The sequence below is a fragment of the Lepidochelys kempii genome, chromosome 10, assembly GCF_965140265.1.
Source record: "Lepidochelys kempii isolate rLepKem1 chromosome 10, rLepKem1.hap2, whole genome shotgun sequence".
NCBI classification, from domain to species: Eukaryota; Metazoa; Chordata; order Testudines; family Cheloniidae; genus Lepidochelys; species Lepidochelys kempii.
Genome location: NC_133265.1, coordinates 1,788,020 through 1,930,376, shown reverse-complemented (window position 1 = coordinate 1,930,376; position 142,357 = coordinate 1,788,020). Strand labels below are relative to the sequence as shown.

At 49.5% G+C, this 142,357-nt stretch overlaps 2 protein-coding genes across 4 annotated transcripts; one reads left to right on the top strand and one right to left on the bottom strand.

Annotated features, from left to right (window-relative positions):
* Positions 1-8,192: 8,192 nt before the first annotated feature.
* SCNN1G (sodium channel epithelial 1 subunit gamma) lies at positions 8,193-24,342 on the bottom strand. The gene is made up of 13 exons (XM_073361368.1): positions 24,277-24,342; positions 19,538-19,862; positions 18,088-18,385; positions 17,171-17,364; positions 16,579-16,682; positions 15,934-16,097; positions 14,333-14,431; positions 13,291-13,408; positions 12,034-12,112; positions 11,886-11,943; positions 11,192-11,253; positions 10,913-10,988; positions 8,193-10,413 (listed from the first exon to the last, which is right to left on the bottom strand). Exons 1-13 carry the CDS (start codon positions 24,305-24,307, stop codon positions 10,024-10,026), a joined length of 1,998 nt encoding a protein of 665 aa, XP_073217469.1. The 5' UTR covers positions 24,308-24,342; the 3' UTR covers positions 8,193-10,023.
* Positions 24,343-42,482: 18,140 nt separating this feature from the next.
* Positions 42,483-110,140, top strand: USP31 (ubiquitin specific peptidase 31). Of its 3 annotated transcripts, none has more exons than XM_073361598.1 (16): positions 42,483-43,182; positions 74,452-74,589; positions 77,490-77,578; positions 78,876-78,968; positions 80,422-80,557; positions 81,217-81,361; positions 85,719-85,899; positions 86,894-87,005; positions 88,418-88,512; positions 90,867-90,944; positions 91,450-91,579; positions 94,986-95,105; positions 95,610-95,835; positions 97,022-97,180; positions 99,045-99,197; positions 100,149-110,140. In XM_073361598.1, the coding sequence occupies exons 1-16, from the start codon at positions 42,583-42,585 to the stop codon at positions 101,699-101,701; spliced, it is 4,008 nt and encodes a 1,335-aa protein (XP_073217699.1). In that variant the 5' UTR covers positions 42,483-42,582; the 3' UTR covers positions 101,702-110,140. The 3 variants fall into 3 exon arrangements, with proteins under 3 accessions (XP_073217699.1, XP_073217700.1, XP_073217701.1); XM_073361600.1 differs by lacking the exon at positions 42,483-43,182 and adding an exon at positions 43,304-43,323 and having other exon boundaries at positions 100,149-110,139; XM_073361599.1 differs by lacking the exon at positions 94,986-95,105.
* Positions 110,141-142,357: the final 32,217 nt, after the last annotated feature.

The following is a 142,357-nucleotide window of genomic DNA, read 5'->3' as shown; positions in this document are numbered from 1 at the left end:
CCTTCTTGGCAACAAGGGCACACTGCTGACTCATATCCAGCTTCTCGTCCACTGTCACCCCTAGGTCCTTTTCCGCAGAACTGCTGCCGAGCCATTCAGTCCCTAGTCTGTAGCGGTGCATGGGATTCTTCCATCCTAAGTGCAGGACCCTGCACTTATGCTTATTGAACCTCATCAGATTTCTTTTGGCCCAATCCTCCAATTTGTCTAGGTCCTTCTGTATCCTATCCCTCCCCTCCAGTGTATCTACCACTCCTCCCAGTTTAGTATCATCCGCAAATTTGCTGAGAGTGCAATCCACACCATCCTCCAGATCATTTATGAAGATATTGAACAAAACCGGCCCCAGGACCGACCCTTGGGGCACTCCACTTGATACCGGCTGCCAACTAGACATGGAGCCATTGATCACTACCCGTTGAGCCCGACAATCTAGCCAGCTTTCTACCCACCTTATAGTGCATTCATCCAAGCAAGCTGCATATGGGCCAGGGCAGAAGCCACACTGCAGTAGAAGACCCCCCTTGCTTCCCAGGTCACCCTCAGCAGCGAGATCTCTTCCGGGATGGACTCCTGTTGAAAATGTGGGGACAGTGTTCAGTATAGGGGCCCCTGCCGCTGTTGGCTCTCCCCAAGGCACAGAACCCCAGAGGACAGTACAGTCATGAAACAATCAGTCCCCCTTGACCTTGTGCTTACTCACCATTTTGGGGCTCCCGTGGGTTATGTGTGCTTGCTTTGGGACAGGCAAATTATGCTATTGTGTAGACTGTGCTTGCCCTTATGTACAGGGGAATCATTGCTCTGTCTGGTGTGAACAATGCTGCCTCTGTCAAGTGATGCATTTTGCCTTTACAGATGCAACCTTGAGATCTCAGCCGTCCGTGTTATCACCGGCCGAAAGACTCCAAAGAATCAAAAAGAGGCCACGTAGAACCAAGGAAGACATGCTGCATGAAGTAATGCAGCATTCAAGAAATGAAAATCAAAAAGTGCAGGAGTGGCAGGACAGTGAAAGGAAGATCTGCCAGCAGAATGAGGAGGGCTGGCACAAAAGCGCGGTGCTCTGGCAGCAAAGCACGGATTGGCTGATAAGCATAATGGAGCGCCAAGCGGACTTGATCCAGGACATTTCCATGCCCGCCCCGCCCCTGCAGCCTCTGTCCCAAAACTCTTTCCCTTGTGCCCCCATGTCACCTCCAACTCACTTTCCCCAACATTGGGGTTCTTACCGCCACCAGCTGCCTCCAACACCTGTAGGTTCACCACCCAGCCCTGAAAACTACGACCCTGACCCACTGCACTCAGCCCCCATCACCAGGCAGTATAGCCATCCTGAAGTGCAGCACTCATTGCACGGCTGAGTATGATAACAGGACAAAAGCAAATCTGTGATTGTACCATTCCCCACCCCACCCCTTAGCCCTTTCTGTTTCCCAAGCAGTTGTGTTTCTTTTCAATAAATGAATTTTCTTTTCAATAAATGGATTTTTTGGCTTTGAAAACATTCTTTATTATTGCATAAAGTAAAAGATACCTTAGCCCAGGAAAGAAACAGGCACTGCAAGTCAGCGCAGCAAGCACAGATTCCTACTAACATTGGAACCATTGCACTTCACTCCCTTGCAGGGCACCAGACATTACTGCTGGCTTTCAGCCTCAAATTGCTCCCTCAAGGCATCCCTAGTCCTTGCAGCCCTGCGCTGGGCCCCTCTAATAGCCCTGTTCTCTGGCTGTTCAAATTCAGCCTCCAGGTGTTGAACCTCCGAGTTCCATGCCTGAGTGAATCGTTCACCCTCCCCTTCACAAATGTTATGGAGGGTACAGCACACGGATGTAACCACAGGGATGCTGTCATCGGCCAGGTCCAGCTTCCCATGCAGAGAGCGCCAGCGGCTCTTTAAATGGCCAAAAGCACATTCCACAGTCATTCTGCACTGGCTCAGCCTGTTGTTGAACTGCTCCTTGCTACTGTCAAGGCTCCCTGTGTAGGGTTTCATGAGCCATGGCATTAAAGGGTAAGTGGGATCTCTAAGGATCACAATGGGCATTTCGACTTTCCCTACGGTGATCTTCTGGTCTCGGAAAAAAGTCCCAGCTTGCAGCTTCCTGGACAGGCCAGTGTTCCGAAAGATGTGTGCATCATGCACCTTTCTGGGCCAGCTTGTGTTAATGTCAGTGAAACGCCCACGGTGATCCACAAGCGCCTGAAGAACCATTGAGAAATAGCCCTTCCGATTAATGTACTCGGAGGCTAGGTGGGCTGGTGCCAGAATTCTATCCCATCTATCGCCCCTCCGCAGTTAGGGAAACCCATTTGTGCAAAACAAGCCACAGTGTCATGCATGTTACCCGGAGTCACGGTTCTTCTGAGCAGGATGCAATTAATGGCCCTGTAAACTTGAATCAACACGATTCCAGTGGTTGACTTTCCCACTCCAAACTGATTAGCGACCGATCGGTAGCTGTCTGGAGTTGCCAGCTTCCAGATTACAATAGCCACCCCCGCAGGGCAGCTCTCAAGCTCATGTCCTTGCGCTACAGGGTGGGGGTGAGCTCCTCACACAGTCCCATGAAAGTGGCTTTTCTCATCCGAAAGTTCTGCTGCCACTGCTCGTCATCCCAGACTTGCATGATGATGTGATCCCACCACTCAGTGCTTGTTTCCTGAGCCCAAAAGCGGCGTTTCACGGTGGTGAGCGTGTCCGTGAATGCCACAAGCAAACTCGTGTCATATGCGTTTCTCGAGTTGATATTGTCGGAGCCCTCACTGTCACTTTGGATCATAAGGAATAACTCGACTGCCAAACGTGATGCGCTGGCGAGACGTGTCAGCATATTCCTCAGCACTTCGGGCTCCATTCCCGCAAACCGAAAGGGAAGACAGAGCGGGCAGTACAAAAACTGTTGAAAGATGGCGCCAAATGTGGACAGAAGCCCAGGGATTGCTGGGATGCGAACGGATGCATCAGGGGGTGTTGGGACAGGACCCAGAATGCCCCACCCCCTTCCCACAAGCCCCAGCACCAGAATGGGAAGAGGGGCTCTGTGGGATAGCTGCCCACAATGCACCACCCCCAATGCTGCTGCAAGTGCCGCAAATGTGGCCACACCAGTGGGTTTGTTCCTGTCCGCGTGGACAGACTGCAGCGCTTTCCCTACTGCACTCTCCGAAGGCGGGTTTAACTCACAGCGCTCTACATCTGCAAGTGTAGCCACGCCCAACTTTCAACACAGAGCTTTTCCTCAGGTCTGAGAAACTAACAGTATCACTGCTAACTACAGGCTTTGAACAGATTTGTTTAGCATGTTTCAAGAGACCATTGAAGGCGAAGTGGCCGGTTAACACCCCTCCTGTCATAGGGAGGAAATGGGCAGAGGAGCAGCTGGGAGAGGTTTGTTAGTGGGTTACATATTGCAATAAGTCATAAGTCCAGCGTCTCTAGAAAGTCACAGCTCAGAAGCCAAATCAAAATAAACCCATGAGATTGACTTCCCCCCTGGAGCAGACATTCAGCCCCATACTCAGTGCAGGCCCTGTCTCCTGGGAATGTGCATTACGGCAAGTGAGCAAGAAGATTTGCACTTCATCTGCAACATATGATGATACAATGAACAGGAAAGTGTTTGTGGTTCTTGCCTGAAGCCCCGAAGCTCTGAGTTAAATCTTGTCCTTATGGCTAAAGGGTTCCTCTGCACTGTTAGTGTCTCCTCTGGGGCTACAAGAAATGGTTTCTGACCAGCACTGATTGTGTGTTCTACTGAATGAAAAAACTCTAAGTACAGGGTGACTCACGCATACAGGCAGCACCTTTGCCCCTGCCCACTGAGCCTGGAGAGAGTGGTGGGACCTCTCTGGCTGCATCCCTCTTTGCTCTAGGGGCTGCTTGCTCACACTTAGAAGTTTAGCCACTTTACCCATGCAGGCATAGACTGACAAGCCTGTCCTATGCAGGTGCAGTTATACAAGTGTTAAAGGGCTTTAGCCCACAATAGCTTGTTCCAGATTAGGAACTGAAATAATCCATACCACTCCAAGGCACCTTTATGCTGCTGTAAATGCCCCTGCTCATGGGTTTGCCCTGGGTTGGAATGTCAGCAAAAATTCGCACCCCTAACTGACATGCTTATTTCTGTCAGACGTGCAAGTGCAGACCAGCCTGCAGTGCAGGTCTCCCATGCTTAGACCCATCTTCCCTCCAGCACACTGAGCCTTCCTGCTCTCCACAGCCTTCCGAGAATCTTACTTCTACTGTGTCTTATGCTGGCAACTTCCTGGCCCCTCTGGCTGCCGCCTGCCAGCACCCCAAAGCTCTAGTTCCTTAGTATTAAAAAGCAAAGCAAACAAACCACCAGCAAAAAGCCACCAAACATGAACTGTCCTAATGCCACCCTCACCTTATGATCTAACTTAGGCCCCGAACCTTCAATCCAGTGTTCTAGCGTGGAGCCCTGTGCCCCAAGAAGCCCAGTTGGGCTCCTTGCTAGTGGATCCAACTGCAGGATCAGGACGTGAGACTGTGAACTCTTCTGGACAGGGACTTCTACTGTGTTCGGTAAAGCTCTGAGCCCTCTCTGTGGTGCTGTAGAAAGACTGAGTGAAGGCTGGATGTACAGACCACTTCACCTTCCTCTGATGTGAACCTTCCCAGCTGTTCTGCAGCACTACACAACAGCTTTGGGCAGGAAGTGAAGAATCCCGTGTGAAATAGAAGCTGCAATGGGAATTTTTTGTCGGTAGAATGTAATTACCCAAAGTGGAACACCGAGCCTAAGTCTTGTCAAACGTACCATGGGATCTTTAATTACTGGTTATGGTCAGGATGTCAGTGCCACGTCGGCCAGCCTGGGGCTGCAGGACACCACCCTGGGCCATTAGCTGAGCACTGCTGGCTAACAGGGACGAGCATGAGTCATCTATTCCATGTTTGCAACACCTGGGTTTTCCTGGCAGATTTCCTGTCGACGGCCAGGTCGGCCAGCAGAGCTATGTCAGTCCGGGGTGTGAAGAGCTGTGATCCATGACTGCCATGGCTGTGCCACCCAAAGCCTGAGTGTACATACCAGCAGAATGTTGCTTCTACCAGTATAGCTTGTTTTGTTGCAGTGCGTGTGTGTGTGGAGTGAGCTGTACCGTACACTCCTGACTATTCGCGTAGCAGGTGGGTCACAGACTTTATTCAGATAATTGGGAGGTTGGATAATCTACAAGGCAGAAGCCATTCAGCAGCAGAGTGGCCTTCCCCATGGCTAAGTGCTCATCCTCTTCTTCCATGCAGTCTTTGGGGGGTCTCTTCTCTATTATCTGTGTACCACTGCATTATCCAAAACCCTTCCTTGTCTCCAAGCATGCGATTGCTGCAGAGGGCGTGTGTCTCATGCTGGGGGACAAAAAGGGATTTGGATAATAAGGTTTTGGTTAAATGGGGAGTTAGCTGTACCGGCAAAAACCCTGCTTTGGCAGTATAGCTGCCTCCACGCGAGGAGTGCTTTGCCTTGAGTGCAGGGGCCTACACTAGATGGCCTGTTACGGTCCCTTCCAGTCCTGCCCGTCTATAAGTCTAGAGTATCCTGGCGTTGGTAAAGTGCTCCTAGTGCAGAGTGGCCCAAAGTATTGACCCAGACCCAGTGTTCTTCAGTTGATGACAGATAAAATCTTGACATGAGGTGGTGGCTCCTGGCCAAGCACAGCCTGGATGTTACGCATCTGGATGTTGGCCCTTCTCAAGCCAGAAAATTCCTCAGCACCACAAGCTGTTTACAGTCTGTTGCTGCCAAAATATGCACCCTCCAGCGATTCATCGCCAAAGGTCCTGTCAGCTGAGATGGCCCCAGAAGCCTTTGGAATCAGGAGCCAGCACAGACTTAAACCTGACATTGGGGAACCACATATTTCTAAGATCAGAACTTCAGGCCATGTGTGCATTTAATCCAGCAACCTGTGCTCAGCAGACTGGCAATACACACGGGTGATGTGAATCTAACAGGGGCTATCCAATTGCATAAGCATGAGAGTATTCGCTGCATCCAGTAACTAACTGATGTGGAAGCAACGCGGCACCCTTCCTCCGTCTCCTTCTCCTGGGAGACTTACAAAATCGACCTGAGTCGTCACTAACTGAGACTGCTGCCCTAGTGGCAAAGAAATGGATTTTAAGATAATTGACATTCTCATCTGCTCCTCAAATAAGTGATTGGTGAAAAGGAGGAAGAGATGTTGCTGTTACACAGGATGGAGCTGTGTAAGCTAGTACAAAAATTGTCTTGGACTCTTTGAGCGCATGAAGGCTGGGGTGTATTGAACAGCTGTTTTCCGCCCCTTTTCTCTGCCTTTCTGGCATTTAGGATTCTGCATGTATACAGTAATTGAAGCTTGAATTAACCCTCCCCCCACATACCCATGCTTGTACAGCCATGCCAGGGTTTTCTGCCCTTCAAGTGGCATCAGCAAGGACAGGTGTGATGCAGCTGCATGGATGATGGAGTGCAGCCTTCTAAAGTATGTAACATGTAATGGCTTATTCCTGAGCTTGCTCTCGCTTAGTTACAAAAGTAACTTCTAACCAGGGCACATGTTGCAGTTTTCTGATGGGTGTGACCCTGGGGGAACTCCCCACCTTCAGAGAACTGGATGCTTCAGTAATTTTAAATCAACCAAACAGCTTTTCACATACTGGAATGTCAGTTCAAATGCAAAGTGTGTCTAGTGGGCACACTTGCTAAAACCCTCAGCTTCGTGAGAGGTGTTGGGGCTACTCTGCCTAACTAGTGATTTTGGAAAGCCGCAAAGACGTAAAATGCTCTAGAACTCCTATTGTGTTGGAACATGCTGGCTCCTTGCCTCAGAGAGGGGTTGTAAACTGTTCTGTCTGCAGCGAAAACTTTCATTCTTTAAAGCCTCATTTCTTGCATAAAGCTCAGGAAGCCAGTGTGCAGCATTGGTCTAGCCGAGTGACACACAGGCCCCCAAACTCCTCACTGCTACCAAAAATGTGAAGCACAATTGGTGACATATCTCAGTGGCCCTAACAGGCTGAGAACATACCAGCTTCACCACATCCCGCTGCAAGCTGGCAAGGCCAGGCTCACGGCTTCCACTGGGAACAATGCCCAGAGGTCATGCAGGATGACCTGGTGGGAAGCCAAGCTGTGTATATATGTACATCACGGCTCTCCATTGTGCATATGAGGCCTGGCATCCTTCTTCCCTTTCAGACGTTAAACTTCGTCATGGAGCAGAGGGAGGAGCTGACTGAGGTCATAGTCCTGGTTTCATCCAACTAAATGGAGGAGAGGCTGGGAAAGGCCCCGCCTTAAGAGCATGGCAGGTCGTGAGCCAGGGAGATGTTACCATCCTGGTTGCATAGGAAAGTGGGAAAGCCCTTGACATGTTTCATTTAGAATGTCACCCCACAAAAGAAAAGCATGTTTCAGTTCCCGAGCTTTGTTCCAGACAGAACCCCGGAGAATCCGCTGTCCAAGGAGCCCTGCCTTTCTCACTATAAATCACAGCATATTTATAGTGTTAATGAGGTGTAACTTCTGGGAAATGACCACCTGATTGCAGCACACACCTTTGGCAAAGCCCCGGAAGATGTGGGGGAATTTTTGTTTTGATTTGGCATAGAATTTAATCAGGAAGTTGGAAGAAGGTATGCCTTGTGGGAGAAGGTGCCTCTTCAAATAACAAGACATGGTTGTTTATAGAGGACCCAGGCAGCCAACCCTTTGCTCTCAGCATTTCATCCCTTCAAGGTGGAGCCTCTACCTTGCCCCTTTGGTGGCAAGGTAAATCAATTCCCCTATAGCGTATCTACACGGTGGGGTAATGTGCTCTGGGGGATGTGATTTCTAAAGTGTGTTAATTGGTCCACGTAGACCCTGCTGGTAGTTAAAGCCCTCCAGGGAATGTGCTGTACACACCTGCGGGGACCACATGGACCAATTAATGTGCAACACGACGCGCTTTAGAAATTACAGCCGCATGGTGCACATTACATTAGCCACTGTGTAGACAAGCCCGAAGGGCAGCTCCCAGTTGCTGAGCAGTTCTGAGTTGGTCCCTTGTTACAAATGTAAAGAACTAGGATAGAGCGGGCCAGGGCAGAGCGAGGCACAGCTCACTTGTTCTCAGCAATGACTTTGGACATCCAAGCAGAACAACACACACATCCATTAACTAAAAAACCCCAGTTTATTCAAAAATATATCTTTCCCTGTTCTTCGTTTTCCAGCCTCCCTGCTGGTAAATAATTCAGTTAAAAAAGACTTCTTATATTGCACTCTTGGAAACATCTTTGTTCTCACTGTTAAGATGCCTGATTCATTTGACAACACAGTACTCTGAAAGCCCATGAGGTCATGCTGGCCCAGCACACAGCCATCCTAACACTCATGCAGCCCACCCGACTCAGCTCCCAGGAGGCCATTGCTGGAACCAACTAGGAAGAGGGAGATTCTGAGTCATGGCCGGGCACCCACCCCTCCATACAGAATGCACCTGCCAGCTGTGTGCTCCCCTGCAATAAACTGGGCACACCAGAGAGGACAATGAACTGCAGCCTTCACTCTGGGGTCTCAATGGGAGTTTTGCTGTTGACTTCAAGGGGGGCAGAATTGGGCCCTGAATGTTATCACGATCATGTGCTCAAGGCAGGGAAACGCCAGTGATTCGGGCTAACCCATTCTGTGAGAACGGGCCTGAGCAGTGACCTTTTTAGAACCAATGTTTGAAAACCAGCGTCTGTTTTCATCTCAGTTCAGTGGGTCAGATCTACAGGCACAGTGCCTCCCGGCCAGGGAGGAACTAGTGGTAGGATCCAAGGAGCCCGTGCACAGGGGCTTGGCATCAGAGAGAGCAGCTCCATAGGGAACTCGCTGCATGCTAATGGACAAGGGGAGTTTAAGGGAAACATGCCTGGGGATGGGGTCAGTGTATCTTCTGCTCACTGTTCCCCGTTAAGGCTGGGTCTGGGTGCAGGAATTCCCAGGGGGCTCTGCTGCCACTGTGCCCTGGAGTGGGATTCCTCTTCCTTCCTGGCCCTTGAGATGCTTCCCAGAGCACAGCCCAGTTCTTCAGGCTGTGTGCGGGCTAAGGGTGTGTGCCAGTGAATGAGGCTGGCATTTGAATGGTATTTCCCAGCAGAAGGGCCAAAATGACTGTAGCACGAAGAGGATGCAGCTGCCCTTTGAGAGTGCTGGAACCCGAGTGTGCCAAGGGCACCTGCACTTTAAGTGGGTTACTTTGAGCGCACTGATTGCTGTGTCTGGTCATTATCCTGCTCAAAATTAGACTTCAGGCATTTTAAAGGAAGGGTTGGGGATGACTCTGGCTCCCTTTTACTCAGGCTGAGTTGTGCCTTACTCCAGGAGGAGTTCGATTGGCTTTCAAGGTTCTCCTCCAGGCTAAGGAATTTCTCTCTTGGGATGCAGCTGGCAGAATCCTACCTGCTCAGTGTTTAGCTGAAGCGGTTAGAATCTGACCCTACAGTGGTATTTTCCTTTCCTCTCGCCACCACCCAGTACCTGCAGGTTTTAACTCTTTTCCGAGAGCTCCCTCTCTGCCTGCTCCTAGCCAAGTGACACAAGCCGCGCTAAAGGCCTGGGTTGGTCCCACGTGTCAGGCCTGGAGCAGGTGTGGTATCATGTTGATATGCCTGCTTCTCCCGAGGCCTGATTCCTACCCAGATGGAATGGGGAGGGGTGTGTGGCTTGTCACTGTTTGGCAAGACCCCTCACAGCTCAGTTCCACATCCTACATAAACCAGCGCCAGCAACCCTTCACTGGAAAACACCAGGGACTTGGACCTGGCGTTACCAACCCCTGCTCTATGCCGGGGGCTGAATCCTCCTGCCCACGCTCCTCCCAGAGACGCTTTCACCACAAAGCTCCAAATCCCTGAATTCGAGGCTGGACCCGATAGTCCCCTAGCGCTCACCCCCAGACACACACCTCTCGCTCCTGGACACCCAGATGACACGTTCATTGCCTGCTTTGGCCTCTGGATGAGGAGACAAATATGGTCAATGGCTCCTGCCCTCCAGAGAGTCGGGCAGCGGGTCTGTGAATGCAGCGTTTAGCTGCAAAGTGCTGTAGTTGGGCGGGGGAGTCCTGGGCATGTGATTTTCCTGGGGCAGTGGTAAGTGAAGGGCAGTGTTAAAGGTGGGCAGGTCTTCGTCGGGGCACACGGTGTGGTCGTGGCCCCCTTTGGCTGGAGCATTACGCTGAGGGGGCTCCTGATGGGGTGTTGCTTTTCGGTCATTCCACCATTTCTTCGCCTTTTGCCAGCGGTGCCGCATGACGATGAAGAAGGAGTCGATGAAGAAAACTTCGATGATCTCAATGACACAAACCACGGAGCAGCTCATCCAAAGGCCCAGCTGGCCCCCGAAGTTGGAAAGAAGAATAACAATCTGGAGGAGAAGAGAGTGCAAGGTTACACCTGAACCAGCCAGGCAACCAGCAGCAGCCAGAGAGGAGACGTCTCTGAGCTAGAGCAATCAGCGTCTGTCACGAGGTGCCCAGGGGCTGGGTAACTAGACACTGTTAAAGGGACACAACTTGCCCAATACAGAAATCTGGTCACTAAAGTGAAGGCAAAATATAATGGGCACGTCTCTAAGCTTCCTGCCTGCTCCACTCTAGCTTATGCTCTAGAAATGTCAACTAACGTTGAAACCGAACAGTCACTTACACTTGTCTCCGGGCAGTTCCCCATGGAGAGGTGCCTACGTGACAGAGGACAAGGACTGAATGAGCCAAGGAACCTGACCTCCCCACATGCCCCTGGAGATGCTAGCGACAGGACAGGACTGGGGCACGTTGGAGGGCACTGTTTGGGGGAGCTTGTTCTCCCGCTGCCTGCACTGGACCTATTCTGGGTCTAAACAGACTGCAGACGTCAGAGCTTACGTTGTTGGCGGGATTCTCGGAAATGAATCTCTCGTTCAGGTCTTTGTAGAACACCACGAGGTTTGCGAGGTCCGTTCTGGGAAGGGAGAGAGAGAGAGCAGGCCCTGGCTTTAGTCAAACAATAGCGTGAGGATCACTGAAGAGTGATTTAAAGAACCAGTTGGACGAGTAGGGCCAGGCCCCTCGAAGGGAGCGTTCTTTTCCATTGCCATTGTTAGGGCCGCTGTGATTGTATCTGAACTCGGGACACAGGCTGGAAATACACAGGGGGAAACTTACTTGTTCAGCATTTTGTTGATTTTCTGCCCTTTGTCCCAAGAGAGGACTCGAAGCATCCAGTCCTTGGAAAACAAGAAAACAATGCAACTGCCATGAGCACAAGCCCAGGGAGCCCAGGATGTGACAGCTCATTTGGCTCGGGTTCCATTCTAGAATGCCATGATTGTGTGGTGGGGCCCTCACGCTACCGCCAAGTGGGGGGATCTCGCAGACCCAGAGAGACTGAACCCCCAGGGGACACGTTTGCAGGTTAGCTGGTGAGCTCCTTGGCCAGGGCCGTGTCCTTGTACCTGGCTATGGGAGCCTCACACATTGCAAGTGTTCAGATCCCCTGGTCAGGAGCACCAGGCCAATGCTCACAAATACAGAAGGGGCCTCTCACTCCCAAGGCTGCACCTCTGGATTTTACCTAGTTCCTGTTGGAGCTGTGAAGCTTCCCTGCCCCCTTTCATTGCGGGAGGCTGTTCGCCCTTGTAACCTCATCTCCCCATTGCTGAGAAATCTGGGCTCATCCCCCCCTTTGGGGGGAGGGCAGCCCTCACTGACACAGCAGCAGAAGCAGGGGAAAGCCCCAGCCTGACAATGATCCTGTGGTCCAAGGCACAAGGGAACCAAGCCAGCCTGAACGCGGAGCCTGCAACTCTCGTTGTGCATCTAGGCCGGCTGAGCAAGCAGAGCAGAACTGGGAGCTCACCTCAGAAACTGAAGATGGCCACTGGGCTAAGCTGGTGGTCAGCGTCCATTCCTTAAAGCTGTGGGAAAAGAAGCCTAGTGTTAGCTGTCAGTCTGAATTCCTGCATAAGGAATGTTTCATTTCTTGCCTATCTGGCAGCTGGACTTACCTGCAGGCTTCTTTGCAAATCTGCTGACAGCCCAACTGCTCCTTCACAAACTTCTCATGCAGCTCGTAGTAGCAGTACACTGCAGAAAGAGAGTGCAGGGTAACTGGCTGGGGAAGCCAGAGAGAGTCTGGTCTTGTGCTTAATACACTGGGCTTGGGAGATCTGGGTTCAATTCCTGGCTCTGTAACAGACTCACTCTGTCCCTTGGGCAAGTCCCCCCTCTTCTGAGGGTTTCATTTCCCCAGCTACGAAATGGGGGTAAATACTTTCCCTGGAAAGACACGCTCCTCGGGGCAGGGACAGGCGCTCGCTATGCTTATGCCGTGTCTAGCAGTGAGCATGGTGTTTCTCAAATGCAGCCACCAGCGGCTTTTCTTGTGGCCACAGCCTCCTTGATTGTGATTTGGGAGGGATGGGAAAGCAGCGGCCCCTCCCCGTCCCTGTTGCTCCTGGATGCACTGCCCTGGTGTTGGTTGCTGCGGCCGCCAGCAGGGGGTTGGGCCCTGCTCCCATCTGGAGACACCTGGGGGAGCAGGCAGCTGGTGAGTTCCCTACCTTTCCAGTGGCAGTGGGGCTCAGGCGTTGGGCTCCAGCCCTGGGGTGGCAGGACAGCAGGCTCTGGCCATGGGGCTTTGAGCTCCAGCCCCAGGCCCTGACCCCCAGCCACAAAGCTTCATGCTCTGGACCCCTGCTACCTCCCCTGGCCAACCACCCCAATGCCCCATTACTAGTTAGCAATAAATAAGTTACAATGATTTGGCCGTGTCTATGTGCATATTTGTTTGTTTTTCCTAATGCTAATTAAGTATTTTAGGGAAAAGTGTGAGAGTGGCCACCAACAAGAGTTGGTAGCCGCACTCTGACTGGCCACCAAAAAATTTGTCCTGAGAGCCCTAGCACAACAGAGCCCTGGACTCAGGCGGGGCCTCCAGATGCTACCAGAGTACAATTAACTAGTGTTACAAAGTGTGTTGCTGGGATTTCAGAGACAAGGCGGCTCTTGCTAGCAGAGAGCTATCTCTGGGCTGAGCAATAAAAACTGGCCAGGGCGCCCGCATTAGTCCAAGGCAGATTCACCTTTCCTCCAGCCCGGATGGGCTTGTGTGGGTGGCAATTTCAGTGGAGTATAGTGTGTGTGGTAATGATCTAATGCCAGGGGTGGAGCTGGGACCTGTCTGCCAGCAGGACATTTGGTGGTTGTAACTAGGCAGTAAAGGAGGCTGTGCAGGGGCTTTACTCATGCTGTGGAGAACTTACTCCAGTTGGGGTATTTCTTGTAGTTGCAGTATTCTGCCCCGGGAGGTAAGGGCTGGGCGTACTGGGCACAGCCACAGGTATCCACCATGGCCCTCTGGAAACAGGAATGCAGGCAAATCTGCAGGGAAAGAAACCAAGAGTTGGGTTTCCATGGGTCAACAAATGCACAAGCAGGCCTGGGTTGCTTCTAGGTTACTGCTCTGTTCCTAAATGGGTTGTCAGCTGGAACCAGCAGGAACTAACATTTTCAGCTGGCATTTCCAGTAGGTGGGGCCCCATCTTCAGTCCCTACCGACTGCAGTGCCGGGCTCCATGCTTTAAGGCACTAACTCTGCTGGAGGCCCGTGTGACCTCAGCTGGCATCACATCACCGGGTGCTGGCATTTTAATACCCATTAAGAGAAAAATCAAGCCCAGGTACTGGATTTGCAAAAAGTAGCAATTAATACAAGAGCAATGGGAACTAGCATGGAGGAAACCAGGATGCTTGATGCTCTCACGGTGGAGCCTATTACAGGAGCCTTGCAAAACTAGTGGAAACTTTCTTTGTAAGCGTTCTGCTGGTTGGACACAGATTAGATAGTATCAGTTGTTCATGGAGTCTTATCTGACAGGGGTCACAATTTCTGGCTTCAAGGCTTACTAAGCTGCAACATTTGTTTGGCCAATATTTTCCAGTCCAGCAGTGCCAGAGAATTTCATAATGAGCTAATGTTCCTGCTATATGACAGAATCCCCAAGGCAACTTCAAGCTTCAATCATTTTGGAACAAAACCCTGATTTTAAAAGTACTGCGGTATTCTACAGCTGTGATCCAAAGCATTCAACTGCAGCAGTGATCCTGCAGGGTTGGGGGCAGAATCCTGTGCTGTTTGTACAAGGGGATCGCTCAAATGACTGAAAAGCCTGAGGAAGAGCTCCTTGTGGCTCGAAAGCTCGTCTCTCTCACCAACAGAAGTTGGTCCAAGAGCAGATATAATAATTTTATTAATATTACATCCCCCACCTGGTCTCTGAAAAAGCAAGCGTAACAGAGCTTTACCTGGAGTGAGTAGCTCTTGTTGTAGAGGTTCGCTACTGGAATGTCAGTGCCGGTCTCTGTGCAGTCGCTGTACGGTTTGCTTAGCTTGTGAGACCGAGTCTGAAAACCAGAAAACAAATGTTGACTTGAGAGACCCCAGCCGAGCTGAAGGAAAGAGACCATTCAGTGCTGCTTATTGGACGGCCTGGGAGCACAGTCCTAAACTATAACAATGATGGGGCAGGACTGAAGCTAGCTTACGTGAATTAGCCTGTAGGACGTAGGTTGCTTTTAGTAGGAGATTATGTGGCTAGAATGGTTTTTAGATTTTTTCCTAATTATATTTGACGCCTCCATGAGATGCCTCCTGCCTACCATAATTCAGGGTACTCAAAGTCTAACCGCCTACACATTCAGAATATTTGCAATGGCTCCCTGCTACGAAAGGGCACTTCTTCCACATCAGAATTTGTGTGCTGTCAATCTTTTCTGTTTGAGTGACTGTCTTATTCACTGTGCACCAAGTCTTGTTCTGTGACCAGCTGTCTCAAGACACGACTCTGGGACTTTAAGGCAGTGTATGACTTGGTTGAGGAATGCCAAGGCAAACCATGTTTTTCAATATCTAGAGTTGTTCTAGTAGAGTTTTGCTGATGTGATATGTGGAGTTGTTCTTATTCTATAGGCATCAAAACAAGGACATGGGGGTTAGGCAGGATTGGGAGGTATTTAGGTCTCTATAGATCTAACCCTCTGCTGCTGATTACTCATGCCTGCTTTTATAGAAAGCTACAAGCCTCTTTGGGAAAGTCCCATATTTTTAGACACTATAAAGTCACTTGTCCCTAATGCTTATCCAGACACCTGGAAGACAGTCAACTATATGCACATGTGAACCTGTCAGACTTTACCCTACTGTCCTTTCTAATGCATGGACTATCAGGGCACGGCTTGACACACCCAGCCACTCCAAATACTACTTTGGGAAACTCCCAGCACCTTATTTCAGCCTCCACCCTACCCTGAGTGATAGCAATGGTGGGAGATTTCCTGAGGCAGGCGAGTGCAGACATGGCCACCTGGAAAGGTCTCTTCACAGCCAGGAGGGCAGTAAGCACAGACCCATCTAGCCAATCAGAATAGCCAGACGTCAGAGTTGTGCTTTAGCTCGTCTGCTCTGGCAGCCAAACCACCTGATCTGACCCACAACCATGTCTGTACTGTGCTGCAGAACATGAGTTAAAGCAGGGGTTTGATGGTGTGGATGGTGCCTCAGACGTTGTAGAAAACATCAAAATCCTCAAGAAATCCGTGGGATAAAACCAGGATCACCCGTAGGTGTGGGATTCCCACAGGCCTGTATTTCCAACAGCTCTCACCCCTGAGCAGTAAAACCTGAGTCAGGAGAGTGCTCAAACACAGCTTAGTTACAGTGGCTCTCTCTCTGGCCTCATGCTTTCTAAGGTGCTTTAGATAGCCAGGCCTGGGGCATAAATGTACCCTCCCAGCTCTCTGCTAGCTTTCCTGGATGCTGTGAGGCAGCAGCGGGGATCTATTTAACACAATTAACACAGTGTTTGTAAGCGCTCATGAGCCCGAGAAGAAAGATCTCTGCCACTCACAAAGTGCATCCCAATGGAGGTGGCCACTGCAGTCTCAATCTCAGTGCCAATATCTTCAATAAAGGGATATTCCTGCTGGTCGTGGACAATGATTTTGGCCCCCGTAGAGGTCACCAGGAAGGGATTGTAATCTGCTTCCTCTATGTAAAGAACGACCTGCAATCCTGCAGAACAAAGAAATAGCATTAACGGGGTTAAAAAAGCTAGAGCCCTAGCTCAGGGAGAGTTGACTCATCTATGGTCACTGTACAATCTTCTTCAGTTTTAACTGTCATCATCCGTTTGGATTAAACATCTGGCTTCAAGTGGAATTGTCCAGATATCATTGGAGTGTCCAAGTACTCCTGCAGCTAATCTTTAGCATCCAACACAACTAATAATAACTACTAGTGATGACTTCGAATGTTACTGAAAACCTGTTAAAAAACCAAGTTACATAACTGGAGAGGAATAATTTCAGGTGGAAAAACTCTAGTGATGCAACAACACTTGATTCATGAGATTTGGCAACAGCTTGGGGAAATGTTCATTTGAACCAACCCAATCAGATAACACGTCTAATGCCGACATGTCCGTCAACCCCCTTAGGATGCAGTTCCCTGAACAATCTGCTTTCGAATGTCTCTACCAGCTTGGTCCCCTTACCATACTCGCTGCCTCCTGTGGAAGTGGTCAGGACTTTCCCGTCTTCTCCACTATTGAAGGTGTAGCAGTTGCCGTGCAGTGGATGATGGAAAGGGGTGAAGTTTCTAAAAGAGAGCAAACATTTTTTTCATCCTAGGCTCTGGTCTAACTGCCCATGGCAATGTAAATTACTCACTGGATCGCCCATGAGCCTGAGAGAGAACAAGCAGGTTTGGTGCTTGAAGTTCATTTTAACAGTCTTTCTTTGTGCTCCAAATGACTATCCTCCTTCATTCAACCCACCTTCAAATGCACGTTTACTGCTAAACCTGTCAGCGATAATCTGTCAGAGCAAGACGTGTGTAACACAATGTTAAAATTTACACATCTGTCTTCACCATTCTGAGCCTGGTGATTGGCTGATTGTCAGTCTGAATGGTGCAGTCCGCCTAATCTAGATAGTAAGCAAGGGACGGTGGCTTCCTCTATGCTCTGTATATTCCTGAGCGCACTGATTTGCACTCTGTAAATAACAAACATTTAATTCCTAATTGTTTGACGTTTATTTTAAGAAGTGAGAAGTTAGGCTGGTGAGTAATTTTTGTGCACTGACCTTGTGTCGCAAGATATGCCATCGAAGAAACACGTCAGCAGAAGATCCTCAGCGGAGTAGCCCATATTCACTTTCGTCTCCAGGGGTATTTGTGCCATGATGTTCATATAATGCAGCTTGTACCATTCTTGAATAGCATTTACCCCAGAGCTGAATGTGTAAACTGCACAGTCACTGCTGTTGTTTGGGTCACACTAACAATAATAAAGGAGGAAAATGAGTTTCAGATGAGGAAGATGTGGTATAATTTTCCACTGAAGGGTTTGCAATATGATTTCTACTGAACAATGCTACTCAAGCAAGAAGTTTCTAGTTGCAGGTGGAGGAAAAAAAGACAAATAAGGTATTACGGGATACAAACAGTTCCTCTTCAAAAAGTCCTTGGTAGACCTCGTGTTGAGAACTGTGTGCATTCTGAAGGCAGATCAGTCTGGAAAAGGTACAGAGGAAGCAAAGTGGCTCATCTGGGCACCAGTGGCCTTTCCTGTGAGCATGGACATCAGGAACTGAATGTGTGTAACCTTAAAGAAGCATGGCTAGTGGGGGCTCATCATAGGGGATCTAAGAAATGACCTCCCTGGTGTCATGGTTGGCAATAAAGAGGAAGCAGTTTAGGCTGGATTTCAAAAAGAACTTTTTGTCCCCGAGGGTTGTGGGTATGCGGAATAATCTGCGGGAAGCATTGGATGGAGATGTTTAAGGAACCGATGGATTTGGAAGACCTACAGTACAGGGTCTCTCCATCCTGGAAGGTTCTTTGTATCTATTCCTCTCTAAAGCCTCAATTAACTCTTGAAAGTTTTATCATTTCCCTCCACTGCTACACTTGTCATCTGCTCAAACAGTCGTGCCTGCCCTAGCACATCCACTCCCTGTGCCAACACCGCGCCCAGTCACCACGTAGGAATGGAACTCACCAGCTGAAAGCCCACGACATCTTGTGGCTCCCCAGTATTCACCATGCTGGAACCTTGGTGAAAGACACTAGTCTCAATTTTCCGCTTATTGCCACTTGGAATCTCAGTAACAGTCTTCTTAGAGAGGTCTTTGAACTTTAGCAGAGGGATTCTTTCAAGAAATTTGCTCTCTGTAGCGTTCCAGTCATCTGCATCCCGACGTATCTTGGATTTGCCCTCTGAAAAGCCATATAAAGTCTCCAAAGCATTTTTTGTCTCTTTGTCCAGTTCAGACAAATGCTCTTTCATTGCACTATATCTACATTGGAGAGAAGGTAATAGTAAATAACATGCCATATTCTCCCGGTGTCAACCTGCTGGACTACTCCCTACAGTCCTATCCTGTCCTACGCATTGTACAATGAATAGCCCATTATAGGGGACACCCAGCTCTTCCTCATTCTCCTCCCTAGACTGACTCAGTGCTGATGCTTCACTTGGAACTTTTATTCACACAATTAATTTGAATTGGCTTGGGTAAAAACTAGATCCTAGAGATTGCCCATTGACTGAAGGACTATGGACAACAGGCCATTATAAACAGCAACAGACTGAGCTGTGAAGAGGTCACTGTAAGATCCGCGCTTCTTTAAAATCTTAATTAATGAGCTGGAGAGGCTAGAGAAGGCAGTAACAGATACATATTGGGGGATTGCACTAAATGAGGAGGAATTGCCAAAACTAGAGAGAGCAGAAAGATGGACAAGAAATGGAAAAGATTTATCCTGGGGACAATGCAGCTGGGACAATACAGTCTGAAATGCAGATCCTCCGTGGGCAGGAGAGACCAGAAAGCAAGAATGGCAGAGAGAGACTGGGGTGGGGAGAGCGGACAGCAGATTAGACAGAAGTGTGCAATACAGTTTGGCAGGAAAAAGAACCCCATGTGATTTTGGATGGCATATGCCAAGGCATCCCATCCAAGCAAGAGGAGATGGAAAACTCTCTGTCCCCCATTGGAGAGTTTGTGCCTGGAATATTAGTTAGGCCTGAGCTCTCCATTACTGGAAGGACGGCATTCAGAGAGAGGGGACTGGGGGGGCTGATGCGTGCAGAAAGATAAAACAAGCTAAATGCATCTAGCTTGGCTCAGTGCTGGTAAGTCAAATATGGCTACAAATGTCTGATGAGTGTAAACAGCCAGAAAGTAGAGGTGCAGCATTTTAGGGTGCTGTGGGAAGGGGGCAGAGCTAACAATAAGGGGATGGAATTAAAGAGCAGGGGTGTCAGAGCAGCAGGATAAGCTTCCTGAGGGGCTCAGTGCTGGACAGAGTTTTGAGGAAAAATTATTTAACAAATGTCTGAGAAACACTTTCCTCGTGTCCTTTGAAAGCATGCCCACCCTGGCCATAATGGCATGACCCTGCCATTCATACAGTAATTAGCCATCCCCTGACCCCTCATGGCTTACTTGTAAGGGTTGATATTGCAGATGGTGACAGCGGGGAAGGGCAACTTCTGGAACTGCACAGTGACTGAGACAGAGGCCGTGTAATAGGACATGACGAGCTCAGCACACTGCCACAGGATCAGCCCCACGGCGCTCAAGGTGAGCAGGATCCAGATGAACCTGCGCAAGCGTCCCCTTGATACCACGATACGCCGGCAGCCATGCGTATTGGTGTTCATGCAGTACCAATGCATCAGCTCACTGACTGTTGGAGCCTGAGGGCCAGTCACTGGCAAAGTCTTCTTGATCCTGGCTTTGATCATCTGCCCAGGAGCCATGTTTAACTCTACACATGGAGGGTGAAAAAATATTTTAAAGAAACAAAATGGGTGAGGTAATATCTTTTATTGTACCAGCAATTGGTGAGAGAGACAAGCTTTTGTGATCAACAGCTCAATGTCTAGTTGGCAGCTGGTATCGAGCGGAGTGCCCCAGTGGTCAGTCCTGGGGCCGGTTTTGTTCAACATCTTTATTAATGATCTGGAGGACGGGATGGATTGCACCCTCAGCAAGTTCGCAGATGACACTAAGCTGGGGGTGGGATGGGGGAGATAGATATGCTGGAGGGTAGGGATAGGGTCCAGAGTGATTTAGACAAATTGGAGGACTGGGCCAAAAGAAATCTGATGAGGTTCAAAAAGGACAAGTGCAGAGTCCTGCACTTAGGACGGAAGAATCCCATGCACCGCTACAGACTAGGGACCGAATGGCTAAGCGGCAAGTCTGCAGAAAAGGACCTAGGGGTTACAGTGGATGAGAAGCTGGATATGAGTCAACAGTGTGCTCTTGTTGCCAAGAAGGCCAATGGCATATTGGGCTGTATTAGTAGGAGCATTGCCAGCAGATCGAGGGAAGTGATTATTCCCCTCTATTCGGCACTGGTGAGGCCACACCTGGAGTATTGTGTCCAGTTTTGGGGCCCCCACTACAGAAAGGATGTGGACAAATTGGAGAGAGTCCAGCAGAGGGCAACAAAAATGATTAGGGGGCTGGGGCACATGACTTATGAGGAGAGGCTGAGGGAAGTGGGTTTGTTTAATCTGCAGAAGAGAAGAGTGAGGGGGGGATTTGATAGCTACTTTCAGCTACCTGAAGGGGGGTTCTAAAGAGGATGGAGCTCAGCTCTTCAGTGGCAGCAGATGACAGTACAAGGAGCAATGGTCTGAAGTTGCAGTGGGAGATGTCTAGGTTGGATATTAGAAAAAACTATTTCACTAGGAGGGTGGTGAAGCACTAGAATGGGTTATCTAGGGAGTTGGTGGAATCTTAGAGGTTTTTAAGGCCTGGCTTGACAAAGCCCTGTCTGGGCTGGTTTAGTTGGGTTTGGTCCTGTTTTGAGTAGGGGGTTGGACTAGATGACCTCCTGAGGTCTCTTCCAACCCTAATCTTCTATGATTTTGCATTACAGAGCTCTTCTTCAGGTCTGGGAGTAGAGTTGCCAACTCTGACTGAAGCTATTCTGGGAGATGTTTTCCCCCAACATGACGAAATGTCGTTTAAAATATCCTATTAAAATCTCCCAGATTACTTTCAATAGTCACCAGGTGATCAGTGCTGATTCCTGGAGACTCCAGGCCAATCCTAGAGGGTTGGCAACCCTATCTGGGAAAGGTATTCAGTATTTTAAAACAATATGGAACCAAGTGAGTAAAAGGCCACTTCCCTAAGCAGACAGCGGTCTCTGGAGGGCATTCACAAATCTAGCAAAGGCATATGCAAACTCATTAATCTCTGGTATTTCTTGCTTGCTCCCTTTGCTAATTATCCGGGTGATCTGTGTTAAGCCAGGGCCCCCTGCCTTAGAGCTCATCTGCTCCTCTTGCACCAAATTCACTGTGGGCCCAATCCTGCAAATACTGTTGATCTCAACGCCGGGGTTTACTGACATGAGTAAAGTTACTCTTACACAGAACTGTTTGCAGGATTGGGCCCTAAGTGAGAATTACAGGCACTTCCAGGGCAAACAGGATAATGACATCGGCATAGCAGCTCACTGACACAGCTGCCAGGCTGGGAAGCACAGGCCTCTGATTACAATAGAAACACCTGGCAGCTACAGAGACAGGAACCCGCAGTTACTGGCCCTAGCCTATTATTCTGTATCATGGAATTTGAGCACCTAGAAAGTGTCCTGGTGCAGTGCCAGCTGCTAAGTGCATCACTGATCATTTTTCTAAATATTTCCCAACTAGGAAGTGTCACTGTCACATGCATTTGTGCAAAAAATAGCAAAACACTTCCACACAAATGGCACATTGAAATGGCGAATACAGACTAACACGGCTGCTACTCTGAAACCTGACATTCCACAATATGTTCTTATTGCAGATTTGCCCAAGTCTCTTGAATTCATGAATCTTTTAAAGGAAAATCCCACTATTCAAAACCAGACGTAAAGACACGCACACCTGCAGATCTCCAGTCATGTACAAAATGTTAGAAAAATGATTATCATACACTTTGTAAGGAGAGTGATCACTTTACATAAGCTATTACCAGCAGGAGAGTGGGGTGGGGGGGAGAGAGAACCTTTTGTAGTGATAATCACCCATTTTTTCATGGTTTGTGTGTATAAAAACGTCTTCTGTACTTTCCACAGTGTGCATCCGATGCAGTGAGCTGTAGCTCACAAAAGCTCATGCTCAAATAAATTGGTTAGTCTCTAAGGTGCCACAAGTCCTCCTTTTCTTTTTGCAGATACAGACTAACACGGCTGTTACTCAGAAAAATGAAGTTTACTCAAGAAATAGGAAACCATCATCTTGTACGTACAGACACTGGGGCCAATTACAACAGATTTAATCAAGTGAGCAACTTTACTGGTGCAGTCAGTCCTATTTAAGTTAATAGGGCTACTGAGATAAGTAAAGTTACCCAGGTGCATGACAGGTTTCAGAGTAACAGCCGTGTTAGTCTGTATCTGCAAAAAGAAAAGGAGTACTTGTGGCACCTTAGAGACTAACCCATTTATTTGAGCATGAACTTTCGTGAGCTACAGCTCGCTTCATCGGATGCATGAGTTTCCCCAGGATCAGGGCCATGATCTGTGACAAGGGAAGGGTCCCTCCGCATTTGAAAGCAAGAGCCAGGCAGGAGCTTTCCCCTGTGGTTTAAGTTATCCATTATTACAAGTGTTTGCTGATTTTAACGTGAAAGATACACACTTATTTTCTACCCGGATGTTTCTAGGAAGTGGAACTGAAGCAGCCCTGGAAGGCACCAGCCTCACCTCTCTGCTAATTGGGGCTCTCCTTTGTCACCCCCTGCCCTGAGGTTCACCTGGCCTCCTTGGGCACAAACCCTTGTGCAGAACTCCCACTGGTGGGACAGACCTGCAGGGTCCATCCCCAGCACTCCTCCTGGCCCTGGGTTTTGCCTATACAAGGAGGGAAGGATCAAGGCCCCAAGGCTCCTGCCGGGAAGAAGCAGTACATGAGCAGTCCCCGTCCCAATCGGTCCTGGGACCCTTCGCTCAGGAAGAGAATGAAAGGCTGAAAAGCTCTGCCATGCCCCAGGAGCTGTGGGTTGCCGCCAGCTCTCCAGGCAGGCGGACCAGCCACGAGCCCAGCCAGGGGCGCGGAGCCCCGCCAGCTCTCGGAGGCAGGCGCTGGGGTAGCTGCAGAGACAGAATCGCCTTTAAAACGCTCCGGTCTTTCCCAAACGGCGCCGGTGTCTCCAGGCCGGGGAGGGGAGCTGGGGACACGAGACCCTCGGCCCGGGGGAAGGCTCTGGCTGCCCGGAGACACAGGAGGGGGCATCGCAGCGCCTGGCGCAGGCTGCCCGGCTCACCCCAGCGCAGAGACTGGCAGGAGTCAGCGCCGAGGCCATAGGGCGGAGGAGATGCCCGTGGACCCTGAGCGCGCTAGGACAGACAGGTGCGCACTCCCCGGGTCCCTTTCCCCGGGCCCCGCTCTGCTCCGTCCCCCCGTCCCCCCCGGGTCCCTCCCCCCGGGCCCCGTTCTGCTCCGTCCCCCCGGGCCCCGCTCTGCTCCGTCCCCGTCGGGTTCCTTTCCCCGAGCCCCGCTCTGCTCCGTCCCCCCGTCCCCCCCGGGTCCCTCCCCCCGGGCCCCGCTCTGCTCCGTCCCCCCGGGCCCCGCTCTGCTCCGTCCCCGTCGGGTTCCTTTCCCCGAGCCCCGCTCTGCTCCGTCCCCCCGTCCCCCCCGGGTCCCTCCCCCCGGGCCCCGCTCTGCTCCGTCCCCCCGGGCCCCGCTCTGCTCCGTCCCCGTCGGGTTCCTTTCCCCGAGCCCCGCTCTGCTCCGTCCCCCCGTCCCCCCCGGGTCCCTCCCCCCGGGCCCCGCTCTGCTCCGTCCCCCCCGGGCTCCGCTCTGCTCCGTCCCCCAGTCCTCCCCGGGTCCCTCCCCGCGGCCCCGCTCTGCTCCGTCCCCCCGGGCTCCCCTCTGCTCCGTCCCCCAGTCCTCCCCGAGTCCCTCCCCGCGGGCCCCGCTCTGCTCCGTCCCCCCGGGCTCCGCTCTGCTCCGTCCCCGCCGGGCCCCGCTCTGCTCCGTCCCCCCGTCCCCCCCTCCGGGTCCCTCCCCCCGGGCCCCGCTCTGCTCCGTCCCCCCGGGCTCCGCTCTGCTCCGTCCCCGCCGGGTCCCTCCCCCCGAGCCCCGCTCTGCTCCGCAGCCCCAGGTCCCTCCCCTGGGACCCCGCTCTGCTCCGGGGCAGGACCCCAGTGACGGGGCACCCCGGGGCGCTCTCACCTCGGGCGTCTCCTGGCCTGCGGGACTCCATGCGGCCGGCGCGGCGGCCGGCGGGTGCTGCAGGCGGGAGGCGGCAGGTGTCACTGCGGGATGCGAGCGCTGCGCCCCGACCCGCACCTGCTGCGGCCGCCCCGTCCCGGTCCCCGTCCCCGTCCCCTGCCGCTGCCCCGCCCCTGCCCGGCCCGCGGCGGCCCGGCGGCGCCCCCTGCCGGCAGGCCTGGTGCTGAGCCTGCCCCTGCGTGCGTCGGGGGCCCCTTCCCTGCGGAGCCGGGGGGCTGCAGCTGCGGGGAGTGGGGCGGCCCGGGCTGCAGGCAGGGGCCTTGCGGGGCTGCCCCCTCTGGTGGGACATGGGGTGAGCCTGGGCACTGGACCGGCCAGCCGCAGAGCAGCGCGGAGCGCTGCCCGGGGTTCCCATTCCCAGGACAGTAGCCTGTGGACCGGGGCCATCCCGGTGAAAGCCCTGGAGGGGATGGAGCAGGAGAAGGGGTTAAAGCGTGGGGCACTTCCCCTCCTGTCCATGGGTGTGGGGCAGCGCTCCCCACTGCACCCTCTGCCTGGCTTTTCTGAACATTACTTTCAAAGGAACAAGGCGCAGTCTCAATGTTGACACAAACACAAGACACATAAAACTTGCCCCAAAGGAGAGCAAGTCACAATGATACTGTCCGAGGATTCCCAAACGGAGTCTCCTGTCCCCCTAGTGTCAGCTCCCGGCCTCTTGAGCCCTGGGCCCCAGAGCCTGCCTGCCCTCCTTGCTCTTCACTCCCTCACTCCAAGCAAGGTCAGTCCCTTGTGGAGGTTCTAGATCAGGGTTCTCAACCTATGATCCATGGACCCTGGGGGTCCCAGGCTGTGTCTAAGATTTCCAAGGGGTCCGCACCTCCATCCAAATGAAAAAAGGTTGAAAACCACTGTCCTGGATGAGCACCTGCTCTGGATGTCCCTCCTGCTGCCTGGTGGTGTGTGTGTGTGTGTGTGTGTGTGGGGGGGGGGGTTATCACACAGGTACAACATGTGGGAGACCCCAACGTGAGCGCAGGTTCCTCCCAGATCTTGGGAGATGGTGGAGAGAGATGTCCTCTGAGCACTAAGAAATCTCTTGGAAGGCAGGGTGTGCATGAGTGTGTGGTTGGGGGGATGAGGTATACGAGGCTATTAGGGTATTTTGTACACATGTGGGGAGGGGGTTATTCCCCGTGATTTTCTTTACAGTGTGCTCCCCTGGTACTTCCCCAAAGCGTTTCTTCCTCATGTATTAACAAGGAGGAACAAATGCCTCCATGGGATAGCCATGTGGAGGGTTAGACAAATGTTTTGGTTACTCATCTCTACACATTGAGGGACTCACATAATTCTCAGGGGGAAACATACCCCGAGGCAGGGAACTGTGCAGTTCTGGTCAGTTTCCCTATGCAGCCAGCTCTGTGTGGAAAGCAGGGCTGCACAGGAACTCCCCCTCGACCACCAGTCTGCCTGCTGCCCGAGGTGTATCGCGGCTGGTGGCAGACAGCAAGCCAGGAAACAGGGCACATGGCTAATCATCCTGGTTCTTTGTCAGACATACGTGCTGCTATGGGAGAAACAAAGGGCCAGAGATAATGGCAGAGGGTCAGCTCCACAAAAGAGCTTTGGTGCTAACTGAAATCCTCCAACCTCCTGCTCAAGTTGCTGCCCAACTCCATAGATGCTGTTTCTCTGGGAAAGTGGGTGAGGTGTCTGCCAGTTGGTATGCACAAACCACCTACATCCTAGTGCTGGCTCGTCACCCTCACCCAGGCCTGAGCCCTGGACCAGCTTCAGCAGAATCCCCTAGCATGGCGGGCCATCAGGTGACTCACCTGGGATGTAAGAAACCCAAATTCAAGTCCCTGCTGCAAATCAGGCAGAGTAGGGATTTGAAAACAGCTTTCCCACATCCCAAGTGAGTGCCCTGATCATGCCCCCTGGGCTACTGCTGTAATGGGGTCTCCTGCTCTCTGTTCTTTATTGAGAAAGGGAGGCCGACCTGGCTTAGGTGCCTAATTCCAGGAGAAAGTTCATGGCTGTGAATCCCAAGCAGAGCTAGGCACCTTCCTAGGGCCCGGAGTTCAGTATCTAACTACCTCAAAAGGGCGGGGCTTGGATTGAGCATTGCAACACCTACGTCCCTTTGTGGTTTTAGCCCAGAGACACGATGTTATGGAGGGAATGGGCCTGGTATGGAGGAAAACTTACACAGCTCTGGCTCTCCAGCCCCACTGCTTCCTGAGGTGGCATTGGCACTGGTCTCACACTCCACGTGTGCTAGCACTTGGGAGCTTGGAAAGTGGGCGTTGAGGAGTTTGGGGAAAGAATGGCCCTCAGGATGAAATGTTCGTGGCTTCTTGTGATCTCAGCAGTGTCTGAACCCAAACTTGGAGCAGTTCCCTTCCCCTACAGTCTGAAGTTGGTCACAGGGAGCTGGCTAATCTTTATACAGTTCTGGGTCATTTCCAGGGTGTGGAAATGGCAGCCTTGCATCACTAAGCCCAAGAGCTGCAAACAACATCATGACTAGGATTTCAGAGTTTCCACTGGTGCTGCCAATAGAGAGGGGAGAAAGAGGAGGGCTGTCCACAGGCCGTGTCTGAAATCAGCTGTACCTGGAACTATTCCATTACATTCACAGAGGGCGCGGGATGGGATCCATAAGGTGTCTGCAGACAAAGCGCTGACATGCTAAAGCAGTCATTGTAAAAATTACAATTGCTTATCTCACTAATCCCACACACCTAAGAGAAGCATTCCTGAGCTTCACGTATTTCAGGGTTCTGGACTGGCATCCATCACTACAGTATCTGAGCACCTCCTTGGTTAATAATTGACATGGTAAGGTCCCCAACAGACTTCATGGAGTCTTTGGCCTTTCCTCCCTCCCCTGGGTTTTTGGGGAAGCCTGGGGAGAGGGGCAATTGTGAATATCAAGAATGTGTCACTTGTTTTCTGATCCCAGAGTGTGAACTAGTCTGTGTAATCCTGTTTCTCTTTTTGTGGTGGGTGATCAGAAGGCCCCTGCTGCTTTATGTATCAAGTCAGTGGTATGGATTTGGTGGGCCTCATTCACACCACCGTGAATCTCAGACTGTGCCCATAACAGGTTATACAAGTCAGACCTCACGAAGCGGAGAAAAGTCACTTCTGCTTGAACACCCTGCTGCTGCCCAATAGTTGCATATGACTGATGTCAGTGGGACATAGGGGAAACCTATTAATAAAATCTAACATCATATTCTAACCAACATTAATGTACTAGGCACAAAGACTTCTTCCAGATCCATGCATCCACTTACAGAACAATTTAAATATTGTAAATTATCTGAAAATAAAAACATAGTGAGGGAATTTTTGTAACAAACATGCAGGTAAAAGGAGGGTTCTTGTACAGTGGCGATAAACCAGACACAGACATATTTTAACAAATGCCTGGCCAGCTAAGTCTTCCCAGCTGCCACGGCGGTCCATGCTTGGAACTTCAAACCAACCGTTGGGACAGAACCCAGATCCTCCTAATTCAAACCACAGGCTCCTACCACTGAGTTAAGGAGAATCTCCACTAGCAAGAAGCAGTACAGACGCTTGCTCTGTGAGTCAGACTGTCTCTTACTACATGTTTCTATAGAGCCAAGTCCGGACCGGGGGCCTCTGAATGATACTGTAACTATAACCGTACTTTAATGAGCAGTTTTGATTCTAGCCAGTAGAGGGCAGTAGTACACACACAGACGAGCTGGCTCATTGCCATATTGCTAATGGACCCCCCTGCAGAAGGGTGAATTGGAGCTTTGGAAAGAGAACTGCCCTGATCAGATAACTGCTGTGAAGTGCACACACAGGCACTCAGACCTTCAGAGCATGGTAAAACATAACAAAGAGCTGGCTTACGGGAAGCCACAGAAATACTGCCATGCGCGAGAGGTGGTAAAATACCTTCTGCAAAAAATATCAACTAACCAAAGTACTTTTAGGAATGAAAACGACTGTATGTGAGGATTTGTGTGCGAACCACAATATCAGAGCAGTGAGGCATGTCTCCAAACCATAAGCTTAGGCAAAGCCAAGCTGAGTGGAAAGACTGCTAGATATGGTTTGCAGCAGTAAATTACCAAACCGCACATCTGAGTGCAATATGATACCAGGTAATATAGGATGCTGATCAGTACAGAACTGATTTATCTTGGGCTCCATTGCTGGGCCAATGTGAGGGGATAGAACTTGCAAAGAAAGGCCATTTTATTGTTTCTGATAAAAGACGTTGGCCTGGCCTCTGAGTGAGCTAGGCACAGCTCCAGAGGAGGAGGAGCTCATGGTCATTTTATGCCACTTTTACAGCTGCCCAAATTCTTGGCCTAGCTCTCACCCCTTGTACAGGGCCTGGTGCAAAGGGGCCTGGATCAGGGCCTCTAGTGTTCTCACAGTAGAAATAATAAATAACGATGATGATAATAAAACAACAGTAAAGTGGATGCACACAATATAAAATCTATGCACGGTAAGTAAAAAAATATAATCTCAGTAGGGCAACTGTTTGGGTTCCCTACAATAATTGAGCCCCCTTTCCCTGCCGTCTTCATAGCAAGGGTCCTGCTCCTCACAAATCCTGTTGTGTACCGCATTCTTTTCTATGAAAGCGCAGGAAATGTGCGTGAAGCCACCACCCAGGTCATGGTCTCCTCAGCTGTCACAAGCTGGGTAGCGTTAGGCATAGTCGTTATTTGGGTGGGAATCTGCCAAGGAAGACTCAGGTGATGTGGAAAGTGTCTGGAGTGAATCAGTACTTGGCATGCTTCACACAGTACGGGCCTTCACTTCAGAAGTTCCTGGTAGATTTGCAGGGAGTGATTCTGGCCCTGGCCTGGCTCTGGTACACTGCTATAGTAACACACAGGGGCTGTAAAATGAGCCACAATGGGCCCAGGAGAATTCTCCCAGTGCAGGAGCATTGTAGGATTGATATAAATGGCTCAAAACTGCCCCCTCAATGGAACTGGGCATAGGGGACATTTTGGGAGTGGGGCTTAGAGCAGATACACACGTGTCTTCATGTGTACCCATCCAGCATGCACTAACTCATAGACTTCCACATAATTTAATATTAGACTTGTTGTTTAGTGCCTAGAGACCCAAACTACGATCAGGGCTCCAGGGTGGTAGGTGCTGGACACACACGTAAATAGAGAGAGTCTGCAACAAAGAGTTTATAATGTAGCTAGGCAAAGGTGGGGAGAAATGTATGATCCATTGGCTCTTCTGCAATTACTAGTCAACAACATTCACTTTTGAAGAAATAATACATTGCTTTTAGAGTTCCCTTCTCTTTTAAAAACTTGTTATGAAATGAATACACACAGATTTTATGTCATCAATTTTTTGTGCCCAGCAAAAGTCAAAGAGTTAGGCTGCAAATTTTATTCACATAGGTATACACACATGCAGCTATACACGCACCTCCCTACACAAAGACAGTCTCTTACACGCATACAATGCCTGCATGCACACACTTGCCTACACAGAGACACTTTTACATACACTTTTCCAGGGACTGCCTAAATCACCCAGCCGGGAAGAGAGGAGGGTGGGCTGGAGGGGAAAAGAGGGGGTGGGGTGGAGGAGAGAGGATGGGGAGGGAAAGAGGCCAAGGATGAGAGCAGGGTGGGGGTGCGGTGGGGTTGGGATGGAGAGGGATGCAGTGACGGGGGATGGGGGTGCGGTGGGGTTGGGACGGGGAGGGATGCAGTAGGGGGGGATGGGGGTGCAGCCCCATTCCTAGCACTCGGAGATGAGGATACACATACCTCAAACTCCTGGGTGCCAGCGATGGGGTGACAGAGGAGAGAGGAGTGCATGGGGGGGGGGAAATGTGGAGTCGATGGGGATGCAGGGAGAGGCATAAGGCTCCAGGTGCATGAGGATGTGGGGGGCACAGGGATGTATAGATATATAATGGGAGTGCAGCAGTGTATGGAGTTGAATGGGGTGCAGGGATGTGGGGGGTGAGGGACATGGGGTGGTGGCTCTAGGATGTGGAGAGGATGGGTGGGAGAGTGCTGTAAGGGGTACAGGGCTGAGATGGGTAGGTGTGGGGGGCAGGACAGGTGAGAAATGGGAAGGATGCAATGATGGGGGGATAGGGGTGTGGGGTGGGGTTGGGATACAATGAGGGGAAGGGGGTGCGGTGGGGTTGGGACGGGGAGGGATGCAGTGACGGGGGATGGGGGTGCGGTGGGGTTGGGATGGGGAGGGATGCAGTGACGGGGGACGGGGGTGCGGCGGGGTTGGGACGGGGAGGGATGCAGTGGAGGGGGATGGGAGTGCGGTGGGGTTGGGACGGGGAGGGATGCAGTGACGAGGGACGGGAGTGCGGCGGGGTTGGGACGGGGAGGGATGCAGTGACGGGGGACGGGGGTGCGGCGGGGTTGGGACGGGGAGGGATGCAGTGACGGGGGACGGGGGTGCGGCGGGGTTGGGACGGGGAGGGATGCAGTGACGAGGGACGGGAGTGCGGCGGGGTTGGGACGGGGAGGGATGCAGTGACGAGGGACGGGGGTGCGGCGGGGTTGGGACGGGGAGGGATGCAGTGGAGGGGAATGGGAGTGCGGTGGGGTTGGGACGGGGAGGGATGCAATGATGGGGGGATGGGGGTGCGGCGGGGTTGGGACGGGGAGGGATGCAGTGACGGGGGACGGGGGTGCGGCGGGGTTCGGACGGGGAGGGATGCAGTGACGGGGGACGGGGGTGCGGTGGGGTTGGGACGGGGAGGGATGCAGTGATGAGGGATGGGGGTGCGGTGGGGTTGGGACGGGGAGGGATGCAGTGATGGGGGGATGGGGGTGAGGTGGGGTTGGGACGGGGAGGGATGCAGTGATGGGGGGATGGGGGTGAGGTGGGGTTGGGACGGGGAGGGATGCAGTGACGAGGGATGGGAGTGCGGTGGGGTTGGGACAGGGAGGGATGCAGTGACGAGGGATGGGAGTGCGGTGGGTTGGGACGGGGAGGAATGCGGGGACGGGGGTGCGGTGGGGTTGGGACAGGGAGGGATGCAGTGACGGGGGATGGGGGTGCGGCGGGGTTGGGACGGGGAGGGATGCAGTGGAGGGGGATGGGAGTGCGGTGGGGTTGGGACGGGGAGGGATGCAGTGACGGGGGATGGGGGTGCGGTGGGGTTGGGACGGGGAGGGATGCAGTGACGAGGGATGGGGGTGTGGTGGGGTTGGGACGGGGAGGGATGCAGTGGAGGGGGACGGGGGTGCAGCGGGGTTGGGACGGGGAGGAATGCGGGGACAGGGGATGGGGGTGCGGCGGGGTTGGGATGGGGAGGGATGCAGTGACGAGGGATGGGAGTGTGGTGGGGTTGGGATACAATGAGGGATGCAGTGACGGGGGACGGGGGTGCGGTGGGGTTGGGACGGGGAGGGATGCAGTGACGGGGGACGGGGGTGCGGCGGGGTTGGGACGGGGAGGGATGCAGTGACAGGAGTGCGGTGGGGTTGGGACGGGGAGGGATGCACTGATGGGGGGACGGGGGTGCGGTGGGGTTGGGACGGGGAGGGATGCAGTGACGGGGGACGGGGGTGCGGCGGGGTTGGGACGGGGAGGGATGCACTGATGGGGGTGCGGCGGGGTTGGGACAGGGAGGGATGCAGTGACGAGGGACGGGGGTGCGGTGGGTTTGGGACGGGGAGGGATGCAGTGACGAGGGACGGGGGTGTGGCGGGGTTGGGACGGGGAGGGATGCAATGATGGGGGGATGGGGGTGCAGTGGGGTTGGGACAGGGAGGGATGCAATGATGGGGGGATGGGGGTGCGGTGGGGTTGGGACGGGGAGGGATGCAGTGACGGGGGACGGGGGTGCGGTGGGGTTGGGACGGGGAGGGATGCAGTGACGAGGGATGGGAGTGCGGTGGGGTTGGGACGGGGAGGAATGCGGGGACGGGGGACGGGGGTGCGGTGGGGTTGGGACGGGGAGGGATGCAGTGACGGGGGACGGGGGTGCGGCGGGGTTGGGACGGGGAGGGATGCTGTGACGGGGGACGGGGGTGCGGTGGGGTTGGGACGGGGAGGGATGCAGTGACGAGGGATGGGAGTGCGGTGGGGTTGGGACGGGGAGGAATGCGGGGACGGGGGACGGGGGTGCGGTGGGGTTGGGACGGGGAGGGATGCAGTGACGGGGGATGGGAGTGTGGTGGGGTTGGCACGGGGAGGGATGCAGTGGCGGGGGATGGGGGTGCGGTGGGGTTGGGACGGGGAGGGATGCAGTGACGAGGGATGGGGGTGTGGTGGGGTTGGGACGGGGAGGGATGCAGTGGAGGGGGACGGGGGTGCAGCGGGGTTGGGACGGGGAGGAATGCGGGGACAGGGGATGGGGGTGCGGCGGGGTTGGGACGGGGAGGGATGCAGTGACGAGGGATGGGAGTGTGGTGGGGTTGGGATACAATGAGGGATGCAGTGACGGGGGACGGGGGTGCGGTGGGGTTGGGACGGGGAGGGATGCAGTGACGGGGGACGGGAGTGTGGTGGGGTTGGCACGGGGAGGGATGCAGTGACGAGGGATGGGGGTGTGGTGGGGTTGGGACGGGGAGGGATGCAGTGGAGGGGGACGGGGGTGCAGCGGGGTTGGGACGGGGAGGAATGCGGGGACAGGGGATGGGGGTGCGGCGGGGTTGGGACGGGGAGGGATGCAGTGACGAGGGATGGGAGTGTGGTGGGGTTGGGATACAATGAGGGATGCAGTGACGGGGGACGGGGGTGCGGTGGGGTTGGGACGGGGAGGGATGCAGTGACGGGGGATGGGAGTGCGGCGGGGTTGGGACGGGGAGGGAAGCAGTGACGGGGGACAGGGGTGCGGCGGGGTTGGGACGGGGAGGGATGCAGTAGGGGGGAGATGGGGGTGTAGCCCCATTCCTAGCACTTGGAGATGAGGATACACATACCTCAAACTCCTGGGTGCCGGCGATGGGGTGACAGACAGACCCTGGGTCGCTGCAGGGCACTGGCTGCAGCTCGAGCCCAGCGGCATGAGGAGCATGAGGAGGAGAAGCCGGGCAGCAGCGGGAGAGGCGCACGCCACACGACCCCTCAACAGCAGCCTGCTGAGTGCTTGCAAGTTGCGCTAGTTCCTCCCCTACCTTGACCCGACCCAGCCAATGGGAGCAGCGCCGGCGGTCGGGGGGCGGGCAGCACGCAGACCCCCCTGGCCGCCCCTTAGGCTAGGAGCCTGACATGCTGGCTGCTTCCTGACCTGGGAGCCATGCAGCATGGTGGCTAGCAGGGAACTTGCCAGCCCCGCCGCATGCTGCCACCGCCCACCGGACAGTCAACGGCCCGGTCAGTGGTGCTGACCGGAGCTGCCAGGATCCCTTTTTGACTGGGTGTTCTGGTCCAAAACCGGATACCTGGTGGCCCTAGCTTATGCTCGTAGTTGCTCTAAATTATGTTGAGGGATGTTTAGGCCCCATTAGAGGCTCAGAATCTGGAAGGCACAAAGGTGGCTTAAAGTCACCTTGTCCTCCCTCCCTCCCTCGACTGCACTTTCTGTGCACTGTCTCTCGTGAGTTGCAGTGCAGGATCTGCCCCATAGTTTTCATCTTTAAATCTGCCATGTCTCCTGGGCTCTTATCACTCCTTATTTTGTAAAACCACATTCTCTTTCAAATATGTTTAGTTATTACAGCTCTGAACTGTCCTTAATTCCCCACTAGCTCAGTAAACACACCGGGGGGCCCTGCTGGGTTTCCCCTTTGGACCTCCCTTCCACTCTCCCCTAAAAAGAGAAGAGAAATATTTAGTTGACCTCCCCCCATTCGTAGTGATCTTTACCCAGTTACCTCTTTACAAATAAATATAGGAAGCCCAGCCCTTGAGCTGCTGCCAATCCCTGAACATGGAGGAAAGCCAGGCGTTGGAGGCATGGGACTGGCACACACTGAAGGGTCATTGGTGCCAAAGAAAACACAGGAAATCTACAGGAAATGCGGGCCTGGAGAAATAAGAGTGCATGGCATGTGCACATGGGGGTGAACTAATGATTAGTGCCTGAGGTTGAAGGTAAGTGTCTGACTGAGCCTGGGAGCAAGGAGCGCTGCCCCGGGCACTATGTGAGGGTGGTCTCAGGGTAGAGAATGGCAGCAGCGTGCCCCAAAGGCAAGTTTCCCTTTGCTTGGAGAAGTTATTAATTATTATTAATGCCAATGCAACCAAGGTCAGCCAGACCTAGAGGCCAACCACCAACTAGATGGTGGGACACAGTGTGCAGGGACATGATCAGGCTGGGCTTAATGGAGGGATGAGCCACGGGCAGGAATGGATGGGGATGCCGCACTGTTTGCCATGTCAGTGAAGATGCTTTGGGATGAGAACAAAATTATTATTATTTTAACATTTATAATGAGGTAGCACCTAGAAGCTAGCCAGGCCAGGGCCCCGTTGTCAGGGGATGTCAAAAGCTGACACGAGCATGTGAGTATGGGGTGGGTCTGCAGGCATAATCCTTACTCTTTAAGTGAACCTTATGCTGGGGAAATGTGCTGGACTGGCAGTCCTGGAGGCTCATGTCCAGTTTTCATCACAGAACAGAGACTGCCCAGGTGGCAATTGGAGTGGCAGTTGCTGACATATGGGAGCAATTGTGGCATGTTGTGAGAGGGAGGGGCAGTGATGGTAGTGGTGAGTGATACAGGCATCAGGGGAGGGTTGCAGTGGGTGGCAGCAGGCACAGTGGCAGGCAGCAGACTTTCCAGCTCTTGTGATATTATCACACGTCTTGTGATATTCTGAGCTTTTAAAAGCGTGATCTCAGGAGCAACTGTGAATGTCTCAGAACTTTTTGCCTTTATTATTACAAGGAGGAGGGAGAAAAATTGTTCTCCTTAACCACTGAGGACAGGACAAGAAGCAATGGGCTTAAATTGCATCAAGGGAGGGTTAGGTTGGACATTAGGAAAAACTTCCTAACTGTCAGGGTGGTCAAGCATTGGAATAAATTGCCCAGGGAGGTTTTGGAATCTCCATCATTGGAGATTTTTAAGAGCAGGTTAGACAAACACCTGTCAGGAATGGTCTAGATCAAGGATCTCAAACTCAGATCACCACGAGGGCTGCATGAGCACTAGTACATTAGCCTGAGGGCCGCATCACTGAAACCTTTTCATACAACGATACAAAAGTATAGTCAAAAATGAAAAAAATGAAGAGTAATATAGTGTGCTATTAAAAGTCAATGTAATAACTTTTTAAAAACTGTAATGCGAAGAGGGATTTAATAAAATATAAACACCTGTAATTATTCCTTATGTGGTCAGTAACACTGATGATGATCTACACTAACAGTCTATCAACATCACCGTAATGGCAGGAACTTTTTAAAGTAACTATTCAATCAAAATACGTTGCCTCTTTTAACAAACATTCTTTGCAACTACTCACAGCAAAGAACCATACATGCTGAAATTCATACCTCAGACTGCTGGTCTAGTCCACGAGGCCCCACCCCCATTCCAATCCGTTCCCCAAAGTCCCCACCCCAACTCCGCCCTATTCCAACCCCTTCCGCAAATTCCCGCCCTGGCCCCACCTCTTCTCTGCCTCCTCCCCTGAGCATGCTGTGTCCCTGCTCCTTCCCCCTCCCTCCCGGAAAGTCCTAAGTGCCGCCAAACAGCTGTTTAGTGGCGGGATGTGCTGGGAGGTAAGTGGAGGAGCAGGGATGCAGCGTGCTCAGGGGGGGAAGAAGGGGTGGAGGGCAGCTTGGCTGCTGGTGGAGTCAGCGCCTATGGCAGGCCACAGGAAATAACTTCACTGGCCGCTGTTTGAGACCCTTGGTCTAGATAATAACTTAGTCCTGCCATGAGTGCAGGGACTGGAGTAGAAGACCTCACGAGGTCCCTTCCAGTCCTACAATTCTATGAAATGTAGAACTGCAAGGGACCTCAATAGGTCATCTAATCCAGTCCCCTGCCCACTGCGGCAGGACTAAGGTATTATCTAGACCATCTCTGACAGGTGTCAGTCTAATCAGTTCTTAAAAACCTCCAATGATGGAAATTCCACAACCTCCCTAGGTAATTTGTTCTAGTGCTTAACTACCCTTTAGAGTAAGGAAGTTTTTCCTAATGTCTAATCTAAACCTCCCTTGCTGCAATCTAAGCTCATCACTTCTTGCCTTGTCCTCAGGAGAACAGTTTATCACCCTCCTTTTTGTAACAACCTTTTTTGTACTTGAAGACTGTTATCATGTCCCACCTCAATCTTCTCTTCCCCAGACTAAACAAATCCATTTTTTTCAATCTTTCCTCAAGGTCATGTTTTCTAGATGTTTAATCATTTTTTGTTGCTCTCCCCTGAACTTTCTCCAATTTATCTACATGTTCCCCAAAGTGTGGTGCCTAGAACTGGACACACTACTCCAGTTGAGGCCTTATCAGTGCTGAGTAGAGTAAAAGAATTACTTCTCATGTTTTTCCTATGACACTCCTGCTAATACATCCCAGAATGATTTTGCTTTTTTTGCAATGGTATTATACTGTTAACTCACATTTAATTTGTGATCCACTATAACCCCCAGATTCTTTTCTTGGCAGTACTCCTTCCTAGGCACTCATTTCCCATTTTGTATTTGTGCAGTTGATTATTTCTTCCTAAGTGTAATACTTTGCATTTATCCTTATTGAATTTCATCCTATGAATTTTCAGACAATTTCTCCAGTTTATCAAGATCATTTTGAATTCTAATCCTGTCCTCCAAAGTGCTTGCAACCCTTCCTATTTTGGTATTATCCACAGACTTTATAAGTGTACTCTCTATATACCATTATCCAAATCATTTATGAAGATATTGAATAGAACCAGACCCAGGACAGATTCATGCAGGACCGCACTCGATATGCCCTTCCAGCTTGATTGTGAACCATTGATAATTACTCTCTGAGGAGGAGAGATAGCTCAGTGGTTTGAGCATTGGCTTCTGAGTACAGTTTCCCAAGCAGTTTTGCTCCCACCTTATGGTAGGTTTGTCTAGGCTGTATTTCTCTAGTTTGTTTATGAGACCGTGTGAGACAGTGTCAAAAGCCTTATTAAAGTCGAGGTATATCGTATATACTGCTCCCCTCTACCCACAAGGCTTGTTACCCAGTCAAAGGGGGATATCAGGTTGGTTAGACACGATTTGTTCTTGACAAATCAATGTTGACTGTTACTCATCATCTTATTTTGTTCTGGGTGCTTACAAATTGATTATTTGTTCCATTATCTTGCCAGGTACTGACGTGAAGCTAACCGGTCTATAACTCCCTGGGTTTCCTTATTCCCCTTTATACAAATAGGTACTGTATTTGCCCTTTTCCAGTCCTTGAGTATCTCTCCTGTCCTCCATGAGAACATGGCCACTGGTGAGAGATGGGGAAGTTGTAACAGGCTGTGACAAAACATGGCCATTGGTGACAGGCAGGGCAGCTGATGGCAGAACATGGCCACTAGTGACAGGTGGGGCAGTTAGCGGCAGAACACGGCCCTCGGTGACTGGGGTTACCATCCTTGAAATGCAAAAAACCCAGCAACCCCTTCCCCCAACAAGGCACGCTTGCCATAACCCAAATGACAAGGTAACTCCACAACTCCCCCCCTTCAACAGCCACTTATAGTATCTAGAGAGATAACACATATAGATAAGATTGATAACATCATTGATAATAAATGGACATTTGTTTATCAGCACATTTTGCCAGCCGGTCTTTGTAGTTTGTTTCTTGTCACTGAATGTGCGAGATTTTTTTTCGGGGGTGTAGTAGGATCACTTGCACCATTGCCCTCATCTTCCATTATTTAATATGCCTCACATCTCCTCCCTCGCGACTCAAATCCTCTCTCACACACAAGCACAGTGCACTTGCGTGTTGGTGGGCAGACAGCTGCTACATTTTCAACAGTTTTGATCTGTTATTGCTTAACTATGGAAGTGTGAACACTGCAGCATCTTTATCTAGACACAGAAACTTTTGGGGGGGCATGAAACATGGTTCACGTCACACTCCCTGCCAGTGATCCAACCAGTGGACTAAATTTGGTGATGAATCCTGGTCACATGCCACTTGAGACACGTTGTGCATACACTAAAAAGAAACTTTTAACATTAGATATCCCAGTATATTGTGATAATGCAAATCTTTAGACCCAGCCAAAAAAAACAAACCAAACCCGGCAGATTAAATTATTTTTCTGGCAACTGGCAAATCCATTAACCCCCGCCCCCCCCCCCAAAACAGCCAGGCCAGTCAAATACTGGCTGGGTGGTAACCTTACTAGTGACAAGCAGGGCACTTGAGGACAGGCTGTGACAGAATGTGGCCATTGGTGGTAGAATATGGCCACTGGTGACAGGTGGGACAGTTGGTGACAGGCTGTGGCAGAACACAGCTGCTGGTGACAGGCAAGGCAGCTGGTGACAGAACATGGCCACTGGTGACAGAAGAGGGACAGGCAGGGCAGTTGGTGGAAGAATATGGCTGCTGGTGACCAGCAAGGCAGTTGGTGACAGAAGAGGGACAGGCGGGGCAGTTGGTGGCAGGCGAGGTAGTTGGTGGCAGAACAGGGACAGGCAGGGCAGTTGGTGACAGAAGATGGCAGTTGGTGACAGAACAGGGATAGGCAAGGCAGTTGGTGACAGGTGGGGCAGTTGGGGACAGAAGAGGGACAAGCGGGGCAGTTGGTGACAGAAGATGGCTGCTGGTGACAGGCGAGGCAGTTGGTGACAGTTGGTGACAGAAGATGGTAGTTGGTGACAGACCAGGGACAGGCAGGGCAGTTGATGGCAGAAGAGGGACAGGCGGGGCAGTTGATGGCAGAAGGTGGCAGTTGGTGAGAGAACAGGGACAGGCGGGGCAGTTGATGGAAGAAGTGGGGCAGGCAGGGCAGTTGGTGACAGAAGGTGGCAGAACAGGGACAGGCAGGGCAGTTGATGGCAGAAGAGGAACAGGCGGGGCAGTTGATGGCAGAAGGTGGCAGAAGAGGGACAGGCGGGGCAGTTGGTGACAGAACGTGGCAGTTGGTGAGAGAATAGGGACAGGCGGGGCAGTTGATGGAAGAAGTGGGGCAGGCAGGGCTGTTGGTGGCAGTTGGTCACAGAAGGTGGCAGAACAGGGACAGGCAGGGCAGCTGGTGGCAGTTGGTGACAGAAAATGGCAGTTGGTGACAGGCAGGGCAGCTGGTGGCAGAAGAGGGACAGGCAGGGCAGCTGGTGGCAGAAGATGGCAGCTGGTGACAGACCAGGGACAGGCGGGGCAGTTGGTGGCAGCTGGTGACAGAAGATGGCAGTTGGTGACAGACCAGGGACAGGCAGGGCAGCTGGTGGCAGACGGTGGCAGTTGGTGACAGGCAGGGCAGCTGGTGGCAGACGGTGGCAGTTGGTGACAGGCAGGGCAGCTGGTGGCAAACCAGGGACAGGCGGGGCAGTTGGTGGCAGCTGGTGACAGAAGATGTCAGTTGGTGACAAACCAGGGACAGGCAGGGCAGTTAGTAGCAGAAGAGGGATAGGCGGGGCAGCTGGTGACAGAAGGTGGCAGTTGGTGGCAGAAGAGGGACAGGCAGGGCAGCTGGTGGCAGCTGGTGGCAGTTGGTGGCAGAAGAGGGACAGGCAGGGCAGCTGGTGGCAGTTGGTGGCAGAAGAGGGACAGGCGGGGCAGCTGGTGGCAGTTGGTGGCAGAAGAGGGACAGGCGGGGCAGCTGGTGGCAGTTGGTGGCAGAAGGTGGCAGTTGGTGGCAGAAGAGGGACAGGCAGGGCAGCTGGTGGCAGTTGGTGACAGAAGGTGGCAGTTGGTGGCAGAAGAGGGACAGGCAGGGCAGTTGGTGGCAGCTGGTGACAGAAGGTGGCAGTTGGTGACAGACCAGGGACAGGCGGGGCAGTTGGTGGCAGAAGAGGGACAGGCGGGGCAGTTGGTGGCAGAAGGTGGCAGTTGGTGACAGACCAGGGACAGGCGGGGCAGTTGGTGGCAGCTGGTGACAGAAGATGGCAGTTGGTGACAGACCAGGGACAGGCGGGGCAGTTGGTGGCAGAAGAGGGATAGGCGGGGCAGCTGGTGACAGAAGGTGGCAGTTGGTGGCAGAAGAGGGACAGGCAGGGCAGCTGGTGGCAGTTGGTGACAGAAGGTGGCAGTTGGTGACAGACCAGGGACAGGCGGGGCAGTTGGTGGCAGTTGGTGGCAGAAGGTGGCAGTTGGTGACAGACCAGGGACAGGCGGGGCAGTTGGTGGCAGAAGGTGGCAGTTGGTGACAGACCAGGGACAGGCGGGGCAGTTGGTGGCAGCTGGTGACAGAAGATGGCAGTTGGTGACAGACCAGGGACAGGCGGGGGCAGCTGGTGGCAGTTGGTGACAGAAGAGGGACAGGCAGGGCAGTTGGTGGCAGAAGGTGGCAGTTGGTGGCAGAAGAGGGACAGGCAGGGCAGTTGGTGGCAGAAGGTGGCAGTTGGTGGCAGAAGAGGGACAGGCAGGGCAGCTGGTGGCAGTTGGTGACAGACCAGGGACAGGCGGGGCAGTTGGTGACAGAAGATGGAGTTGGTGACAGACCAGGGACAGGCGGGGCAGTTGGTGACAGAAGATGGAGTTGGTGACAGACCAGGGACAGGCGGGGCAGTTGGTGGCAGAAGATGGAGTTGGTGACAGACCAGGGACAGGCGGGGCAGTTGGTGACAGAAGATGGAGTTGGTGACAGACCAGGGACAGGCGGGGCAGTTGGTGGCAGCTGGTGACAGAAGATGGCAGTTGGTGACAGACCAGGGACAGGCGGGGGCAGCTGGTGGCAGTTGGTGACAGAAGAGGGACAGGCAGGGCAGTTGGTGGCAGAAGGTGGCAGTTGGTGGCAGAAGAGGGACAGGCAGGGCAGCTGGTGGCAGTTGGTGACAGACCAGGGACAGGCGGGGCAGTTGGTGACAGAAGATGGAGTTGGTGACAGACCAGGGACAGGCGGGGCAGTTGGTGACAGAAGATGGAGTTGGTGACAGACCAGGGACAGGCGGGGCAGTTGGTGACAGAAGATGGAGTTGGTGACAGACCAGGGACAGGCGGGGCAGTTGGTGGCAGCTGGTGACAGAAGGTGGCAGTTGGTGACAGACCAGGGACAGGCAGGGCAGTTGGTGGCAGAAGATGGAGTTGGTGACAGACCAGGGACAGGCGGGGCAGTTGGTGACAGAAGATGGAGTTGGTGACAGACCAGGGACAGGCGGGGCAGTTGGTGGCAGCTGGTGACAGAAGGTGGCAGTTGGTGACAGACCAGGGACAGGCAGGGCAGTTGGTGGCAGAAGATGGAGTTGGTGACAGACCAGGGACAGGCGGGGCAGTTGGTGACAGAAGATGGAGTTGGTGACAGACCAGGGACAGGCGGGGCAGTTGGTGGCAGCTGGTGACAGAAGGTGGCAGTTGGTGACAGACCAGGGACAGGCAGGGCAGTTGGTGGCAGAAGATGGAGTTGGTGACAGACCAGGGACAGGCGGGGCAGTTGGTGACAGAAGATGGAGTTGGTGACAGACCAGGGACAGGCGGGGCAGCTGGTGACAGAAGGTGGCAGTTGGTGACAGACCAGGGACAGGCAGGGCAGTTGGTGGCAGAAGATGGAGTTGGTGACAGACCAGGGACAGGCGGGGCAGTTGGTGACAGAAGATGGAGTTGGTGACAGACCAGGGACAGGCGGGGCAGCTGGTGACAGAAGGTGGCAGTTGGTGACAGACCAGGGACAGGCGGGGCAGTTGGTGGCAGCTGGTGACAGAAGGTGGCAGTTGGTGACAGACCAGGGACAGGCGGGGCAGTTGGTGGCAGAAGATGGCCTCTGGTGCCACCCTCCGCCCCCTGCCCGGCCTAGGGTCTCCCGGGCCCTGGGGCGGGGTTGCCGGGCGGGCAGGCGCTGAGGGGCCGCTAGGCAGGATCCTGCGGACGGCGCCCGTTGCGGGCCCCGGAGGGGTTTCCCGCCAGGGCCGCTGCTGTACTCGGGGCTGGGGCTGCGCAGCGAAGTGGAAGGGGACCCTGGCCGCCAGCTCTGGCCCCCGTAGCGGGCTCCGAACGTGCCGCCCCAGTAAAGATGGCGCCGGGCCGGCCCGCGCCCAACATGGCGCCGGCGGCCTCACGGCGGGCACGTGACCCGCGGTGGCCCCGCCCCCCGCCGCTCCGTGGAGTCCCGGTGAGCTCTCCCCCCCCCCCCCCCCCCCCCCCCCGCTCTGCTCGCCGCCCAGCGGGGACGGGAGCCGGGCTGCAGAGGCTACGGGAGGCCGCGGCCCATCGCAGCGCCCGCCGGGGATGTGCCGTGGGCTCGGGAGCCATGTCCAGGGTGGGCGGCCCCGGGCCGGCCGGCGGCCCCCCAGAGAAACGCTCCTTCAGCAAGCGGCTGTTCCGGGGCCGGGCCGGCGCGGGCTCGGCCCGCTCGCTCAGCGGCTTCATGAGCCGGGTGCTCAAGACCCTCTCCACCCTGTCGCACTACAGCAGCGAGCCCGAGGCGGCCCGCGGCCCGCAGCCCCCGCGCCTGCCCCCGCCGGCGGCGGCCCGCGGCCTGGGCAGCTGCTTCCACCCGGCCCGGCCGCCGCCGCCGCCGCCCAGCCCCGAGCCGCCGCCGCCGCCGCCGCCCCCCGAGGCGCTGGAGCCGGTGCCCGGGGTGGCCGGGCTGAAGAACCACGGGAACACGTGCTTCATGAACGCCGTCCTGCAGTGCCTCAGCAACACCGAGCTCTTCGCCGAGTACCTGGCGCTGGAGCACTACCGGGGCCAGGCGGGCGGCGAGCCGCCCCGCGCCGCGGACGCCGCCCCGCCGCCCGGCGACACCGCCCCGCCGCCGCCCAAGGGCGAGGTCACCGAGCAGCTGGCGCAGCTGGTGCGGGCGCTCTGGACGCTGGAGTACACCCCGCAGCACAGCCGCGAGTTCAAGGTGAGGCGGGGCAGCCCTGGGGGCGCGGCTGCCTTTGGGCCGGGGGCCGCTGCTGGCCCTTTCCCCGGCGCCTGCCTCTGGCCCAGGGGTGTAACCTGTGGAACACGTGCTCCGCGCCACGCCCGCCACTGAGCCGCGCAGGTGAGGGGCTGGGGTGCGAACCGGTCGGGCATGTGCCTCTGCTCCGCCCTGGGTCACCGCTCTGGCTCGCCTGCCGGCGCTGCGTTTTGCCTTCAGCAGCGCTTTCTTTGAATTGGGTCTGATTTTTATTGAACAGCTGTGCTATGGTCCCCGACACGGGCACCTGCCATTCCTTGTTCACGCCCATTAGCTGGCCCCGGGCTACGTGGAAATCTTTCACCGTTTATAATGACTAAGAGGAGAACTTGTAACTGAAAAAGCAAGAGGAAAGGCAGGTTATACAAGGTCATACTTTAGTAGGACATAGGCTGACCTAATGTTTAGCTATCTTATTTACAGGCGTGAGGGCTTTGGTATACACTAGGGCAGTGGTTTTCGAACTGTGGGTCGCAACCCAGTACTGGGTCAAGGAACATCAAGCACTGGGTCCCCGCGGCTCTCCTCAGCACTGCTGACTGGGCAGTTAAAAGGGGCATCAGCGGTGCTGCCTGGCTAAGGCAGGCTAGTTCCTACTTGTTCTCGCACTGCCCTGTGCCCTGGAAGCAGCCAACAGCAGATCTGCCCCCTAGGCGGGGCAGGCCATGGGGTTCCAGGCACTGCCCCGCCCTGAGCACTGGCGCTGCACTCCCATTGGCCGTGAACCAGCCTGTGGGAGCTGGGGTGTGTGGTCTCTGCAGGCAAGAACCATGTGGAGCCGCTTGTGGGTCTCTGCTTAGGAGCCGGACCTGCTGCTGGCCTCCTCTGGGGTACGGTGCAGTCTGTAATGCCAGGACAGGCAGGAAGCCTGCCTTAGCATCTCTGCTGTGCTGCTGCCTGGGACCAACCCTGCCTGCCAATCCCCAGCCCTGAGCCCTCCCTCCAAACCTGGAGCTGCTTTCTGCACCCCAAACCCCTCATCCCTGTCCCCACTCCTGCATCCCTTCATGTCCCCAAGCATTCCATCCCCTGCACCCCAACCCTCTGCCCCAGCCCTGAGTTGCGGGCATCAACAATTTTCTTCAATTGGGTCACCAGAAAACAAGTTTGAATACCAGTGCACTAGGGAGATTCCTTTATTGTTTCAATTAAGTGTTTTCAGGAGAAAGGAACTCTTTTTAGTGGATATTTATCTTTTTGTTCTTGGCCAGAAATGTTAATTTTGGTTCTGTTAAGAAGCTGGGACCAGATGCGTACCACTAGCTGAAGTTTAAGCAGATTCATAAGGCATATTGTACATTGGCAGTCACTAGTGACTCTCTGGGATAACCAATGCCTATGGAGAATGTTGTTTCTCACAGTTCTGAGTAAGCAAAAATGCTAGCTGTCTGTAAACAGACAAACAGCAGATTGGAGTTTTCAAAGTTTGAAACTTCTGTCATGCAAAGCAAAAAACGAAATATTGAAATCGAGCGTGAAGGTTAACTTGGCAGTGTTTGCAAACAGCTTGTTTCTTGTCTGTAGAGCAGCAGTTGCTTGTTAACCTGGCTATGCTAGCAATACACTACTTACCTTCTTAAACTAGTTTACTTTTGAGTTAGCCCTCCTCTCTCTTTACTCAGATCCAGTCTCATGTGCCAGTGGCTAACCTTGCCCTTGGGACTAGTTTGCCTGAGAACCCTTCTCTGAATAAGTTTTTAACTTATTAACATCAATACCAAACCAGGCACATAGCAAGTTAAGTGTGTACCAGACTTTGTTTTGGTGGTCTTTTCCTGTCTTAAAGCTTATTCCAAAGTCCCGTGGAACAGAATTTTGGGGTTCTTGACATGTCTGAAATACGATTTCTAAGATATGTTTCAGAGTAACAGCCGTGTTAGTCTGTATTTGCAAAAAGAAAAGGAGGACTTGGCACCTTAGAGACTAACCAATTTATTTGAGCATGAGCTTTCGTGAGCTACAGCTCGCTTCATCAGATGCATACTGTGGAAAATACAGAAGATGTTTGTTTTTATACACACAGACCATGAAAAAAAGTGAGGATGTTTTTATACACACAGACTATGAAAAAATGGGTGTTTGTAGTAATAAACACCCATTTTTTCATGGTCTGTGTGTATAAAAACATGTATCCAATGAAGTAGCTCACAAAAGCTTATGCTCAAATAAATTGGTTCATCTCTAAGGTGCCACAAGTCCTCCTTTTCTTATTTCTAGATATGTGGCCCATATGTTGCTAATTGAAAGCTGCCTGGTGGAACCAACTTGTGGCTGTGAGCAGAAGGTATACTTCAGTCGTCTGGTTCGCAAAGCTGAGCAATGAACAGTTTGTTTTGTGTAAATAGTACTTTCTCAAGTAGTCTCCTGTAACAACTGCTTGCTTTTGCCTCAGGCCACACTTTTTCTTTGCCATTTCTATTTCCGGATGTGAAAACTGGGATAGTTTTAACTTGTGGTCTAGTCAGAAGCATTATTGGGTTAGGTTACTTCTTGGTGTTCCTCGGAGAACTCTCACCCTAGATTTGGTCTACACAAGAAAAATTATTACCTGTATTACAACTGCTGCCATGAATATTGCAAGCACTGGTGTAGTCATGGCACCATGACAGGACAGAGCAGGTTTGCATGGCTGCCCTAGTAGCTTACCACTAATGCAGTGGTTCTCAACCTATTTACTACTGTGGGCCGCACATGAAGCGCTCTCTCTGTTATGTGGACGACATCCACACAATATATATAGTATTTGTGTGGCCCTGAGGATGTCACATGGGCTGCAGCTGTGTGCTGATAGGGCCACAGGTTGAGAACCACTGCATTGTTGCTGTCACATGACTTCCAATTTTTGTAGTCTAGCTGCAGGTGCTGTAGGACCTGGTGTTCATGATTCAGTGGGCACGACTTCCCAGCACGGTGCAGGAGAGTACTGTATTGATGCTGTCTTTCAGAAGGAATGCAAAGCATGGTTCTAATTTGAAACAAGCTTCTCCGTAAGGGGCCTTGTGGGATTCAACATTTGTATTTCAGCAGCTCCAGAGACCTAACTTAGCTTCTAAGTGTCTTCAAAAAAGCAGACTTGCATTTTACATGATAGTGCCACAGACTCAAGCTATAAATCAAATGAGGTGCTTTCTGGCTCATGTATCGTCACCAGTAATAAATATTCTGCAGATCAGATTCTATCCTTAGTAACTCCAGTATTTTTATTTTTAGTGTTCTATTGAAACTTGATAAACAATTCTCTTGGTTTTGTGAGAGCCCAGAAAGCATCCACCTTGCTGTTCCATTGCTGTGTGGATTCTGCAGTGTTAATGTGTTAAAATTAAAACTTGTTTTTGTCGCTCAGGTGAGCAAGTCTGACTGATTACATGCAGAAAGAAAAGGAGTACTTGTGGCACCTTAGAGACTAACCAATTTATTTGAGCAGAAAGTAGATCTGTTGAATAGTAAGATGCCATTCTTACAGAGTCACTCATTTTAAAGGGTAGATTCTTACACTCAAACCAAGTTTCTGACCACGTGAAAATATCCAATTTCACTTTTTGCAAGAGTGGAGGATTTTAATCTCCACATCTGTGCCAACTCCTGTTTTACTTGGGTGCATTCTGCCTACTTAAACATTTCTTCTGCAGTTTTAGTTTCTGCCCAAAGCTACTGTAAAGTATTGTGCTGTTAAATAGCTGTCATGTTTGCCCCAGAAGTCAGGTCACTTCTGTGGTGGTGGGGGAAGTGATCTTGTGTCTGTAGTCTTTAAAGCACTGTCGGTCCTTTGGGATGAAAGGCACCTGACAAAGCTACAGTAAGAGGTTATTCCTGGGCTAACTTTACTCCTAGCATAGTGAGAGTACAGTACTACTAAATTACCTTCTTTGAAACAATGACTCTTTGGAGCATCAAAATTCAGCGTTCCCTTGCAGGATTAAGAGACAGTGGAGACTTCATTTTGTTCATCTAAATGGTGAATTCTTTTCCTGCATGGCAGGATGAAGAGAGGATGTACTGGATTATAGCAAGAGCAGCTGGAAGTATGGTTTGTGCGTCTGATGTGGCTCTTGAACGCACCATAGGGCTCCGTTATCCAAATGATGGTGTGACCAGTGGAGATTGCAGGTCCCAGCATGCAGTGCTGTACCTTGATCTGAGCAACTAGGTCCCATCAAGTTCCAGAATATGTAATCTTCACATGCTGCACTTTCTTACTGAAGATGAAGACAGTAATATCCTGACCCACCCGATGTATCTACTAGGTGTGCCCTCTTGATTCCTGTTAAATTGCCCATTTGGGGGTTGCACGGACACAATTTAGGCTCCCTGATCTTCTGAATTTGGGACAATGGCCAGCAATCTTGTCTGTTTCCACACAGGAAATCCACTGATGTCTTTCCATTGCAGTCCTGCTATTTCCATGTTTTTTGTTGTGGAGGTCTGTTAATTCATTTGTGAGCTGGGCCCCACTAGCTGCTGTCCCTGTCATGTTTCAGAGTAACAGCCGTGTTAGTCTGTATTCGCAAAAAGAAAAGGAGGACTTGTGGCACCTTAGAGACTAACCAATTTATTTGAGCATGAGCTTTCGTGAGCTACAGCTCACTTCATCGGATGCATACCGTGGAAACTGCAGCAGACTTTATATACACACAGAGAATATGAAACAATACCTCCTCCCACCCCACGAACTGCATATTCAGCGATTACATTGTGCATAGTTGCTGTGTGGGGTCCTCATGTGAGTGAACACTTGAGTTTTCAATACTGAGTATCGTGCTGGGCTGTATAAGCACTTGAAGAACAGAGCCCTTGAACTGCAGGAATAATGAAACCATTTCTAGACATGCTTGGGGACACAGATACTTCAAATCATTTTTTTTCTGATAGTGTCTGGAGTGTGCAAAGTGCTTCCTGAATAGAGAAAGGACAGTCTTGTCCCAAGGAGTCCACAGTCTAAAAACTAGTCTTTGAATGGATCATATAAACTGTTACCAATTACTCCTTCGACTGCCATGATCAAATAATCAGTTGAACTTGCATTTGGAAATTTATAAATGACTTCAGATTGCAGAGGAGTTTACATTGCAGTGACAAAATGGCGATGGAAGTGTGGGAAGGGAACATCTACTACTCTTGTGCTTGTACAATGCATCCATGAGGTCTCACTTGTTTAGTCTTTAAGCACTACCATCATGTTCATGATTAATAACAATGATACCTAGATAGAAATAACTCCTGCCTTCAAAAGGTTTTAGTAGAACTCTTTTCTTCTGCATTCCCATTCCTCTCAAAAACCCCACAACTGCTAGGTGAACACCTCTTTCTAGGCATTCGTTATATGCCTCTCTCGCATACCATCTTTTGAGTCACCTGAGGAGCCTTCTGGATGATCTGTCAAGCAACATATCATGGGGAATGCTGTTGAGGGATTGTCTGAATGAAGTCAGTAAAATGGAGTGTAAATCTAAGCTCACTAGCTGTCCGTGTGAACCCTGCTGCAATGCACTAAAAGGTCCCTAGCATGCTTTGATATACTCCTGTTTATCCTATTCAGAGGGGCCACACGGACAATAGATTCACACCCTAACTTACTGGTTTCACAGTAGCAGCCGTGTTAGTCCGTATCCGCAAAAAGAAAAGCTCACGAAAGCTTATGCTCAAATAAATGGGTTAGTCTCTAAGGTGCCACAAGTCCTCCTTTTCTTTTTGCAGATACAGACTAACATGGCTGCTACTCTGAAACCATTCATTTAGCTCTCGCTTTTAAATGGAAAAATTCAAGTTCTACTTTTTCCCATACTTTACAGTCCCCGCCTTAGCCACACAAGAGTATTTACTTATACCTTTAAAGAGGCATTGTGCAAATCTGTCAGTTAGCAAATAATCCCATTAAACACAGGATTTAACGGCAGGCTCAGGATGGTTACACTTCAGGACAGAGAATGCAAAAAGTAAATTCACTAGAAACAGCTTGCCCCTTGTAAAGAGGCAGCCTAGCTAGCACGTGACAGAGTGTAATCATCAAATCACTTTGTATCTGGTATAAACCTGCTTGCTCACTCCTTGCAGATGTGAAGATGGACCATAGCTCACGAAAGCTTATGCTCAGATAAATTTGTTAGTCTCTAAGGTGCCACAAGTACTCCTTTTCTTTTAGCTAAACGAATGTTATCCTGTTATCAGAAGCAACACACTGTTTCCTAATTCTATCCTTTCCTTATGACAGGTTTCAGAGTAACAGCCGTGTTAGTCTGTATTCGCAAAAAGAAAAGGAGTACTTGTGGCACCTTAGAGACTAACCAATTTATTAGAGCATAAGCTTTTGTGAGCTACAGCTCACTTCCTCAGATGCATATCGTGGAAACTGCGATATGCATCTGAGGAAGTGAGCTGTAGCTCACGAAAGCTTATGCTCTAATAAATTGGTTAGTCTCTAAGGTGCCACAAGTACTCCTTTTCTTTTTATCCTTTCCTTAGTCAGTCTTTAATATGTTTGTTGAAGTTTGAAGGTATCTAGAGGAGAGCAATATTGCACCCCATCCTAATAACTTCGTGTGCAGACTTTTTGGAAGCCCTAAAAGCTTGTTACCAGAAAATAATTACCCAAAGGTAAAGTTCCTATAACTGTTAGTGTAGCAGCCAGCATGCTGTGGAAATTCCAGTCCCCTCTGCTCTGTGACTTGGGATGGAGCTGGACAGTTGCTGGACAAACACAATTTTCCCTTCTCTCTGTGGAGTAAGTTGGGATGGGGAGAAAATGCTGATCTGCCTGGGTTGTTGACTCCTACTGTCACTTGCACCCCTGCTGACTCTTGTCTCCTCCTTGGTCCTTGAGTGTCTCTTCTATCTGCTTGCCCTTACGACTTGTCCTCTGAGAGAGGGCACTCCCTCTGAACCCTTATTGACAGGCACCTCAGAGTGGATGAAGGCTCCAAACACCCTTTATCCTTCACTATGTTTCTGTAGCGGTTAAGGTGTGTTCTTCCCGTTCAGTTTGCCTGTGAGAAATTGCCTAACCCATGGTCCATGAATCACATAATCGTATTTTTTTTAAAAATCCAGAAAATCCGGTTAAGACAGAGAGTTTGTAGAACATACCTCTCGTGGTAACTCTGTGGAGCTTGCTGTAGCTAGTTCTGTAGTGAAAAGATAATGTTTATAGAGCTAGAATCACTATCCACTCTTTGGTCAGATGTGCCATGTTTTGTGAGTGTCCCAGGATCTCTCCAGTCTCCTAGGACCTGTTTTATTTTTAAATAAAGCCCTGGATTTATGTCCTGGCCTTTGATAAAGGGGGTGTCCAAAGCTCATTATACACTAATAAAACTGCTTACCCAGTTCCACTGGATTATCGTTGTTCCAGACCGATGCTTTGTGTGTAATCCATTGCGGGTAGATCCACTGATGGTGTCTGCAACCAATTCCAACTTTTAAGGTAAGGCTCCATTGTGGGAAGATGATGTTTGGAGTTACTCATTAAGCTCTCTGATAGAAGTGGAACTGTCCTGTAACTGATGAATGCTGTGTGTTGATCTGATTGATGAGATGTTTATTGCATAAATATATTGGTTTGGTTTAGTTAGGGTGTGTGACCAGGGTCCCAGGGGAGCCAACTGAGGTCACTCAATAAGGGTGAACTCCAAAGAATGGGGCAGACAATCCCCAAAGCTGGTGGATATTCCAATACTTAAATTTACCTCCAGCACAAAACAGACTTCTCTAATACCTCACTGGTTCCTCAGAAGCCAGCAACACAGTTTCCTTAAAGCCACCCGGCCTCAGGCCTCCACCCAGACACCCAAGTCAAATATGAGGAGGATTACTGGAAATCTTCTTCATCACATAAAGTTCTACCAATCCCAAAGGCTCAGACACATTACCTCCCAGGTTAATGAATATTCTAGATCTTACCCAAATACATGCTTACAGCCAATTCTTATTAACTAAACTAATATTTATTTAAAAAAAGAGGGAGTATTGGTTAAAAGATCAGTATACATACAGACATGAGTACAATTCTTGAGACTGATTCATAGCAGAGATGGTGAGCTTTGTAGTTGCAAAGAGTTCTTTCAGAATTAGTCATGGGTTATAGTCCAATAATTATATTCGGGGTAATTCCAGGTTAGGGCTGGAGATCTCAATCTTGGGCTTAAGCTTCCCCTGCATGAAGCATCAAGCAGATCTGAGATAAAATGGATTGAGACCCAAGGCATCTTTATACAGTTCGGAGTCCTTTGGCGAACAATAGGCAGTCACGGATACTTTGATTTCCTAAGAATCACCGGTGATTAGCTACCCAATTTAACACAAGGCAATTTATCCATTAGGCAGTCTATCACAAACTTTAAAGAGACACATACACAATGACATTATTGCACCCAAGATTAATCTAAATGTTAATATTCCCTTTTGATCTCTGAATCAATAGCTATAGTGACAGAAACTGTGTGTTTACATGGCTTGCATTTAACAAGATATGAGTACATACATACAATTAATATCACCTCTAATTTCTAACAATACATGTTTGCATTTCAAAGTTCTAGACCATCTACCATGGAATGGCCCTAATGACCATTTACATACTGTTCTACCATCTCTCTAATGGTTGATTCTGGGTCAATTATCCTGCAAGCTGCTTAACCCTTTCTGGCCACGTGTCACATTTTGTATAAGATTCGTTGCAATTATCTAACAGTGGTAGCAGCAATGATTTGCATGGTCATATTTTAATTAGATAGCATCACAGGGGGCTGTATGAAAAAATAAGCTGGAAGAGAAAAAGCAGCAAATTATCTTGAAGAGAAGGTACTTTCCAGTCCTAAATTTTAATAAGCCTAGCTCAAGATAAGCCACTTCTCAGCGAACACCTGATTTGTTGAGAGACAGTGCTCCGACCGGAGGGAGCCAGAAGCTCAAAAGGACTGTAGCAATGTAAAAAGGGACTCTCTCTGCCTGTTGAGAGGGGGGAGTTGCTTGGGGAACTAGATTAAGATACAGATACCAGCTGGAGGTGTCTGAAGAGGGTAGGCCTATCTAGGTTACCATTGGGGATGGTAAACCACTAGATAAGATAGACATACAAGTATATTGTTCTAAAATCCTTTTTCTCTAAGTGCTTTGTTCCTACTAAACAATAAACAACATAGCAATGCTTTGGTTTTGAGGAAGCTGTTTGGTATATGTAGTGACCACTGGTCCAGAATTCCTCAAGGGAAGAACCTAGTCAGACCTGCTTGATAACTGTGATTGGTGCAGTGGGTCCTGGGCTACAGCATGCTGGGTAAGAGTGGGAGAATTATGGAATTCTGTCCCAGGAGAGGTAAAGGCATGGGGCCTGACTGGGGAGGAGGGCTCTCCCGGAGACCAGAAAGGGGGCAGAGATGCAGTGAGGCATGCAGCTGAGATAATCTCCTCCCAGATTGCGAACTCCTGCCCAGCAGATGGATTCTAGCCTGCCAGGGGACTCGACATTTTTGTCTGCGTTTAGAACTATAGAATCGCTTTAACTTGTTCTTATTGTAATTGTACTCTGTTAAATCTCTCTTTGCCAGACACTAGCCCTTCTCCCGAGTTTTCACATGGTCTCTGGCTTTTTAGAAAAACGACTTGATGGCAGCTCTTCCTCTCCTCTGACGTCTTGATACTTGCATCTGTGTGTTTGTATGGTAGCTTCTCGGCACTAGCTTTGGGAGAATAGCACTATGTAATGGAGCTGGGCAGGGTTGGAGGGGGAGATTCTGCGGAAGAAGCACTGTTGAATGTAGAGGTGGCGCGTGTTCCAGCTCTCTGCTTGGGGGGACTCTGCTTCCTGTGGCTCTTGTGCCCTGACACAATGCAACGACCACCTGGCTGTTCGGCTTTTTTTCTGCCTAATGAGAGCAGCAGCTCTGCTAACTAGTGCCAATTTCGCAGCCTCTGCTTCCTTCTCCTCTTGGTAATGTTGTGGGATTGGCAACACGCAATTGCTGGGTAAGCTTGCCATTTCTTCCTCTGAACAGCTTTGGGCTCTAACACACACACAACAATCTGTGCCAGAGAGATTTTTAAAGCTGCTTAAAGGATCTCGATGTCCAATTTCCATTAAAAGCAGTGAGAATTAGGGTTTGAAAATCCCACTTTCAGCACTCTCCAAACTCCCCTAACTGGCCTTCCTTGGGCTCTTGTTCTCCTTCTCATGGGGCTTCTCCTGGGAACAATATTATATATTCTCTTTTGAACTTTACATACTAACTGCCCGTCAACTCAGGACCTGAGTACATAGGCTGTAAAGCATCCTTAGTTGGCTAGAGCATGTTGATGGTGGTGCTTTACATTCTACGAGTTGAGGACTGCTTTTTTTTTTTTTTTTTTGGTAACTTTGCCTTAAAGGAGCATTTGTATTTTGTAAATTTTGACATTTTGATCCTGAGCTGAATTCTTAGCAGAGCTGATGGATAACTGCCAGGAGTGCTATAAATTTGATCACTATGCTATATTGACAAAACTGCACCCATTCTATTGTTCGTGTAATTTATAATACTTAGTATTTGTATAGAAATAAATCCTAGGGTTTCAAGATGCACATGCTTTGGGGACATTCTTGATGTAAGCACCAGTACCATGAGAAGCAATCTTGTAAATATTGTGGAGATGCTGAAGTCTCAGAACCGGATGTAGTTAATTGTTCTGCAAAATTTAGCAATCCACAGTCCTGGGAAAACCAAGTGCAGGGTAGTGTTGGGTGCATTAGAAATACCGTACATAGACATCACTGTGGAACTGACTGCACAAATTAGGGATGGTGGTAGCTAAAGGTCAGGATGAGTGTTGAATATTTAGAATATCAGGCACTTTAATTGGCTTTAATGAATGTTACTGCTTCTGCGCCTTGGACAGAGGTAGCATCTCATGCTGGATGGGGTTAGCGCACAATCATTGGTTTAGATATTGTAAGTGTCACATGTTTGAAAAGGTGGAGAATCTAAAGCATCTATGTGGGGGAAAGAGCAATCCATCCTCAAAGGCTTTACTTCTGGGGATGCGCGCCTGTATGTGGGGGAGTAGAAACATAGGAATTTTACTGCTAGAAGAGTTGCCCATACTCCACAACAGCATTTGTGTGCAATCCAGGGACAGTAGTAAAGCAAAATGTTCTGTGGACAAATGTGTTCAAAGTGCATGTGGTATGAACAATGAAATCCTTATATAAATAAAACCTCTGAGAGAGGAATGCTTCTTGTGTAACAGGGAAATTTCTTACCAGTTAGTACAAGTTCGTTATGTTCTGTATCAGTTTAGGTCAAGTCTGTACAAATGGTGAAATGTTGAGCAAATCTAGGGATGAAGGAATAAATTGATCCAATATATGTATTTGAATATCATCACTATGGTATGAAGCAGTGCTTTCCTAAGACCACTGACATGTTTCCAGGAATGGGTTATTGCCTTCCACTGCTGACTGTTGACAACTCCCACTATGGTATGAGCTTGCTATGTGAAGTCCTAGTAGAAATAATAAAATATTTCTGGTTTCAATCTGCTTAAATAAGAGCTAGCTCTGTTGCAATAGACCAGAGGTTCTTAAACTGTGGTCCGCGGACCACCAATGGCACACAAGCTAAATTCAGGTGGTCTGCGGATAGTTCCCTCTAAGGTGCGTGCCTGAGCGGCCGCACATGAGAGAGTGATGGGCCACCCACCTAATTAGTGGAGCCACACAGGCGTGGCTCCACTAATTAGGTGCCTGGACCCTGGAGAAGACACACTTGTAAGATAAGGTAGTGGCCTTGGGGAGTAGGTGGGAGGGGGCAGTGGGGTGAGGAGGGATTGAGGGAATTTGGGACATGCAGCGCTGTGGAGGCCAGAGAAAGAGGCGACTTTCCCCAGCTCCAGGGCTGCGGCTGCTGGAGAGTCACTCTCCTCCTTCCCAGCTCCAGTTAGGGGGCTGCTGGGGCGGGGGAGAGAGGGCACATCCGTTGCATTAGAAAGGTAAGACTACTGATATTAAAATCTGAGTTGTGTGCTTTCATTTGTAGACAAAAAAAAGTTAATTAAGGTTTTTTTTTATATAGCGCTTTTATCCAAAGTGCTTTACAATAGTTACCTAACAGTACAAACAACAATTGGAAAGATCATTAAGTGGTCCGCCGAGGCTCTTAGCAATTTTCAAGTGGTCCGCGAAAAAAAAGTTTGCAAACGGCTGCAATAGACAATTGAACTACGTCCTGCGTAAAGGCAGTTCTTTTAATACAGATTGGTTATATGTCTTTTATCCAAACGTTAACACATGCTGCCTTGTGATCACTGACTTCTATAGGGACAGTAAAGCTCAGTTTCTTTGTAAGTTGGATAAACATTGGACTCTGGTCATTCATCTGTTAATTCTGCTTCTGACCTTTAAAAAGGTGACTCTTAATGAGTGCTTAAGTCCATTGCTATGGATCCTACTTTCCTGGTAGATGGAGAGAAGTTAGAAATTCCCAGTCTGCTGCCTGGCCTGGGCTGCCTGGCCCATGCTGACCTTCTGGGCAGAACTTTTGCCCTACACATGCAGTCATTTGGGCCATGAGCTTCTTAGCTTCCATCCCATGCATTAGACTAAAAGATAGTCCTTTTAGGAAACCAGTTCATTATTATACGGGCAATGGGATCCCCCTTCAGGTCAGAGTTTAATATCTTGTACCCTGCACGTTCAGCATAGTGGTCAGTTCTTTTTATTCTGTGCAAAAGGTCAGTTGCATGTTTGTTTTAAAATAGTTGTATATGAAACAGTATAGGAGGACTTGTGGCACCTTAGAGACTAACCAATTTATTTGAGCATAAGCTTTCGTGAGCTACAGCTCACTTCATCGGATGCATTCAGTGGAAAATACAGTGGGGAGATTTATATACATAGAGAATATGAAACAATGGGTGTTACCATACACACTGTAACGAGAGTGATCACTTAAGGTGAGCTATTACCAGCAGGAGAGTTGGGGGGGAGAAAACCTTTTGTAGTGATAATCGAGGTGGGCCATTTCCAGCAGTTGACAAGAACGTCTGAGGAACAAAAAGAAAAGGAGTACTTGTGGCACCTTAGAGACTAACCAATTTATTTGAGCATGAGCTTTCGTGAGCTACAGCTCACTTCATCGGTGAGCTGTAGCTCACGAAAGCTCATGCTCAAATAAATTGGTTAGTCTCTAAGGTGCCACAAGTACTCCTTTTCTTTTTGCGAATACAGACTAACACAGCTGTTACTCTGAAGTCTGAGGAACAGTGGGGGGTGGAATAAACATGGGGAAATAGTTTTACTTTGTATAATGACCCATCCACTCCCAGTCTCTATTAAAGCCTAAGTCAATTGTATCCAGTTTGCAATTTGAATTAATTTGCATACTGGATACAATTAACTTAGGCTTGAATAGAGACTGGGAGTGGATGGGTCATTATACAAAGTAAAACTATTTCCCCCTGTTTATTCCCCCCCACCCCCATCCCCCACAAAAGCTTATGCTCAAATAAATTTATTAGTCTCTAAGGTGCCACAAGTCCTCCTTTTTCTTTTTGCGAATACAGACTAACACGGCTGCTACTCTGAAACATGAAACAGTATGTGGTTCTAACCTTGGCTCCAGGCCCACCATTTTCCTGTTCTATGGATAGTTCTTCTTGTGAAAGAAGCAACTCAATGCACCGTTTAAAACTTGTTTCGGGAGCATTTCCCAGTTGATCATGTTTAGTGGAGTTTGCAGTGAGGCAGTAATGTGTTTATGGAGCGCGCTCCACTCAGCAAGTGATCACTCCAGCCTGTCCGTTCTGCTTCAGCGCGAGGGGATGGGGTGCAGGCTTGAACCCAGTCACGTCATGTTTGCCTTTTTCAGCCAATTTCACGTGTTGGTAGCGCTAGTGTAGACTGCTGGGTGTTTGGCACTGTGCTTCTCTAGGCTGGCGTAGATCTAGGCAAGGTGACTTGAAACGCCGTTGCCCCATCTTTGCTACCACTGGTAGAGATGTAATGATGGGAGACTTCCAAAAAAAGGTTAGTATAGATGTGGTGAATTGAGTGCTAATCCCACAGCTGCTCTGTTAGTTGGTATCATTGTCAGGTGCCTTTTCTTACTAAAATTGAACAGAAGGTTTTTAAACTTTACTTTAAAACAATTGAAGCACTTCTGGCATGTTATCGGGAGTAAATGTGACCTGCTATTCGCTAAAGTCTCTGATAGTCTTCCCAAGTTAATTTTTTTTGTTTAATCATCAATAAAATCTGAGCTTTGCTTTTACTACTTGTCTGTAGTTGCTACTAGAAGACCCCAAACATATTTCAAAATGCTAGTCAGTGTTTGCTGCCTTTTTGCTCTGACCTTGAGGCGGGCTCACTGAGATTAGGTCGTCATCAGGCTGCTGCTTTGATCTGTCAAGTTTAGTGGTTTGTTGGCAATTTGAGTGGGTTAGGCTGTGAGTGGTAAAGGAGAAGGAAGTTAGAAACAGAAAGCAAATTTCAATGTTGAACAGTCAGGAGAAGCTGCCTCCATTGTAAAGCCAGGTCTGCAGTAAGGAAGAAGAGTGGCAATGAGGCCTGACATTTTTAGAAGGGAAAGGAAACAAACACAAGGAGGGGTAAGCAACTTTACAGTTGTAGCTGTATGTTGCTTTGCCAGATAGCCCTAAAAGCTTTTTCTAATGAGGTGTGTGATCTCAGAGGTGGCTGGGCACTGTAACTTATGTCACAATTTTTATCATACAGCCAAAGCATAAGCAGCAAAAACATCTAAGCTGCCCCTTTTAGTCACCCACTGGGACATGATAAAATAAGTGAGTGACTTGTTCCAATGAGACTGAAATTAATCCATATGTCCTAACCCTTCATTTGCAGCCTAGCATTTATAAATGAGTGTGCTTGCCACGGAATTGAGCCTATTCAAAGTCCCATTTGAAATTTGGCCTTTAAGAATAGTTAGTGACATCTGATCATTTTGGATGTGACTGACATGACAGTTAAGTTCTCACATTTTACAGCACATGAAATGTGCTAGGAGCTTTACAGAAGAAATAAAAGCAAGGTCCCTGCCCCAGTGGGTTTACAATCTAATTTGAGATATGAGGCAAAAAGGTGGGAAGGAAAACTGCAAAGGGAATTGACTTGCTTAAGATTGCACAGCAGGTCAGTGGCGGGGAACTAAGGTCTCCTGAGTCCCAATCCTGTGCCCTGTCTCTGCATTTTAACTACATTTTGAATCCTGCTCATGTGAAAACAGCATCCCATCCCTTGGTATTTTGCCCAGTAGCATTGAGACCCAGGTCTAGCTATATCGATTGATTCACTGAATGTTTATATTTTTAATAGCAGGGTTGTCTGTACAGTACCATCCCCAATTGCTGCGTGACCAAAGGAGTGGGTTATTTTACTGGAAGGCTTATGATTATGGTGTCCCTGACAAATTGTTTTTTCTTCAACAAAATTAGAGAAAACTAGAAATAGGATCATTAAAGTTTAAAACTAGAGGAATGGGGCTAACTGCTAGTGTTTTGCCAGGCTGCTGGCATAGGGAAAGCTGGGCAGTGTTCATTGATCTATGAATTTGTATGAAACATGGGGTAGGAATCCACTGTGCTGCTTCTTAATATGCTCAGTTTCTATTGAGGCTGTGATTTTCTTTAGGGAAAAGCAAATTACCACACTTGTCTCTCTGAAGAAGGCGAGTGCTCTGGTGTTGAACAGAACATAGCAGCAGCTTCGGGAGGGGGAGGGGCTGCCAGAGAGGCTTCCGCTTTCCTCTTTGGAATGCCATGCTTAGCTGTGTTTGGCAACAAGACTGATTAAGCAATTTTGGATAAGGTTAAAGAGCCTTAACGCTTCTCCTAGCAATTTCATATGCAGTAAGACGGTAAAGCCTGATTGATCTTCATGATGGCCAATTGATGGCTGTATTTCTTTCTTAAATTCTGAAAGACTGAATTTACTACGAGGCTGTAAAATCTCTCACAAAGGAAAAGGGTTCAGTTTATCAAAGTTATAAGCACCTTATTTTTAGTACCAGGGTAGCATGACAGTCAAACATGCTTGGGAGGCTAGTGGTGAGCTCAGTGCATTGTCAGCTTAATGTCCATCTGAGACAGAGCAGGGAGCTTTTAAACAGCCATTGAGATGTTGTTTGCATGTGGCTTATTCCTCTCCATCTACACAATAATAATGGATGGCTTACTGTTTGTCTGGCCAGATGGCATTACTTTATGTGCGAAGGCTAGGAAGGTTAACTGTAGTACATACAGGTTTCAGAGTAACAGCCGTGTTAGTCTGTATTCGCAAAAAGAAAAGGAGGACTTGTGGCACCTTAGAGACTAACCAATTTATTAGAGCATAAGCTTTCGTGAGCTACAGCTCACTTCCTCAGATGCATATCGTGGAAACTGCAGCAGGCTTTATATATACACAGAGAATATGAAACAATACCTATTCCCACCCCACTGTCCTGCTGGTAATAGCTTATCTAAAGTGATTTCCAGCACAAATCCAGGTTTTCTCACCCTCCACCCCCCCACACAAATTCACTCTCCTGCTGGTGATAGCCCATCCAAAGTGACAACTCTTTACACAATGTGCATGACAATCAAGCTGAGCTATTTCCTGCATAAATCCAGGTTCTCACATCCCCCCCACCCCCATACACACACAAACTCACTCTCCTGCTGGTAATAGCTCATCCAAACTGACCACTCTTCAAGTTAAAATCCAAGTTAAACCAGAACATCTGGGGGGGGGGGGGTAGGAAAAAACAAGAGGAAACAGGCTACCTTGCATAATGACTTAGCCACTCCAAGTCTCTATTTAAGCCTAAATTAATAGTATCCAATTTGCAAATGAATTCCAATTCAGCAGTTTCTCGCTGGAGTCTGGATTTGAAGTTTTTTTGTTTTAAGATAGTGACCTTCATGTCTGTGATCGCGTGACCAGAGAGATTGAAGTGTTCTCCGACTGGTTTATGAATGTTATAATTCTTGACATCTGATTTGTGTCCATTTATTCTTTTACGTAGAGACTGTCCAGTTTGACCAATGTACATGGCAGAGGGGCATTGCTGGCATATGATGGCATATATCACATTGGTGGATGTGCAGGTGAACGAGCCTCTGATAGTGTGGCTGATGTGATTAGGCCCTGTGATGGTGTCCCCTGAATAGATATGTGGGCACAGTTGGCAACGGGCTTTGTTGCAAGGATAAGTTCCTGGGTTAGTGGTTCTGTTGTGTGGTATGTGGTTGTTGGTGAGTATTTGCTTCAGGTTGTGGGGCTGTCTGTAGGCAAGGACTGGCCTGTCTCCCAAGATTTGTGAGAGTGTTGGGTCATCCTTTAGGATAGGTTGTAGATCCTTAATAATGCGTTGGAGGGGTTTTAGTTGGGGGCTGAAGGTGTACATACAAATACTCAGCCGTGAGAGAGCCCTATAAAACCTGGAGCAAAACTTCACCAGGAGCCATAAAACTGGGTGTTTCTCTGTGGACTAAGTATATAAAAGCTTTCTTGAAATGTCTACCTTTTGAGATAGGAGGTGGCTTTTTCTATTCACTGGGATACAACAGTCATTGAGAGGTACTGTTTTGAAATACAAATGTGCCATTTCAAAGGACTGTCCTTCTGACTCATCTTAAACTAGAGTAGAAATCATGATGAAGTGAATTTGTGCCACAGTCTTCCGACTGGCTGATCTTTCTTGTTAGTCCCCATGTTCCAGAATGTTCACCACCAAGAAGCCAAAAAGCCCTGTGGAGAGACCTCTTTCTCCCAATGGCTTTAGTAGCCATGTGACTGTGTGCTAACCCCCCCTTGCCACTTAGCCCTTTGTAGGTCTAGGATTAGGACTTTTGGGAGGGTTAGTGAGAGGATTATTTTGGCTATCCCCCCTCTCCCTTCCCCAGATCCCTCCCCCATATCTGATCCTTCTTAAATTGAAGGGCGAGTTGATGGTGACCTAAGGTCTGCTGTATCCTCTGCTGCAGGAGATGTGGCACTTGTGCTTGAGCCCGTGCCTGGTTGCCACCATCTAATACTTGTTTGAGGAATGACTCTCCAGATCAGCTGGAAATCTGGGGGATGCTAAGCCTCCCTCTGTCTGGGGAGTTGTTTGTGACCGATTGCACCCCCATATTCACACCCTGCACCCCAGTGTAATTATCTTTGTACAGAATATGCCTTGGGAGGTATCATTTGAAAACTAATAACTCACTGGTCAATAATATCATGGAGCAGTGTGCATAGCAACATTATATGTAAAGTTATGAATTCCCCCCTAGGACATTGTTAGCACATGTTCAAACCTATGTAGCCCTGACTAAGCAGTAGTTAAACAGGTCTATCCTAAACAAATACATGTAAACTGAAGTAAATATATTTAAGCAGTAAACAGGGTTCTTGGAACAGCTAGAAGGGTAAACCGGTAACTCAAAGACAAAGGACAAGCTGATTCCTCTAGCGAGCTGTCATAAAAGTTGATTGGCGATCACTGTTCTGGTGGCCATTTTTGGCAATGAGGGGGGGACAGGAATAGATTGATCTGCCTTTTAGTAGCAACAACATAGAACCTCTTTCACCAGGACACTCTGTGGTTCTGTCCTGTCAGCTGGAAGATACTTTGTCCCTGGGTAACCCTCAGGACAACGCATTTCAAAGTGTGACTGGACTATAAAAATCACCCCAAGTTATCTTTTTCTCTCCTTATCTCTGTCTCATCTAAGAAAACAAAGGAACCAGCCTTTTGACTTTGGGCGTGATTCTGATTTGAAAATGTGGTCAGCAGCGTAGCTGGTAATGTGGTGAGGATTTTACTTTGAATCAAATCTAGTTTAAGTTTTAGCTACTAGAAGGCATTTTATTTTGTAATAATTTCTGACTTTACTGCCTTGAGTGAGTACAACTATTATCTCTTTGAAGTTAAATAAACTTGTTTTTAATCAAAACTAATCTAGTGTTTGGGTAACTCCAGATATTAGGTCTGTTGCCCCTGTAAGGGAACAAATTTCCAGTAGTTTGCTACTTTAACTGAACTGCCCAGGAGAGGGCTGGACAGTGCAGAATACACATTTTGGGGAAAATTTGGGACTGGGAGTGTGTTGGGGTCACCCTGCACATAGTAAGCAAGGCTGCTGGAGGTCAGAGTGTAGCTGGTATGTAGCTGACAGGCTCCTCGAGTCAGAATTGCTGGACCAGGGCTGCAGCTATACACAGACACTCAGGGCGTGCCCTGCATGCTGTTTGAGAGTGACCCAGGTTAGGAGATACAACAGCAAAACTTTGTGAGGCACCCAAGGTTTCAGGGCAGGGGGGGATGGAACCCCTCATTTGTATGCATTGCACACTGGAATGTGACAGGAGTGTTGGGCAGAGCTTTCCCCCCACTGTTTCCTCTCTGTGTTTTCTTATCTCTCTATTGGGAAGCAACGGCATTTCCTTTCCCCATTTTGTATTTGTGCTCTGTTTTTGTGTGTTCTCCCCACCCCCCCAAACATTTTCTCTTTGCCCCCTCACAGAGATGCCCTTTCCTTCTCTGTCCCCAAGGAGGCACTGCAGTCAGTGGGGCAGGGAGAGGAACATGGAATCCCTCTTCCTGTTGCAGCCTCCCCTGGGATTCAGTCTCCTCTTTGGATACATCTGGTGGGGAAAAAAGCTTGAGGTTTGCTCAGAGTTGGCCGATGTGTTTAGGCTGAGATTAGGTCAACATTGGCTTTCTTCCTACTCTAAACAAACCCTTCCTTTGTTGCTGTATTACCTCTTCTATTTCTGCCTCATTTCCCCACCCCCCCACCCCCACCCCAGTTGATACTGCTACTGTTAAGGGTGTGGGGAAGGGAGACTGTTTCATCTGCTTCTGTATCCTTGGCACCGTTTCCCTGCCTACAGTTAAGGCAGCTCCTCCTCTGTACTGTCCTCTGTATCTGGAGGCCATGCTGGTCCCGCGATGGAGGAGTCAGCCCAGTGGCGCGCAGGCCAGGAAGGAACATGTGGTGGCCTCACACCAGTCATTGCAAGCCCAGGTGGCTTTTTGGTTGAAGTCTCCAGTGTTTCAGGGACACGGTGTCCTGTTTTGGGGACAAATAGAAGATCTTGACTGTCCAACCCCTTTTTAGTTCCATGGTGTTTTGCTCTTGGAGAAACAAACTCTGCAGTTTCCGGATTTCTATTTCACCTTTATAGAGAAGGATAGCTGGCTGGGGAGGGGCGGGTGTGTGTGGAGCAGGGTGGAGGTGGACACGTTGGTGCTATGGAGATCTCTCTCTCTCAGCATGGGATGTTCTGCCTCTAACATCATCTCCCAAATGCAGAATGAGGTTTGTGTGTGATAAAAATCTGTCTGAACGTCACTGGTGTTCTGTATTGAAAGATAAAGAATAGATATCTTTCCTGTGCACATCTGTGCCATTATGTTTTCAGACCTCTAATGAGCTAGCCTCATCCGTGTACGTACAAAAGCCTTTTAACAGCTGTTTCCTACCAGAGATGTACTGGAAAATAGCAGGCCCATATTTTTCCATTAGAATCTTGTGTGTTCCAGGGAACAGAAACAGCAAATGAAAGGCTAATCATTCTGTTCCATGTGATTTTATTTACTGTTTGTGATTAGAGCAGTAAATTAAACTAGTTGTTTGGTCTTGTGTATAGTGTTCTGCACTGATGTAGCTGCACCAATGCAGATCCCCTAGTTTAGACACACATGACTGATGTGAACAGCAACTTGTGTCTGGGTAAGGTTCTCACACTAGGGGTTTATGTCCATGTAGTTCCCTCAGTGTAGACAGGATCTGAGTGTGGAATTTGCAAACGTCCCCTTCTTCCTAGTGACCCTGTTTCACATTTCTACCCTCTAATTTTTGTGAGATTGTAGTTGGTGGTAAATGCTGGAGTTACTGTATAGTGAAATAGGCTGTACACTGAACTTATATAGCATGGGCAGCAGAACAGACTTCCCCACTCTGTCCTGCCAGACTTCCTGTGTCCTGATGTAGAGGCGCTATCTTAGGGCCTTGTCTACCTTGAGAATTTGATGCTGTTTTCTCACTGCTGGCCTAAGTATTTGTTCAGTTTTACTACTGTGAATCAGCACAGGCATTTTAGCACTGTCATCTGGAGCTGCTTGAGCAAAGGAAGGCATGTGGCTTGTGTACCCTAGTTGATCTGTACAGGTGCTAGACTAACAGTGGGAAAACTGCAGGAAATTCTCAGTGTGGGCACCACTTGAGTGCAAGGGGGCTTCCTTATTCTGCGTTTGTGGCCCATCCAATTTTTCTTAACTATCTGACAACTTGGACAGTTTCATTAATCTAGTACTAATTGTGGTGGGTTTTCTTGTGGTGTGAGCACGTGCCAATTTTGAACTGCCCCCCAGAGATCAGTGTAGTGTGTTCTCATCTAGTGACTAGGCAGCAGGCTATGAGAATGGGCTTGACTTGAACTGTTGACCTGGCAGTGAGAAGGACCCTATCCCATTACCAAGCCATTGAGTGTAAATTTAAAGAACATCTTTTTTTTTTTTTTGTCTTACTAAATTGCACTTGTAATTAAGAGTCTACTCTTGATCTTTCCTCTAGGTTTAATTGCGCTCCTTAGCGGTACAGCCAGATTGTACTGTGTTCTTTGCTATATGTCTCTTGCTTCCTGTCTACCTTGCTTGTCCTTTGATTACTTTGCTGCCACAGCATCTTATTAGAAGAAAGACATGTAACATTTCACAGACCAGCAAATATAAAAGTTTCAGGAACAAACCCACTTCACAGCAGTGATGGCAAAAGGGGCCTGAATAGAACCGGGAAGGTGCAGCTACTGTCGGTGGAGTCTCCAGAGCAAAGCAACTCATGAGGGAACTGCAGCTGATGTTCTGTGGTACTTCCTGATTCACGTCCAGTGACCTAGCGATCCATCTCCACAGGCAACTGGCTTTATTCTCTGCCTGCTCCCTTCTCGATGTTAGGGAGTTGGGGCAGGATAAGTATCCTGGAGATCTGTGGGGCAGAGAAGGAAGATACCACCCAAGATGTGCTGTTTGCTTCTAGTTGCCTGGCTTTTTTCTCTCCATTATGAACAGAGACTTCCATTTCTACAGTATTGGCTGGCTTCCTTGTGGCATGAAAACTCATCAGTGAAGCTTTTGGTCAAATGCCACTAGGCTTTTGATTGGAATGATGTGCAGACAATAGTGAGGAAGGGGAAATGGGGCAACTTGTGCCTAGATTTCTGTAGACTATTTCTATATAGAAAGCTCACTTTTACCTTATATACTTCCAAGAGGGGTTCTGCAGACTTTCCTCTGAGGCTTTGTCTAGACTAGGATTTTAAGGTGTGGTGATAGCACATATTAGCATATAACTAATATGTTTTAAAATCTAGTATAAACAAGGCATGCTGTCTTTGGCATGCTAAACTGGTAGAGTTAAAGCTAACAGGCTAACATCACGCCTAATCAAGACAAGGCCATAGAACTGCTTCTTGCTTGTCCCTCTCTTCCTTCTCAGTGGCCAGAGGGCGAGGAGGATGGTTGTGAGGCTGGTCTGTGATGTAGACTTTCTGCCTCTGGGGCTAATATCCTAGGCAGTTTTTCAGTGGGTGAAGTGCTGTCTGGTGGGAAGGGTGAATGCTCTGACAAGGCTGTAAAGTGCAAATTTATTATTGTGGAGGCATTGGAGTAAGGTTGTATTGAGATTAGCACTTAAACTGGGACTGAAGTCCCTCTTACTCATTTGAATGAGTTGAATTTGGTCTACAAAGTTGGCCCAATAATTCAAGGACCAATTGAATTTTCTGTGTAACCTTTTCAGCAAAATATGTACTAATGAATGCTGAGGAAATGTGTAAAAATGCTGCTTTAGGGGAAAAATTGTCCTGGTTTTCCGACATTTCTTTGGGTTTTTCTAGCTAATCCAACTTCAGCCACATTCTCTTGGAGCATTAAACTTCATACATTGGCCCTAATACCTAGGGTATAGCTCACTCTTGAAACTTTAAAATACTTAGTTATTCCCAGGTTTCAGAGTAACAGCCGTGTTAGTCTGTATTCGCAAAAAGAAAAGGAGTACTTGTGGCACCTTAGAGACTAACCAATTTATTAGAGCATAAGCTTTCGTGAGCTACAGCTCACTTCATCAGATGCATATCGTGGAAACTGCAGCAGACTTTATATATACACAGAGAATATGAACCAATACCTCCTCCCACCCCACTGTCCTGCTGGTAATAGCTTATCTAAAGTGATCATCAGGTGGGCCATTTCCAGCACAAATCCAGGTTTTCTCACCCTCCACCCCCCCACACAAATTCACTCTCCTGCTGGTGATAGCCCATCCAAAGTGACAACTCTTTACACAATGTGCATGACAATCAAGTTGGGCTATTTCCTGCACAAATCCAGGTTTTCTCACATCCCCCCCACCCCCATACACACACAAACTCACTCTCCTGCTGGTAATAGCTCATCCAAACTGACCACTCTTCAAGTTTAAATCCAAGTTAAACCAGAACATCTTGGGGGGGGGGGGGTAGGAAAAAACAAGAGGAAACAGGCTACCTTGCATAATGACTTAGCCACTCCCAGTCTCTATTTAAGCCTAAATTAATAGTATCCAATTTGTAAATGAATTCCAATTCAGCAGTTTCTCGCTGGAGTCTGGATTTGAAGTTTTTTTGTTTTAAGATAGCGACCTTCATGTCTGTGATTGCGTGACCAGAGAGATTGAAGTGTTCTCCGACTGGTTTATGAATGTTATAATTCTTGACATCTGATTTGTGTCCATTTATTCTTTTACGTAGAGACTGTCCAGTTTGACCAATGTACATGGCAGAGGGGCATTGCTGGCACATGATGGCATATATCACATTGGTGGATGTGTAGGTGAACGAGCCTCTGATAGTGTGGCTGATGTTATTAGGCCCTGTGATGGTGTCCCCTGAATAGATATGTGGGCACAATTGGCAACGGGCTTTGTTGCAACGCTTCCTCAGCTCTCGTCCCCTAAAGCCCCTACTCTACTTGCTCTATATTGATGACATCTTCATCATCTGGACCCATGGAAAAGAAGCCCTTGAGGAATTCCACCATGATTTCAACAATTTCCATCCCACCACCAACCTCAGCCTGGTCCAGTCCACACAAGAGATCCACTTCCTGGACACTACAGTGCTAATAAACAATGGTCACATAAACACCACCCTATACCGGAAACCTACTGACCGCTATTCCTACCTGCATGCCTCCAGCTTTCACCCTGACCACACCACACGATCCATCGTCTACAGCCAAGCTCTGCGATACAACCGCATTTGCTCCAACCCCTCAGACAGAGACAAACACCTACAAGATCTCTGTCAAGCTTTCTTACAACTACAATACCCACCTGCAGAAGTAAAGAAACAGATTGATAGAGCCAGAAGAGTTCCCAGAAGTTACCTACTACAGGACAGGCCTAACAAAGAAAATAACAGAACGCCACTAGCCGTCACCTTCAGCCCCCAACTAAAACCCCTCCAACGCATTATTAAGGATCTACAACCTATCCTAAAGGATGACCCAACACTCTCACAAATCTTGGGAGACAGGCCAGTCCTTGCCTACAGACAGCCCCGCAACCTGAAGCAAATACTCACCAACAACCACATACCACACAACAGAACCACTAACCCAGGAACTTATCCTTGCAACAAAGCCCGTTGCCACTCGGCCTGCTGCCGGTCTGGGATTCTGTCTGCCGGCTCCTGCCAGCCAGGGTCCCAGCTGCCGGCCCCGCTCAGCCCGCTGCTGGTCTGGGATCCCGGCCCTGCCCACATAGAGTGGGTACCTACCTTCTCGCTGGTCCTAGCCCGTTCTCTTCCTCTCTGCACTGAGCTGAGGGTGGGAGTGCACTGAGCACAGGGCTGGGGGTGAAGGAGCAGGTTGGGGTGCAGGGTCTGGCCAGGAGCTAGAATGAGGGAAGGGGCTCAGGGTTGGGGCAGGAGGTTTGGGTGTGGAGTGCTTACCTGGGCAGCTCCCATTTGGTGCGAGGGGTTCAGGTAGGAGAGAGAGTGTGTATGTGTGTGTGTGGGGGGTGAGAATGTGGGGGGTGCAAGAGTCAGGGCATGGGGTGTGGGGGGGCTGGGTATGTGTGTGGGGTGCTGGAGTAAAGGCTGGGGTCGGGGGGGCTGCAGAGGTCAGGGCAGGAGGCTGGGGATGTGTGAGGTGGGTGCTGGAGTCAAGGCTGGGGTTGTGGGAGGTGCAGAGGTCAGGGCAGAGGGCTGGAGGTGTATGAGGGGGGTGCAGGAGTCAGGGCGTGGGAGGGCTGGGTGTGTGTGTGTAGGGGTGCCAGGATCAGGGCAGAGGGCTGGGGGTGTGTGTGTGGGGGGGGGTCAGGGCAGAGGGCTAGGGTCGTGGGGGTACTTCCCAGCCCTCTGCCCAGAGCAGCTCACGGCAGGGGGCTGGTGGGGATATGCCCTGATTCCATTCCACCCTGGTTCCCCAAGGCCCCGTCCCCACCTCTTGTCCCCACCTCTTCGCAGCCTCCTCCCCGGAGCAGGGCTCTGCTGCTTCTCCTCCTCCCCCGCAAGGGCCATCAGTGATCAGCGGCAGGGAGGGAGAGGAGGAGGGGCAGGAACCCAGCATGCTGGGGGAAGGGGGAGAGGAGGGAGGTGGGGGAGCTTGCCTGCCCTGCAATAGCAGCCGGCAGGACCAAGCTTCTTTACCCTTCCCGGGGGGAGCGGAGAAGAGCGGGATTTTTAATGGCACGCTGCTGCCTGCTGGGGTCCCAGCCTGGGTTTGGCAGCAGGCTGAGCGGGGCCGGCAGCTGGGACCCGGCAGGCAGCAGCGTGCCATCGGTTGCTGACTCCTGCTGTAGATACTTTCTTCAGAAACTGTTGGCCCAAATTGCAGAACTCCCATCGACTTCATGCGTGAGGTTCTGATTAAAAAAAACTAGCATGATACAAAATCATTGCTGCCCATACAAAGTGTACTAAAAACTGGTGAACTGATAGCAAAAAATAATTGTAAAGGAAGAATCCTCCTCCAATGGGAGTGTTGCCAGTGGGGTCCCTTAGGGACATGCTTTCTGCCTGATGCTATTCAATATCTTTAGAAATGATCTGGAAGAAAGTATAAAATTGCTAGGTAAATTTGCAGATGACAGTTTGGTGGAGTGGTAAATAAAGGCGAAAAGTGGGTTATATACCTGGTAAGGAACTCATTTGGATGTGTTTTTAAAACAGCCTAATGCAAGGTCTTTCATCTAGGAGCAAAGAATGAGAGTCTCATTGAATCCTGGAATGTTATAAGTGAAATGCAATTCCCCAAAACTGGTGGTTTTTTCCCCCCGTCATTGGATTCACCAAATCAGCATAAAAAAAGCTTATGTTGCACTACATTGGTTAACAAGAAGCCAAACACTGTCCACTTTAGGCTTTCCAGCTGTTTGCTCCCATCTGATACTGTGAGAGCAGCTATAAGCTAAACAAATATAAAAATGACAAGGTCGCATCTTAAAGGCTACTCCTGCTTGTGCCCATTGAGTTTTTAGTATAACTTCCAAATATTTTGTCCTATATGTCAGGAATTACTATCTTGTCCTGGATAACACTTGATGGATGTGTACAGGGGATTTGGCAGGGAAGTGATCTGAGAGAGAGAATTGCAAATCTGTGATTGTCGCCTAGATTCTCTATATTAAATATTACAAATGGGTAAAATTACCATAATTAACTAGATGTTCCTGCTGGAAGGGAAGCGTGGAGGGCCTGAATCCTTATTTTCTGCCTTTCTGGGAGGTTTGGAGTTTGTTTTCCACATACCATGAAATCTCACCAATGTTGCCTCCTTGTTTCCCTGCTGGTGGACTCCTCTGAAACCAAAAAGAGGGTGTGAGGTATCCCCTGGATATTAGTTAAAATGGGGTCTGAATGTTTACAGCAAGTTAGTCTTTGCTTGTTTCCCTCGTATTGCTGATATCCATTGAAAGTACAAGTGCTGGATATTAATGCTGTTGGTACTGGCTGCAAGCCAAGGTCTGTCCTCATTTGCCATGTTGTAAAGGTTCACTCCATTAAATGTATTTGAGAGAACTCAGAGATGGGAGAGGGACCTCCCTGTTCTAACTTCCTCCCGTTGAAGCATAATGTTTAAAGTGGCAGGGAAGAATCCAGCCTCAATGAACCAGTATCTACAACAGCTGCGTGGGTAAGCACTTGCACATACAGAGCTCTCCCCCACTGGCTTCAGCTGCACCACTGTAGTGCTTCAAGACAGCCGTTGTAAATGATGCAGAGTAGACATAGCTTTATTCTTAAAAAGATGGTGGTGGAGAAGTGATCAGAGAGCAGGCTAGTGTAAATATATAGAAGATGAATGAGGGGGTGGGGTGGAGATAATCCTCTAATCATGTCCAAGAGCTTCTGAATCAAATGCTTCTACAGAGCCAGGATGTTGGCTACTGATGGACCCTCATAACTTTGCTCTTCCTTCATCTCTGCTTCAGCCGCATTCTTGCCAGTTGCTGGGCTATGTGATTTAAAACTACAATGTTCTGCAAATACCTCCGGCCCAGTTCAGTGCTGCCTGCTTGTGAATGCTATTACATTGCCTGTTTCTGATACAGTATGCAAAGGGCTCTGTTAGTACTGTGTGTTCTCTGTCAGGACACTGTCCTTTCCGTGAGGCTTTCCGGGACTGTAGATCCACAGGTTCCCCTGCCATTCCTGACAGAGTCGACTAGGTTTAAATGTCTGCAAGCTATGACTCTCTGTATGGCAACCCTTTGGTTTGTGGGGGTGGATGAGGAGGATAATGGGTCTCAGGTGTATACAAGACTTTGCACGTGGGAAGACACTAGTCCCTGTGCAGGCATGAGCAGTAAATCCACTAATGTCAGTGGGAATTGCACATCTGTATTGAGAGCAGATTATAGGCCTTAGCTTCCACTTCCTCTCATTTGCTGCTTCGGGGCAAGTGGGCAGATTACTGAGGAATTAGAATCGATATTGATTGGCCCATTTCCCTCCCCAGTGGTGACTCCATTTCCAAGAGGGATAACATAAGTAGCCCTACCTCCTTTCACAAATCTGTTGTAAAGTCTGATTAGAGAAGGGGAGGCTTGAGAACATGAGCGTGTGTGCAGAATGTCTGGTCTCTTCCAGCAATCCCCTGGGTTGGTTATGCCGTTATTGCTGATTGTGCTGCTCTTACAGCCCCATTTTCTTGTTTCTGGTCCTGCAGGAATATTTTGTTCCTGGACTGGCAACGGTTGCATTGGGAAAGCTTGCCCTGTCACATGCCTGGTATGGAAAGAGAACTATTTTTCAATTTCTTCACAGTAGTTTTCAGATCACCTGGCAGTTGAGCCTTGCTCAATGAGGAATCTGACAATTATTTTCTGGATACAATTGCTGAGACTAAGACACAGGAACGGTTTTGCCCTGTGACCGCTGGAGTTTAGATGTGGGTCCCTCCTGGCTAATGACAGGCCGAAGGAAGGTGCTGGGCCGCTTTCCCAGGCGACTTACTCGACAGGTCCATGACGCTGAGGAAATGGCGGTTGCTGTTGCTCAGTAAGCCCCCTCTCGACATGGCTGATCTCTCCACCTATCACGCCATATCCGATTTCCCATTATTGGCCAGGAGTCATTAGCAAAAGCTGGGCAAAGCTGCTCCAGCAATATTTGGCATTTTCGGGTCTCTCGATCTCTGGTCAGTTTGGTTTGGGGCCTGGATGTTGTGTGGCAGGATGGCTAAAGACAGGCAGCAGCATTGTAAGCAGCAGTCTGGCCAGCACAATCCCTGAAACTGCAGCGGTGTTGAAGCTGAACTGCAGGTTTTCACAGCTTGTAAACTCCAAGAAGCAATTCCTGTTTATGTCCAGGAAGAATCAAGTCTGGGCAGATATCCTGGGTGCGTGCACATGCTTCGAATACGTTTCTGGGAACTCGGATGTAAATTAGGTTCATTCCTCTGGCTCCTGTGTTACAGCTTTCCCTGGTGTGGAAATCCCTCTCCAGAGAGTCGAGTCTCTCTCAATCCCTGCTCCAGCCGTGGTGTGTGTGCGCGTTTCTCTCTCTCTCTCTCATCACCACCTGCAGTCTCTTTGGGGAGTATTTGTTGGGTTGGTGGTGGTTATGCCCTTTGCTAGCATCAGAGTGTTTACTCTGCTTCTGTGTTCTGTCCCTTCCCTGACCCTGTCTTGTCCTGTCTATTTAGGTTGTATGCCCTTCAGGAGAGGAACTGTCTGCAACTGTGTATTTGTACAGTGCCTGGCACAATGGGGCTTCATTCCTGACAGGTCCTTAGCACCACCATGATAAACATGATTAATAGCGTGGAGTGTGATGGCACAGTCTGCTTCGGGGGCAGAATGGCCTTGTCAGAATTTACTGAAGATGGGTTTGGGGAGCGGGGAGATGGCTTTGGAGCACTTAAGACAGGAGCCTTTTGTGTAGATGGGAATATTGGAGGTAGAATCCAGGCTAGATGACATGGGTCTGAGGAGTTATCTGCCACATGCTTGTAAAGACCATGTGTTCAGCTAGAGAAAACAGGTTGAAATATCAATTATCAGTTTAGCTTGTCAATACTAGGGTCGCTTTAGCTCTGAGACTCCTTTCAATCACAACTCTAAGCTCCAGAGCCATGATGTTCCTATGTATAGACAATGGTAAAAGACCAGATGTCTGCCTCCCCCGCTCCGAATGTGTGGCTCTCAGAGTAAAATCTAACAACCAGCATTTGAAATCACTTCTGCTCTACAGAAGTGGTGAAGGGACTCCATCAGGTATTGCTGTCTGCTGGAGCTGTTCCTTTGGGAGATGTAGTTCTTGATGGCAGCCTGTCTTTAATGGCTTCAGTCCAGGACAGTAGTGGTATGATAAATAGTACTTTTCTGATAGCTAGATAAATGTGCAGTTCTCTGGCAAACTTCCCAGTTCCTTGCCTCTCCAGGCAGACAGCTAAGTCCTGTTTGTAGCAACATATCTGATATGAAGGCAAACCATGCTCTCCATTCTAGGTTTGTGCACTGGGTCATTGATGCTTTATATTTACCAAAGGGAAAAATTGCACTTTGTTGATGAAACACTTGGTAAATGTGCTTTCGGGCATGCAGCCCCTTGCCAGGATTGTAGCAGTGGCTGGAATTTCTATTTGCTAATCCAGATAAATTTTGGATTTATGTAGCTATCTTCAAGGGTTGAGTGTTCTCAATGGAGGATTATGTGATTCTTCTGACTTCTGGCTCTTTGACACAAGCTTGAGCCCAAAGACACGTTTTAACAGCAAAAGCTTAAAGCTAAGGATTCCATACGTTGAGTATGAAGCTAATCAAGATATGTCGTGAACACCTATCCAAAATGATTCCAAAGCACTTTGCAAACTGCCCTGACATTTACCTACCTGTAGATCACTTCACTTATCACTGAAATGCAGCCACTTCTGGATTGAACAGGCGATTGGTTAACTGTGCACAGTAACACTGCGCAAGCTCAGAGACACCGTGAAGACATGTTTATCAATTTGAAATAATGGGGAATTTTATGGCCCGGGCGTGCTATGGATCTAACTGTACTACTGTGTGCATAGTAGCATCTGTGTTGCAGGAAGTTACACACTTTTAGGCTGTGACATGATTCCTAGCATGGGTTTAGAACTGACAAAGCTGTGTTACAGTATAGGTGTCCCATCCATGCCAGGTGAGTATTGCTGGCCTGGCTAGACTAGGAATGTAGATCGTCCCTCAAAACAGAATATTAATAATGGAGCTGGATTTTTCCTCTTGTTCTGGGAGGGATGGGGGGGACATGCCAGGGGCGTTTTACACCTTCTCCAAGAGACCCCTGTGCCAGCCTCCCTGCACGTGATGCTGCTCCACTGTAGAGGGTCTAAAATGCACCTGCCTGATTTTTAGCTAGTGCTAGTTCTACAGACTGGTCGTTTTGGTGCTGATCTCTTTGCATCAGCCAGTGCATCACTTACATGTCTGTCTAAAATAGAAACCAGGCCCCTTGGCAACCTCTGTCTTAGCCCTGCTGTCCGGTTTTCAGGTCAGAGAGCACCTTCCACATCTGCTGCGGCTCTCGGCTTACTGCAAGCTTGGCACAGAACCCACTGCCCCTTCCACCTGTAAACGCTGCGCCTCGACAACAGGGAAGCTGTATGTTTCTGAATATAGTGGCTAGCTGAGCCTGTTTCTGATCACAGGGCTGTTCCTGAAGACAGATGTTCTGACCCTGGGCTTATACTGTGTTCTGAAGGCCTCTTTGCTGTTCCTCTGCAGAGCATTGTCTCGAAGAACTCCATGCAGTACCGAGGGAACTCACAGCATGATGCGCAGGAATTTCTGCTCTGGCTGTTAGACAGAGTTCATGAAGACCTGAACAATTTAGTGAAATACAATGGCAGACCTCCACTGAAGGTAAGGCAAATCCAGCACAGGCCAGCAGGGGCATTTCTTTTGTAGTGGTTCCACGGAAGCTTTCCTTTTGGAACAAAATATCTCTGTATTAGCTTCCCAGTATGGCTGTCAAGCAATTAAAAAAATCAATCGCGATTAATTGCACTGTTAAACAATAAGAGTACTATTTATTTAAATATTTTTGGATATTTTCTACATTTTCAAATATATTGGTTTCAGTTACAACACAGAATACAAAGTGTACGGTGCTCACTTTATATTTTTGATTACAAATATTTACACTGTAAAAACCAAAAGAAATAATATTTTTCAATTTACCTAATACAAGTACTGTAGTGTAATCTCTTTATCATGAAAATTGAACATACAAATGTAGAATTATGTACAAAAAAACCTGCATTCAAAAATAAAACAATGTAAAACTTTAGAGCCTACAAGTCCGCTTAGTCCTATTTCTTGTTTAGCCAATTGCTCAGACAAACGTGTTTGTCTACATTTGTAGGAGATAATGTCACCTGAAAGTGAGAACAGGCGTTTGCATGGCACTGCAGTAGCAGGTGTCGCAAGATATTTACGTGACAGATGTGCTAAAGATTCATATTGTATTTCATGCTTCGACCACCATTCCAGAGGACATGCCTCCGTGCTGATGACGGGTTCTGCTCAAAAACGATCCAAAGCAGTACGGACTGATGCATGTTCGTTTTCATCATCTGAATCAGATGCCTCCAGCAGAAGGTTGATTTTCTTTTTTGGAGGTTTAGGTTCTGTAGTTTCCGTATCAGAATGTTACTCTTTTAAAGACTTCTGAAAGCATGCTCCACACCTCGTCCCCCTCAGATTTTGGAAGGCACTTCAGATTTTTAAACCTTGGGTCAAGTGCTGTAGCTAGCTTTAGAAATCTCACCTTGGTAACTTCTTCGTATTTTGTCAAATCTGCTGTGAAAGTGTTCTTAAAACAACATGTGCTAGGTCATCATCTGAGACTGCTATAACATGAACTATATGGCAGAATGCGAGAAAAACAGAACAGGAGACATACAATTCTCCCCCTGATGAGTTCAGTCACAAATTTAATTAATACATTTGTCAGGGTTTCTTCCCCACTCTGAACTCTAGGGTACAGATGTGGGGACCCGCATAAAAGACCCCCTAAACTTATTCTTACCAGCTTAGGTTAAAAACTTCCCCAAGGTACAAACTTTGCCTTGTCCTTGAACAGTATGCTGCCACCACTAAGCATTTTAAACAAAGACCAGGGAAAGAGCCCACTTGGAGACTTCTTCCCCCAAAATATGCCCCCAAGCCCTATACCCCCTTTCCTGGGGAAGGCTTGATGATAATCCTCACCAATTTGTACAGGTGAACACAGGTCCAAACCCTTGGATCTTGAGAACAATGAAAAATCAATCAGGATCTTAAAAGAAGAATTTTAATTAAAGAAAAGGTAAAAGAATCACCTCTTTAAAATCAGGATGGAAAATACTTTACAGGGTATTCAGATTCAAAACACAGAGGATCCCCCCTCTGGGCAAAACCTTAAAGTTACAGAAAAAACAGGAATAAACCTCCCTCTTAACAAAGGGAAAATTCACATAAAAACAAAAGATAAACTAATCCGCCTTGCCTGGCTTACCTATACTGGTTGCAATATTGGAGACTTGGATTAGGATGGGTTGGAGAAGATGGATTTCTGTCTGGCCTCTCTGTCCCAAGAGAGAACAACCCTGTAAACAAAGAGCACAAAACAAAAGCTTTCCTTCCCCCAAGATTTGAAAGTATCTTGTCCCCTTATTGGTCCTTTGGGTCAGGTGCCAGCCAGGTTAGCTGAGTTTCTTAACCCTTCACAGGTAACAGGATGTTGCCTCTGGCCAGGAGGGATTTTGTAGCACTGTATACAGAAAGGTGGTTACCCTTCCCTTTATATTTATAACAGCATTATTTTTTTAATGAGCATCATCAGCATGGAAGCATGTCCTCTGGAATGGTGGCCGAAGCACGAAGGGGCATATGAATGTTTAGTAAATACCTTGCAATGCCAGCTACAAAAGTGCCATGCAAATGCCCGTTCTCACTTTCAGGAGACATTGTAAATAAGAAGAAGGCAGCATTATCTCCTGCAAATGGAAACAAATTTGTTTGTCTTAATGATTGGCTGAACAAGAAGAAGGACTGAGTGGACTTGTTTTGTTTTTGAATGCACTTATATAACAAAAATCTACATTTGTAAGTTGCACTTTCACGATAGAGATTGCATATAGTACTAGTATGAGCTGAATTGAAAAATACTATTTTATTTATCGTTTTTACAGTGCAAATATTTGTAATGATATAAAGTGAGCACTGTACATTTCGTATTCCGTGTTGTAATTGAAATCAATATATTTGAAAATGTAAAAAAAACACCCACAAATATTTAATAAATTTCAATTGGTATTCTGTTTAACAGTGAGATTAAAACAGTGATTAATCGCGATTAATTTTTTGTTATTCACATGGGTTAACTGTGATTAATCAACAGCCCTACTTCCCAGCCATGATCTCTCTCCTGTAACAAATGCAGTAGCCGGTGGGCTGTTCCTGGCCCCTGTGGCTGCAAAGAGCCTTCTCAGTCAATGCATGGCAAGTGTGCACCAGCACAATCCAGTGTGAATGGTGACCCCTGACTCTGCCACCAGTTAAGTTTGGCAGCTTACTGGTGTGCTAGCTATGTCCAGCGAAGATGCTGCTCAGTTGCTCTAGTCCCCTCTGTGGGCCTGAAAGCACTTGCAATTTCAAATACTTGGTTTTGTCCTGGTATGTTTAGCTCAGGAGAACCTAACTTGGCTCTTGTATGTGATTGGTGTGGCACTCCTGCATATCCTGGCAGGCTTCCCTTTAGAACTGCTTTTTCTTTTCAGCCACCATTGGAGGATGCTGCACTGCTCGAGGCACCAGGCTTTCCAATCAGTAGCACTTTCGTACAGGAACTCTTTCAAGCTCAGTACAGGTACAGTAACTTTCAGCACACTTGGATTATGGGGTTTATGTGCATGTCTTTATAATCACAATAAGATTCTTTCATCCCTGGTGGCAGAGCCCGGTGCAGTGCAGCAGGGCTGTGTGTGGTGTGGGGACGGAGAGGTGGCAGGCAAGTAACCCTCTGCAGCCCTCCATTTTGTTTACAGTGCTGCTGTGTCTCCATGCCCCACTTGATCAGACTCCCTTAGTGGTTGTCTCTCACTCTGGTAAATGAAATCTTGCTCCAAAGGGGAGTAACGGCCAGTTTTATTGCACTAAAATTCTTTGTCACTTCCGTGGAAAACGTACATTTGTTTCCCTCTTGCCAGTAAATCAGGAGTGCTTGTTTCAGCCTTCACCCCCAACCTAAGCCCCCATGGCGTTTCCAGCCCGACTGGTCAGGGTGCAAAGGTGTGAGACACAATTTTGCATGTCTGAGATCTGCCTGGGTTGTGCCAAGTCAGGAGCCTGTGGTATGAACTGGAGGCATGTGGTGGCTGCTTGAGTTTAAAATCCCAAACAAGCTTGTAGTAATTTATCATTAATGAGGAAGCCTTCTAGCAGAAAAGAAATTCTGCGCTTAGTCCTTCACTGCCCCTTTGTTCATGGGAACAGCCACAGTTTTCCACCTGAGAGCTGAAGTTGAAAAAAACAGGCCAGTTTCCAAACTCTCCCAGCAGCACTGCAGCCAGTCTGGTGTAGGAGATTGAGTTGTTAAACGGTCTTCCCAGCATGTCACTGGGGCTCCCCAGTGGCAAAGAAATAAACCTTTGGGATGTTACAGAATCATGAGCAAGACTTAGTGACCTTATGGCTTGTTAATTTGGGATATGAAATACTCCGGGTGTGTGCCTGTGCATGTGAGGAGTCTCCTTTCTTTCTGAGTGAATGAGATTGAGGCCCATGCAGTGCTGCCTGCATAACCTCCCCTCGCCCACGTGTCTGGGGGAGAATAGTCCTTGTCAGTCTCTTTATATTAGAATCAAATATGGGTGAATTGTTAATTTCACAAATGTCTCTTAGTGGAGGCAAAGTGGAATAATAGAGAGGAGCCTGTCTTCCTGTCATGCCCTGTAATAAATGAGCTCAGAGACTAACTACTGCGTGAGCATCTGGGAATTAGGCGCCTTTCATTTACAGCAAAATGCGCAGAGCCTTGCTGGAGTGTGTGGGGGAAGGGGTTTGATCAGGAGGGAAGAGCAGGGTCACTGTTTTTGTTCTTGATGGTTTGCTTGTCCCTAGTTAAATGGGAGATGTAACTTTAACCCGATTGATGTTTTTAACAGGTCCTCTCTGACGTGCCCTCATTGTCAGAAGCAGAGTAACACCTTTGACCCTTTCCTCTGCATCTCTCTACCAATTCCTCTGCCTCATACACGGTAATGTGCTAATCTGTGCCTCGAAATTAAATTTTGGGCGACTTTCCCAATGCTTGGTAGCATTGCAAATCTTTTTATAGAAGAGATTGAGACGCCAACAAGATTTGTGGCAGATGAGGTTGAATTGAATGGACTGGTAGAGCTGTATTCTGAGCCCCCAAAAAATGCTGAAAAGATGAGCTGTGCGGGAACTAGATTTCTTATTTGTCAGAGAATTCCATAAATCTAAAAGCTTTTCTTATACAAAGCAGAATGAAAACAATAAAGATTGAAATTTCCTACAAAACTTTAACCCAAAATGAAATTTTGGAATTAAGTTTTTTGTTCTGATTTTGACTTTTTTTTTTTTAATTGTTCTCTGGTTTCAACAAGTGTAGGAGAAGTAGTAATGAGCTGAGTTTGCAGCAACAGAGAGATTTAGGTTGGATATTAAGAAAAACTTTCTAACTATAAGGCTAGTTAAGCACTGGAATAGGTTGCCTAGGGAAGCTGTAGAATCCCAGTCATTGGGTTGGACAACATCTGCCAGAGAATGACCTAGATTGACGTGTTCCTACCTCAGTGCAGGGGATGGACTAGATGACCTCTCAAAGTCCTTTCCGGCCCTACATTTCTTTGATTCTAGAATATAAATTTTTAAAAAAAATGTAAACAGAAAATATTTGGTTGCAGAAAGGCCATTTTGCTATTGGCTTTTGCCAATGGGAAAATGTTCTGTGGGAAAACTTCCAACCAGCTGTAGAAAAGAGGCTACAAAAATGCTTCCACTCTTCCCGTTCTCTTTAACCCAGTGGGTTTTCCCAGCAGCAGTTCTTTGAGAGTGCCTTTAGGATGTCAGTTTTGATTGATCTGGGCCATGTTACAAGGATCCTTGAGGTAAAATTAGGATTGCCCTTCAATCAAGAGGTCATCTAGGGTGGCCTCATTGAGGAACTGTATTCTGTGATTCCACTTCCTTGGGAGGACTCCCCAGTTAGTACATAGAGTAGAGGCTAGCACCATAGAGAACATACCTCCAACTTGGAGCAAGATAAGTATCCATCCCCTCCTTTATTTAAGGGTCTGGTATTTGGGACTCCAAAGCATCTGCTGGGTGGGTCTTGTTGCCTGAATAGCTCCAGGGTAATGTGGCCCAGAATGGTCATGTATGACTTCATTACTGATGATGCAACCAGCCTCTTAGGGAACTCTATGTGGGAACTAGGCTTGAGTCGCAACCCAAGGACTGAGTGACATCCTTACACTGTTTCCCCATCCCTAAATGGCCTGGAGATTGAGTCATAACTAGATCAGAAATGGTCTGCATTCTTATGATGTGTGCAATGTAAAAGTCCCCATTCAGGGTTCTGCAGCCTGCTTTGTCGATCTGACCAAGCTTAGCTCGGGCTGTTTTTTTCCTAGGTACTGTATAGAAATGTTCAGCCATCCCAGTTCTCCCCTGTATTCTCTGCAGCCCTCTGTATGTCACCGTGGTGTACCAAGGGAGGTGTTCGCACTGTATGCGCATCGGTGTGGCAGTACCTCTGTTTGGAACGGTGGCCAAGTTGCGTGAAGCGGTATCCATGGAAACCAAGATACCCACTGAGCAGGTAATGGGCTGATCTTCGGTCGCCGTGCTGCCGCTGGTGTCCTCCGATCTGTTTGTTCTTCTGGTTGATGTGGCAGGTAACAATGGGTGCTCGGGGTTCAGATCAGTGGACCTCAATTTATGGAGGAAATGGGTGACTGCAGAAACTAGACCAAACGCACTGTCTCTCATGTGTAACTCCCCCATGAATCCGTTTGGCTGCCTGTAGGTTATACCAGTGCCCTGCTTAGGCCTCCAGGTGCACTGCTGCTTCTGCTCCTTTTTGCTCTGTTACCTGAGGAAGGGAAAGCCTGGTGCTTCTGCCTAACAGCCCTAGAGTGCCCATGTGTACTCTGCTCACTATTGAGAAACCAGCAGGGGCTCATGGGAAATGTCCTCAGGTTTTGAGACTCTGAAGGGAAAACTACTAAGATGACACTCGAAGGGTCCCACGAAAACCTCTGCATGTGTTCCCTTGATCCCAGCTACTCCCTCATGGCCAGACCCTCCCCAGTTTCTCCTTATTGGCTGGTACTGTAAGACTGGAGAATTCCTATCCTCCATCCAAAATGCTTCAGCGAAAGTCCATTCGTTAACTTCTTTTGCCATCCTGGGAGTTTGCAGCTCGGCCATGGCTGGCACTGATGGTCTAATGGCTGCTATTCCACTTCTGCCTTGTAGATTGTGCTGACTGAGATGTACTACGATGGGTTCCATCGCTCCTTCTGTGATGCCGATGACCTGGACACGGTTCAGGACAGCGACTGCATTTTTGCCTTTGAGACCCCTGAGATATTTAGGCCTGAGGGGATCCTTAGTCAGAGAGGTAAGTGGGTAGGTCTTCTAAACACCTCTTCCCTCCAACTCCACCTCTACTGGAGTATTGACTGAGGGGAATTTGTTTGAAAAGGGGGCATTTGGTTATATATGTCCTAGGCCTAACGCGGTACGTGGATTGTCTCCTGGTTTGCTGACTCTGAATTGAGCTCTGCTTCCACGGGCTGGCATTCCAAACATAGACGGCTTAGCTTGGAACCTGGCATTACCAAATCTTGTGGTGGAGCGGTGCTGCCAAGCAATCTGTTACAGTACAGGGCAACTGCACCTGTGTTGCTCATTAGTAGTTCAGCAAGGGCACTTGCTCAGGCGTCCAGCTCCCCAGCTGTTGCTTCTCTTGGATGGAGACATGTGTCCCTCTCCTTCTGACCTGGTGTCCCAAGGCTGCACAGTCCCTGCCTTCACTGAATACTTCCCAGCATGGACAAATTGCTCAAGAACACCTGCATGTTTTCTCTTTAGAGATGGATAACAAGTATAATTGTTACAGATATGTTACCGCACAGACTTCCCAATCAAGCCTACTTTATTCTACCGGTAAAAAGCATTGCAGAGGAAAACCTATTAAAAACAATAAAAGAACCTACAGACATGCTTTTAAGTGTACTAAGAACCCCAAGCCTTACATGGATTGTGGCAGGACAAATCCATCAGTACCCCTCCCTAAGAGAGTTCTTAGGGTTACCAGTTCATCACAGCTTCAGCTCAGAACAAGCACACTCATAACACGTTCAGTTCGCACGTTATACAGTTCAGGGGTCTTTGACCTGGCATTTCCAGAAGTAGGTAATTGGTACAAAGTGGGCCTCTCTCTTCAGAATGTATCTTCAAGAGGTTGGCATTCCCCTTACCTCCAAGTACTTCCTAGGAAATTCACTTCACACGTTGCAAAAAGATCTTTGATGGTCCTAGTACCTTTCAGAGATTGCATTAATCTTGTCTTCCTGCTAAAGAAGGTCCATACAATCTCATGACAGTAAATAAACACTTGCATTTCTAATACAGTGTACCCCAGAGGTATTAACCATAATTCAGTAAGGTGTAACTTAATTCATTGAAGCTCAGTCAGGATATTGTCAGTCTGCCACATCTCTCCTCCTGCGGAAGTGGGTGTGATGAGGGTGCTGACTGACTTCCGAGGGGAGCACGTTGAGTGAGTGCCTTGGTGGGGGTATTCCCTGGGTGGCAGCTGTGCTGTTACTTCTCTGTGTTACGTTTCACCTGTTCAGATAACAACCCTGCTAGCAAACTAGCAAACATCCTTCAAAAATCTGTAAGGCGTTGTCTGACCAGCATCCTACATAATTTTCCTCTTTAAACATATGGGACTGAGCTTTCACAAGCACCTTCTTGCCCTGCTACCCCAAACTCTTTGGATGGAAACTTGAGACCTAATTCTCCCACTGCTCGTGCAGTTTCTAGGGAGCATGTGTCATGTTCTGTGGGGCCCTAAGGGGTCAGTTGCTTCTGTTCTGGATTGAGGTTCCCCACTTCCCACCACCCAGGAATTTTACAAGCAGCCGTTCTTTGGACCACAGAGAGAAATAGTTCTGCAGTGGCTGTCAACAATGCGCTGCTTTGAACAGGAAAAGTCAAGCCGAGGGAATGTCTTCAAACCTCCCCCATAGCCAGATTCCTTTCTCTGCCCCACCTCCCCTGAAGTTGGGCTCCAGGACTCTGGTGGCCCCACCTCAGCTCCTCTGGGTGCAGGTGATGGAGTATTGATCTCCCACACCATTGGTTCCTTTTGTCCACCCCCCTAATCCCCAGTGAGTCAAGGTGAGCAGAATTCCCTCTCCCACCTGGCTCAGGATCCTTCACTATCCCCCCAGCAGCTGTCTTACCCTGTACTTGTGCATTTCCCACACTGGGGTAGGTATTGTAGATTTGTCAGTGCACCACAGCTGCCTCAGTCTCCCTCCTTTTGGCTGGAGACATTGCCATCATCAGGCTCTGTTCTGCCCCGGGGTCCCTTTTTAGGGGCTGGCAGAGAACTTTATTTCCTGATCTGCATTTTAGGGCGCAGTTAATTTCCCTTTAGGTCAGTAGGTCTTGTCCCTTCTCCTGAGCACCAAGCACTCACGCCTCGCCCTTCACTCTGCATGCTCTGGGGATGTAACCAGACTCCTCATGGACACTGGCAGTGGAAATGGGATGTCCCTTCCCCTAGTCAGCTATGCTATAGGCATTTTTGCCCTCTGCCTGTCCTTGCCTGTCTGAGACTAGCCGAGGACTTGTCTACACTACAAAGTTAAGTTGACTCACAGCCACCACAGTAATTAAAGCTCCTTCTTGTGCCTTCTGTTGGTGGTGCACGTCCTCCCCAGAATCACATCCAATCCACCAACTGAAGTAGGGCATTGTGGGACACAGACAGCCCTGTGCTCCCCTCCTCTCTCCTCCGATGCAGCCTGAACTGTCAGCTGGGCACAGGCTTACAGCTGGGCCCTTCCTTCTGCTCCGGTGCTGACAGTGTGAGCTCAGGCTGTCAGCCCCATTAATATGTAGGTCTCATTGACCATGGTCACCCAACAACTTGCTCCCCCTTTCCTTGCATAACTCCTTGTTTTAGTTGAAATCTCAGCATAGGTCATGTCCCTTTTGTTCTAAACTCCCTGAAACCTTCTCCTATACGTTTTGGGGGTCAGTTTAAACTTTTGTAACAAAGCTTGTTAACTGTCATCTTTATAGTCCTCGCTTCCCGTAAGGGTAAAGATATCCAAGGCCTTTGTCCCAGACAGCAGTGGAGCAAGGTACCTTACCATGTTCCTTCCCCCCACTTTATTCAGCTAGCGCCCCAGTTCAAAAGCATGTTGGAACACATCCCTATCATTCCCCTCCCTAAAGCGAGGGATACCACCCATCAGTACAGGTACTGGGGTCTGGTTCCACCTACTGGGCGACTGCTCCTCTGTTGCAGTCGCTCTGTCTGGAGCTGGTAGTGCTGCTGCTTGTCCCCTTCTCTCTCATACAGACACTGCTGCTCCCGCCCTGCAAACTGTTGGGTTTCCTGCTTCTCCTGCTCCAGCTGTTGAGCTGTCCACCACTCCTCTTGCAGTGGTGGGCTTGGTCTGGATGGCACATAGTTGCAGGGCTCTCCATCTGCTGAATCCTCCTCCAGCAGGCTGGAGGTTTTCTGCAAACCTGAACCATCATTCCTCAGCTGGTCATTAGGGTACAACAAATTGATTGATTTAGACAAATCCGCTCTGAAAGCATTTCTCTGCATAACTCAACCAGCCCATTTTTCTTCAGCTGTTCGTTTTCGCCAGTCTTTTTGCTATTTCTTTTCCCAAAATGACGACTGAGACACTTGTCTCTGTGCTTTTCCTTCTTCAGTACTTGCTTTTACCGCTGTTGGCACTCCTGCAATTCAGATTGTTACAGATCCCAAATACACTGTCATCACATGTGTTACAGTTCAGAGCACCTGCCTCTGTATTTCCCGTTAGTGGCACCGCAAGGGCACTCGCTCTCTGGCAACAGCTGGAGGGCTGGAAGCACAAGAGTGGGTGCAACTTTTGGGCTGCTAAAGGGACCGTGGCAGTTGTCCTGAACTCTGACACAAAGCTAAAATTTTGCTATGAAAATCAGATTGCTGGTGATGTTTCAGGAATAAACAAAATGTGCCCTTGGGGCCCCTGTTCTCTCCATGTCTGGGTAACTCTTATTCAAGTCAATAGGAGTAACTCAGATCCTGCAGGATGAAAGCACTGAGTTTCTCCTGTCTTCTTTGCAACAGCGGGTGCTAACATATGCTTCAGCCAGTTTGTGCATTTTCCAGCTGAACTGCATGCTGCTGGTGCACAGGCAGAGAAGGAGACCAAAAGAAGCTAGATTTGCTGGAGTTCTGTTGGCAATTTGGCAGATACAGATTTCACCAACTAGAGGAGGAAACATCTGAGAGTGGGATGTAGGAGAACAAAAGCAAAATTTTATATTTGAAAATGAGCAAGGGTTTTTTCGTTTACTCCTTCAAACAGTTCTCCTTCTATGTACAAACAAAATGACCTGCCCTAAAACTACAGGTGCCTATGCAACAATTGAACTGGGTTTCCAGTGTGAGATACTGGGGGTGTGTGTGTGTGTGTGTGTTTTATATCGTATCTCTGTTGTATAGAAATAATCACGTATGTAAAATAACTTTTTTATAGAATTAAAGTATTCGACAATGAATCTAATCTAAGTGACCCAATCTAGAAGCACTGATTTTACACTGACATGCTGTTCTAAATTAGAAGAAGACTTCTTGAGAGCATGTTGACACTCCCCTGTCAATGGAGGGCACAAGGATCCAATTGTAGAGGAAAACCATTTAAAATGCCTTCTCTCCCCTAATGTTCCAGGAATTCATGTGAACAATAACCTGAATAGCTTGAAATATGACACTGATCACCACAGAACAACATCTTATACACAAGGGGCGGTGAAGTCAGGGAAACAGGAAACCTCTACTCGCTCAGCAGCCAGTGACAAGATTGTATTGCTGATCTGCAACAGAGCATCTACCGGACAGCAGGGGAAAAGGTAAATGCCAGCTTCCAGGCTACACCTCTGGTTGTGGCCTCCATGGAAAGCCAGGATTCTCTGTTATAACTCTCCATGTACTGAGACGACAACATAGACACCTCTCTGGAGCCACAGTGTAAAGTCCGAACTCTTGTTGGGACCAGAGTGATGTGTGAAGACTTGTTGGCCCACTAAAAACGTATGTTCAGTGATGTAGCCATTGGGTTCATTTGAAACCATTAATAGTTGAGTCTGCAGTTAAATGGGCACAACTTCTGTGATTGCTAATGGGAACTGTGTGTGTCATAGGGAATTAGATCCCATCAGGTGGCCTGAAATCACCTCTGATGAGCCAGCCTGTCCTTTGAGGGTGGTGCAGTTCACACTCGTACCTGATGTGCCTCCCTGCCAAATGTCAAGGCTCTCTCTGCTCTTGCTGAGGTGCTCGAGTGGGAATGGGAAATATTTTATAATGAGAAGTTTATCCTCCTTCCTCGTCTTCGTAATTCAGCTTGAAAATTGGACTTTGTTGGTGGGAAGCTAGAACCAACTGACAAGGCCCTTTTGAATGTGACCTCTGAGGCAGTCTTAACATTTGTAATTTGTCCCTGTGTGCTCCAGGGTGTACCACTAAATGTTCACTCTCCCTTCCGCAAAATCCGTCTGGGCTTGATTGTGATCTCAATAGGTCTCCGAGGCCTGGGCGCCACTGAAGTCAGTGGAGGTGGGGTGAGGGTAGAATTGGGCCGTATGTGTTTTCCTGAGATGGTAACTGGAGTTAACGAGGAGAGGGTGAGCTTTGCCCTGGACTCTGCTGGGAGCAGAATTGGGCCAGTGCTGGCAATCTCATACAGTGTGTCCTCTTTATCTTTGAAACTCCAGGCTTTGGCAGGGTTGATGCTGTTCAGTGTCATGTTGTAGACATGCAGTGAGAAAAGGGAAAATAACAGGATCGTCCCTTCAAAAAGACTAATCTTTTAATGGTTTCTTAAAACGTTGCTCCCTTCGATAGGTTTGGCCAGCCCTTTGTGTTGCACCTGGAGAAAACAATTGTGTGGGATCTCCTTCAGAAGGAAATCCTGGAGAAGATGCAGAATATTCTGCGGCCCTCGGCCTGCATTCAGGTAAAATAGACTGACACTTCTGCTCCTGGAATTTCCACCTCTTCGTAGCTTGAAGCTGATGGAAAATCCAGTTGATTGGAAGTGGCGAAGGGGCTGTGTGTGTGGTGATGGAACATTCCTTACATGAAATATATACTGGGGGGTGGTGTGCTGTCTGAAGGTCAGCCTGCGTGTGCCGTTTGCTGAATTGCCCGCTTTTATTTACCACCTTGAAAACGTATAGGTGCTCGCCTGGGCAGGGGCTGAATGAAGTCAGCTCCCACGTAAAGGATTTCTGTCAAGAGCTCTATTCGCCATTCTGAGAGCAGCACGCGAGAAGAACTCTTGTCTTACGCTTCCTTCCATAACTGAAACCAGCTAACAGGAGACGTCTGCCTTTTACACCCCTTAAAACAGAGCCTTTCTGTCTAAACCGTAGAGCCACTAAATGTTTATGTCTCATACCTGGAATTTCCCCCCGATATAAAAAGCCTGGGTTTGGCAAAATTGGGATGAGCAGATGTCTGAAATTTGGTGTGTGACCCATTCTGGGGAGCACCAAAGGGATTGCCCTGGAGCTGGGCACCTCCAGCGGAGCAGAGGCAAGCGATAGAAATGCAGTGCCAAGGGGAGCAGGTGCACTAGAGTGCTCTGGGTGCCGTTTGGCTTCAGCCTGATGCGGGCCCTGCTTGTCTTTGGTCTTTGCACGAGGTGGATGGAGGAGCTGAGATCAGCTTAGATGGCAAGCCAGAGAATTTTCCTGTCCCCTTAGTACTTTGGCGATCTGCTTAGAACCCAAGCTGATCTTTCCAACTCTGTATTTCTGGGGAACTTTTGTCCCAGTGAGTCCTTTGTTTATAATTGTTTCAATGAGATGATTGCTCATTTTCCTCACACCCCCACTCAATAAGCCTCAAACTGTTCACAGTTTAAATTGCAAAAATCTGAGGCTTGAAGCTGTAATGAGTCATTTGTAAGATCAAACCGGTGCCAGCCTTTGTTTTGTAGTTCTGCCATTAACCTTCTTAATTGAGAAATCTCCCTTCGAAAAGACTTTGAAACATTAGTTGATGTTTTCATGGCTCCCACAAGCATGCTAGGTGGCTCTTAGAGTAGACATGTCTGTTGGAAAAGTCTGTGTAAGAACAAGCAGGTGAGGGGAGAGAGGAGACATTGCCTATCACTACGGAGGAGTTCCTGGTGATTCTCCCAAACCTCAGCTCTTTCAAGTGTCCCTGCGTTGGCTTCCAGGTGCAGGAACATCTACTCTTAGCACAGTAGCCACGAGAACTTAATCTACTTGTTTTCTCTTGTGAAACGCATACTCAGAGGGACAGATCCTGCCTTAGCACTTGCAGGGAGTGAACCAGCCTCTTAGAATAAATCTAACTTCAGTCATTCAACCAGTTAACATTTTTCCCTGTTTACCATAGGTGTGTCCATTCAGCTTGCGGGTGGTTAGTGTTGTGGGCATAACGTACCTATTACCTCAGGAGGAGCGACCCCTCTGCCACCCCACTGTGGAACGGTAAGCACGGCCTTGTCCCCCAGGGGGGCAGAGTGTTTCCCAGTTACTACCCACTTGTTCTAGTGTTGCAGTTGAGTATTGCTGCTTAGCCCTTAGGAGGCGGGTGCCTTACGTGTGGGAGCACAGACAGACTTTCTAAACCTGGATGGCCATGGATTATTTTATATTTGTTGTAAGAAAATTCCATTAGAAAACTCCTACTTGGTACTGTGTGGAGAAGGAGAGCAAGTGATTAGAAATAAATGGGGAGAGAAGATGAGAGAAGCTTTGAGAGGCAGGTGTGCGGCACTGGAGATGGTAACAGACAGCGTAAAATGACTGCAAGCCACATGGGCAGCAGATAGAATAGGCCAGGGGACCCTTGCCGTTGCTGCCAGACGCTTGGTTGTGGGGTTTGGCAGTGAAGTTTTTGCTTTATTATGCCCCATGCAGGTTGCGGGGCAGCTGAGGCGGCACATACCACCTCCGCAGCCGCCCTGGAACCTGCATGGGGCATATCAAAAGCATCTTGTAACAGACGCTTTTCCCCAGGCAGACTGGGTCCGGGGTGGGGAGGCACGGCATGGCTTCGGCCAGCCCGGGGCTCCTCCAGCCGAGGTGGGGGCACTCGGGACTTCAGCTGGCCTGGGGCTCTTCCAGCTGAGGCAGGGGCTCTTGGGGCTTAGGCTGTGGGGAGGGTGCAGGCAGAAGGGGCAGAGTTGGGGGTTAGCCTCCCCAAAGGGGGGCTCCGCCTGCTGCCCATCGCAAGCCATGTATAATGTACTGAGCAAGGGCTGTTCAGCTGTGCCAAGGATGGGACCATCTCTAGGAGCGAGAGGAATTCAACTTGCAGGCTGTTAACTGGCATTAAACGTGCTAGTGTCGAAGGAAAACAAGGAAGGGACTGTGGGCTCTAAAACGTCATCTCTAAAATTGGGTTTCTGCCCCCAGAGTGGAACATATTATAGTAATTCTGCCTTTCCCTAGTACTCCCATCCCACAATGCTTCAGGAACTTACTCAAGAACCACTTCACCCATCATTGCAATGTACACTCATCTAGGTGCTTAGATAATGTGTGAGCAGAGTCACATATGTAGCTAGAATAGATTGGAATACAAAACCATAGGAGCAGCGTGTGACATTACTGCATTATCCTTAAGACAGGGAATGAAGCAAGAAACTGTACCCAAGGGAATATGATGGCCAGCAATAAAATACTGAAGTGATGGGCATAATTAAGGTTAAGATTCTGTCATAGTTATTTTTAGTAAAAGTCAGGGACAGGTTGTGGGCAATAAACAAAAATTCACAGAAGCTTGTGACCTGTCCCTGACTTCTACTAAAAATACCCTGCGCAGGGGGTAGGGTAGGAGGGTGGGACGGATGGATAAATAGATCACTGCCAGGGGCTTGCAGCTGTTCCAGCTCCCTGCGGCATGGGCTGTCTGCTGCTGCCCCCCCCCAGGGGGGGGGCAATCCAGCTGGACCCAGGGGCTGCTCCTGCAGCAGGGCTGACTGCCGCTGCTCCAGCCCAAGCAATGCTGACCAAACCCCAGCCACTGCTTCAGCCCTGCTCCAGAAGGAGTCACGGAGATCCTGGAAAATCACGGAACCTGTGACCTCTGTGACAGAATCATATCCTTAGGCATAATGAAATACCACAGGTAGATCCCCAAATTGGAATTTGGCCAGCTCACTGGGGCAAAGTTTTGTGGGCACCACTCTTCTCTGTTACATACCATAGTACACTGAGTGGCTAGGGCCTCCAATTTTGGATGTGAGAAACCCTTTAAAATTCTTGTCAGTCTTGTCCATGGGACAGTCTTGATTACAGACAAAATCAGCCATTTTTCAAGGGAGAAAATGCTGGAATCCAACTGGCTAACAGAAAATCTGGTTCATGCTGTTTCTCTGGTCGCACATGTTGCTGGCTTCATAACTTGCTGTTTGAGTTGTTTTCTTTGCCCCATTTTGCACAGTGAGGTGTGTCTAGCACATGAATTGACAAGTAGTTTGTTTCTGGTATCATTTCCTTATTTGATTCCCTGCTGATAGCACAAAGGAAAATCCCCCAGCATATCTGGTCATTCTTGTGAATGGAGACTTTATGGATAAGCTGTTCTTGCTGGATTTTTTTTTTCTTTTGAGTACCGTGTCTGTATCGATGCAGCCGGTTAGCGGCAGTAGTAGCTAAGCTGAAAGACTTGCTTCTCTGATCTAGCTGAGTTCCTACTTCATAGGGCCCTCCTAGGTTAGCTCAGGGGGTGAAGGTGCGCACTGGGTATAGATATAGACACACATACACAGTACAGGGTGATTTGAGCTTTAGACTCAGTGCTGTTCTAACCCTACAATGTCTGCTTCTCTCTCCAGGGCACTGAAATCATGTGGACAGGGTGGAACTGCTCATGTGAAATTAGTGGTAGAATGGGACAAAGAGACTAAAGATTAGTAAGTATGATTGCATTAACTGCAGGGAAATATTTGCAAACAGCCTGGCATGATAGGAAATACAGCAAAATGTTAAATCCCATAAAATCTCCAGCTTCTGAAATGTTCAGGTGAAACTGTAGCTGTAAAGACAGGAGGATCTAAGCTACGGGAGCTTCTGTGTGGTGGGATCCCTACTTCTGTTTAGCCTGGATTCCGAAATATACGAGCTGGCTTCTCCATCACAAACCATTTGCTCCATGTGCACAGCTCCCATTCATGCCCGAGGGGTCTTAAGGGAAATTCATGGGGTGGCTTTTCTGCTATCTGGTCTAGACCCAAGGCTGAGTGAAAACTGCTTTCCTTTCTTTGAGTGAATTGCTGTAGAGCAGCCTCTTACCAAGGCTGGCTACCTATGGGATGGGACAGATCAAGCAAGCAATACTTCCAGCCTTGCAATGGCTCATCTGTAACGTTGGGATGTGTGTATTGTACAGCTGGTAAATGCCTTGTTTCCCTGATGCAGTTTGTTTGTGAACATGGAGGATGAGTACGTCCCAGACTCTGAAAGTGTCCGTCAGCAGAGGGAGCTTCATCACCAACCTCAGTCCTGCACTTTATCTCAGTGTTTCCAACTTTACACCAAAGAGGAACAGGTAGGAGTCCAGGGCCTGGCCTCTTTAAATATGGAGCGGGAAGTTCTGGAGGAGAATGGGATTCCATCATCTTCTCTGCTGCTTTAGTCACTTCCAGTGCTGCCTAGATTCACTAGTTTGCTGGAGTAGCTGTTCTGCAGACATGGACTCACTGGGGTGTCAGAGCCCCAGGTTCAAATCCTCCTCCCCCGCCTTGGCAGCGTCTGCCTTTTGAAGGGGTAATGCTTTCTGCAGATCTCCTTTACGATAGTCTGGAGACCGCGTGGGCTTCTCTTTCTTCTCACGGAACTATGCTATTGTGTGTTTCTAAGTCTCTGAGGCAGACCGGGAGGATTTTTTTCTCTTGCAGTGCAGGCTGCCTGTAACGCCTCTACAAGTGCACCTTGGAGCTACAGTGCTCAGTCTGAGCCACCATGCTCACAGGCCTCCTCAGCAAGCATGCTGACGGTTCCTTCACTCCAATGGTCTTGCCTCTTTCTCTTAGCACTCCCTGCTAGATGGAGACTATTAGGAAGGCTGGAGACTCCCCTCGTCTAGATCATGCTGTACTTAACCTTTTGTAGAAGAACTTCTTCAAGCTAGGGAACTTTAGAGGGAGAGACTGCTAGCTTGGTGTCAGGTGCTTTCAGAGAGCAGCCTTTTCATGGCTTCTGGGAGGGATGTTCTGTACATGATAAACATGGGGCTGTAAAGGAGGGTAACATGCAAATGTCACTTTCATGCATGCACATGTGATCTACATGCCTGTCCATGAAACGGGCTGGCACAGTACAGAACGTTAAATTGGGTTCCCCATTTCTTGGGCAGGGGCTGTACGTACACATAGAAAGCAGCGTAGCCCCCAAACTAAGGTCAAGCTGCTCTGCGGTGGCTCAGAAGCATGAGTACCAACCTAAGGGCGGAGTGTTCGGAACCAGGGACCAACCCCAGACTGGCTGTGAGCTCTGTACGTAGATTTCACCAACCAACTGGCAAGTGTAAACTCCTCAGGCACCTAATCACAGAGTCATAGACAGTCCCCTTGGATACTCCCAATTCTGTCTTGCCACCCTGGTAAACTGACTTTTATGTTAGAACATCCCTTACACCAAGTATCACAGCAATATTCAGGACACTCCAGTCTCAAAGGACCAGTCACTTATCCCAGGTCACTTGCACTTTGGATCTCCCCCCAGAAACCACGCTTGTAGCCCATCCTATAATAAACTATCTAAAGATTTGTGTAGGAAAAGGATACAAGAGTTTTTTATAAGGTTAAAGCAGGAACATAGATACTCACAAATGAGTTAGTCTAAGTTTTAAAAGATAATAAAAGCTTCTATGATAAATAAGCTTTATATGACCTTTAGGGCTAAATCTGGCAGATCTTTTGCTTATGCCAAATAAGCCTTGCCCTCGAGTCCAAACAGCATAGAGATACAGTCCCTTCTTGTTAGGGGCTTTTATACCCATGGTCCCCTTCTGCTTTGAGCTGCAAACTGAGCTGATGGGAGGAATTCACTTGCAAGACTCTTCCTCATTGGATGTGGGGGGAGAGTAAACACCAGTCTTTTGTCCTTTGATTCATAGATTCATAGATATTTAGGTCAGAAGGGACCATTATGATCATCTAGTCTGACCTCCTGCACAATGCAGGCCACAGAACTTCACCCACCACTCCTAAAAAAGACCTCACACCTATATCTGTGCTATTGAAGTCCTCAAATTGTAGTTTGAAGACCTCAAGGAGCAGAGAATCCTCCAGCAAGTGACCCATGCCCCATGCTACAGAGGAAGGCGAAAAACCTCCAGGGCCTTCCAATCTGCCCTGGAGGAAAATTCCTTCCCGACCCCAAATATGGCGATCAGCTAAACCCTGAGCATATGGGCAAGATTCATCAGCCAGATACTACAGAAAATTCTTTCCCGGGTAACTTGGATCTTACCCCATCTAAAAACCCATCACAGGCCATTGGGCCTATTTACCATGAATATTTAATTACCAAAACCATGTTATCCCATCATACCATCTCCTCCATAAACTTATCGAGTTTAATCTTAAAGCAAGATAGATCTTTTGCCCCCACTACTTCCCTCGGAAGGCTATTCCAAAACTTCACTCCTCTGATGGTTAGAAACCTTCGTCTAATTTCTAATCTAAATTTCCTAGTGGCCAGTTTATATCCATTTGTTCTTGTGTCCACATTGGTACTGAGTTTAAATAATTCCTCTCCCTCTCTGGTATTTATCCCTCTGATATATTTATAGAGAGCAATCATATCTCCCCTCAACCTTCTTTTAGTTAGGCTAAACAAGCCAAGCTCCCTGAGTCTCCTTTCATAAGACAAGTTTTCCATTCCTCGGATCATCCTAGTAGCCCTTCTCTGTACCTGTTCCAGTTTGAATTCATCCTTCTTAAACATGGGAGACCAGAACTGCACACAGTATTCCAGGTGAGGTCTCACCAGTGCCTTATATAACGGTACTAAAACCTCCTTATCCCTACTGGAAATACCTCTCCTGATGCATCCCAAGACGACATTAGCTTTTTTCACAGCCATATCACATTGGCAGCTCATAGTCAACCTATGATATTTCACTCTAGCCCATCTGGCGCTGATGGGCCTTCTTGTCCAGCAGGATAGAACCCCTTCTGTGGGAGATCAGCATTTCGCTCACGAAAGCTTATGCTCAAATAAATTGGTTAGTCTCTAAGGTGCCACAAGTACTCCTTTTCTTTTTGCGAATACAGACTAACACGGCTGTTACTCTGAAACCTGACAATAAATAATGTTTCTCCTGTCTGGTAATTTGCACAGTTGCAAAGGCTTAGAATACAAATGTTCAAATATTACCTTACAGTATGGGATACAGATGTTATATGTGAGATTAATGCAGCGGCTCACAAGCATTCAATAAAGTTTTTCAACACAAAACACATCCTTGTAATTCCAATACCTATTTTAACAATACTAATACCCTGATGAGCCAGACTGACTTCAGCTGTGTATTTGTCTGTGATCCATTGAGCCATGAAGACCGTGGGCAAGAGTGTTCTCGCCCTCAGCAAAAAATGGCTTTCTCATACTGCCAGACCTGTCCATTTATTACGTGTGAGTGAGAGTGTGAGTGAGAGAGAACACGGAAGGGAGTGTTTGGAAGTAGAAGTAGGTGCTTTGCACAGCTGCACTGGCTGAAGTGTCTCCTGCATCCATCCCCTCCATGTTTATTATGCACCATCAATTTGGGGAGCTCCTCTGTGCTGCTGGAAGCCCCGGTTGGCCAGCATGCCAGCCAGACAGTGAAGGTATTTGGAGCCGGTGTCTGGAGGCACTGGGTCTGAGCGCATAAGTGAGCAATGGCTGTAGGTAAATGGTTTAATTGAGATGTTTGCCAGCTAACAGCTGCTAATGCTCCTTGTTCTTAGCTTGCTCCAGATGATGCATGGCGCTGCCCCCATTGCAAGCAGCTGCAGCAGGGGAGTATTACACTGAGCCTATGGACTTTACCTGATGTTCTCATCATACATCTAAAGAGGTTTAGACAGGTAAGAAACAGGTGCATGAAGTGGGAGACTCCAAAAGGAACACTGAAAAATGGGCTTTCAAACTACTGACCCTCTGAAGCTAGGCAGTTGATTAGCCCTTTGCCTTTCGGCTGCATTGCAATGGAATACTGCCCCCAAGTGGCCAATTGTGCTCACTAGAAGTATGAATATCCTAGATGGGCTTGTACTGACACCTGGAGTTGTGGTTCTTGTGCAAACCAAACACAACTGACACTGCGGTTCAAAGCCGCATTTACTGCGCACCGGAACATGTCGGCATTGCCTGCCATCCTGTGCGTTCTTCTGTCTGCCATAATCGCTTTCGGCTTTGGAACTTTGCTCTAGTTTCTCTTGCTGCTGTGTTGGTGGCTCAGTAGCCTCTGGAGAGAGGAGCTGCAGAGAGAAGTCCCTTACGGTGTGACTGTGCTTCTGCATCATGCATTCCTCTTCTCCTCAAGCTCTGGATCCTCCCTGCCATTGTAACACACATTTCCTTTTAAACAGGAAGGAGACCGAAGAATGAAACTTCAAAACATGGTCAAGTTCCCTCTGACCGGCTTGGATATGACCCCTCACGTCGTCAAACGTAGTCAGAGTAGCTGGAGTCTGCCGTCTCATTGGTCCCCATGGAGACGACCCTACGGACTTGGAAGGGATCCCGAGGACTATGTCTATGACCTGTATGCCGTGTGCAATCACCACGGCACTATGCAAGGAGGGCACTATACAGGCAAGTGCTCTGCAGCTTTAGACTGATGCACTTTCCAGGGTGGATCTCTGTAGCCTCACTGATATGCCGCCTTCCCAAACGTGCAGGATTCTAGCTTGGCCCCCCTGAGCCTGCTAATAAGGGGCCACTTAGTGTCCAATTTTATAGGTGTGTTTTTATGGCCTTTTGTGACCTGCTTACAGGGAACTGGAACAATGCCCTGTAGGCCCAAACTCCCTTCACACGTCCTACCAAACAGCCTGTGCACAGCTTCTTCTAGTGCCAGTAATTCTAGAAACACAGTAAAACAGCGGACTCCAACTCTAGGTGCTTGGAGAACATGATGATGAGGGCTGCTGGGTAGGTACTTAGAGCCCTGTTTGACTCTGACAGGAGTTTGCCTGAGTCTGGAGTGCCAATAGGGTTTTAGAAATGAGCTGCACATTAGATAAAACTACAATCAAATCTGACAAAAATTAGTTTCTCCCAGTCATCCTAACTGCTTTTCTTGCAGATAAAAATGCTAACAAGCCATAATCCTTAGAATGGACGATCAAATTAACCCTCCTTACATCTTACAAAATGCTGTTCAGTGCTCGCCTGCCACCAGAGCTTGTGTTGTATATGTGATGTGGTGATGCTTCAGCTATGTGTGTGCATATCCCAGCAGATCCCTACTTGTGTGGCCTTCTGTAGCTCTAAGGAACAGCTGGCGAGAGACAGGAATTTAACACCTTTCAATGTCTGTGCTTGTGCACTCCCAGCCCAGTGATGAGACACATGCCATTCCTTCCGTGTGTGTTCTCTGGATGGTATAGTCCTGCATCGTTCTGAATAGGTTTAGTTAAGAGACAAAATACAGCAACAGAGGCAAAATGCCACAAACAAACAATAAAACAAATAGAGCTGCCCCAAAGCAGGGGTCCCTTCTCTGGACAGCATGGGGCAACTGTAGGCACCGGCATGTGGGCAATGCACATCTCTGGTGGGCAATGCACAGCAAGTTTCCTGCTGGCCATTCAGAGTATGGGTAGCCAGGATAATAAATCTGTGATCCATCCTTCTCCACTTTGTCTAACTGAGCTTGTGGTAGCGGAAGAGATTGCTTGCAGTTTGTCATACAGTGGATTTGGCTGCTGGGTTGGCAGGAATGAAGTGAATGGTGCCTGGTGCTGTGAGGTCTCTAACGCACTCTTCTGTCTCACAGCATATTGTAAGAACTCTGTAGATGGCTTGTGGTACTGCTTTGATGATACTGATGTGCTGCAGCTGGCAGAAAATGAAGTCTGCAAGCAGACCGCTTATATCCTCTTCTACCAGAGGCGCACGACGATCCCATCGTGGTCAGCTAACAGCTCTGTGGCAGGTAAAGCTGTGCTGGCTTGGTCAAGGAACTTACCTGGTCTTTCCTTATAGAACTGAAGGAAGGGCTTTAGCTTAGTGATCAGATCAGCCTTGTGTCTCACTCCTCGTCAGCCCCTGCTGCACAGGGCTGCTGTGGGAGTGGTCAGGGAGCTGGCGTAGCTCCCTAGCTGTGCCGCTAGCCCTTGTGGCTGCCCGTTCTTAGTGACGATTTCAGCTTGTGCTGACCAGGCAGGAATAGAGACGGCTCCCAAAGAGCTTACAGCCCAAGCTCTGGCCGTCCTAGAGCATTGGCCTGAGTTTGCTCCCACTGAGGCCTCTTCTAGACGCTGGGAAATTCTTCCACGGCTGCTCTTGCACTGGCTCTGTTCTCTGGGGGACCCGCTCCTGTAGCTAATGCACAGGCACTTGTACCCCAGAGATAAAAATGCTGCTGGCCAGATTGCACTAGCATGGCCGGACTCTGGTCTCCTCGGTGCAGAGGGAACCGTAACCAACCCGGCTAGTGTCCGTGCCCAGGGAGCTTCCAGTTCAGTTACTGCACTCAGCTTTGTCCCTTCACCCTGCCAGAGGCACGGGGCTTCCTTCCTGGATCCAGTTCAGCTCTGTTTTTTATCTGGGGCACGCTGATCTTGTGTATACAGGGCTTTGGTCAGTCCCCTTTTGATAGGAGGCCAGTCCACGTGGACAGCTCCATGTGTCCCTGGGGCAGCTCCACCTGCATGTTCTCCAGGCATGCTCTCCCTGCTGTAGGCTGGCTGCTTAGCCTCTTCCCAGAATGCACTCCTACAAACAAACTACTTCTACGTGTGTGCACCGTGCGTCAGGTGCCCTGTACCCAGGTTTCATCACCAGATTTGGGCTGCTGGTTGGATCGTTAGCTTCCCTGGCCCAGGCCAGGTACCGATGGGGACTGTTGATCCCTGCCCCCTGGCCACAAACTGAAGGGTTGTTCGTAACTGGTTGAAGTGGCTGTGCCTGGTTACAAAATCATGGGTAAGATGTGATATGGGCAGGGCCTTAAAGAAATCTCAGGAGACTTAATAGCCACAAAGGGAGGCTGATTTTTTTTCTCCCCTCCTTCCCACAAAAGGAAGAAAAATCTCCTCCAGGGAAATGGTACGTGTGCATGCACTGGGGTGGGGCAGGGTTAGAGGGGGATATCACCTCCAAAGGGCTGCGAGTTGAAGAATATAGTAAGGGGAAAGTTGAATATGAAGGGGAGAAAGCGAAGGGGAAAGAGTAAATAGGTGAGTCTTGGAGCCCATTTTGATTTGGATGTTTGTATATGTAGCAGCCAGTCAGATTGCCGGAGCATTATTCTTCTATTAAAATGGGGTTTTTTTGTTTGTTTTTTTTTAAAGCTAACCAGTCTGAAGTTAGTTTGTTCATCCAATTACAATGATATGGTATAAATATAACCTGGTCTGTCATTGGTAGAATCTCACTTAATTCACTAAGTCAACCAAATGCAGCCAGTCAGTCAACTGAAGGGAGTGACTCCATCCATGGTGGGGTTGGATAGAAGCGAAGGCACAGGGGTGTTGGGTCAGGATCACTGCCGTGGGTCTGAGTGGCAGCCTGGGCTGCATTCGGCTCTAGTGGCTCTCTTGCTGCAGTTCACATGCTGCTGGAGGAAGAGTTTCTCTTTATGGGCCAAACCATGGGACGTGAATGTGGATTTATTGCTTCAGCTAGTCAGAACATTGCAGTCATGTAGGCGCAGCGCTGGTTTCTGGGGGTTAGAGTTGAATCCTAATGGTAGGAATGTAATTTGGTTGTGATCAATCAGTGCCTTGGTGGGGGGGTGTGATCTGTAATTGGCCACATGCTGCTGGTCTGATCTCAGTGCCCTGACCCCTCTGCAGGCTCTACAAGCTCTTCTCTGTGTGAACACTGGGTGAGCCGGCTTCCTGGCAGCAAACAGCCCAGCATCGCCTCAGCAGCTTCTTCACGACGCACGTCTCTGGCCTCGCTTTCGGAATCAGTTGAGCTGACTGGTGAACGGAGTGAAGATGATGGTGAGCGTTCCGGCACACAGTGTGGGCAGGGGGTTATAAAATCAAAACCGGTCTGTGGATCCAGTGTTTCCTCTCAATACAGACTCTCTCCTCGGATAGCAGCAGAATGCACACAGCCCTGGGAGTGGGCTCCCTAAGCTGAGCAGGGTGAGCTCGGGAGGCAGGCAGGCAGTGTCCCCAGCCTCTGGGAGCAACAGACAGTGGATCAAGAAGTGCTAGGAGACTGAGTGGCACTGATGGGCTGCCCTTTTTGGGAGTGTGGGAACCAGCATAGGGGGCCTTTTAGAGGAAGAAAATGTAAGGGGGAAACCACAGCGTGTGCCCAGCCCCTCTAGAAAACGTTTTTTGTTTTTTTGAGAATTAAGTTCTTCCATGTTTGTAGGGAGCAATATCAGGCTGACACTCCACGTGAGTTTAGTGTAGAGCAGGGGTTTTCAAACTTCATCGCACCACAACCCTCTTCTGAAAACAAAATTCCTACATGGCCCCAGAAGGCGGGCTTAAGCCTGAGCCCACTCGAGCTCTGCTGTCCTGGGGGTGCCAAAGCCAAAGACCAAGGGCTTCAGCCCCAGGCAGGGTCCTGTAACCTGAGCCCCACCGCCCAGGGCTAAAGCCTCAGGTTTCAGCTTCGGCCCCGGGTGGTGGGGCTTGGGCTTCGGCTCTGAGGCCCAGCAAGTCTAAGCCAGCCGTGGCAACCCCATTAAAATGGGGTCATTACCCACTTTGGGGTCCTGACCCACAGTATGAGAACTGCTGGTGTTGTGTTGCCATGCTCAAAGCACGCATGGGGTGCGATCTTCTCATTTCCCCAGGAAAGAGAATGCTAGCAGATTCACCTTTACAAATACCCCAATAGCTGCTGGCTGCACCCTGCTTCTCCAGGATTTCTCTATGTGCTGCTGGCTTAGCTTTCTGAGTTACAAAAGTAAGTGTTGCTCTCTTCCCCTGCAGGGGGGTTCTCAACTCGACCCTTTGTAAGAAGTGTCCAGCGTCAGAGCTTGTCTTCTAGATCCTCTGTCACCAGCCCTCTGGCAGTAAATGAAAATGGCGTCCGGCCATCCTGGTCGCTGTCTGCAAAGCTGCAGATGCGCTCCAACTCTCCTTCACGCTTCCCTGGAGACTCCCCTGTGCGCGCTTCTGCCTCGACACTGGAGAAGATCGGGGAGGCTGCTGATGATAAAGTGTCCACCTCCTGCTTTGGCAGCCTAAGGAATCTCTCCAGCAGTTACCCAGAATCAAGCGACAGCAGCAGGAGGCAAGAACATAGGACTGTGGGCAGAGCCCCTCTGGCTGTCATGGAAGGGTTATTCAGAGAGGAATCTACTGCAAGGAAATCGAATTCTGCTTTCATGGACCCGTATGGGAAAAGCTCGGTGCAAGCAGACAGGAGCCATCTGGCTCTGGACCCTTTTGATAACAACAATCAAATTGCTTTTGTGGATCAGAGTGACTCTGTAGAGAGCTCTCCAGTCAAAGAGGTGAAAGCCCCCAGTGGGACAGGGCTGCTCTCCGAGAAGGCAGATGGCACCCTGAAGAAAGCTCCCAGCTCCAAAGGCATTTCTGAGCCAGATAAAAGTTTGAGGAAAGGAAGGACAGTCTTGTCTAGCCAAGAATCCCCAATTTCTCACTCTTCTTCTGCCTCTGCCCCTCCTTTAAAGACCTCTCAGAAGATTTCCCGTTCCAGAAGCAAGACAGATTCTTCCAGGACTAATGGGCGACATGCATCTCCTGCTTCCGGCCAGGCTAGAAAGGAATCTGGTGCCAAACTCCAGGAAACTGCTTTGTCATGGGCTCAACAGAAACACAAGTCAGTTTCTTCCCCATCCTCCACAGCTGCCAAGAAAACTACTTCGGGCTCAGTGACACGGGGGCCCTCTGCTGGGAAGAGCAGGACTTCAGACCGAAGCCTCAGCAGGGAGGGCTCCAAGGTAAGCCTTGGTTCGGATAAGACCAGTGTCAATTCTAGCTCAAGAACTAGCTCTCCTCGGATAAGCCAGCCTAGAAGTGAGAGCAGAGCAATGGATAGCAAGCATGTGCGGAGCTCCTCTATGGCCAGCCTGAGGTCCCCAAGCATCAGTATGCGTTCAGGTTTAAAGAGGGACAGTAAGTCAGAAGATAAAGGGCTGTCTTTCTTCAAATCAGCCCTGAGGCAGAAGGAGACCCGACGGTCAGCTGATCTGGGGAAGACGACAATGCTTTCAAAAAAGACTGCAGGTGGCTCCTCCAAGCCAGGCAGTAAAAATGTGGCAGAAGACAAGTCAGAGAAGAGCAGCCTCTCACCATCCTCTCATGCAAACACCAAGGTTGCTGTGAAAGAGAAGCTTGTCCCAAAAGATGCCACATCCAGCAAACATTCTCTGCTGTCCAGCCGCAAATCCAAGTCTTCCCAGCTAGACCCCGGAGCGCAGTCTCCTTCCAGTGACAAACAGGCTGCTGACAAGTCACTGAAAAAGTTACCTTCCAGCATGCACATGTCTGCACGGCCTTCTCCGAAACCTCAGTGAGATGCTGCAATCCAGGTGTTTTTCTTTCTCCTGCTGAGAGCTAATTTATGCTGAGTTCTTGTTGTTTCTTTGTTTATGTGCCTAATGTGTGTTTGAGGAGAACTTAACTGCAAATTGGTAAAGCGCCTTTTGATTCTGCCATCAAACCAAATAGCCACAGCTGGCCAGCATTGATACCAAGTGAAGTCCAGCTGGAGTCATAGAATATAAACACAACTGTCCCATAGCACTTGTACAGTCTCTTTATAGAAAAATGCAACAACTTTCTTCAGACACCAGGTTTGAAACCTGTGACTCCATTATACTGTAACTAGCGTGCTTTATAGAACTGTGAACTAATATTCCATTGGTTTTAGTCTAAGCAGGCTCCGTCTGTGTTGATGTGTGGCCTGGTTCTTGGCTGCAGAAGATGCTAAGGGAACTGTGAAAAGAGAGACTGCTGCTTCTTTGTGCTCTCCCCAGTCCCCCATTTTTGAAGCTTTTTAAAGGGCAATATCTCAACACTAATGTTGTTTCTCAGGTATATACTCAGCCAGTATAGGAGGGTTAGCATTAGTGACCGGACAGATCCAAAAGGTACTCCCATGTATGTGTGTGCAGAACAGGGTTCATATTTTCATTCCAACAGGCTTAATTTTTTGTTGTTGCATATCTGGAGACTCCACTGTCTGCTCTAGCTTCCTTTGAAGTGTTACCTAAGCAACAGAGAAAATGACTAGTCAGTTGCCAGCCATTAGCTGTGAAATGTCCATGGTGAAAGATTATTACAATGCCTAGAAAGACAGCTGGAATTCTGAGTCTTGAATAATAGTGATGCTGGTAGGACCCTTATCGTTAAACCCCTGAGAAGCATTTTCTCACACACATGCTCAGAGGCTTCATTGTAGTGGCATCTCTCTATCTGCTGGAGAAGTCAATAGATAACCACATGTTCTCTGCTGCCTTTTTGCATTTTCCGAGTGTGTTTCAACGCATCTCTGTGTGGCCAGGCCACAATGCTGCGGGGTTGTATTTGGACTAATAGTGTAGTCCCACATTCTTCTCTTCATTCTACGTTTCTAATGCTTGCTGATGAGTCCAGCTGCAACAATGTCTTACAAGTCTGGTTTCTTGTCCTTTGGGAAATTCTGTCAGGGTTAAAACACTACATCGGCAACATCTTTGCACACACTTTCTCTTTGAAAGGTGGCTTCTCTTCCCTCAAGTCCTTTGACACACATGTGGCATTGTCTTTTTTTATTTCATGAGATGATGATGATGATGAATTGCATTCTCATTTTAAGAAAACAACAAACTGTCCTTCATGTATGGAATTGTGTTTTGTGATAAGTGGTGTATAATAGCCAGGTTGTACTGTGTGCACAAATCATCTCCAGTTTACATTATTATGTACATTAATTCTTTGCCTGTCACATGAACACTTCTGGCTCTGTGAGCTTAGTGTGTGGACAGACCTATTTATTAACCTTTCATGCTCAGTATTACAATAACAAATGACCCTGGAACAAATAGTTATTGTTAAATATCCAGTTCAATCTCCTCTCTTGAACCTCTTGGGCAAGTTGCTCACAGGTCACTGATTGTGGCTGCTCTTTGATCACTTACACTTAGTTCATCTGCAACAAGCTGTTGAGAAATTTACTTTCAGGGTAGCTTCATCTTGGTAATACACAAGACTTGCATATACGGCCTCATACGTGATTGTGCATACCACAAAGCTCTGTGTAACCTGTGAATACGAACCCATGTGCAGTGTAACCCACACCATCCAGTCCAGACCATGTGCTCTGCAGGACAAGCATTCTTGATACCCAGAAGCAGCGCTCTAGCCTGTAACACTTCTCTGTACTCTACCTGACTTTCCATGTCGTGGATTATGTTTTAAAAGCCAAACATGGCCATAGACTCCATTCATTCCTGTTCCTATAGCACACTTAATGGAGCAAAAAGGGGGAGAGAAGCATGGAAAATTTATTTTAATTTGTGAAGCTGGATTGTTTTGTTTCTTGTACCCTGTTTCCTAAACAGGCAGGAGTTACTGGGCATATTCCTCTAGTCGTAAATTTCTACCTAAAATTTCTGATATTGAAGCATTAGTTTAAGGCTTTGTCGTCTTGAGAGCGCAAACCATGTTAGCTCCTTTGTTGCGACAGCTCTTCTAGCAGAAACACCTTTCCAGTAGGCAGTGCTAACATGGTCCGACATCTCACTATAGGCTGGGCCTAGTTTGATGCACTTTCTAGTGAGGTGGCATTGTGCAAAGTGACCTTATGGAATAGCTTTCCCCTCTTGTGCACTCATTCATTGTGCAAGTCCTGTATTACGTACAGCTGACAGTGGATTTAGGGGTTCCAAGTGGTAGCTTTACTGCTTGTGTTCACTGCCTATTGAAGCAAATTTGCAGCAGCGTCTTGAGACTGACTGTGCTGTAGACCAGTGCTAACCCAGTGCGCCAGCACCATGTGGTGAGTCTGCTCTACAGACCAGAAGCTGCAGCGCCAAAATGGGAACAAGAAGTTTATTGTTGCCAAATATTCTAATAGTTAAGATCAAAAACAGCCAAACTGCCCCGTTCTGGTAGGTAACTCCCATCTTTCTCTGGGGTCTGCGAATAATCCCTCTTGGGAATTCCTACTAGCTCCAAAATCCTCTCCTCTTCTGCAAACTGTCCAATGCGAGTTGGTATCTGCGCCTTTGAAAACAGGACCTATGATACACAGGACACATACGACTGGTCAATCCCGCCCATCTGAAGTTTTTAGAATATTGCCCTCTTCCCATTAATTTTCATCTCTAGGGAAGAGTATAATAACGAAATCTCTGAGTGAGTGACGTGCTGTTCTCCTGTGGCAGACTGCCTGCACTTCATATCTATTTTTGCTGCAGTATATTTTTGACTAGGCAGGCTGAGCCATACAGCAAATCACTTCAGTTTATATAGGGCGGTGGTTTTCTGTTGCTGGTCTCATAAAGTGCACAACTTTGGGCAAAGTGAGTAAAATATGATGGCCATGACTCTTACCAGTAACTAGAACTGGAGCTGTATCTTTATGGACAGATGAAACCCGAACACAAAACTGTCTGGAAAGTGTGATGGTCGTTCGCTGCTTTTCTCTGCATCCTCTGCCCTTGGGTTCTGTTGATATCAAATAGAATGTGAAATTCTGGGGATATGTGATGCTTGACCAGAAAAGAACCACCTTGAATATGAATCTAAGCCAAGCATCTGTCCTGCTAGCCCTAATTGAACCAGTTATGGGGAGTAGATTTTTCTAGGGCCATCTGCATGATTTTGGAGGCTTCCCACTGAGGAGATGATTTGGGGAGGAGGGACATCTCAATCTCTTTCCCTCACTTCCCCATCAATCCACTTTTTCTCCTTCCTGCAAGATGAGAGGAAGGGGAAGCAGTTGGTGTGTGCTGTTGTCTAACACAACAGAGCAATCCTAAATTAGGGGTAACCCCAGTACGGGGTCCCTTTGGCTGTGAGTTTTGCAAGTCCTAAAAGCCAGGTCTGGCAGGGGTTTATGTCTTAGTCCTTTAAAGGTCTTGGACTGCCCTGAAGCAGTTACCTGTACCTGGTTTACAGTAACTTAATTTAGCTTTGGCTCCCAGAGCAGCTCATACCTAATGTGGAGGAGATGCAACCTGGGGAGATGGCAGGACCCAGGATGCCATTCTGATCTCATGGGTTTGTATGCTGGGTCCTGTAGTCTTCATGCCTGCAGCTCTGAAGTAAAGACAAGTGGCTGTAATCCTGCTCCATTTTATTAGTCAGGTGCAGCCTTTGGGCCTCTGTTGAATTGCCAGTGTAGCCTTTAGTGGGGTCGAGTCTGGTCTCCAGCTTGTTTAGCTCACAGGTGAGAATCCTGTAAGATCAGAGACTGGTAAACTGGAAGAGAAAGTTACTAGATGTGAGAGTTCTTTGAGTAGGGAATTCCAGTGTTAGCTCTGTCTTTGAACTTCCAGCAGAGCCACACAATCCTCAGAGGAGACGGGAGAGAGTTAGTCATCTTGAAGGGCTTAATAGATGGTTATAACCATCTCTGGGTGGGCCTGGTGTGAATGAATTTATTTCTTAAATTGTGGAGATTCAAATGTCTCTAGTTACTCGCTTGTAATCCGGATGTCTTGCCTTCTGATTGCGGAAGAGCTGAGCCTTCATTCCGTAGCTAGATTCTTCCTAGAGCCATCTGAAGAAATTATTTTCACCCTTCTGGGCAAGGTTTTATGGGTAGTATTTAGAAGTATGTTAACTATAAGTACATTTTAAATGAAGTGTATTTATAGAGGCACCTTGTACTTTGTGTTACTTGCATTTGATAGACAAACTGGTGCCTACAATTCTTTGTAAGTGTGATAGGTGGCTCACTTTGGATGGATGTACAAACTTTTAACTCTAAAACTCTACGCGATCTGTATGGCTAAGTCAAAAACCACATGCTTTAGATAGAAAACTACCAGTTTAATTACAGTCCATTTGGCCCACTGCAAGTTCCCCAGTCTCTACACGCAGAGCTGTCTCCTTGTCACAACAGAAATTTGAGCATGACCAACTATTCTTCCTAAGAAATGAAGACCATTTTTGCATGGCAATTCTTGCTGTTTCCTGACTGCATGCACTTATTAACTATGCAAGCATTAAAGATAAACTAGAGATTGCACTGTCAGTATCACAAGCTACTAGGTAGACTCTGGGGCTCTGGTTTTGAGTCCCAGTGCAGCTGCATGTCAGCACAGAAAGTATCAAGCACCAGAGAGGAGCATGTATCTAGTTTCTTGCTTTATTTGCACATCTTTGATTCTCTTTCCTTTGCAGAATTTTGGATTACTGACAAGACTGCAGTGTAGAGTAAAGTCAGAAAGGAATCTGAAGTGTTGAAATGAGAACAAACTGTTTTTTTATAGATTTTTAACCGGAATAGCCTGACTCTGTTATGTTCTGTATGTAGCCTGCCACTTTCTATATGGTTTTAATGACCCATTCTGTACATCGTGCTGTGAGACAAGGAGGTCACCCGTAGCAGTGTTGACAGTCTAAAAGAGCTTTTTTAGAATTTCAGTCTCTCAGGGAGTGGTTACCAGCCATTGGCATGTTGCCTACGTTGGCACAGCAGGCTTTGGTGACTGGGATCTTAGGTTCCTCCCTGAATGATAAGCTTTTGTCCTAGGCCCTGCTGTTCACTGGCTGTCTACAATCCATTGTGTACCCCAGGCTATGACCACCAAGCCTCAGTCCTGTGTGAGTGCAGACTCCATGGTTGGTAGAGCATGCACGGCCTAATGGGAGCATCATGGGGTTGGCTGAGGTCTTAGCTTGGTACCGGTGCCCTAGGAGGTTGAGAACAGCTGGTCTAAGAGACTGTGCCCTCTTAATTCAAAGGTGGGTTTCAAGACTTCTTGAGGGATTAGGCATTTTTAGTACGGAAAACTGAAGAGCCACAATGAAATGTGTTTATAATTTTTCTGGAAAACTGAGTGTGACCCCGATAGGAGATATTCCCTCTTATAGAGACATCTTTTCCATCGCCAACAATCCAGTCAGTCACTGGTCACATCTAGGACATCCTTACTGCCTCCATTTCTTTGTGGCATCTGTTCCAGGACCCTTTTTTCTCAGCTCAACAGCAGTTATAAAGAACGTTTGTTTTGAAATGACATTCCAAATCATTTTACTGTAATCCTCTTTATCTTTGCTGTCATTTGCCTACGACTCTGAAATAATTTGGCAGTATCTCATGTTATCTGTGGAGGCAACTAAAATTTAGTTTTAATCTGTGGTGAGATGAAAGTACTACATGGTTTTCTTAATAAAAGCACCATAAAGCGTTTGTTACCACTGGGAGCTTTATTTTGCAGAACAAAGGTAAAATGAAGATTCCTACAGTATCTTTCTGGTTTTTCAAAGCTTAGCGGGGTTTTTTAAAAAGCCACTAACATCCAGTATACCTGCAAATAGTATTTAAATGGCACAGATTAAAACTAGGTGCAAACATACATTCTATTCCACTCTTAAGGTCCTGCAGCACAAACCCTTTTCAAGAAAGCTTGTGTTAGGATGCAGCATTTGTGCAATGCAATATGGAAATGTTTCTAGGTGCTATACAGCCTTGGGTAGTATTAAACACCAGGGGATATAGGCTACACATGGCTAGAACACTTGGCCTTCAGAGTATACAGGTTTGCTCACCAGCTGTGCCTCACCATTGGTTAAAATTGAATTTTAAGTCCCATTACAAATGCAGTTTCTCTTCTGGTCACCAAATTTCAGATTTTACACTGGAATATCTACAGTTCTAAAAGCTGCATGTCATATCACTGTACGCTGACACTGGGCAGTGGGGATCACCCTACCTTTGATACTCTTCTGTATTTTAATGTTTTTGAACTGTACAGTAATCTGGAAAGCAGGCTGTCTTTACTTGGGGTTGAACATTGTACCATAAAAACTTTTAAATTATTTGAGGACAAGTGCATGAGACTGTGATGCCTTTTATTATTTATTTGTATGTTTTATTATTCGAGGTGTATGCACTTTTAATATGCAGAATTTATATTTTTATGTTAAAAGATCATTTTCTTTCAGAAAGAAGAGTTTTGAATACAAGGAATTGGAATTAAGTGGAAAAAGTGGGAAAATGTAATAAAATACAATAAATTTATTACCATGCATCTTGGTTGTATGAGCTTTCTTCAGAGGTGAGGGGTTGGTGCCTGCTACCCAAGGCATGTGGTTCGGATTCACCCCATAAACCTGCCCCTTCTTCATATCTGCGATACTCCCTGTTTTTCCCCTTTCTCCACTTCGCTCCACCTTGGCCACGGACTAACTTCTCCCTTTGGGGTCTCACTGCCATTTCTGGGTTGGCCTCCCTTCCTTGCTCAAACCCTTTCCTGAACCTGGTCTGACACCACATCTCTCCTGCCAGTTCTCTCCTTCAGGCCAGGCCCAGGGACACACATAAAGATGGCATTGTCATGCTGTGGCCACTCACCTCCAATCAGCCCCCTGGCTTCACCGGGCATTCCCTCGCCCTCCTCTGTTTGCATGCTACTGCCTGGACTTGTGAGCTCTAGAGTACAAGGACTATGTGGCTTTGAGTGCAGTGTGTCTAGTATACAGGTGGTATACAGAGCCTTTATACCTGACATGGCAGTTTAGTGACCGGGGGCAGGGTTGTCTCTTGTCCCTGTGAGCAAATAATAGGAGATAAGCCAGATCCAAAGGCACTTCTTACAGTTAGATGAGATTCTACGATGTTCAAATTACATGGTTCGTGTCTTGCTGGTGGGTAGCGTAGAATCTCCTTTGTGGCCGCTAGATGGCACAACCATCCTGTTAAACCCTGACAGGGAGGCAAGTTTCAGAAACTCATCTGGAGGCTCCTCAGGTCTGCAGACTCCGAGAGGAGTGAAATGTTTTGATGCCTTGGGCTCGGTGGGTTTATATACCACTGAGGCAGGATTTTCATGGAATTGGTTTTCCAAGGTGCAGCGCAGACCTAAAGGGAGCGAATGTCCATGATTCCGGTGTTGGCTCAGAGCCCCTTGTTGGATGCACGACAAATCCTACTTCACTCCACTGCCTCATGCCCAAGGCCCCACTCCGCAAGGTCACTTCCTGCTCCGCTTGGAAAAGTGTCCGCAGCTAAACCAGGGCTTCACCCAGTCCCTCCCAGAAATCCACCCTCGTACTGCTCTGCGCAGCTCAGCTCTGCTTGGGCCTGGGATGGCGTGGTAGGTTGGTAAGGCGCTGCTGGGAACTTCAGGCAACCCAGGCCGCTCCCTGGCCCTGAATCACTTTGCCGTGTGCTCTTCAGCAAAGACAGAAAGATCCAGTGTGTCGTCTTCAATGTCAGTTCACCCTTGCACGGCGGGGGAGGCAGCCTGGGAAACCAGAGGGTTCCATTGCTGCCCAGGGCAGTAGCGATCTAGAAGTTGAATTCCATCTCCTGACCAACGGTGGGTCGGAGAGCACACTCAGTAAAAGGCACAACACTCGCATCTCTTCCTCAGAGGGCTGGGAAGCCTTCCACTCCAGGCCACCAAGGAGTCCTCCAGCAGAAGCGGGGAAGACCAGGCATGGTTCCTGTTTGCTAAGGTTAAGGAGAAGCAGACCCCCTGCCCCATCCCGCTTTTCTTTCAGGCCTCCTCTCTCTCGGACACTCAGGATGTTGGATGTTCTGGTTCGTGTGCTGCCGATGGCCGTTGCTATGTTGGACTGGAATCCCCTTGTGATGCCCTGAGGAGGGGAGATGACAAGCTGGTGCAAGCCTCATTTATCTTGGTGAGTGGTGGTCTGCGGGGAGCAGGCTAGCAGTCTGAATCGCTCTGATTCCTGTTTGGCTCCCTTGGGTGGATTCCTCCAGCCCTTCCCGTGTCTGCCATGCCCCCAGGCTGGTGTCTGGGGACGGTCCCCTTATGCAGGGTGCAGGCTCCTCTCAAGCAGCCTCACTGTCAGGCTCCCTAGTAAAATGGGAAGTCTTGGGCCTCTGCTTAGCAAAGGCAGCTGGTTCAATTCTCTGGCCATTTGCTTCTGCCTCTCCAGGAGGAACTGCAGAGTCCTACAGCTGCGATTCTCACGGGAGGGAGCTGGGAGGCTTCGCATTCAGGTCTTGTCTGACTCCTGCCTCTTGCTCCCATTTGCCTTTCGTTTTCATGCTGGTTTCGGCAGAACTCTCCTCAGATCTCTTGCGCTGGAGCAGTTATTGAAATGCAACATGTAACTTCCCTGTGTACATTTCACTATTCGATTAGCCTTTTTTAATGGCCCCTTATTGAACTGAGGCTTAAACTGGGTAAGACTGATAGTAATAGACCATTTAATTGTGTGCTTGCCTAGCTCTGTCCTAATTAAATATTGTTTTTCATTTGGTGGGTTATGCAGTGATGGTTTTTCCCCGTCAGTGACGAGAACATGGGAGCTCTCCTGGAATGTAGATGAGTTGCTGATTGATTCTATGCTGTCAGAACAGGGATGTACAGTAGTTCTCCAGCTCCATTGCTTGGCTTGTTCCAGGCTGTGCTGGCGAACGTGCTGGAGGGAGTGCTCCAGCCTGGTTGTGGGGCTGGAGGAGAAGGGATTGGAGAAATCTCCAGTTCTGATGGGTGATTACAGCTCCAACCAGCTGTTTGCTTGTGACGAATTCTGATGTCAATGAACACTCCAGGCTGTGGTCAGGCAGGCTGGGAGGTGGCTCCTGTTGTCGTGGCTAAGTACGTATGGAGCTGGGCTGCTTGAACCGGAAGCACAGTGACAGTCTGTATCCCTATGTTCATCCTTTCTACAAAACTATAATGGATTTTGTACAAAGTATGCCTTGTGAGGTTTCATTCAAAAACCTGTATTCCGCTGAACATTATTGTCCTGGTAAAATGTGCGTGGCAACATTGTATGTAAAGTTATAAGATTCTACTCTATAAGACATGTTCCAAGTCTGGGGAAACCACTTCAAACCAGTTCCCCAGAGACAAAAGGCTAGCCAACACTGGAGCCAGGTGTCATCAACGTCAGATGGACAATTACCTGGTTAAGTGGTCATTTGGCAGGAAAAAGGGGGTGAGCAAGAAATTTACATTATGGCCAAGGAACAGCTGGAAGTTCTTGTCCACACAGACATCCTATCTCCCGAACCCCAGCTGGAGATGATTTTCCAGAGGAAAGGCAAAGTATAAAAAAAAGGGGAACAGAGCCCCCCAAATCTTCTCTCCCTTCATCTCTACTCACGGCATTGACAATACTTGAAAGACAAAGGAAGCATCACTGGACTGGGGAGGGATCCTGGCTGAAAGATTCAGTCAGACTGCAAAAGCATGTGGTGAGAGAGCCATTTTGCTTTGAATTCACTTAGCTCGTTAAGTTAGGTATTTGTTTTACCTTTTATGCCTCATTACTTGTAGTCACTTAAAAAATATCTGTAGTTAATAAAATAGTTGTATCTAAACCAGTGTGTTTGGTTGAAGTGTTTGGGAACCTCCACTGGAGATAATAGGGGTTGTGCATATTATTTCCTATTCATGAAGGGATGGAGTTTCTATAAGCTCGCATTGTCCAGAGGAGGAGAGAGCTGGGCGGTACAAGATGCACATTTCTGGGGACAAGTCTGGGACGGGGAATTGGCTGGTGTCACTTGGTAACACAGTTCGGGAGTGGGCGGCTGTCGCACTCGTGCAGCACAGCGGGGAGTAACGTAGAGGCTGGAGGCGGGGTGTGCGGACACCAGGAGTGGGAATGCTCACAATGAAGCAGTGTAAAAGGCACCCCAGGTTGGAGCACTGAGGGGACACAGTATGGAGGCTTGAACAGCTGTAACTAGGGTAACGTCCCAGTCCGGCTCCAAGGACCAGAAGGGCCGGTTAAGGATGGAATGGTGACTTCTGAGCCCAGTGCGGAGCGGCGTACCCTGGTCTAGGCAGGGTCCTCTAGCAGGTACCTCCACCACTGAGTGGTGGCAGCACCGGGGCTGGGAACAACCAAAGACGGGCCAAGAGCCTCACATCTTTCTTTTTAAGACCTCATGACTTTCCGGGTCTGACCTGTGCTTTGTGAGTACGTAGGGCTGCTGAGACTGGTGCCGTGCGTCTGCTGGCGGGGTTCAGGCTGCCGTTCTGGGACTGGTGGAGCCACTGCGGTGGGGATGGTGTTTGCAGGAGGGGTTGGGGAGACTCTCCTCAGACACGTAGCCTCTGATGACCAGGCGAGTCGCTCCCCTCGACTGTCGTCTTCCGGCCCCTTGTCCCCAGGGGTCAGACGCTCCTGTCTCGTCTGCCACGCTCTGCTCCATGCGCTTGTCCTGGCTGCCGCATGCGCTGGGAGGATGCCCCGTCTCTGGGGCACACGGCTCAAAAGAGGAAGTGGAGCCACTGCAGCCTCCCTTCCTATGGAGACTCCTTGTGCAGCAGGGCGGGGAGCTAGACACCTGCTGGTGGCCAAACGTGGACTGATCTCCAGATCTGTCACGGGGACTCCTGCTCCCTCCCAGCTGCACTAGGAGCCTGAGCTAAACCTGCTGCTTCTGGAGGCTGCTGAGCTTAATATTCCTTCCCTTGTTGACGCCTTGTCCTGCCCCCGGCCCCATGTACCCGTACTGCAGCTTGTGTCCATCAGTACCGTGTGAATGGTGCAGTTCTGAAATGAATGCCAGCACCTCTGACTCAGGGCACGTATGAGGCCAGCCATTAAGGGGGAACAAGACTCAGCCATTTACTAGGCTGCCAGTGTCTTGGAGGCCTCAGGAAATTTCATAACAAAATCAAGAGGCATTTGCCACAGTGTCTGGAGAGGCTCACGGCCGAGAGTGCCATCTTCAGGGCACAAACCCCAAACTGGTTGTGTTCAATGCTTACCTTTCACAACCAAGGTTTCAGAGTAACAGCCGTGTTAGTCTGTATTCGCAAAAAGAAAAGGAGTACTTGTGGCACCTTAGAGACTAACCAATTTATTAGAGCATAAGCTTTCGTGAGCTACAGCTCACTTCCTCAGATGCATATCGTGGAAACTGCAGCAGACTTTATATATACACAGAGAATATGAAACAATACCTCCTCCCACCCCACTGTCCTGCTGGTAATAGCTTATCTAAAGTGATCATCAGGTGGGCCATTTCCAGCACAAATCCAGGTTTTCTCACCCTCCACCCCCCCACACAAATTCACTCTCCTGCTGGTGATAGCCCATCCAAAGTTCACAACCAAGTAACAAGTGTGAATTCCTCAAGCATTAGAATGGCCTTGCCATGGAGTCATACAGTCCCCTTGAACATTCCAGTCTGTCTTGCCACCCAGGTAAGCCTGTCTTTGTGCTAGATGGTCCCTTTACATAAAATATCAGAACAATATTCAGGCTACTCCCAGTCCCAAAAGACCAGTCATTTGCACCTCAGATCTCTCACCAAAGACAACACTTGTAGCCGGTCCTGTAGTAAACTAATTAAAGATTTATTAACTAAGGAAAAGAAATGTTACTTACAAGGTTAAAGCAGGTAAACGTACAAGCACACAAGTGAGTTAGACTTGGGTTTCATAAGATAATAGAAGCTGCTCTAATATGCAAGATCTGTCTGCCCTGGACGGCTAACCCACGCCAAGCAGCTTGGGGATCCCTTGCTTAAGCTTATAAGTATCATCCTCTCCAAATTCCAAACGGCACCGTGGTCACGTTTATTCTAGTCAGGGATTTTTATTCCCTTCCTCTGGAGTTCAAACTGATGGAACAAGTGTCAGCACTTGTCTCCTTTTCATGGTGGGGGAGTGTGTGTGTGGACAATCAACAAAGTCTTTGGCCTTTATTTCACAATGGCTCGTTTGGTTTCAGTGGGCCCTGGAATGCAGGACCAGCACTTTGCAATAATTCAGGCTGCTTTCCTGTCCGGTGAGCTACACAGGGACAGAGGTTTGCAATGGAAACACTCAGTGTAACTTTAGACCATGGGCTGCAGATATTATAAGCGAGATCAATACATGCAGCATCCTACAAGCATTTCATATAGTCTAAACTAGGGCTGCCAAGCACTTTAAAAAAAATTAATTGCACTGTTAATGATAGAATACCATTTATTTAAATATTTTTTGATGTTTTCTACATTTTCAAATATTGATTTCCGTTACAAACACAGAATACAAAATGTACAATGCTCACTTTACATTTTTGATTACAAGTATTTGCGCTGTAAAAAAAACAAAAAATAGTATTTTTCAATTCACCTAATATAAGTACTGTAGTGCAATCTCTTTATCATGAAAGTTGAACTTACAAATATAGAATTATGTACAAAAAACCTGCATTCAAAAATAAAACAATGTAAAATTGTAAAGCCTGCAAGTCCACTCAGTCCTACTTCTTATTCAGGCAATCGCTAAGACAAACAAGTTTGTTTACATGTGCAGGAGATAATGCTGCCCGCTTCTTGTTTACAATGTCTTCTGAAAGTGAGAACAGGCGTTCGCATGGCACAGTTGTAGCTGGCGTCGCAAGATATTTGCATTCCAGATGTGCTAAAGATTCATATGTCCTTTCATGCTTCAACCACCCTTCCAGGGGACATGCGCCCATGCTGATGACGGGTTCTGCTCAATAACAATCCAAAGCAGTGCAGGCTGACGCATGTTCATTTGCATCATCCGAGTCAGATGCCACCAGCAGAAGGTTGATTTTTCCCTTTTGATGGTTCGCGTTTTGTAGTTTCTGCATCGGAGTGTTACTCTTTTAAGGCTTCTGAAAGCATGCCCCACAACTCGTCCCTCTCAGATTTTGGAAGGCACTTCATATTCTTAAACCTTGGGTCAAGTGCTGTAGCTAGCTTTAGAAATCTCCCATTGGTACCTTCTTTGTGTTTTGTGAAATCTGCAGTGAAAATGTTCTTAAAATGAACAACATGTACTGGGTCATCATCAGAGACTGCTAGAACATGAACTATAGGGCAGACTGTGGGTAAAACAGAGCAGGGGCCATACAATTCTCCTCCTGAGGAGTTCAGTCACAAATATAATTAACTCATTATTTTTTTAATGAGTGGCATCCGCATGGAAGCATGTCCTCTGGAATGGTGGCCAAAGCACGAAGGGGCATGTGAATGATTAGCATATCTGGCATGTAAATACCTTGTGACGCTGGCTACAAAAGTGCCATGCAAATGCCTGTTCTCACTTTCTGGTGACACTGTAAATAAGAAGCACCATTATCTCCTGTAAATGTAAACAAACTGGTTTCTCCTAGCGATTGGCTGCGCGGGAAATAGGACTGAGTGGACTTGTAGGCTCTGAAGTTGCATTGTTTTGTTTGAGCGCAGTTTTATGTAACAAAAAAAAAATCTACATTTGTAAATTGCACTTTCACGACAGAGATTGCATTACAGTCCTTGTATGAGGTGAACTGAGAAGTACTTTCTTTTGTCTATCATTTTTACAGTGCAAATATTTATAATCAAAAGTAATATACACTTTGATTTCAATTACAACACAGAATACAATATATATGAAAACATAGAAAAACATCCAAAATATTTAATTTCTATTGGTTAAGTGCGATTAAAACGGCAATTAATAGCAATTAATTTTTTTAATCACGATTAATTTTTTTGAGTTAATCATGTACGTTGACTGCGATTAATTGACAGCCCTACCCTAGTCTAAACACCTTCAACTTCACATCAGTTTTAACAAGGCTAATGCACAGGTGAGCCAGACTGGTTTCCAGCTCTCTGAAATTGCTGGTTGGTGATACGCTCCATGTCCGTGGCCAGTGAGGTGTACGGGCCTTGGCAGGAACTGGTACCTGGTCTGCCAGCGTCACCACATTGATTTTAACCAAGCTGAGAAACCAGCCATGCCTTAACTATCTCATTTACCGCTGGCGTCAGACACAAGCCCGGAGAAGCTAACGAAGAGACCGATGCTGCAGCTCCCTAGTGGAGTCTTGCTCTAGCCCTTCTTCAGCCACTGGGGTGAGACTTCAGATGGGATTGTGGTGATTTTCTGGAAGCATCCAGGTCACAGGGCTGCTTGAGGCTGGCGGAGGTGGGGGGCCCCGTGCTCTGTTCTTTCCCAGCTGCTGCGGGGATTCCCCTGCATTTGCCTATTAGCAGCACTGCCTGCATGCTGCTCCTTCCCCTCCTGGGCTTGTCTTTTCCATTAGGCAAAGTGGGCTCTGAGTCCTGGGCTCCGTAGGGAGCAGGAAACCACGTGTCGTGGCCGGCTGAGCCCCTGGCTCTGGGTCTGTTAGTTAACTTGGGCTCCCTCCGCTAGCTGCGTCTGCAGCAGCAGCCCAGAGACTAGCAGGTCCGTTGTGCCTCTGGACTAATGGGCTCTGCTGAGCGGGCGCCCTGGCTTCCCTTAGTGCCCACCCTCTGCAGGAGCTGCCACCGATGTGACCATGATGTGACTGTTCACTGGTGTGAACGAGCCGCGACCCAGGCTCAACTGGGGGGCTGGCTCCTCTCCAGTGCATCTCCCCTTGCAGGCAGGACCGTAGCTGATACTCAGAGCCCAAGACCAATCCCGTGTGTTCCTGCCGTTGGAAGCTTCCCCCACATAGCGGCCTGGACTCCGGAGGGGCCAGGTGACCCGTCAGGCGCTGACGTCCTGACACTTGGCTCTGAAGCTTCTAGATCATGTTCTGAATAATGCAGGAGCTTAATTGGGCCAGTGCATTGGTACAAGTGACAGCTTCTTCCTCGGAGTCTGTATCCTCCATAAGGAAAGTCTGTGCCCTTCTCAAAGCAGCCTGATCTGAGTAGCCTTAAATAGGGTTTTGCAGTCCCCCCGGACCAGCCTGTTCTGTATTGATTAAATTGAGGGCTGGATTGAATGTTGGTTTGGCAGCCAGTTACTGTGCTGTGCCTGCTCGGTACATAGATGGAGAGCTTGGGGAGGCAGGAGCTGGCTGCAATAGACAAGCCGGGCTCCCCCCCCCGCCCCCCCTCGGAGTTGTGCTTTGTTTACAAGAGATGCATGCATCCTCTGCAGGGTAGTGAGGGTGAAGGAATGCAAAGCAAAGATTTCTGAGCGGTTCAAAATCCTCTGCCAGGTTTTGTCTGCAGTGGGTATGTTGGCAAATAAATTTCCCGGGGGATGGCAGCACCCAAAATGGACCCAGTACCCAGCTGGGTGAGACTCCAGATCGCTAGATGAGCGATGGTGAAGCTTTAAACGCCACATGAATTTCCACAGTAGGAACAGGCCTGCCCAGGCTCTAGATTGAGCATTACCAGAGCAGAACTAGTGTCCTCGTTGGCAAAGCTAAGAAACACCAGGGATGCTGGGAAAGGAAGGAGGGGTGATGCCCTAGTTAGCCTTGACTCCCGCCTTGGCGCTGCTAAGGAGCAAGCCCTGTGGGGGGTGCTCGGAAGCTGACCCAGAGTTGCCGATCTGGGATCTGAGCCTCTGGCTTGGCGACTTTGCCGTAGGCTGTTAGAGCAATGACACTTGATCACTAGAGTCAAATGCTTAGAGACCTCAGCAGGCGAGCAAGCTGTGACCTCCTGGGAGCCATGCAAACTTTCTGAATGGAAGAGAGGGACTGTAAGGCCAGAGATCTTTTTCTGCAGCTACGTTAGGACAGCAGCAGCCATGAGCCAAGAAGTAGAAAGTCACATTCTCTCTCAATTCTATCCAAACAATGAAATATTGGGCTGTTAAGAAGGAGATCCTGTTCGAATAGAATCCACCTTCACCAGATAAAGATACAGATCTTAAGAGGTTTAAAGAAAACTTTGTCTGATGGCATCTGTCTGGCAGGGAATCACTTATCAACAGTTGTGAGAGTGAAATCCCCACTTCTTTATTGTTTTATGGTCCTTACTTCTCTCTTGTTTATCTGAATGGTTTCTGTCTGATTCTTTAATTGTTTGTCCGTTGCATAACTAATTTTGCAAGATTTAAATCAGCTATAGTGGTGGGGTCTGATTGGTTAAAGAATTGTTTTGTAGTGGGCCAGGATTGGTACAAAACACTGTTTGTAGAACGAAAAGGAGTACTTGTGGCACCTTAGAGACTAACCAATTTATTAGAGCATGAGCTTTCGTGAGCTACAGCTCACTTCATCGGATGCATATCGTGGAAACTGCAGCAGACTTTATATATACACAGATAATATGAAACAATACCTCCTCCCACCCCACTGTCCTGCTGGTAATAGCTTATCTAAAGTGATCATCAGGTGGGCCATTTCCAGCACAAATCCAGGTTTTCTCACCCTCCACCCCCCCACACAAATTCACTCTCCTGCTGGTGATAGCCCATCCAAAGTGACAACTCTTTACACAATGTGCATGACAATCAAGTTGGGCTATTTCCTGCACAAATCCAGGTTTTCTCACATCCCCCCCACCCCCATACACACACAAACTCACTCTCCTGCTGGTAATAGCTCATCCAAACTGACCACTCTTCAAGTTTAAATCCAAGTTAAACCAGAACATCTGGGGGGGGGGGGTAGGAAAAAACAAGAGGAAATAGGCTACCTTGCATAATGACTTAGCCACTCCCAGTCTCTATTTAAGCCTAAATTAATAGTATCCAATTTGTAAATGAATTCCAATTCAGCAGTTTCTCGCTGGAGTCTGGATTTGAAGTTTTTTTGTTTTAAGATAGCGACCTTCATGTCTGTGATTGCGTGACCAGAGAGATTGAAGTGTTCTCCGACTGGTTTATGAATGTTATAATTCTTGACATCTGATTTGTGTCCATTTATTCTTTTACGTAGAGACTGTCCAGTTTGACCAATGTACATGGCAGAGGGGCATTGCTGGCACATGATGGCATATATCACATTGGTGATATATGCCATCACAGACATGAAGGTCGCTATCTTAAAACAAAAAAACTTCAAATCCAGACTCCAGCGAGAAACTGCTGAATTGGAATTCATTTGCAAATTGGATACTATTAATTTAGGCTTAAATAGAGACTGGGAGTGGCTAAGTCATTATGCAAGGTAGCCTATTTCCTCTTGTTTTTTCCTACCCCCTCCCCCCCAGATGTTCTGGTTTAACTTGGATTTAAACTTGAAGAGTGGTCAGTTTGGATGGGCTATCACCAGCAGGAGAGTGAATTTGTGTGGGGGGGTGGAGGGTGAGAAAACCTGGATTTGTGCTGGAAATGGCCCACCTGATGATCACTTTAGATAAGCTATTACCAGCAGGACAGTGGGGTGGGAGGAGGTATTGTTTCATATTCTCTGTGTGTATATAAAGTCTGCTGCAGTTTCCACGATATGCATCCGATGAAGTGAGCTGTAGCTCACGAAAGCTCATGCTCAAATAAATTGGTTAGTCTCTAAGGTGCCACAAGTCCTCCTTTTCTTTTTGCGAATACAGACTAACACGGCTGTTACTCTGAAACCTGTTTGTAGAACTTTAGTTTAAAATGATTGGTTAAGGTACAGCTAAGCAGAATTCCGGTTTAACTATATAAACTGGGGTCCAACAGGAAGTTCTTTGGAACCTAACCCCAGGACCCAGCCCAAGATCAGAGCTGCCAGATCTCAACACCCTGCCAACTATATCATGCAGAAGTTGGAGGAGCCCTGGACGACCTGATCCTGACTGGCCCCTAGGAAACGTTTGTCTGCCTTATTGGGAGTGGTGAGCATCAAATGCTCAGTGCGTGCGTTCTGGTTTGGGATCTGATAATAAATAGAGGTTAAGGATATCCTTGTGTAAGGCTCTTTCACTGGTAAAAGGCCCCACAAACTGGCAGAAGATTATGCCCTGAGCCCTGGGAATTGGGTAAGGAGGGGTACTTAAATTAACCAAGTTACACTCTGATTTCTAGGAGTTGGGTATGGGTGGCCCTGAGCCCTAGAACCTAGTAAAGGGTGTGGGTGCCTACATTAATGGGGTTACTCCTTGAGCCCACAGAAAGATAAATGTGGGTGCCCTAGAGTGTGCAGGTAACAGGACACCAAGTTGGGAGATGTTCAAAGCATATTGGACAAGGGTCACAGGCTTTGGGAGACTAGCCAGAGTAACGGGCAGGACCTGACATGCGAGTACCCCTCTGACAAAGGCTCAGGAGCACAGCAGTTCTTGTTACCAGTCCCCACCTAACTCTCGACTGGACCATGTGACTTACACCTGGCTGGAAAGCGGAGGGATGAAAGGACCCTGGTGCTGGAAGTTAATGGGTGACCTGGCATCTCCTCCAGCCTCAGGAGAGGTCAGAGAGGAAGTTAGTTTGTTGCTATTTCTAGTCCCTTGTGGATTTTTGCCCAAAATCACAGCAAGAGGCTCTGGGGGCAGAGGGGAAGGGCTGTTTTGCATGTTGGGGGAGGTGACTCTGGGGGCCGGTTTGCCCAGGGGAGACGGCTCTGGGGGGCGCAGGTTGCCTGGGGGCGGCGGCTCTGGGGCTGGTTTGCCTAGGGGAGGCGGCTCTGGGGGCCATTTGCTCTGGAGCGCCAGTGTGGGGGCGAGTTTGCCCTGGGGAAGGCGGCTGGGGGGGGCAGTTTGCCAGGGGGAGGCGGCTCTGGGGGCCATTTTCTCTGGGGCTCTGAGGCCCCTGCTCACTCCGGTCTCTCCCAGGAGCCAGTTCACGAGCCGTGGGCCAGTGGCTGAGAAGTCTCCACCTGCTGCACGTCCGAGCCTGGCCTTTGGGGACGACGGTTCCATGGTCTCAGGGGGTGTAGCCAGGGCAGCTCATGGGCACGCAGGCTGAGGCCCCCGCGGGTAGCCTGGGCCAACCCCGCGGAGGGCGCTGACGACGGGAACTGAGTCTGACCCAGGGTCCAGAGGGAGCAGCGCCGGCAGCCGAGCCGGGTACGTTGCTCTGACCCACAAGGGCTGGTCGAGGGCTTCTTAGGCTATTGCGTGTGTGTCTGATCCCTGCTGGAGACTCGCCTTGTGGACTCCTCTCCTCCCGCTGGAAGCGGGTTCCGGGGCTGGCCACTCCCTGAGGCCGTGGGAACCGCGGGCCAGCAAGACCCTGGCTGTGCGCGGGTGCAGCCCGGGAGGCAACACGCGGGCCGCAGCCCAAACTCGGCCCCTGGGGGCCGGGACGCGAGACGTGCGTTCAGGCTCCTGCCGGCCCCGGCTGCTGTATTCCGTGTGCACGGCACGGCACCGCTTGCCTCAGTGGGGCCACGGGAGCAGCGAGGGGGGCAGGGCCCTCGGGTGGCTGCTGGTCAGGAAGGGTGCGGAGGTGGGTGGCAGAGATATGGGGTCTCACCACTGGCCTCTCCCATTCAGCCAGCACCCCCTGCTGCTCCTCAGCACCTCCCCCTGTCCCCCCCACCGCCAAATCAAGGAGCTGCTGCCTCCTGGAAGGGAAATAGGGGAAGGAGGGGGCACCTCTGGCTGCCCTCACTGGCCCCACAGCAGCCCGGGTGGCCATGAGGATCAGCTACCCCTCAGCGCCTGGCCCATGGGGACGTGGTGTGGAGCTGGGCTGAGGGAACGGGCCAGGCCCTGCGGGGCAATCGGCTGTAGCTGGGTGTTCCAGCAGCGAGGCCTCTTCTGTGCAAGGTGGGCACCAACCCGCCCCCTTGCAGCTCCTGTCCCTGCCAGCGCCCCTCTCTGCCACCTTCCAGGCTCACAGCCTCAGGCCCAGATTCGTGTTCTCTTCCCCCAGGCTCCTGCTGAGCTGCTGGCTCTTCCTCCCTCGTGTCTCCAAAGTTCAGCCTTTCTGGCGGCTGGGGCCAGGCCAGCCCTTGCCTTGGCTACTGCCCCCTCCTCCCCATCTTTGGGCAGGGCCCCTCCGCCACACACCCCTCCCTGAATTCCCTGCCTTGCTGTGGGCTCTGCCCAGGTCTCCTCCAGCTGCCTGGCTCTCCACCCAGCACCCCGGCTCCCTCAGTGAGCTCTGTCGCACAAGCAGCTCCAAGCTCCTTGGCCCACAAACTGTCCTGGGCTGGCCCCTGCTGTGGGGTCACCCGGCCTGACCCAGACACCTTTCCTCTTCTCCAAATTCTCCCTCCAGGCTCCCTTCCCTCCGTGACCCGGCCACTGCCGGCCTTCGCTCCAGCCCTCTGTATCAATGCAACCTCACACGCTGGCCATGCAACCCTTCTGCCAGGTGGGCCACCGCAGCAACGGGGCTGGGTACAATGTATTTAGGGTCCCTCCGGACAAATAATTAAACCACCCTGAGCCCCCACCGAGAAATCTGGGAAACTAAACGCCCCTCTGTGGGTGCCCGTAACAGGCACAATCTCCCTGCTCACAAGAACTCTGAGGCTGTGCGTGCGAGGGGCTTGGTGGGAAGGTAAGGAGCAGAGCTTGCGCTTGGGAAAAGACAGCCACAGTCAAAAGAGCAAATAAAGAGTAAAATTTGCCCCACTCCGGCAGTGGTCAGTCTCAGCTGCCTTCCTGCGCACCGCTGAGAATGTCCCACAGGAGCTAGGCCCTGGACTGCACCACCAAATCCAACTTGTGCTTGGAATCAGCGAGGAGGAGCGGACTGAGGAGCTCTTTACACATCTCCCTACACACAGCAGGGAGAACTGGAGGTCCTGGTGATGTCAAGGAACTATGACATGATCGGAATAACAGAGACTTGGTGGGATAACTCACATGACTGGAGTACTGTCATGCATGGTTATAAACTGTTCAGGAAGGACAGGCAGGGCAGAAAAGGTGGGGGAGTAGCACTGTATGTAAGGGAGCAGTATGACTGCTCAGAGCTCCGGTACGAAACTGGAGAAAAACCTGAGTGTCTCTGGATTAAGTTTAGAAGTGTGTGCAACAAGAGTGATGTAGTGGTGGGAGTCTGCTATAGACCACCGGACCAGGGGGATGAGGTGGATGAGGCTTTCTTCCGGCAGCTCACGGAAGCTACTAGATCGCATGCCCTGATTCTCATGGGTGACTTTAATTTTCCTGATATCTGCTGGGAGAGCAATACAGCGGTGCATAGACAATCCAGGAAGTTTTTGGAAAGCGTAGGGGACAATTTCCTGGCGCAAGTGCTAGAGGAGCCAACTAGGGGGGGTGCTTTTCTTGACCTGCTGCTCACAAACCGGGTAGAATTAGTGGGGGAAGCAAAAGTGGATGGGAATCTGGGAGGCAGTGACCATGAGTTGGTTGAGTTCAGGATCCTGACGCAGGGAAGAAAGGTAAGCAGCAGGATACGGACCCTGGACTTCAGAAAAGCAGACTTCGACTCCCTCAGGGAACGGATGGCCAGGATCCCCTGGGGGACTAACTTGAAGGGGAAAGGAGTCCAGGAGAGCTGGCTGTATTTCAAGGAATCCCTGTTGAGGTTACAGGGACAAACCATCCCAATGAGTCGAAAGAATAGTAAATATGGCAGGCGACCAGCTTGGCTTAATGGTGAAATCCTAGCGGATCTTAAACATAAAAAAGAAGCTTACAAGAAGTGGAAGGTTGGACATATGACCAGGGAAGAGTATAAAAATATTGCTCGGGCATGTAGGAATGATATCAGGAGGGCCAAATCGCACCTGGAGCTGCAGCTAGCCAGAGATGTTAAGAGTAACAAGAAGGGTTTCTTCAGGTATGTTGGCAACAAGAAGAAAGCCAAGGAAAGTGTGGGCCCCTTACTGAATGAGGGAGGCAACCTAGTGACAGAGGATGTGGAAAAAGCTAATGTACTCAATGCTTTTTTTGCCTCTGTTTTCACTAACAAGGTCAGCTCCCAGACTGCTGCGCTGGGCATCACAAAATGGGGAAGAGATGGCCAGCCCTCTGTGGAGATAGAGGTGGTTAGGGACTATTTAGAAAAGCTGGACGTGCACAAGTCCATGGGGCCGGACAAGTTTCATCCGAGAGTGCTGAAGGAATTGGCGGCTGTGATTGCAGAGCCATTGGCCATTATCTTTGAAAACTTGTGGCGAACCGGGGAAGTCCCGGATGACTGGAAAAAGTCTAATGTAGTGCCAATCTTTAAAAAAGGGAAGAAGGAGGATCCTGGGAACTACAGGCCAGTCAGCCTCACCTCAGTCCCTGGAAAAATCATGGAGCAGGTCCTCAAAGAATCAATCCTGAAGCACTTGCATGAGAGGAAAGTGATCAGGAACAGCCAGCATGGATTCACCAAGGGAAGGTCATGCCTGACTAATCTAATTGCCTTTTATGATGAGATTACTGGTTCTGTGGATGAAGGGAAAGCAGTGGATGTATTGTTTCTTGACTTTAGCAAAGCTTTTGACACGGTCTCCCATAGTATTCTTGTCAGCAAGTTAAGGAAGTATGGGCTGGATGAATGCACTACAAGGTGGGTAGAAAGCTGGCTAGATTGTCGGGCTCAACGGGTAGTGATCAATGGCTCCATGTCTAGTTGGCAGCCGGTATCAAGTGGAGTGCCCCAAGGGTCGGTCCTGGGGCCGGTTTTGTTCAATATCTTCATAAATGATCTGGAGGATGGTGTGGATTGCACTCTCAGCAAATTTGCGGATGATACTAAACTGGGAGGAGTGGTAGATACGCTGGAGGGGAGGGATAGGATACAGAAGGACCTAGACAAATTGGAGGATTGGGCCAAAAGAAATCTGATGAGGTTCAATAAGGATAAGTGCAGGGTCCTGCACTTAGGACGGAAGAACCCAATGCACAGCTACAGACTAGGGACTGAATGGCTAGGCAGCAGTTCTGCGGAAAAGGACCTAGGGGTGACAGTGGACGAGAAGCTGGATATGAGTCAGCAGTGTGCCCTTGTTGCCAAGAAGACCAATGGCATTTTGGGATGTATAAGTAGGGGCATAGCGAGCAGATCGAGGGACGTGATCGTTCCCCTCTATTCGACATTGGTGAGGCCTCATCTGGAGTACTGTGTCCAGTTTTGGGCCCCACACTACAAGAAGGATGTGGATAAATTGGAGAGAGTCCAGCGAAGGGCAACAAAAATGATTAGGGGACTGGAACACATGAGTTATGAGGAGAGGCTGAGGGAGCTGGGATTGTTTAGCCTGCAGAAGAGAAGAATGAGGGGGGATTTGATAGCTGCTTTCAACTACCTGAAAGGGGGTTCCAAAGAGGATGGCTCTAGACTGTTCTCAATGGTAGCAGATGACAGAACGAGGAGTAATGGTCTCAAGTTGCAGTGGGGGAGGTTTAGATTGGATATTAGGAAAAACTTTTTCACTAAGAGGGTGGTGAAACACTGGAATGCGTTACCTAGGGAGGTGGTAGAATCTCCTTCCTTAGAGGTTTTTAAGGTCAGGCTTGACAAAGCCCTGGCTGGGATGATTTAACTGGGAATTGGTCCTGCTTCGAGCAGGGGGTTGGACTATAAGACCTTCTGGGGTCCCTTCCAACCTTGATATTCTATGATTCTATGATTCTATGATCTGTCTCATGTGCTTTGCTGGCTGTTCTGGAGATGCCATCACCTTAATGCAGTTTAATGGATCAGCTGTACTGAGGTGTTGGGTAGGTGGAGTTTCAACGGAGAACACTGCTGCTGTCCTCGGTCACGTCTTGCTGCAGAGTCCTCAATCTGGGTCACCTCTCACAGCTAAAGCCGCACAGGAGAGGGGCCAAGAACTCATAAGACCCTTGAGCAAAGTCCTGACTGGTTGGAAATAACCTATTTACCACAAGATACCTCCCCCACCAGGCTGCTCTGAGAGCCCACTACCCCCCAAAATCCAAATTCATGCACGGTTACAGTGACTCCTCACGTGCCACAAGAGGAATTGTGGGTAGGCAGCATATCCAAATTCAGTGTCTCTATGGCACCACTTTTCCCTTTGCACCGTAGAAGGGGTAGAGAGCTCTACCCTTCTGGAGCTTCTGGCCACAGGGCAGAGCGATTGACATCTATTTAACAAGCCCGTGTCACGACCTGTCCTCCAGAGCCCTGCTCTCGGCCATACAGGCATCCCCTGCAGACACTTACGGACTCCATTCCCACAACCCACGTCGGCCGTCTGGCAGGGCTGTTACCCCAGGATACAGAGTGGGAGCTGGGGTCCAGGGAAACTAAACGGGGGTCCTGCGGGCAGCTGGTGGTGAAGACAGGCACTGACTTGCTGAGGAGGGCTGGCTGGGCCATGAGGAAAAAACAAAGTTTCAGAACTTGTTTTCATTGCAGCGCGGAGCAAACCAGAGCCCTTGTCATGTTTTTCACAAATGGCGGCACCCCCAGACTAGCCAATAGCCCAGTGGTTCGGCCACTCCCCCCGTCTCATCTCTCATGATCTGTGCCGAATTGGGCAGAGTAGGGACTTGACCCTGGGTCTCCCCTACTCCAGGTGTGTGCCCTGAGCACTGGGCTATGAACTAGTCTGGGGGATCCCTCTTCTTTGGATCAGAAATTCCATCCTGGGCCTGAGAAACCTTCCCAAGGATAAAAGTTTCCTTGAAACTGACACGCTTCTGCCAAGAGTTTTGGTGGCGACAAATAAGCATTTTCTGATTAAAAAAAAACCCCCATGTCACTGGAAAATTCCCTCTATTTCCAAGCCCTGCTCTCCTGCCATAACCACAGGCCTCTCTCCCCTCTTGTCCTCTCCCACTGGGTGTGTTGACCCTGGAGCAGCAGCCAAGCAATTGTGTTGACTGTGAAGGCCCCTGCTAGTGCCGTACAGCTCACTACCAGCTAGTTTTCACTTACCCTTCGCAGTCCCAGAATACCTGCATTTCTCCTTTTCTGTGGCTTGGCTACCCCCAGCTTTGGCCTCTAAATTTCACCGTAAGGTCACGGACGCAGATGAAATCCATATTTTTATTACATTTTAAAGAGCATAATTGTTTCATATCTTGTATGGAGATGGGTATGACAGATGTCAAATTAAATCATACACCCATCATTTATTTATCGATGATTATAGTAAAGATATATTAATATAGCCTTAGGCTTTATGGAATTATACACAATAAAATATATTAAGTCTTATTGGCCAATATTTTTCAAATCCTGGCAGGTTTTTACAGCCACTTAGTCAATTGAGACCCCCCTGCAACTCTCCTAACAGAGCTGGAAGGGTATTGACCAGATAATTGGAAAACACTTGAGAGCTTTGATCTTGCTGTGATTAGATTGTATTGCTCCTTAGCTTTATGAAGGGTCCTGCATAAGGTGCTTTGTAGTCTTTGAAATGAGCGGACAGTAGCTTAGAACGTGCAGTGGTTAAATCTAGGTCACCAGAGAAGGTTAAGTACCAGAGCAGAGCATGCAAGCCCAGCTGTTGTTTGGCTGCTTGGCCAGGATTATTGCAGGGCTAAACCAGGATTAGTTTATTGTGAAACAAGGCTAAGATTTCTAATGATGAGGTGGGGGTTGAGCTGAGGGGTTTGCTTTGGACCAGACGCTCTGTGTCAGGAGAAGGCGATTCTCAACATCACCACTGGGCCTTCCTTTGCCTCATTTGGCTTCCTGCGGGTGCCTGCCTGGCCTGCAGAACCCAGGGCAAATCTTCCATTTCCTTTCCCTAGTGAGGGAGAATCTTCAGCATGTTTTGTCTTGTGGGAATGCCGAGGAGCCCCCGTCCTGGACCGGCCCCCCAGTGTACCAGCTGCTGTATGAACATGGAACACAGACTCGGACCCTGCCCCCCAAACGCCAACAATCAAACCAGACTGCGAGCTCTCCGGGCCGCAGTACGGGGTGCTGATTGGCTTTAGATTCTGGTGCCTGGCAGTTTTCCGTGCTATTTCCTGTCGTAGCCCCTTTGCAACCAGTGCTGCTCCCAAAGCCAGTGGGCCCAACCCCTGCCTCTGAGTGTACCCCCGCCCCTGGCTGTGCGCACTGGCTGCTGCCTCAGGCCCCAGCGGGCAAAACCAACCCAAGCCGCAGCGACCGATGTGGCAGTTTCCTGCAATATCCTCAGGAGGCCGTATCGAATTAGGGTTAATTAGGTACCTCTGGGGTCCGTTGTAGTAAATGCAGGGTCACATGTAACCTCTCAGGGGGCGGGAGGGGGGATGTGATGCGAGGCCTGGGAGTTGGAAAGGACCTCACTGAAAGTCTGCCAGACAAGGGCGGACTTGTGGGATAACAAGCATGCAGTGGACTTCCCGGGGAATCACTAGGGAGAAGTTAACGCAAATTCCCCCACTTCCAGTTAGGCAAAACCCAGCCTTTTGATGCCACACCCGGGCAGTGGGTCATTGTCTGCTGATTGCCTGTTCCTGGAGATCAACGGCATTAGCAGAAATGGCTGCATCGCCCAGGTGGGGCTCTGGTTCTGGATTGGAGACCGTTATGAACTTGTAACTATGGGGCAAACTCAGTGGTGGGCTTTGGAGCATTGACACGCACCAGAGCCCGAGGCTGGAGTTGGGGTGTGAAGGCTCCGGGTTGGGGCCAAGGATTTGGGATGCAGGAGGGGGCTCCAGGTTTGGGGAGGCTCTGGGCTGCAGGAGGGGGTATGGGCTCTGGGCTGGTGGTGCGGGCTCTAGGGTGGGGCTGGGGATGAACGCGTTGGCATGCACGAGGGGGCTCCGGGTTGGGGGGGGTCTCAGGGCTGGGGGTTCGGGTATGAGGGAGTGAGGGTTCTGGGGCCAGGGATGAGTGGGTTGGGGTATAGGAGGGGGCTCTGGGTTGGGGGCGTCTCAGGGCTGTGGCAGAGGGTTGGGGTGCAGGCTTACCTTGGGTGGCTCCCGGTCAGCGGTGCAGCGGGGCTAAGGCAGGCTGCCTGCCTGTCCTGACGCCGCGTTACGTGCACCCCGGAAGCAGCCAGCGGGTCCGACACTAGTAGGTGGGGGTGGGGGGGGCAGGAGGCTCCGCACACTGCTCTTGCCTGCCACAGGCCTCCCCCCAGCTCCGATTGGCTGGGAACTGGCTAATGGGAGTGTGGAGCCGGTGCTCGGGGCAGGGGCAGCGTGCAGAGCCCCGTGGCCCCCCCGGCTAGGAGCCAGACCTGCTGGCCACTTCCGGGGCGCAGAGCGGTGCCAGCCAGGACAGGTAGGCACTAGCCTGCCTTAGCCCTGCAGCACCCCTGACTGGACCTTTCATGGCCCAGTCGGCGATGCTGACCGGAGCCGCCAGGGTCCTTTTTTGACCTGTGTGATGAAGTGGGACTGTTCTTAATGGTTCCTCTGAATAGTGTGGGGGTGCCTCAGTTTCCCCTATGCAGTTCTTAAGTATCTAGGGGGTGGGGTAAGGGTGCATGATCCTTGCAGAGCCCTAGAGGGCAGGTGTGTGCAGGGGTCTGGACACGGAGAATGGCCGACACCCTGTTTCCTGGCACCTGATGGCCTGGGCCCTTCCCCCCTGCAAGGTGAGAGCTAAAGGGTTGGAGAACAAAGGAATCAGGTGACCTCCTGGCCCAGGAAAGGGACAAAGCCCAGAAGAGTAGGGGCTGGAGGGAGTTTCAGTTTGGGGCTGGCTGGGACATGGAGTGAAGTGCAGACATGGTTGTCTGGCTCACTGCCCCCCAAAGTGGACCCAGCTGAGGGGTCCTGTTCTCTGCCCCTACAAGCTCTGTTTTAGATCATGTCCCTGTTGTCTGATAAACCTCTGTTTTACCGGCTGGCTGAGAGTCCCGTCTGACTGCGGAGTTGGGGGGCAGGACCCTCTGGCTTCCCCAGGACCTCGCCTGGGCGGACTTGCTGTGGGAAGCGCAGGGAGGGGCAGAGGATGCTGAATGCTCCGAGGTCAGACCCAGGAAGGTGGAAGCCGGGTGAGCTGTGTGTCCTGAAGACAGGCTGCTCCCAGAGAGACTTCCCCAGAGTCCTGCCTGGCTTCATAGGGAGCAGTTCCAGAGCATTGCCCGGGGACTCCGTGACAACCTGGTGTTCCAGTCGAAAACTGGACACCTGGTCACCCTAAGTTACCCTGAACTGTGACAGTGGTGACTTGCAGGGTGCAGCTGCCCCTGCATTGCAACTGGGCTGTGCTGCACCCGGGGTGGCTATGCCAGAGGTTGGAACTGGGGCTAAGTCCCAGTGTAAACGAGACCTTACCTTAGTCCCACACAGGGCTGGGCTGTGAGGCTCCTTTCTCTTCACCCTCTCTCCCCCGCGTTCCGGCTGGTAGGAATGTGTTCAGTCATTACAGAGACGTCTCTTGTTGGGAAAGGTAAAATTTCCTGTCCTGGTTCAAGCTGGCCTGTGGAACCACCCGCCAAACCCTCCCCAGGGCTTAGTCGTGATCCTCAGCCACAGTGACCCTGTCCTTCTCCCCACTGGGCTCGTGCTGCGTGACCCCACAGGCCGCGCCCTGCGTCCCGGGGTTGCAATCTAAGGGCTGGCCCTTGTGCCGCTGCAGAAGGATGGAGTGGAGACGGGGCCCCACGCAGCGGGAGCCCCTGCACAAGGACTCTGCCGGGCGAGCGCCCCCAAGCGGAGCTAGCCGGGTGCAGCGGGAAGCAAGTGGTGCAGTGGCCGCGCTCCAGGGGACGCGGTACCTCCAGAGCCCCTGCCGTTCCCACGCTTCCCCTGCAACCGGCTGTGGTCTCACACCGGGAGCCAGCCCTGCCCCTGTCGGAGAGCAAGCACGGCGCAAGGGTGAATCTGAACTGGACTGAAGTTCGTTCCCTGCGGCGGGGTGGGGAAGCCTGTTGCCGGGTGGCTGTGAAAGGATTCGCTTGCGTTGCACGCCAGTGTGACCTTTGGAGGCCCTTTTACCTACAGCCAGTACGAAAGGTCACATTGATTAGTGCGGAGCTGCAGCCAGTGCTGTCCGCCCAGGACTAACGAGGCCAGCTGGTGCTGCAGCCTAGGAAGCAAACGAGGGCGTGGTGCCCCCAGACCTCTGCAGTTAATGCAGCCAGAGGCTCAGCTTGGGCAAGCCGGTCAGGAGTCAGTGGGGGGCAGAGGAGCAGGAAGGCTGGGCCCTGGCTTGTGTGGATGGGGTCCTGGATGGAGCTGGGGGTTGCCTCTTGGGGTGGCTTTTCTGCAACGTGTGAAGGAGGGGGTGGAGCGAGTCTGGGTACCTGAGATTTACTAGATTGTTCCAGTGCCCCCAGGAGCACAAAGCTGCAGGACTGACCCCCCCACTCCCCCCGGGGCAAACCCCACTACAGTGACCGAGGGAGCCCAGGGTCCTGCAGCCCATCGCTAGCACTCCCCGGCTGGCTGGGCAGAGCCTCCATGGGCCTGTGGTGCAGGCCCGGGCCTGGAGACCTCAGTTCCCGGCTCTATTACAGCCTCCCCATGGGACCTGAAGTAAGTCCCTGAGCTCTGGGCCTCAGTTCCCCATGTGTGGAGCAGGGCAGATGTTTCCTTTCTCCCACTCTGAGCCTGCCTGGTCAGTTGGGACTGTGTGCGGCCTGGGGCAGGGATGGGCTGCTAGGCTACTCCGCTGGAACCCTGGGTTGACGATTGCTGGGCTCGGGTCTCTCCACTGCGCTAACGCGGCCATACTGTGGTTAGATCCTCTGACTCGGGTCTGGGGCTTGAGCTGCGTCCACACTGCAAAGTAACAGGCTTGGACCCACGTCTCAGTCGGACTCTGGCTCCCCCCACATGAGGTGAGGTGAGTCCTGGGTCCTGAGTGCTTGCTGATCTGAGTCTACGGTTGCCAGGCGTCTGGTTTTTGACAGGAACGCCTGGTCGAAAAGGGACCCTGCTGGGTCCGGTCAGCACTGCTGACCAGGCCGCTAAAAGTCTGTTTGGCCACAGCGGGGCAGACAGGCTCCGTGCCCAGCTCTGCGTGGCCTCCAGGACGTGGTGTCCCATCCCTCTGGCTCCTAGGCACAGGGGCAGCCAGGGGGCTCCGCTTGCTGCCCCCACCTGGAGGCTCCACCCAGAGCGCTGGCTCCGCGGCTCCCACTGGCTGCAACCTGGGCTGCCTCTCCCTCAGGGGTGGTTACGTGCCCCTCTCGGGTCTGGTGAGGGGCAGGGACTGGAAGCATAACTGGCCATTTCAGGTAGTTCAAGACAATCCGCCTCCCTAGACAAAGCCACAGGGTGCCGCCCGCTCCGAGCCCCGAGATCAGAGGTTCTCAGCTTGGGTGGGGGGAGGACTGGATTTCCTGGGGGTGCAGTGACCCTTCTGACAGTTCAGTGGCTATGGCAGAAATGGGGTGTGGGGAGAAGTGCCAGGTTGCTGCACCACTCACTCAGATTTGCCCGGCCACCCCTCCTCTATGACAGAGGGCTGGCTGGGCCAAATCTGAGGAGTGGCTTTGGACCTGGTGCACAGGGCTGCAGCACCATGCAGGCTTGGCCTGGCACCTCTGCGGCCCTAAGCAGAGTCGGCCACCCTTGGGAGCTGCCTGGATTTCCATGGCTAGGGCGGTCCCTGGTCCGTTTGCAATATCTCCTGTGTCTCTTGCAGGTGAGCAGTGAGTGTGCTCGGCCCTTCTCAGGACAGGTGGCTGAGAAGAGTCTTGTGCTGGCTGGTGGGGCTATAACGTGTCCCTACGAATCAAACTGCCTGTTTCCCGTTCCCGTGCCAGCCTAGGCGGTAGTGATTCTGGTGGGGTTTCTTTCCTGTGTGCGCAGACCAGCTCTGTGGGGATCTGGCTTTGGGTGGGGTTCAGATGTCGGCTGTTGATGTGCCTGGCCGGTTCTGTGGAGGCATAAAAGCCACGCTCCAAATCGTGCTGTTCGGGCTGATAGGCAGGGTGAGCAAACTGCGAACCCCGGCCTGGTGCCGCTTTCTGGAGACTTGCACCCTGGCTTCCAGCCTCACTTCAGTGCAGCAGAAGGGCCTTTTGAGTGCTGCTAACCCTAGAAGAAGCTGCCTTCTCCTGGGTACCAGGATTGTGAATGACCTTTAAGTAGGGCTGTCAGATCCCAGTCAGGGAGGGAGCACTATTTAATATGCACTGCACTAGCAGTGAAATCACGGGCCGCTGACAGAGGTCAGCGAGAGAAAGAGGCGTGGGAGACGGGCTCCGCTCTGCCGAGCACGAGCGATGGAGTTTCCGCTCTCGGAGGGAGGATCGTTCGTTACACTGGCTGTAGGACACAAGCAGCAGGCAATATGCGCACAAGCGTCGCCTGTTCCCTGGACTTAGGTATGAGGCTTTATGATATTTTATGAACACCCAGCAGCCTCACAACGAGAGCCAGAACAAAAGCCTAATCTTAGGGGACGTCAATAAATTATAACATATTAGGCACTGTCAGCGGTAGCCCTGGACTCTTAAATTTTGTTCCAATTAGAGCATTGCTTTCCCTGTCTCAGCACTTTTCCCCTCTGCTGGGTATCGATCCGGTCTCTGTGGGGATCTGACCAACTGTTGACAATTTATGGTAACATAAAGCTAGTACCTCTTGCCGCAAAAGCACAGCTTTTAATAAAACCGTGGCCACCAGCCTCCTGGAGGCAGCCTGCCCTGATTATGGGGTGGATTTAGCAGGTAAGGGCGCACCCGTGCCGCTAGTCATTTTGCACGTAGGGATTTTTATTGTAGCACCGAGTCTTTCAATTGTCGGAGTATTGCATAAATATCTAGGTAGCTAATTGAAGCTACAGGGGCCAGTGGAAACCAGTGAGAGCTATTGGCCCCTCCACGGGCTCAGGAGGCTCACATCTTCTCCTGACAGTTAATAGGGGCATCAGTGGGGCTTGTATGATCGTGTTCCTGATAAACCATTGTCTCCCCCCCGGCAGAGAGACACTTGTGTGCAGCTTTTTTATGAGGTACAGAAAGGAGACTGGTAAGAGTGGGGAGATAGGGTCCTCTCCTATTACCATCTGAGTGCAGCCGAGCTCCGTGCCGAGAAGAACAGCGCTCCTCGAGGGCTGCACTGAATAGCTGCGGTCTGGAGCACAATTACACAATTGCAGAGATTTGCCATGCTATCGCCTCCATCTGCACCTTGGCGAAATCTCTCATTTAGGTTTGAAAAGGCCTCGCTCTGTGTCTGGGCTGGAAGGAGGTTGGTGAGGAGTTCAGAGCTGATGGGTGGTTTTATTCATTGAACTGCAGTGGAGGTTGTAGAGACTTGGGGGGGGGGGGGGTGAATGGCAGGTTCTTAGGGCTCCACCCCATGCCAGCCCCACGCCTTTCGCTATGGGGTTCATTGCTTCCCACTTCCGCCCGTCTCTGGTACGTCTGTGCTCAGGCCCCAAGCAGAGGGAGGAGGGAGCCGAACTCTGAGATGGGAAAGGCCTCTCCAGGGCCAGGCTTAGCATCCGCTACTCTGTGGCTGATTCAATGGCGTGGGCTGTTGAGTTTCCACTCTGTCCTCAGAGACAGTCACTCCAGTCACTTCCGCTTGGGAGCAAGGACAGTGGGGTGAGAAGATGACTCTCTGCTACACCAGAACGGCCAGACTGGGTCAGACCAATGGTCCACCGAGGCCAGTATCCTGTCTTCTGGTAGTGGCCGATGCCAGATGCTTCAGAGGAAATGAACAGGGCAATTATCAAGTGATCGATCCCATGTCATCTAGTCCCATCTTCCGGAAAGTCAGAGGCTTAGGGATACCCAGAGCATGGGGTTGGCACATAACTCTTGATGGTCCCAGGGCCGGCTCTAGGTTTTTTTTGCCACCGCAAGCTCAGAGAGCTCAACTGCCCAAGCAGAGAAAAAGGGGGGTGGCCGGATGCCGCCCCTGGAATCATGCCGCCCCAAGCCCGTGCTTGCTTGGCTGGTGCCTAGAGCCGGTCCTGGATGGTCCTGTCCCCCATGAATTTATCTAATTCTTTTTTGAGCCCAGTTCAACAGTGTGGCCTTCACAGCATCCCCTGGCAATGAGTTCCACAGGTTGACTGGGCTTTGTGTGTGACTTCCTTTTGTTTGTGTTAAACCTGCTGCCTATTAATTTCATTGGCTGACCCCTGGTTCCTGTGTTATGTGAAGGGGTGAATATCACTTCCTAATGCACTTTTCCCACACCAGTCGTGATTTTATAGACCTCTATCCTATCCCCCCTTCGTCAACAGCTCCTTACTGTGGTGCCCTAAGACACTAGCTGTGTCTGGGCTAATAGTCAAATGGGACTTCCAGTTGAGTGTCGGGGCTTGAGATGTGAACGGCTGCTGGTCTAACAGGCCGCTCAGTCAATCGTCTGCTCGAAAGAGGGGTGGCTGCTGAGGGACAATGGGAGTTTTGAACTTTCTCTCCATGGATTGAGTCTGTTACCAGGATTTCAGAGTGAATGGACTCCTGCTGGGGCCCACTGGGGCCCTGGGGATAGGCTGGATGATGGGATTGTTAGAGGCTCATTGTGACGACTGTTCTTGCTTACATGGACAGCGTTAGACTGATGCCAAATGTGTGATCCGGAAGGAGTTTTTCACCCCAGTAAGGAAACTGTGGATTTTCATGTTCCCTGAAGATGTGATCCGGGATCATCCGGCAGGGCCAGGTAGATTCAATTGACAGGCTCCTTTTCCTTTGATAACAGAAGTGGAGGAGTGGATGACTCCCAAAGCCCAGCCCGTCAGGTCAGGGGGGAAATACTCTGCTTCTGCATCCCGCTCTCTTCAGCGCCCACACTGACTGGCCTCTCGGCGTCCATTGCCCTTTGTCTCTGAGGCACTTTTCTCCTGCTCTCTTGTGTCCGTGAGCAGAGTGAGGGCTCAGTCTAAGTCGACGACTGCCTCAGTATTTTTAGAAGTAGCTTCAGCTGGAATTACGGCTAAGTTGCCAGTTTGTGCCTTACATTTGCAACTGGATCCCTAATCTAGGAAGGGAGACGGCAGAAGGACAAGACTTCGATTAACAGAGTTGAAGGCCCCCGGGGGCCACGAGATCATCTGCTCTGGTGGCCTGTACGTTGCAGGCAATTATGTCTCACCCAGTTACTCTGTACTGAGCCCAATCACTTGTTTGACTAAAGCATCTTCCGGAAAGATGTCAAGAGATGAAGAATCCACCACTTGCCTGGGGAGTTTGCTCCAACAGTTCGTCACCCTCGCTCTTCAAAAAAACAAAAAGAAAATGCCTTATTTCTAGCTTAAATTTAATGGACTTAATCTTCCAGCCATTGGCTCTTGCTATGCCTTTCTCTGCTAGATTACAGCCTTTTAGTTCGGGTGGTTTCTCCCCGCGAAGGTGTCTGTACGCTGTAATCAAATCGCCTGCAGACTGTCTGTTTGCAGAACTAAACAGATGGAGCCCAATAAGAGCAAGTCCACACGACCGCACTACGTCGGCGCAGCCGCATGGCTGTGGCGTGTGTGGTGAAGACGCCCTATGCTGACAGGAGAGCGCTCTCCCCGGCGGCATCGTTACTCCACACCCCCGCCAGAGGCGGAAGGTGTGATGGCAGGACAGCGCTTAGGTTGATGTAACTTGTGTCGCTCGGGGGGAGGGGGCTTTTTCACCTCCTCTGAGTGACATAAGTTACATCGACTTAAGCGGTTGTGTAGACCAGCCTGAGTCTCTCGCTGCCGGGCGTTTCCTCCTGCCCTTGAATCACTTTGTTGCTCTTTTCTGCCCCTGCTCCAATTTTTCAACAACCTTTTTAAAATATGGTCACTAGAACGGCCCCCAGTATCCAGCGCCTGTCTCACCTATGGCCAATCCAGAGGGAAAATCAACTGCCCACTCATAGAAACATAGAATCATAGAATATCAGGGTTGGAAGGGACCCCAGAAGGTCATCTAGTCCAACCCCCTGCTCAAAGCAGGACCAATTCCCAGTTAAATCATCAAATCATGCCCACTGCTCTTCTGATTTATGCATCTAGGGATCACGTTAGTCCTTTTGGGCACAGCATCGCGCTGGGAGTTCACGCTGAGTTGCTTGTCCAGTGTCACTGCTTTCCAGGGTCCTGCCCCACATTCTGTAGGTCTGGTCTGAAATATTGGTACTTCGATGTGCAACTTTGCATTTTGCTGTATTTTAAAATGCATCTGATTTGAATGGGTCTGGTTTACCAAACGATCCCGATTGTTTTGACTGCCCTGTCCTCATCGTCATTTGCCACTCCGCCAATTTTTGAGTCATTCACAAATGTTATTAGCAGTGATTTAATGTTTACTTCCTGGTAATTGATGAGAATGTGTGTGTCAGACCTGGTACTGATCCTTGCGGAACACCACTAGAAACACCCCCATTAGATGGTGATTTTCTATTGAAAACTCTTTCCAGGGATTTGACAGTCTGTTTATAGTCTATGTAATGTGTGCTTTGTTGAAATTGTATAGTGCTAATTTTTTAAATTAGAATGTTGCATGGTACTAAGTGACACACCTTACTAAAGTATATTAATCTACACAGTTCCTCTTATCAACCAAATGTAATGTCATCAAAGAATGAAATCAGGTTTGTGTGGAGACCTGTTTTCCATATAACCATGTTGACGGGCACTTTATTCCTATCCTTTGATCCTGTATCAGCTTTTCCATAATTTTTCCTGGGATTGATGTTCAGGTTAACTGGACTGTAGTTACCCGGGTCATCCTGTTTGCTCTTTTTGAACATTGTCATTACGTTAGCCCTCTTCCAGTATTCTGGAATTCCCTGTTGTTCCAGATTTATTAGAAATTAACCTCAGTGGGCCAGAGATCTTCTTGGGCAACTCATTTGGGTGCAAGTTTCTCCAGGCCTGCTGATTTAAATAGATTTATCCCTAGTAGAGGTTGTCTAACCCCCTCCTCGGTAGGGAGCGGAGTCTGTGCTGTCACCCAGCTGGGGGGATGTGGTGATCTCTGCGGGGGCTGAGAGATGGGGCAGCAGCAGAGAGAGCTGGGAATGAGCAGGGGCGGGAGAGGGCGCTGGCCCGAGGGGGGAGGGTAGGACAAAACCCAAGGAAAGCAGGTGCCTTTCCCCAGCCCTTTCCTTGTAAGCTAGGGCAAGAGTTAGGTGCCTCTAACACTGTTCCTCTCCAGTCCCCGTGTGAACAAGGCCGTTGGTGGGACACTGTCTCAGCCAGCCCCGCGCGCTTTATCCAGGAGCAAGAGGCACAACTGGTCCTGTTGAAAGCGAGCGCTCGTCTCCCCTGTGCCGGTGCCTGGTGGATGGGGAGCAGCAAAGGGAGGGGCTGTCAGCAGGGTGGGATGGAGGGTGCATTGTATTTTTGGGAACGGGGTAGGTCCCCTAGCACGTCATTAATGGAACAATAAAACCCCAGCAGCAAAACCAATCATCTCACACAAGATCCCAGCCAGCTGCCCTCAGGACCCCTTCCCTGCCCATTCAGCATTGTGGGGAGTGCACCCAGAGCCCTCTCCATGCCCCTGTGGAACAGGTGCCCTTTGCAGCATGCCCCAAAGGTCACCACATTTGGGCAGCTTTAGCCCAAGTGACAGCAAATTCCAGAGTCCTGGAGCCCTCACAGAGAATCCCTGGCCAGCCACTCCCTGCCTTTTACAGTGCGAGAGGGGGGCGATTCTGTGAATCTGCTGAGGTTCCACTTAGACCTTGAAGATGAATTAAACAAACTAGATTTCCCAGTCTGCATGTTAAAGCCATGGTGAGAATGGAATCGAAAAGGGTGACCACCTTGTACTGAGTCCAGCGAGCATTCACTTACTAATGTAATGCTGGGTTCTTTTCAGGTCAACTTTTAACTGGAGCAGTATTTATCAGATCAGGGCATGTGGTTATTTTAACCAATCAGCAATTTATTAATTCACCCAGAACCACCTCAGTATGCAATACAGCTCATCAATCAAGTGTAGACACAACCAAGGTTCTAGGTAGGTACCGTCTTGCAGGCAATTGTCGTTACACCAAGGATCAATGCAAATCACCAAGATTTCTCATTACATTGACTTATAATCATCAGTTCTTTAGTACCTAACACACTCATCGCCTTCCCGCTATTTCTCCTTGGAGCAATAACCCACGTTTCTTTAAGGCACGTTTGAGAGTCTGATCCCTGCTGGTGGGTCCAAAAGAGCTAAATTTAGAATATCAGAAACAATTTCACTTATTTCAAATGTTGGTTATTTGTGTTTCTCCTTCTTTTCTTTACTATAAGCTTTGCAATGCAACCCATCACTTCTTATTCTGTTAGTCTTGGCATGGGGGCGAGTCCTTTCTGGCTAGTCTGGGCATCTTTTGCAGTGGGGATTCTGTAGCTTCTTTGTGGGTGCAGTCAACTCTGGGGTCCCACATGGTGACCTCACTTTTATATACCCTGATTTCAGGGCTCACTGGAGAGAGCCACCCTCTGACATGGCATTGTGGATCTTGGTACGGGCTTGCAATGAATATACTTCAATTTATCTAGGTGGGCTTCAGCGTTGCCAACGTTCATGATTTTCTCATGATAATTATTGTTTTCCTTAAAGCCCCAGCTCCTGGAGTCAGGTGGAGATGCGATGATCTCAGCTTTCGTTCTTACAGAAAAAGTGAGTTTCTAGCCCTAAAGGCTGTGGAGAAAGCTTCAAAATGTGACCCCAGTGCACCCTAAAGGCTTAAAAGGCAGAAGGCAAATGACCCCCCAAATCTAGTATTTTTACACAATCTCCTGACTTTAAAGCCAATCTCTGGATTTTGGGTGAGCCTGACTCATGGTTTTTGAACGTTTGGGGTTGGCCGTACTGGGGCTTGTACAGCCGGTGCACCGTCTCATCTTCACTGCTCTTGGTACTCCCGCTAGCTAGAGCCAAGCTAGCTTTGGCTAACCAGACTGCAGGGGCTCCTGCCCGTGGCCGTGTAGACATGTCCTCCACTCAAAGGGCCTAGCAGCGTTCTGCAGCTAGTGCAGACAAGGATTTCTGCCTGAGAACTAGGCCCTCTCCTCCCTAGGAAACTGAGGCCCCTCTGGCCGTGCTAGGGGGAGATGGCATTCGGTCCCCGCCGACACATGGCACATGGCTTTGATGGTGGGGCAGGTGGGTTGTGCAGCAGCTGGAGCAGGGACCTTTTCCATGGCAGCGAGCGCTCCGAGGGGAAATAGGGGGAGACGCTGATGGGGAGTTCGAACGTAAGATGATGGTACAGGCTGGTGTGTTTGTGCATCTCCAGCAGGGTCGTGGGGTGGGAGAGCTGGTCAGTGAACTAGCCTCGTCCTCTGGAGTGCGATGTTCCTGCCGGCCCCTGGGAGCAAAGGCTGTGGCTCCGGCATCCCTTTCCCCAAGGCTTGGGTCCCGCTGCACTCCTTCCCGTTGGGGAGGCCTGGGGAGGGGGCGGGGTCTCTTCTCTACCAGCATCACTTCCTTAACGGTGTCCGACAAGTAGCAGCAATGAGCCCGGCAGGGACTGTGAGAGCCACGGTGCCTTCCCCTCTGCACTAATTCACCGGCTTTGGCAGCGTGGTGGTCTTCAGCCGGCTGCCACTCCAGCTACTGCCGCTGTGTGTAGCGGGAGCCCTGGTCCCTGGGTGGCCTTTCTGAGAATATAAACCCAATGTACCGACGGCAAATAGCAAAGCTGGGCTTGAATGCTGCTGGAGAACACAAGTTACTCCTTTGCTGCAGTGACCCTAGAGGGACTAGTTGTTCAGAGCGAGCTGTTGCTTGTTGAGCCGCTATTAGCACAGATCTGTTGGCCTGGTAAATTGCATAGGGAGGGAGGGAGCACTACCCCCCCGCCCCCCGGCTCGCCTTGTTGAGCTGAATGCATGCCATGTCGCCCTCTGCTTCCTCTCCGTTCGCTGCCTCTGACTGCCTGTTCTTTGGCACACCAACATTAATTTTTCGTGTAGCAGCTCAGCAGACACCAGGATTTGTGTCTATAGAGCCGAGTGTTTGGGGAGATAACGAGTGACATGCAAACACATTCTGAAGCCCCATGACCTCCTTCCCTGCTCGCTGGCCACGCTGGTCTTTGCTCTGACCCAGCTGTCATTCAGTCTAAAAACTCCTGTTCACGGAGCCCCGGGTGTCCAGATCCAGGGATAGTCAGTCGCTGTGACCTGCAGGGGCCCAAGGGGAACTTCTGGTAATTGCCATGATAGCAAATCATGTGAAACGTATTTATTTGGTAACTGAAGGCAAGTCCCAATCCCAGCCCTGCTGGGAGCTGCAAGTGCTCATTACTTTGAAACTAAGCCCCCCAGCCCCTCACTGAAGATGTTTAAATCAGGAATAATGAACTCACTGTTGGCTGCTGGAGCCATTTGTCACGTCCCCACGTGGTCTCCTTTTCACACCCGTTTCGTCCAGTGGAAAAATGATAAGAAACCTTGTGTCTAACATCACGACATGAATTTCTTAATAACCACGTGGAATATGGATGGCTGCATGTTTCCCCTCAGCCTGAACCAAGCCATGATGAACTGATCTTCCGAAATGTATCAAATGTTTCTTAAACTATTCATCAGCCCCACGACAAATACAGCTGTCGGCCCCAGCTGACGCCCTATGTTAAATCCCTCTCCCAGGAGGCCAACGCATGTAGATCGTTGCTGCTGCTTGGAAAGCAGGGACCTCATCGTTTCTTAATGGGCTGCCGTTCTTGGGCTTCTAGACTATTTCTAACAATGTCGTTATTTGCCCTGTGCGTTCACGGGCATCCCAGGCCAGCTGCTCTTGGGAGTGAGGAGGGGCAAGGGGCGTTTTGCTTCCCCCCCGCCCTGCTCATTCCCTGCCCCTCTTCTTCAGCAGCCAGGTAGGAGTTCAGATGCGCTTGCCCCTGGGGAGCTGCTCTGCAGGAGTGTCGATGGCTCCAGGGAGCCTCTTCCAAATGGAGAAGAGCTCTGCCCTGTCTGTGGGACTGGCGCTGGGAGCTGGTGGGGCCCTTCCCCCTCTCCCCACTGCGTGTTGGCCTTTGTCTGTAAAGGTCACGGACCCAGCTCTCGGATACTCTTGGCTTCCCCTCTGCTTCCCGAGTGGGTGGTGGGGGCTGCACTCACAGGAGCTGGGGTCTCCCTGAGCCTTGATGATGCCAATTTCGCTGCTCCTCCCACAGACATCCTTTCCCGCTGCCCCTCCTGCCTGCGTTCATCTGTAAAGCCACCACCCTCCCCTGGTTGCAGGCATCTCAGCAAAGGGTGGGGTTGCAAGGAGTCAGGCGCTCCGTGGTGATTGGCTTGTGCTGCTTGGTTATGGGGCTGGTTTTTATTTGAGAAAGAAATTAGTTCCTGAACAAGGTGCTGGTTCTTAAACGCGGCCAGTCTGTGTCCCTATGAGAGAACATAAGAACGGCCATACTGGGTCAGACCAAAGGTCCATCCAGCCCTATATCCTGTCTACCGACAGTGGCCAATGCCAGGTGCCCCAGAGGGAGTGAACCTAACAGGTAATGATCAAGGGATCTCTCTCCTGCCATCCATCTCCACCCTCTGACAAACAGAGGCTAGGGACACCATTCCTTACCCATCCTGGCTAATAGCCACTAATGGACTTAACCTCCATGAATGTATCCAGTTCTCTTTTAAACCCTGTTATAGTCCTAGCTTACTGCTGCTCCCCTCACCCCCCACTTCCACCCCTGGGGTTTGGTGCACTCTCCTTGCATCGGTCTCAAACTAGCCCGAGCTCTCTGGGGCTGGGACAGGCTCTAGCTCTGTCCTTGCTGCACC

Bases quoted from the DNA above. Each gene is read 5' to 3' on its own strand.
- SCNN1G (XM_073361368.1), bottom strand. From the start codon at position 24,307: ATGGAGTCCCGCAGGCCAGGAGACGCCCGAG. The intron at 13,409-14,332 runs GTAAAGCTCTGT...CTTTCCCTGCAG, and splicing joins ACAAGAGCTACTCACTCCAG to ATTTGCCTGCATTCCTGTTT. The intron at 10,989-11,191 runs GTAAGTTTCCCC...CTCCCTTCCCAG, and splicing joins ATCAACAAAATGCTGAACAA to AACGGACCTCGCAAACCTCG.
- USP31 (XM_073361598.1), top strand. From the start codon at position 42,583: ATGTCCAGGGTGGGCGGCCCCGGGCCGGCCGGCGGCCCCCCAGAGAAA. The intron at 77,579-78,875 runs GTACAGTAACTT...TGTTTTTAACAG, and splicing joins CTCTTTCAAGCTCAGTACAG to GTCCTCTCTGACGTGCCCTC. The intron at 85,900-86,893 runs GTAAATGCCAGC...TCCCTTCGATAG, and splicing joins ACCGGACAGCAGGGGAAAAG to GTTTGGCCAGCCCTTTGTGT.